Source organism: Bos taurus, chromosome 4 (genome assembly GCF_002263795.3).
Source record: "Bos taurus isolate L1 Dominette 01449 registration number 42190680 breed Hereford chromosome 4, ARS-UCD2.0, whole genome shotgun sequence".
Lineage (NCBI taxonomy): Eukaryota > Metazoa > Chordata > Mammalia > Artiodactyla > Bovidae > Bos > Bos taurus.
Window position 1 is genome coordinate 76534485 of NC_037331.1, and position 141178 is coordinate 76675662.

A 141178-nucleotide genomic window follows, 5' to 3' on the forward strand; every position below is an offset into this window, starting at 1 on the left:
TAATTTTCAAGTAATTGTCCATTTCTTCAAAGCTGTTGAATTTATGAGCATTAAGTTGTTTGTAGCATTCCTTTAGTATCCTTGTAATGTCTTCAGGCTCAAGTGTTAGCCCTGTTATTAGTCAGCATTCTGCAGAGAAAGAACCAGCAGAAAATGAGAGAGAAAAACATGAGAGATTTATTACAGGAATTGGCTCTGCAGTTACAGAGACCAAGGAGTTCCACAATTTGCTGTTCTCAAGGTGGAGAACCAGGAAAGCCATAGCCACTGGTGTAAATTCAGTTCAAGTGCAACGACCCAAGAATGGGAAGGGGTGGCAGGTGGGGCTGTGGTGTCACTGGTGTCAGCCCTGGAGGCCAAAGACTGGAGAACCAGGAGCTCCCATGTTCAAGGGTCAGAGGTGGACATCCCAGCTCAAGAGAGTGAATTCACACTTAGCCTTTTTGTTTTTCTCTGCCCCTACCCACCCTCCCCCCAGCAGCAGATTGGTTGATATCCACCCCGCACTGGTGAGACTGAATCTCTTCACTCAGTCTACTGAGTCATGCTCATCTCCAGAGATGCCCTTGCACACACACCCAGAAACATCATTTAATCCACTATCTGGGCATCCCTAAGCCCAGCCAAGCTGACACATAAAATTAACCATCATAGCCCCTGTGGCATACTGGTCATTTGTGTCATCTCTATTTTTGTCCATCTTGCAATTTTACTGATTTCTCAAAGAACTATTATTTTTTGTTTGTTTGTTTCATTGATTTCTTCCGCTGTTTTCCTGTTTTCTGTTTCATTGATTTCTGCTCTTGGCTCTATTTCCTTCTTACTGCTGAGTATAGTTGATTTTGTCCTTTTCCTAGTTTCCTGAGGTAGGAACTTCGATGATCGATTTGAGTCCTTTCTTCTCTTCCAACGTGCTGTAAATATCCCTCAGCATTTCTACCTGCAGACCACATAATTTAATGTCTTTATTTTCATTCACTTCAGTTCTGTGTTTCTTAACATTTTTCTTATTCTCATTGTAATTTTCCTTATTGTTGGGTTCGTCCCTGATTTTCCTGGTATGATGGGTGGTTTTTTTTAAAAAACACATACCCCAGATAGGCTGTCATGTTCAAATTTTAGCAGGCAGTCAGCCTGTTTGGGTTCAGGCTGCAGTCCTGGGCCACATGGCCTGTGGTTCTCATGACTCACAGCACTGTGTTGGTCTCCTGCCACTGGGCTCTCTGCTGGTGCTCTTGAATGGATATGAGGCACTTCCTGCTCTGGACCATCCTGTGCCCTTGTGGGGGGTCGGGGTGGGGTGGGGAACCCAGCTTACTGGGCTGAAAACCTGCTGTGGTGCAATTTCCTTTGCCAGTGGCCCCCACCCTCCAGAGACTCGGGTGGGGGGCAAGAGCTAGAGAGGGGGTGCATGAGGTGGGGAGGAATGGCTTCCCTTGGCCCCTTATCAGGAGGCTTCCCCTTGATTTTCAGTATCAGTTCTGCCACACTCCCTAGAGTTGTCACAGGCTCCAGTTCATATGAGGGTGAATGCCTGGTCCTCCCAGTATGTAGTAGCTGGTGGTGACAGGAAATGCCAGGCTTGGGTCCCCTTCTGTTGAGTAGGCTGCTCTGCTGTTCCTCCAATCCTGGGGTCCCTCCCCAGCTCACCTTTCTCTTTTTGTCTTAGTTCAGTTCTGGTGGTCTCTAATTTACCACATCTTTATAGGAGGAGCAGAGAGACAAACTTGTGTCATCCTGTCCAAAGAGGAAGCTACTCAGGCACTGATGAAAGCCTTTTGTTTTCTGGAATGTCAGTGGTGTTGGCCAGGTGGTAGAGGTTGGCAGAACGGTGAAGACTTATGAAGGACTCAGCTAAGGCGATGAGAGAAAGGCCATAGGAAGAAGCAAGTTTTTTTTGTTGTTGTTGGTCATGACACAGCTTGTGAGATCTTAGTTCCCCCACAAGGGATTGAACCTGGGCCACAGCAGTGAAAGCACTGAGTCCTAATCACTGGGCCACTAGGGAATTCCCTGGAGGAGGCAACTTAGAAACTCTTAGGAGGTGAGGATGAAGATGGGTGTGGAGAAAAGGGACAAAGAAGAGGAGCTCCCCATCAGTGGATAGATGGACAGATCTCCAGCGACTGAGAGGGATGCAAGATGCAGGGCTTAGATTGGAACATAATGGGTCTGGTGCCTGGTGTGTTGGGGAGATGCCCAGCAGGCAGCCCCTGGCTCCATGGGCTCCGGGGTAGAGCCAACAGAAGATTGAGGATAGAGGAGCCTCCCCCACAACAATGGCCGTTCTGATTGCCTACCCCCGCCTCCGTCTAGCTCTGGAATGGTGACAATGTTCAACTGTCTCCCAGAGCCTGGCACGGGGCGGATGTTCGGTGAATCTGAGTGCAGGAGGGCCTGTGTGGAAGCAAGCGCGCATCTCTGGAAAGCTCAGGGAGGGTTTGCAACCTTGGGGGTGTGGCAGGGAGTCTTCTGAGAATGGAGGAAGGCAATCTCCATCTTCCTTCCATTGCCCAAGAGCTGAAGGATGGGACAGCACTGAGCTGCGGGGAACCCCGGGGACCAGTCAACCCGAGGCTCCGCTGGGGCTGCTTTCCCTGATGCGCTCCTGCCTGCCGGCTCTGGTTACCATAGAGCCAGGAGGCGGTTGCCACGGAGACCGACGTGCGAGGACCGACCAATCAGTGAAGAGCTGCGGCGCCAGCTCACCTTTTGGATGGAGGCACCGGGCTAGGATGAGGACCCCTGCCCAGGCAGCTGGGAGCCGGGTGTTCGAGCAGGGGACCTGTGGCGCCGCCACCCGCAAAGCGCCGGTCCCCCAGAATCCCCAACACCCTCCCCGGTCCCGCACCCCGAATTCTGACGACCTTCTGCCTCTTCCCGACCCGACTAATGGGTGATACCTCCGACTGGCCCTGAACCCCTCTCCCGTTAGTGGAGGGGAGGAGGGAGCCCAAGGGCTGGGATGCTGCGGGAAAGGCGGGGCCGCGGACCGCGGGAGAAGAGTGCAGTCGGGGTGGGGTATGGGGAGGGAGGGAGGGAGGCTGTCCCACCCCCTGCGCTCCCGGCACACCGCAGTGCCTGGCGCGCCCGCGCAAGCTCACTAGCTCACTCGGGGCGCTGGGCGGGCGGGGCGGCGCTGACGTCACCCACTGACCCCTTTCACCCCCCGGCCGAGGGGCGGTGGCCGCGCAGGCTCCGCGGGACGGACTCACGGACAGACAGGGGACGGAAGGACGGGCGTACGGCCAGGCCATGCCCGGGGAGGCTGCCCGCGCCGAGCTGCTGCTGCCGGAGGCGGGCGGGCCGGGACCCCGCACAGGTGAGGCCGCGGCGCGCTCTCCCTCCCGCTTGCGTGTGTCTCTGCCAACCCCTCTCTTCGTCCCTTCTCGTCTCTACCCCTCTCCCTCTCCGACCCTGTCCCTCTACCAGCTCCGTCCCATTTTCTCTTCGCGACCCCCTCCCCGCCCTCTCTCTGTTCCCGTCCCTTGTCCATCCCCGCACTGTCCCCTTCCTTGGTCCCCAGTCCTCGCCCAACGTAGCCCAACCCTGGCCCCTACTTAGGACCGCAGGGAAGGGCGGGGTGGATTAGATGTCCTCCGGGAGCCAAAAGCGACTTGAAGGCGTGAGCTTCCCGGCTCCGGTGGGCGGGCGTCCCCCGCCGCGCCCCATTGTGTGTGTGTGGGGGGGGGGGTGGCAATGGGCCTCACGGCCCCTGCAGCGTGGGTTGTCACCTGCACCCCAGCCACTGGGGATGCAGATTCTAGGGGCGCCTGCCCTCCCCACTCCCTACCCCCCTCCACCCCCCCTATGCTTGAGAGCTGCCTCCAAGCGGCTGGCGGCTGGCGGGTGACTGGTTCTGGCTCGGAGGGAGGAACAGGGCTGGAGCTGGAGCCTGGGGAAGCCCGAGGGCTGGAAGGTGGGAGGCCCTGGGGGAGCAAGGCCTGAGGAGCATCAGCCCTGTAGTGCAAGCCCAAATCCTTGGAGAGACTTAGGGAGCAAGCGTTGGAGGGGATCTGCCTTAGGCCCAGGAAGACCAGCCAGGATGGCCACTGGGCAGGAGGTCAGCCATGTGTGGCTCCGGGAGGGCCAAGGGCACTTTGCTGTGGGTGAGAAGTCCCCTGGCGATGAAACCCATACTGGGCCCAGGGGCCTGGCCTCCCTCTGGGTTCAGTAAAGTGGGTCGGGACTGTTTCTGCTCCAACTGTTTAACAACCTTGAATGAGGCACAAAAATCTCTGACCTTTGGCTTCCCTTCCTCTGTCTTCTTGGCGCCCAACCCCACCCTCAGCCTGCCTCAGGGTCCTGGAGTCCAGTGAGGGTGCGCAGGGGTACCCTACCAGGCCAATGCCAAGAGCCTGGTCTCCAGCACCCAGCCCCGCCAGCCACACCCACCTCCAGGGTTTAGGTGTTCATCACACTCCCATAGACCCAAAGGACCCCCTTCTCAGGACCCTCTGGCCACGCCAGCACCCCAGCAGTGTGGCCCAAGGGCCCAGGGTTCTGCCACTGCTGCAGCAGATGGGCAGAGCCTGGGGAGGGGGTTGCCCTAAGCTTCACCTCCACTTTGCAGACAGAATGCTGAAGCACAGGAGATGTACTTGTGGGTGGTCATGGGTGAACGTGGAAGCCTCCAGAGAAAATGGCCAGAGCTGGGCAGCCCCTATCCACTGCCATGGGACCCACACAAATGAGCCTCAGCTCTGTGAGGGTGGCTGCTGCTGGCAACTCAGTCGGATGCACTCGGAGTCCCAAGAGCCCACAGCCCCTCAGAGCTGCTTATGGGGCAGGGCGGGGCCCCTGTGTGCTCCACCATTGGCCATCACCGTGCCAGCAGTGAGCTGGGATGTCCTGCCTGAGGACAGCACACCGTGGCCCCTGCTTTCCCTCTTGCATGTGCCAACTCTAGAAACAGGGGTGGGGCAGTGGAGCCCAGTGAGACCCTGACAGGTTGTCCTCAGGTGTAGGCAGCAAAGAAAGGAGAGAGATGAGGCAGAGAAGCAAGACTCCCACTTCACAGCAAGTGTGAGATCTGGAATGTTCCAGAGCTGAGTGGAGAGCAGGCTTCCTGCTCCCTGGGGGCCCACTGACCTAGGAGGTCATGAGCAGACCTTTCCTGGCAAGCCCGGCTGAGGCGGCACAGATTACGTGCATGGAGTCAGCAAGTTAGTGTCCTAAGAGACAGGAGCTGGTCTCATCTTTAACGAGCATCTTGGAGAAAAGCCAGACCCCAAGCTGCTCGCCATGGAAGAACTCTTGGAAATCATCCCTCAGGCACAGCAATACCCTTTCCTTCTCCTGACCTCGCTTTTCAGCGGACACTCACCCTCGTGGGCCCCCACTTCTGTGCTCAATTCTTGTCTGAGAGAGGGGCAGCTGCAGCCAGGGAGCTGCCTCTCAGGGAAGATGCCTGCCCTTCTCACGCCCTTCTGTCTCCACAGATCTGTCCTGTGATGCAGCTGAGGCTACCACCCCAAAGGGGGACCGGCTGGAGCACTGTGCCCTGACATCTGGGCCCAGCACCCTGGCTCTCACGTTCCTGCACGGCAAGCCTGGTGCCCGGCCCCCACCTGAGGGAGCCAGCTGGGATGCAGGGCCGGGCCGCGCCCCCTCAGCCTGGACAGTCCAGGCAGAGGGCGGCCCCAGTCCAGGGCCTGCTGAGGTTCGGCCTACTGAAGGTCCTCTCCCAGCCTCCCTGGAGCCCCGGATTGTCATGGGCGAGGAGACATGCCAGGCAGCCCCATTGCCCAGGGCAACCATGCCGGAGCTCAGGGACTGGGAGGGTGGGCATGCTAATTTGAACCCACCCCCCGAGTTCTGTTCTCAGGGTGACCCTCCTGTGCCTTTCCCCGCCCCAGACTCTGATTCCTACTTCACGCCTCCCTCCACCCCCACCAAGACAGCCTCCACCCTGCTCCCTGGCCCCGGGCCCCACAGGGACGCCCAGGATGCCCAGGCTGAGCTGGGGGACTCGCCGCCAGCCTCGCCCACTGGCTCGTACATCACGGCAGATGGGGACAGCTGGGCCTCATCCCCATCCTGCTCCCTGAGCCTGCAGGCCCTGGCCGAAGGGCTGGATGTGCCCTCTGGCTGGGGCTTTTCTCCATCTGGATCTGTGGTCGATGAGAGGGAGCTGCCCCCTGCCGGGACCCCGGACAGCTCGTCCCCAGAGTCCAGCCTCTCAGCAGACAGCAGCTCTTCCTGGGGCCAGGAGGGCCACTTCTTCGAGCTGGACTTCTTGGCCAACGACCCGATGATCCCTGCTTACCTCCTGCCCTTCCAAGGCAGCCTGATCTTCCAGGTGGAGGCGGTGGAGGTGACACCCCTGCCCCACGAGGAGGAGGAAGTGGAGGAGGAGGAGCAAGAAGAGGAGCAGGAGGTCCCCCTCCCCAGAGGGGACCTAGCCGGGGAGGGCGAGGATGATAGCACATTCGCATCCTCCCTGCAGTCACTGTCCGACCTGTCCATCACTGAGGGCGTGGATGAGGCCTTCGCCTTCCGGGATGACACCTCGGCTGCCTCCTCTGACCCCGACTCGGCATCCTACACGGGGGCGGATGATGAGAGGCTGTACAGTGGAGAGCCCCACGCACAGCCCGCCACACTGCTCCAGGACAGCCCTGGGGAGGCTGCCTCCTGGGGCCCAGAGCTCGCTCTTGGGGTGTCCAAGGGAGAGGCTGGCCAGGCTGCCAAGAATCAGGAACCCATCTCCGAGATAATGAGGGTGGGTCCCGCTGCAGCCCAGGTGTCTTCTGCTATGGCCCCTCACATTCCACAGGAATCTCTGGACCTCACTGGGGTGAGCCCGCAGGCCCAGGGAGAAGAGCCAGGCTCCACCATGGGGCCAGTACCTGTTGCCCCAATCATGTCTCAGCCCCTGCAGGAGGGAGATACTGCTACTTTAGGCCCAGAGCCCTGGATTTTGAAGAGAGAAGCAGACCTCAACTCTCTACAAACCCTGAAGGAAGACACAGGCCAGGGGTTTGCCGCTGCAACCAGCCCTGAACCCCAGCCAGAAGTGGACCCAGCAGCATTCCCACCCTTTCAGGATGCAGGTATCCCCTGGGTCCAGGAATCTGCCTCCGAGACCAGCCCTGAGCCCCAGCTGGAAGAAGAGGAGCTGACAGCATCCTCACACCTGCTCCCCTTGGTCCAGGGATCTGCCTCTGAAGCTAGCCCAGAGCCCCAGTCAGAAGAAGATCTGACAGCATCCTTACCCCTGAAGGATGAAGGTCTCCCCTTGGTCCAGGGATCTGCCTCTGAAGCTAGTCCGGAGCTCCAGTCAGAAGAAGAAGATCTGACAGCATCCTCAACCCCGCAGGATGCAGGTCTCCCTTTGGTCCAGGGATCTGCCTCTGAAGCTAGCCCGGAGCTCCAGTCAGAAGAAAAAGATCTGACAGCATCCTCAACCCCGCAGGATGCAGGTCTCCCCTTGGTCCAGGGATCTGCCTCTGAAGCTAGCCCGGAGTCCCAGTCAGAAGAAGAAGATCTGACAGCATCCTCAACCCCTCAGGATGCAGGTCTCCCCTTGGTCCAGGGATCTGCCTCTGAAGCTAGCCCGGAGTCCCAGTCAGAAGAAGATCTGACAGCATCCTCAACCCCTCAGGATGCAGGTCTCCCCTTGGTCCAGGGATCTGCCTCTGAAGCTAGCCCGGAGTCCCAGTCAGAAGAAGATCTGACAGCATCCTCAACCCCTCAGGATGCAGGTCTCCCCTTGGTCCAGGAATCTGCATCTGAGGTCAGCCCTGAGCCTCAGTCAGAAGAAGATCTAACAGCATCCTTACCCCTGAAAGATGAAAGTCTCCCCTTGGTCCAGGGATCTGCCTCTAAGGCCAGCCCAGAGCCCCAGTCAGAAGATCTGACAGCATCCTCAACCCCTCAGGATGCAGGTCTCCCCTTGGTCCAGGGATCTGCCTCTGAAGCTAGCCCGGAGTCCCAGTCAGAAGAAGATCTGACAGCATCCTCAACCCCTCAGGATGCAGGTCTCCCCTTGGTCCAGGGATCTGCCTCTGAAGCTAGCCCGGAGTCCCAGTCAGAAGAAGATCTGACAGCATCCTCAACCCCTCAGGATGCAGGTCTCCCCTTGGTCCAGGAATCTGCATCTGAGGTCAGCCCTGAGCCTCAGTCAGAAGAAGATCTAACAGCATCCTTACCCCTGAAAGATGAAAGTCTCCCCTTGGTCCAGGGATCTGCCTCTGAGGCCAGCCCAGAGCCCCAGTCAGAAGATCTGACAGCATCCTTACCCCTGAAGGATGAAGGTCTCCCCTTGGTCCAGGGATCTGCCTCTGAGGCCAGCCCAGAGCCCCAGTCAGAAGAGGATCTGACAGCCTCCCCACCCCTGCAGGACACAGATCTCCCCTTGGTCCAGGGATCTGTCTCTGAGGCCAGCCCTGAGCCCCAGTCAGAAGAAGATCTCACAGCCTCCCCACCCCTGCAGGATGCAGGTCTCCCCTTGGTCCAGGGATCTGCTTCCGATGCCAGCCCTGAGTCCCAGTCAGAAGATCTAAGAGCATCCTTACACCTGCAGGATGCTGGTCTCCGCTTGGTCCAGGGATCTGTCTCTGAGGTCAGCCCTGAGCCCCAATCAGAAGAAGAAGATCTCACAGCCTCCCCACCCCTGCAGGATGCAGGTCTCCCCTTGGTCCAAGGATCTGCTTCTGAGGCCAGCCCTGACCACCAGTCAGATCTGAAAGCATCCCCGCCCCTGCAGGATGCAGGACTTCCCTTGGTCCATGGACCTGCCTCTGAGGCCAGCCCTGAGCCCCAGTCAGAAGAAGAGGAACTGACAGCATCCTTACCCCTGCAGGACACAGGTCTCCACTTGGTCCAGGGATCTGCCTTCAAGGCCAGCCCTGAGCTCCAGTCAGAAGAAGAAGTGACAGCATCCTCACCCCTGCAGGACACAGGTCTCCACTTGGTCCAGGGATCTGCCTCCAAGGCCAGCCCTGAACCCCAGTCAGAAGAAGAGGAGCTGACAGCCTCCCCACCCCTGCAGGACACAGGTCTCCCCTTGGTCCATGGATCTGCCTCTGAGGCCAGCCCTGAGCTCCAGTCAGAAGAAGTGACAGCATCCCCACCCCTGCAGGACACAGGTCTCCCCTTGGTCCAGGGATCTGCCTCCGATGCCAGCTCAGAGCCCCAGTCAGAAGAAGAGGAGCTGACAGCATCTTCGCATCTGCAGGACGCAGGTCTCCCCTTGGTCCAGGGATCTGTTTCTGAGGCCAGCACTGAGCCCCAGTCAGAAGAAGAGGAGCTGACAGCATCCTTGCACCTGCAGGACACAGGTTTCTCCTTGGTCCAGGGATCTGCCTCCGATGCCAGCTCAGAGCCCCAGTCAGAAGAAGAGGAGCTGACAGCATCTTCGCATCTGCAGGACGCAGGTCTCCCCTTGGTCCATGGATCTGCCTCCGAGGCCAGCCCTGAGCTCCAGTCAGAAGAAGTGACAGCATCCCCACCCCTGCAGGACACAGGTCTCCCCTTGGTCCAGGGATCTGCCTCCGATGCCAGCTCAGAGCCCCAGTCAGAAGAGGAGCTGACAGCCTCCCCACCCCTGCAGGACGCAGGACTTCCCTTGGTCCAGGGATCTGCATCTAAGGTCAGCCCTGAGCCCCAGTCAGAAGAAGAAGACCTGACAGCCTCCCCACCCGTGAAGGATGCAGGTCTCCCCTTGGTCCAGGGATCTGCCTCCGATGCCAGCTCAGAGCCCCAGTCAGAAGAAGAGGAGCTGACAGCCTCCCCAACTCTGCAGGACGCAGGTCTCCCCTTGGTCCAGGGATCTGCATCTGAGGCCAGCTCAGAGCCTCACTCAGAAGAAGAGCTGACAGCCTCCCCACCCCTGCAGGATGCAGGTCTCCCCTTGGTCCAGGGATCTGCCTCCGATGCCAGCTCAGAGCCCCAGTCAGAAGAAGAGGAGCTGACAGCCTCCCCACCCCTGCAGGATGCAGGTCTCCCCTTGGTCCAGGGATCTGCCTCCGAGGCCAGCTCAGAGCCCCAGTCAGAAGAAGAGGAGCTGACAGCCTCCCCAACTCTGCAGGACGCAGGTCTCCCCTTGGTCCAGGGATCTGCATCTGAGGCCAGCTCAGAGCCCCACTCAGAAGAGGAGCTGACAGCCTCCCCACCCCTGCAGGACGCAGGTCTCCCCTTCGTCCAGGGATCTGCCTCCGAGGCCAGCTCAGAGCCCCAATCAGAAGAGGAGCTGACAGCCTCCCCACCCCTGCAGGATGCAGGTCTCCCCTTGGTCCAGGGATCTGCCTCCGAGGCCAGCTCAGAGCCCCAGTCAGAAGAAGAGGAGCTAACAGCCTCCCCAACTCTGCAGGACGCAGGTCTCCCCTTGGTCCAGGGATCTGCATCTGAGGCCAGCTCAGAGCCCCACTCAGAAGAGGAGCTGACAGCCTCCCCACCCCTGCAGGACGCAGGTCTCCCCTTCGTCCAGGGATCTGCCTCCGAGGCCAGCTCAGAGCCCCAATCAGAAGAGGAGCTGACAGCATCCCCAACTCTGCAGGATGCAGGTCTCCCCTTGGTCCAGGGATCTGCCTCCAAGGCCAGCCCTGAGCTCCAGTCAGAAGTGACAGCATCCCCACCCCTGCAGGTTGCTGGTCTCCCCTTGGTCCAGGGATCTGCCTCTGATGCCAGCTCAGAGCCCCAGTCAGAAGAAGAGGAGCTGACAGCATCTTCACATCTGCAGGATGCAGGTCTCCCCTTGGTCCAGGGATCTGCCTCCGAGGCCAGCCCTGAATCCCAGTCAGAAGAAGATCTCACAGCCTCCTCACCCCTGAAGGACGCGGGTCTCCCCTTGGTCCAGGGATCAGCCTTCGAGGCCAGCCTGGAGCCCCACTCAGAAGAAGAAGATCTCACAGCCTCCCCACCCCTGCAGGACACAGGTCTCCCCTTGGTCCAGGGATCAGCCTTCAAGGCCAGCCCGGAGCCCCACTCAGAAGAAGAAGATCTCACAGCCTCCCTACCCCTGCAGGACGCAGGTCTCCCCTTCGTCCAGGGATCTGCCTCCGAGGCCAGCTCAGAGCCCCAGTCAGAAGAGGAGCTGACAGCATTGCCAACTCTGCAGGACGCAGGTCTCCCCTTGGTCCAGGGATCTGCGTCCAAGGCCAGCCCTGAGCCCCAGTCAGAAGATCTCACAGCCTCCCCACCCCTGCAGGACGCAGGTCTCCCCTTCGTCCAGGGATCAGCCTCTGAGACCAGCCCGGAGCCCCACTCAGAAGAGGAGCTGACAGCCTCCCCACCCCTGCAGGACACAGGTCTCCCCTTGGTCCAGGGATCAGCCTCTGAGGCCAGCCTGGAGCCCCACTCAGAAGAGGAGCTGACAGCCTCCTCACCCCTGCAGGATGCAGGTCTCCCCTTGGTCCAGGGATCAGCCTCCGAGGCCAGCCCGGAGCCCCACTCAGAAGAAGAGGAGCTGATAGCCTTCCCGCCCCAGCAGGATGCAGGTCTCCCCTCCAGTCAAGTATCTGCCACCAGTGCCAGCCCTCAAGCCCTGATGACTGACACAGGCTGTACCCAAAAGACAGAGCCCACAACCACTGCAGCCCATAGGAAAGGAAGAAAGACCCTGGGACTGAGGCCAGCGCCTGAGGAAAGAGACCCAGACCACACTGGAGGATCAGACTCTCTGGCCTTGGATCAGATACATCTGGGTGGCCCAGACCTACCTGCAGATGCTCGGACACCCTTGGAGGGAGATGCAGGCCCCTCCAAGCCTGCCACAGAGATCCCAGACACACCTAAGCCTTTCACAGCCGCCCAAGGTCCCCCAAAGCCTGACTCCAGCGGGGAGGAAGTAGCCGAGGGCATTTTGGCACCTGAGCAGGAAGCCTGTCATGATATCTGTGCACATGGGGGTGATGGAGCTGAGTCCAGCTCACCCCCAAAGGTGGCCCTGGGGGTTGAGCACCAGGGGCATGAGGCCCTAAAGCCAGTGGTTCATGGCCCAGGGGTGTGTCCTACTGCCAGCCTAGAGGTTGGCCAGTTGGGGCCCCCAAGCCCAGTGGAGGAGGGAAGGGCCACTCTTGGGCACAGGCTTCCCATGGCTGTGGGCTCAGAGGCTGGGCTGGGCTCCTGCTCACAGTCTCCTTCAAGAGCTGTGCCCAGGCTGGGAGGGCACTGTGCCAAAGATCCTGCCCCAACATCTCCACTGCCCTTGAGGCAGCCAAAGCCTGTGCTGGGCCCGGGCAAGGGAGAGCGGGCTCAGGCAGCACTTGGAGTCCTTGGCCCCTCCCCACTGCAGCCTCCAGAAAGCCCCATAGGGGGCCTGCCCAGTGCACCCCAAGACAGGATCCAGGGCCCTGAGCCCCCCGCTCCTGGTATCCTCATGGAGGCAGTCCCAACCCCCCTGGCATCCCCTGCCCCCTGCCCTTGCCGGGGCCCCCGGGAAGACTTGGTGGAGGGCGCGGAGCCCCTGGGTTCTCCGAGCCACCCACCACCTCGGCCAAGAGCCCAGCGGGCGGTGGCCGCCTCCTCAGGGATCACAAACCCCCCTGGGGCTGGGCAGGTCAGCCTCCCACCCCACCCCACCCTCCTCAGCCCCAAGGCAGCCCCCAAGAGGGGTACCCATGCCAAAGACCCGGCCTCGAGGCTCTCGCCCCCTCGCCAAGTGCCTCCTGGCTCTGGGCCCCGGAGCCCAGCCGGCCCTCGAGGGCTCCCAGCCACCGAGCAGCAGGATGACGGTGACAGTTTGGAGGAAGGTGAGTGGGATGCAGGCGACAGCACTGTCCTGAGCCAGGGACCCAGGGGGCAGAGGGCTGGGCAGGGATGCCAGAGCTGCTCGCCCCGTGCCCCTGTCCAGAAGGGCAGGCCATCCTCACACTCCCCTTCCTCAGACTCACCCCGCGCTCTGGGCTCCGGCCAGCACTCGGACAGCCACGGGGAGTCGTCAGCTGAGCTGGAGGAGCAGGACCTCCCAGGACCACAGACTGCACAGTGCCCAGCCCAGGTGCCCAAAAAGCCAGGTTGTGAGCCCAGGGGAGGACTCCGTGCCCTGCCCTCGGGTGCTCAGACCCCCTTTCTTCTCCAGGCACCAGCCGGCAGCGGGAGCGAGGAGACGGTTGCCAAAGCCAAGCAGAGTCGCAGTGAGAAGAAGGCCCGAAAGGTGTGCTGGGCACCCAGCTGGGACTCTGCTCCCTCCAGGAGGGGCCAGGCTGGCCAGACAACCCCAGCCACCCCAAGAGTGGGGCTGGCAGCGTAAGGGGACCCTTTCCCACCCCACAGCTTATGAATCCCATCGATGGGGGCCCTGGGATAAAGGGAGTAACTGGATGCCTTGGGTGAAGTAACTGGGGCCGGGCTGTCAGTTCAAACAGACACAGCCTGAGTCCGACGTCCTATTTGCTCACATGGGGAGCCACCTGGGAGGCTCCACAGAGGGTGGGTGGCGGAAACCCTTGTGTCCCTGGCGTTTCCCCTGGACTTGCTCCTCTCCCCCAACCCGACTGGGAACTTTGGGGCCCATGCCCAGGTCTGAGACCATTGTGCTTCCAGGCGATGTCCAAGCTGGGCTTACGACAGATCCAGGGGGTCACCAGGATCACCATCCAGAAGTCCAAGAACATCCTCTTTGTCATTGCCAAGCCCGATGTCTTTAAGAGCCCAGCCTCAGACACCTACGTGGTCTTCGGCGAGGCCAAGGTCTGAGCGGCTGGCCACGGGCGCGGGGAGGGGGTCTGGGGCGTGGGCTCAGCTGACAGCTGACCTCTGTACTGCAGATCGAGGACCTGTCGCAGCAGGTGCACAGAGCTGCGGCTGAGAAGTTCAAAGTGCCCTCGGAGCCCTCCGCCCTGGTGCCCGAGTCAGCACCTGGGCCGAGGGTGAGACCCGAGTGCGAGGAGGAGGAGGAGGAGGAAGACGAGGAGGAGGTGAGGCCAACGGGCCCACAGCTCAGTCTTGTGGAGGGGAGCAGTTTTGCCTGGGGGCCTCTCACTGGGGGAGGGGGCCATTCCAGCACCTCCCTGCATATCCCGCTCCAGGTGGATGAGGCAGGACTGGAGCTGCGGGACATTGAGCTGGTGATGGCGCAGGCCAACGTGTCAAGGGCCAAGGCTGTGCGGGCCCTGAGGGACAACCAGAGTGACATCGTCAACGCCATCATGGTGAGTGGCTGGCCCCTCCGCAAATGCCCTGCTGCTGTCTCATGCCAGGGACTGCCATGTCCCTCAACATGACCCTCTCCTTCTACAATTCTCACAGGAGCTGACAATGTAGTTGCTGACCAGACCCGGCTCCACCCCTGCCCCCTAGCTCTGCTGCTCAATAAAGTGGTGTCCCTTCATCGCCTCTCTGCTCCTCCAGCGCAGGCTCTGGCTAAACGGATTGCAGGAGGTGTGCAGACACTTCCTGAAGCCACACAGGTCCTAAGGAGGGTGGTGGTCCCTCCCCCACGTCCCAGGGAATCCACCTTGCCCAGGGATTGTGGGCAGTCCAGTCACTTGGCTGTGGCCCAAATCATGGGCCTGGGAATGGCAGTTTCTGGAAGGAACTCCCCAGATGCAGGGGCCCCCGAGCTGGAAGAGCTGTGGGAAGTAGTGTCTGCTAAGGTGAGCAGCACTTAATCTCCCGAAGTTCCTGGCCCCCCGCTGTGGCCCAACTCTAGGAGTCACCACCTCTCCCTGTCCTCTCTCTCCTACAAAGTCCAGGGAGCCGCAGGGTGGGGGTGACGTCCCAGGACAAAAGAGGGAGACCACTGAGTGCAGGACCACGTGTGGGTGGAGCCCCTGGAGAAGAGGAGCAGTTCCTGACCATCACAGAAGGCTCAGGGGACACAAGGTCCCCACTGTTCACAAGCACAGGGTGGGCTATGGAAGGGATGGCCCCTGGCCCACGTGGCTATCTTTAGCTGTTCCAGATGCTTCCAGGGCAGGTTAATTCACACACTCACCTAGAGACGGCATCTACCAACTGTCTCCCTTAGCTCTGCCCAGCCCAGGCCCACAACCAGCACCTGGTCCGCCAGGGCCAGAATGAGGTCTGAGATCTCTCCTCCAGTCCTGCCCCTTGTCAGCAGGGAGGGAGCCTAGGGGACTGCAGACCCCTGCCTGGTTCCCACAGAGCTGGACAGCGAGCCCACATCTCTGCCCTCCCTCCCGGGGGCCCACCGGGGCTTCTTGCATATGCAGTCAGGAGCCTCGAGGTGCGGTATCTTGGGGGTGAGGAAGGAGTCCCAGAGCTGGGCCTCCCCGCGCCTGCACTGCAGTGCCCAGGCCCCAGCCTCCAGGGAGATGGCCCTGAGGTCACCCCCATGGCCTCCCCACGTCCCAAGGACACAGGAGGGGCCCCACCCAGGGGGGACCAAGGCCACAGGGTTTGACTGGCCCCCACTGGCCTCCCTGATGACAGGGACCCTGGGCTCCAAGATGCTATGCTCTCAGGGTGGGGATGGCACTTCTGGTAAAGGCATGGTGTGCAGGTTTGCTGTGAACCACCCTGACGGTGAATGTGGCCTGAGATCATGGGCTCAGGTGAAGGGCTAGAGGACAGCGAGCCCCTCCGAGAGCCCAGTGCTCATGTCCACGTGTGCTCAAGACACCTGCTCCCTGCCCTGTGTCCACAAACCCCAATCAGGCCCTCCCTGTAGGTGTCGGGCACAGGTGCTCAGTCCACTGTGCCCAGCCAGGGCATGTGGGTCTGAGACAGAGGCCAGAATGGAGTCCCCAGCTCTTGTCCCACTGGAGCAGAAACACAATGGCAACCAGAGATAAATTATTCACATTGCAGTAAACTTCTTTTAAGGTCTCTGAGAGTTTCAATAGAAACGTCGTGTGCAAAATGACAGCTGTCCAGGGTCTGGCTGACAGGACCCCCTCCCGAGGCAGGGTGGCATGCAGGTGGGTGCGGCTTGACTTTCTGCCCCAGCACGGGGGTGCCTCCTTCACAGTAGAGCCACCTATGTCCGGGGCCCAGGAGGGCGACTGGCAGGGGCCCGGGCACCATCAGGCCGAGTCCTGATCCATGCTGCAACCCAGCGCCTCGATGTCATTGCTGATGTCCGAGATCATGCGGTCCCACTCATCCCCCTCTGAGGGCACGGACTGGTCGTCAGAGCTGCCCGCGGCCCTGTTCCCGTTGGAGGTGGAGGTGGAGGTGGAGCTTGTGGCCCGGCGGTACCTGCCGAAGCTGTCCGTGATGATCCCACGGCCATCCTTCACCCCAATGGTCTCCAAGAAGTTCTCGAAGTGCTGGCTGTCTTTCTCAGGGATGAAAGGCCGCAGACCTGCAGACACATGGCCCACGTGACCCTGAGCCAAGCCTCTTGCTGAAAGCACACATGTGCCTGTCCCAGGGGGCCCATGGCCTGGATAAACCCACCCCACCCACACCATGTGTCTGCCCCAGTCCTGACAGGTGCTGTGGACTGGCCCTGCCTTGGCAACAGGGCTGGTGCAGGCCAGAAGCCACACTCTTACATCACTGCCCTTGGTCCTCAGGAAAGCCCCACTTCACAGGCTTCCAAACACAGGAGATGAGAGGGTGCAGGGGAGGCTGACACAAGGCTCCAAGCACCAGGCCCCACTGCCCAGCTCCCAAGTGACCACCTACTTCCTGGAAAGTAGGTGTGAGAACACCTACTCTGATGTGAGAACAATATGAAACAGGCCTTGGACCCCAGGCTTAGCTGTTGGCTGACTCCAAGGGGCCTGTGGGGTCAGCAAGAGATCAGACTGGATGCAGGTCTGCACTTGACCCTTCACCTCCACCCCACCCCATCAGCATAGCACCCTCCTTGGATTGTCGGGGGCAGAGCCCAGGACCTGGGAGCCTCCACCAGCCATGTTCTCTGGGATCAGCACAGGGAAAGCAGTCGCTCCACTGTGCTTGTGCATGTGGACACACATCCAGGGCTGTGTCTGGCTGGCTGTGGCAGGCACTGAGTACCCGGCCGCCCTGCTGACTCTGCAGGCTCTGCTCTCGGGGCCTCAGCTAAAGCTGCTTTTCCCTGGGAATGGTGTCATCACTCCTCCGCCCAGCAAGTTCCTGCCCACTCCTCCAAACCTGTCCCTGCACCAACTTCCTCTGAAGAGCCTCCCTCAGCCCTTACCGGGCAGTACAGTGGCCACCTCACCCCGAGTCTGGCTCCCAAGGGGCCCCTCCTGCTTCCCTGGGGGCAGGGTCCCCAGAGCCACTGGGAAGCGCCATCGGAAGAACCACTCGGCTTGCTGGCTGGCTGGCCTCCACCCCTAAGGGAGCCCACCCACCCCGCGCTCACCGAGCAGCAGGAACTTGCGGCTGTCCCCATAGAGCTGCCGCAGGTTGATGCAGAACTCGTGCACTGAGGCGCCGTCACGGTATTCGTGCAGCAGCGCTGCAAACTGCTGGATCTCCTGCGACGACAGCTTGGTGCGCAGCTGCCGAGAGAGCGGGACCACGTGGGGAGGTGACTGGCGATGCCTCCACCCTGCCCACACCCAGCCTGACCCCTGCGGGAGGGCCAGCAGGAGGGAGAACCCCACACCAGCCCCGAGGTCCCCACACCAGCAGAGAGTGCCTCGGAGACCAGCCTACACCATCTGCTTTAACCTGCCACCTGGCTGGCCACCAGGTGGCTGGGTGGAGGCTGCATGTCTGACACCACTGCCAGGAGCCACCGAATTGCACACAGAGCCCAGAGTGATATTCGGTGTACTGACCAAGTTTTTAATGACGTGAAGTCGAGGGACAGGGGAAAAGTCTGCTGAGCAATAACAAGGCCCATCTGGCCCTTCCATGGTAGCACCCCATGCTACCATTCACCACCAGGGACCCAGAGACAGGTCTGTGGTTCAGCCCCAGAGGCCAGAGCAGCCCCAAGCTCAGGCCTTGGCCACCTCGCGCTCTTTCCAAAAACTGACCTGGTAGGAAAGACTTCAAGGCCCAGTTGTAAGCAAGGCATCCACGCTCCCCCCAGCTCCACCCATGGGGAAGCAAGCCTTCCTCCCATCTCTTCCAGGGAGCTCCTAGCCTGAAGGCACTGCACACAGGCCTGCTGGCGGGGCCAGCGTCTTCTGACCTTGGTGGGCGAGTGGCAGGCGGCGTACCGTGAGCATGTAGTCCTGCAGAAGCTCCGCAGCCGTGGCACTCAGCTCACTCTCGCTGACCGTCTTGGCGTGGGGTGCCGTCTGCATGCAGAAGGACAAGGGCGAGACGCCGCCTGCATGTGCACACTCGGGGAAGGAGCTGCAAGGCGCAAGCCAAGTCATGGGTGGGCGGCCCCCTAGCCCTGCCCCAGGCCTCACCCTCACCGCCCGGGATTCAGTGAGAGCCAGGGGCTGAAACAAAGAGGAGGCCTGTCATGGAGGAGGTGCTCGGGCAAAGACAGAGAAGGACATGTGCAGGGAAGGACCCAGAAGGGGCCAGCAGCCTAGCAGGGTCTCAGTGGAGCAGTGACATCACTAGTGTGACCCGGAGGAGCCCATTCACTGGAAGACTCCTGAAACTGGGGAAGGAAGGTGGGGCCATGCAGCTGCGTGGGCAGCGCTGAGACCCAGGTGGGGGTACTCACAAAGTGCTGGCTTCCGTCTCATATGGCTCCTTCATGTCCACCTTTGTGGAAGAGTCATCTGTGTGGAAATGCAGAACACAGAAGCTTCTGGTTATCTGAGGGAGGGGGCCCTGAGCCCAGTATTCACATGCTAAGCAGAAGAGGCCGAGCCCTGGTGGTGGGGAGCCGCCCAGACCCCTGGGGTGCACCCTTTGGGCTGCACCCACACCTTCTTCTCCTGAGATGCACCACCTGCCGTGGGTCTGGACAGGAGCCAGGACGATGCTCTGGTCCCCAGAAGATGTGCCAAGTGGTGGGGCTGAAGCAGGCTCCCCAGTGGCCAGAACGAGAGAAGCTTCATCAGCAGACAGTGAACATCCCTATGTCTACTTTGTGAAAACTCATTCAGCTGTACACTTTCGATTTGTGTGTATCTTTAGTAAAACAGTTTATTATAAAAACAAACAAACGCAAGGGCCAAAGCAATCACACTAAAGCTGAATGTTTAAATATAGCTCAATAAACCACCTGCTGCCCACTGGGGCCTCAACCTTCCCACCTGCCCATGAGGACAGACTACCAGCCTCACCAGGCTATCTTTGTGGGGCTGCAAGCAGCTCCAGCACAAACAGCGAGACGAGGACGCAGCCAGGGAACCAGCCCTTTCTCAGAGAGCCCCTGCAGCTTCGTGTTTACACGCAGAGGGTTCTGCGCTGTTCACAGGATGTGTGAGTCGCAGTGAAGGGAGTGGGGCTGGACTCCTCTCCACAGAGAGACCAGGGGCCTCCAGCCCTGGAGGCCACCGCTGAGCTGTCTCCAATATCTTTCTTCCTGTTCCCCTGACTGACAGAAGCCACAGATCCTCAGTAAACTATTTATTTGAAAAGTAGATGCTCCGGTGTTTAGAAGACTGAGCTTCAGTGGGCTACGTGTAAACTAAGTGTGCTGTGAGCTTACAATTCCCAGAACAGTCCTCTAGCTCCGAGCGCCAGTCCCCCTGCATTGCTTTTGGGCTCTTTGCTCTTCCTGCCGCCGCCCCCACCCTGCCCTGGGCAGCCTGCACCTGGGAAGGGGCCCCACACCCATGGTGGGGCCTCACTTCTAAGTTTGGTACAGTGACTTTAGCCACCTGTGGTTCCAGAGTAAGTGTTCTTGGCCCCCAGAGTTATGCAGGAAGCCACCAGGGGGCCTAAAGGAGGGAGCTGGGGGGAACACGTGAACAGTGAAGTCTGGAAACGAAGGGTGTTGACTCAAAGTCCGCCCTGGATGGTGGCCACCCAGGTGCTATTCTGCCAGGAGCTTGCAGCAAAGCCCTGGTGGGAAGGGGAGAGGGAGCTCAGCTGCTCACGTACCACTGTGAAGGGATAGGTGGTGGGTGGGTGTCGAGGCCCCATCAAATATGGCTCTGTCCAGGAAGTCAATGGTGGACTCCGTGTACACGATCTGGAAGACCTGGCCAAGCAGGGAGCACAGCTCTTCCGCGGCGACCTGCCAATTGAGGACAAGGCTGAGCCTTCCAGGTCACTTCCTAGGCATCCGACACCTCACTTGCAGAACGAACACCTAGAACCAGGGCCCACTGTCTCCCACTGCCCACTAGGGCCACGAGGATGCCAGCCACACCCAGGAGGCTCTCTGGACCCGCAGAAGCGTCACCTCTGGCCCTCCTCCTCCACTGCTCTTCCACCCACAGCCATCTCAGCACTCGTGCCAGCCTCAGGAAAAGGGCAGAGAGCAGACAGCACCTGAGCCAGTTCACATGGACAGCATTCTGACACGTATGCTGTCAACGCGGGTCCCATCTGGGAAGGCTCTTCCCCCGAGACAGGGGACAACATCTGGAGGAGCTCCCAGTGGGGACAAGCCAAGGAGGCGGCCCAAGAAGGAAGAACTACTCAGGTGGAAGGTGGGCAGAGATGAGGAGGAGGGATACTGATCAGAGGCTGCCAAGACCACCATCCGTGTTTTGGTCTTACTAAAGGCGTGAAAATTAAACAGAAGGCAATCAAGGGGCTCCCTGAGGCTGGCAGCTCTATGGTGGGCTCAAGCCACTCCCCCAGAGTCTTCCCCAATGTCACAGCTTGGTGTGAAAACAACAGCCCCCACATGGGGGAGGGAAAGGGGGGTGCCAACCAAGAGAAGAAGGAACCAGCATGGAGATATCACACTGGGACTCAGTGGGACCTGGGTCAGGTGGTGGGCAGGGCTTGGGCTAGAATGGGTAGAGCCTGGTCAAGCTATTGGTGGGGCTGAGTCAGGATATGGGTGGGGATGGGCAGGCCCTGGGTCCCAGGTGCCAACCCTGCTCACCTTGCTCTCCGCGGCCAGGATCACCAGGCAGCATGCCTCCACAGGCCCCACTCCACTCTCCGACAGGGAGCCTGTGGTGAGGCCTCGGGAACTTTCTGCACACAAACTCTGGCTGGGGGAGATGCCAGGGTCCTGGGCTGGGAAATCAACACCATGGCAGGTTAGGGCCCATGTGGGAGCTCAACGGCAGGCTCTGGGCAGCCCCTACCTGACTCAGGTGGGGACAGATCGAACCAGGCAAGCCCCCGCCCTCATCTTCCCTTCACAAGAGCACCCTTCCCTGCCACTGCCCACTCGAAACCACCACCTTAACATGACTGTCTAGCTTCTCTGCCAAAGACAGAGTGAATATCTCAGACTGAAACTGCGAATATTTAGCTGCTTCTGATCTTCACAAAAGAAGGTATTCACAGAGTTCTACTGACAGTCTTAAGACACAATCCTGACAGGAGATGAGGAAACTGAGGCAGAGGGGGCAGAGGGCTGGGTCTGAGGGTGCATGAGAGGCAGAGCCCAGGTTGGGATCTAGCCATGAGAGCACCCACCTATTCGTTAACACTACACACTGCCTCCTCACACACAAGGTCTCGTAGGACGTGTGGGGGATTCCTGAGGCAGGAAGTGGGGGCTGTGGCCCAGGGCTCCAGGCACATCCACGGAGACACACCCGGGAGCAGGAAGTGCCAGGGAAGGCTGGAGCTCCCCTGATGCCAGGATATCTCAGGGCAAGACCAGCCCAGCAGGAAGACCACCCATAGCTCAGACAGTGCTGAGAGAGAGGACCCCAGCTAGGAACAGCCAGACTCTGGGTGTATGGGCTGGCAAAGACCAGGGCTCTGTAGGGCAAGGCTGGTGGTACCCCATGTGGAGGCTGAGCCCCATGAATCTCACTGTTAGAACATGACTGTACCATCCCACCGGAGAAGGCAATGGCAACCCACTCCAGTACTCTTGCCTGGAAAACCCCATGGACAGAGGAACCTGGTAGGCTGCAGTCCATGGGGTCACTAAGAGTTGGACACGACTGAGCGACTTCACTTTCACTTTTCACTTTCATGCATTGGAGAAGGAAATGGCAACCCACTCCAGTGTTCTTGCCTGGAGAATCCTAGGGACGGGGGAGCCTGGTGGGCTGCCGTCTATGGGGTCGCACAGAGTCGGACACGACTGAAGCGACTTAGCAGCAGCAGCAGCAGTACCATCCCACAGCCATGGGCCACAGGCGCTGAGCTGTGCCCCAAACGAAAAGCCCCCACAGGGTTTGAGAATCAGGACAAAGAATACTGTGAGACTGCTCACTAGTGACTGCTACACTGACCATGCTGGCAAGGTGTTCTAGGACATTTTAAATAGCTTTATGGCTCACAGCTGTGGCTGCTCCCAAGGAAGCAAGTGTGTGGCTCTGAAGCCACGCACGGTGAGCCTACTTCTAAATCGCCCAGCAGCATTCATCCCCAGTCCCACAGGCTGTCCCCACAGGTCCTGGTTCAGATCCACTGCCCACTTTCCTATGTCCACAGAAACACCCCTTAATGAGACATCTCCACAAGCCATGCTTGCCACACAGAGCCTCCTGCAGCCAGACCTGACCCTGACCCCCGACACAACATTGTCCCCAAGGCCAGCACAGCCCAGGCCAGGGGAGGCATAAAAGACAGGCCCCTATGTAGGAGGCACTTAGTAAGTGTTAGCTACCACTGCCAGTGCCAGTGCTGAGGACAGCCACGTGCATCACCTCACACACAGCCACTCGCTGTGACAGGTGCCTCTGGGAGACCGGGAGGCCCCTGGGGCTGGCGACTTCCCTCAGGAAGAGCCACTAGAATGAGGAGGCCCTCCAGAACACAGAATGGAATTCACTCTCCTTTTAACTGGAAAGCTCTCAAACCCTGGGGGGTCCTGGCTTTCATCTCTTTTTGGAAAGCTTCTCCTGTGGTGTTCATTCTGTCTCTTAGAAAATCGGTTACTCATTTTCCAGACAATGTGTTCTACAAATAACACTGACACATGTTCTGGACACAAGAAACCCAGGGGTTAGCTCCCCTCCCACCAGCCCTAAGGCCTGTGGCCCCCAGCCAGAAGCACTCACCTCACTACTTGGTCCCCAGGGAGGCCCCATACCACGGGCCTCCTGCAGGGACAGTCCCCACGCAGGGAACAGCAGTCACCACAGTGCTTCGCAGCACTGGTGGAAGCAGTTACACAGTACCTCAACCAATCAGCCACCATCTAACAACCGGGACCCTGCCAAGTCACCCAACCCACCTGCTCCCAGTGAGTCCACCGGTAAAGGTGGAAGGAAACAGAATCCTCCTTACAGGTTTCTTGTGGAGACTCAACAAGATCATTCATGCCACATGCTTTCTACTAGTTTGAGCCACATTAAATTGCATTTTTTTTTTAGATTAAAATGGTTAAAAATTGGCAGCTTTGTGTTGTTCAAAATAATGCCTGCATTAACAGACACTTGCTCCTTGGAAGAATAGCTGTCAAACCTAGACAGTGTTTTAAAAAGTAAAGACACCACTTTAATGACAAAGGCCTGAAATAGTCAAAACTATGGTTTTTCCAGTAGTCATGTATGGATGTGAGAGTTGGACCATAAAGAAGGCTGAATGCCAAAGAACTGACACTTTTGAACTGTGGTGCTAGAGGAGACTCTTGAGAGTCCCTTGGACTGCAAGGAGATCAAACCAGTCAATCTTAAAGGAAATCAGTCCTGAGTATTCATTGGAAGGACTGGTGCTGAAGGTGAAGCTCCAATACTTTAGTCACCTGATGTGAAGAACTGACTCACTGGAAAAGACAGTGATGCTGGGAATAATAGAAGGCAAGAGGAAAAGGGGTGACAGAGGATGAGATGATTGGATGGCATCACTGAGTCAAAGGACACGAGTCTGAGGAAACTCAGGGAGATAGTGATGGACAGAGAAGCCTGGCGTGCTGCAGTTCATGTGGCTGCAAAGAGTCGGACATAACTTGGAGACTGAGCAACAACAACAACACTACTGAACACAATGAAGGGAAATGAAGAATAAGCAGAGCAGAGGGGACCGTGCTCAAGTGCAGTATGATAGGAGTGTGTGTGTGTATGTGTGAACAAGTGAGCATTTGTGAGTGTGTGTGGGACCTGAGCACGTGAGTGCATGTGAATGAGTGTGTGTGGATGGGTGCACCAAGTATGTGCAGTGAGTACGTGTGGTGTGTGTGTGTGTGACTCTGCGGGGGACACTAAGCCACAGCCATACAAAGTCAAGGGACTATGATACACTCCAGCAGCCACCTTCAAAAAACCTTCCCATTACCTGTGCCGGTGGCCTGCCGCATCCCCACCAGATTCACGGGCCCTTTAATATGAACTTCCTTGAAGCTCAAGGGGTCAGTAATGAGAAAGCTCCTCGGGGCCCTGGCTCTTATAAGCCCTCAGATCCCTGTGGACTACCTACGTCAAGCAGAAACACAACCTTCCCTCTGCACTGGCCAAAGCAGTGTGTGGCCCAGGCTGATCCAGCTGGCCACCCTCATACACCGCCACCAGCCCCCTGAAAATGAACAACTCCAGGGTGCAACCCAGCCATTGCCAGTGCCTAAAGGAGCCCAGGGATGGCGTCCATGCTACAGTGACAACCTGAGAACCCACCTGGGAAGGGCATGGCATGAGTGAACCGTGATTTCTCTCCTCACTTCTCAGGGACTAATGCCGGGGCAGAGGTTCTAGACCCCGACAGACAGCTTGTCAGGAAGTGCCAAGTAAGGTGGTACTGTATCCTCATCAGGCGAGGGGAGTGGGCTGGGTGACGGGGACTGATGGCTCTCGGGTTCTCCTACAAGGACACGCTCAGAGCGTCTCACAGACCAAGAGCTCCTTGCTGGTCGGGTCTCCTCCCTGCACTGCCAGCACTGGGAAGGCTGTGTGGCCAAAGGAGGGCCTGAATGTTGATTAGGCTGAGCTAAGGCCCCACCCTCAGCCTCTGGAGCTGCCTGCGCCCAGGGTGTCTACTAGGCCTGGGTGCCAGAGGCCACTCCAGCATCCCCAAAGGGGGCTGCACCGAGTGACAGTGGCTGAGCTCAGGACCCAGAGACCACAGCCTCCTGGGTCACTGCCCTGCTCTGGAGAGAGGGCTAGTTCCCAGGCACAGCGGGCAGCAACTGGCTGACCCAACATTGTAGAAACTTGTCTCCAGAGTGCCATGAAATCTACAATGCACGCCTCAGGACAGAGGTGGGGGCTGCTTCTGGCAAGGACCCTCCTGACCCCGCCCCCGGTCATACCTGTCTTCAGGACCACCAGGTGTGAGGCGTCATCTCGCACATAGGACACAGCGGCAATGTCATGGATGGGGACCCTGAGGATGGTGTCCTCCCCGTCCCTCCAGGCCAGCTTGACGTTGTAGGCAGACAGACTGATCACAGCGTCATGCTCCTGGGTCAGGTGTCCGGGGAGCTGGTGGGCTCTCTGGAAGGAACCACACTGCATCAGAAACACAGGGAACACAGGGCCACGGGCTCCCCTAGGACCCTGCACCATGTGTGGCGCACGCAACCCACATAGCCAACGCTGACAAGCAGGGTGCCACTCCCATGCTTGCTCCCGGGATACTGCTGTGTTCAAACCACATGGAGAATTCTTCTGGAACTGCCTTTAGATTCAGACCTGTGGGGTGTGGTTTGGATATCTTGAAAACATGAATTTTGAAAATAGTCCAAAACCACAAGGAGCAAGCCTGGAGAATAAAAGTTAATACGCAGGCTGAGGAAAAATAAGGCCAGGGACCAAGTGCACCCTTAATGTGATAGGACTGGGTCACCCCTCATGGTCATAAAGGCCCAGGGTCAGAGGGCCAAGAGTTGGTGTCAGAAAACAAGGGTCAGAGGTCAGGGTTATGAGGTGGAGCAGGCTGAGGGTCAGAGGTCAGGGATGGGGGTAGAGCAGGCTGTCAGGCAGAAGGGTTACCTTTGCATTGTCTATGAAATGCAGGATTTCGGTCCTACTGGAAGGATTCAGGTATCCTGGTATGGACGTTAACTGACCTAAATACTGAAAGAAAGTGGAAAGAGGAAGTGCCATGAGCAAGGGAAGATGAGCCAACACCATCAAGGGCCATAGAACATCGCAAAAGCCTTGTATATTCCCACCACAGGCTGGTTGGCCGTAGTCCCAGCTCGCAGTGGGGGCCTCCTCTAGGCAGCATGCTCCAAATTTTTAGTAAAATCTCTACTGGCTAAGGAGGACACTCCCACGCTTCCCACCACACTGCATCAATGTTGTCATCAAAGTCCTGCAAAGGACACCTCAAAACTAGTTTGGTGGAATTTGTATTCTAAAAAGGCAGATAAGAGAATTCCCTGGCAATCCAGTGGTTAGGACTCCAGGCTTCCACTGCAGGGGCCCTGGTTCAATCCTACAAGCCACAAGGTGTGGCCAAAAGATAAAAAAATAAAAGGATAAGACAAGGATGGCTTGTGTTCCCGGATCACAGTTGGAAATTGAAAACAATAGCTCTGAACAATCTGCTAAAAAGGAAACATATTAAATCATAAAGGGCCAGGCAGCTGAGCGATGAGCACAGAGAAAGAAGTGACAGGAGGCCATGAAGCACTCGGCTAACAAACCTCAAGGGTCTTGAATATGGCGTGGACACAGTGAGAGCTGTGTTCACATCACCACCAATTACCACAGGTGTTATATGTGCTTTAATGGATTTTACTGATTCCTCTCCAAGAATAGATCTCTTACACTCGACATTTCTGAGCCTCTAGTTTTTAAGGTTGCTGTTAACAGGATGACAATGGACTTTGTGTATCTGGTTCCACATGTAAAGTCGTCACTACTGTTCTCAAGAGAAAAGAGCTGAACAAATGAACATGTCTTCTCAGATCCATCAGAGAATGAGGTCACAAATTGCTTCCCCCAAAAATGGAGAGAGCAACAGGGGACAGAGAATCACAGCCCCCAGGGAGAAGCTGCAGGGGCCAGGTGGGCAGGCGCATTGGAAGGGGGCTGACAAAAGGCTGGACGTGGGCATGGACGAGCTTAAGACAAAACTCTGGGGCCAGTCATACAGGGTCCCAGGTTTACTTAAGCTCTACCTCCAGGAGGCCCCCCTAGCCAGGATTCTCAGAAGTTGTCTGCAGCTTCTGGTGGGGTGGGGGGAAGAAACCACTTCCAGCTATGACCAGTAATTTGCTCTCTTCAACAAGGGTCTTTTTTCAAGGAAAACTATTTGACCACGGCCTGACCCACCTGGGGAAAGGTAAACACCAACTCCAGCCCCCCAGCAGCTCTGTCCCTCCTAAATAAGACATGTGTGTGACGGTCACAGCCCAGGGGCACAAGCTCACAGGACAACAGAGACCTACTCATCAGAGGGCTAGTGCGCTCCCCTCCCCAGCAGCCCCACTGCATCCACGGGCGCCTGTACAACAGGAGATGACATGTATCGGACCCTTTTAATAGCACACAGCTGCAGCCAACAGTAAACACAGCCTAATTCCTGGCCACATAAATACACAGCCTCACCTCTTTACCTCAGCTCCTCTCACCTGAATCACCACACCCAGCTTTCAACAAAAAATTACAAGGCATGCTAAGGCAAAAAAACACTGAACAGACAAGGCAAGCATCAGAATCAGACTCAGATATAGCAGAGGTTTTGGAGTGATCAGACCAGGAATTTAAAACATCTATGATTAGTAACTCCAGTATTCTTGCCTGGAGAATTCTACGGACAAAGAAGCATGGCAGGTTACAGTCCATGGGGTCGCAAAGAGTCAGACACAACCGAGTGACTAACAATTACTTAGCCTGGTGGCTCAGATGGTAACAAATCTGCAATGTGGGAGACTCAGGTTCGATCCCTGGATCAGGAAGATTCCCTGGAGAAGGGAATGGCAACCCACTCCAATATTCTTTCCTGGAGAATTCCATGGACAGAGCAGCTTGGCAGGCTACAGACCTGTAGCCTGTAGTCTGACTCTTTGCAACCTCATGGTGGCAACTAATACTTTCACGATTAATATGCTAAGGGCTATAATTAAGTGAACATCATCCAAGAGCTGATGGGCAATGTAAGCAAAGAGACAGAAATTCTAAAAAAATCGAGGGGAAATGTTAAAAACCAAAAACAGTACAACAGAAATGAAAAATGTTTTTGATGGGTTCATCAGCAAATGGACACAGACAAGAGAAAAACCAATGCGCTCAGAGATATGTCAGTAAAAAGTCTCAAAACTGAAAAGGAAATTGGGGGTGGGGGAGGAAAAAACAAACAAAAACGGAACAGAATATTCAAAAGCAGAAAATTACAAAAGGTATAAATAATAAATGTGCAATGGGACTACCAGAAAAAGGAGAGGGAAAAAACACAGGAAGGGACTTCCCTGGTGGTCCAATGGTTAGGACTCTGCACTTCTACTGTCGGAGGGCCCAGGTTTGATCCCTGATCGAGGACCTAAGATCCCACCAGTTGCATGGCACAGCTAAAAAAGAAAGAAACACGAGAAATACCTGAAGTGATAATGGCTGAGAATTTCCTCAACACCAAAACCACAGACCCAGCAAGCTCAGAGGACATCAAGCAGGATAAACAGCAAAACGAAAAACAAAACCAAAAAACTGCACCTAGGCATATCATATTCAAACTGCAAAAAAAAAAAAAAAATCAAAGACAGAGAAAACCCTGAAGCCACAAGAAAACAGCAAATAGCACCTTACCTACAAAGAAACAAGAATAATAATATAGCAACAACTGTATCAAACTTGTCCTCAGAAACCATGCAAGCAACAGAAGAGTGAGATACTAAAGCACTGAAAGAAAAACCCACCAACCTACACTTCTGTATCTGGTGAAACTTCAAAAGCGAAAGAGAAATCAAGATTTTCTCAGACAAACAAAAATTGGGGGATTTCATGAGTACTTGGCAAGAAATGAGAACTTATTCGGAGAAAAGGGAAATGATTTGGTCAGCAACTGATCTATTTCAAGGAAAAAAAATAAGAGAAGAAATACACAAAGGTAAAATAATACCTTCTACTTTTTTAATTGTAACTGACCTAAGAAATAACAGTTTGTTCAAAACAAAGATTGTAAGAGGTATTCAATGATTATAGCTTAGGGAAAAGTGAAATGAATGGCAGCACATTATATGGGACAGAGGGAGGAACTGGGAATATTTGGTTATGAGGTATCTGCACCACCTGTGAAGCAAGGTACTGTTATTTGAAACTGGATCTAAATTAGATATAAATGTATTCTGCAAACCCTTGGGCAACCACTAAAAGTATTCATAAAGAAGTAAAACTGATACGTTAAGACAGGAGAAACTATGGAATCATACAAAATGCCCAAATAAAACCATATAAAGGGGACTTCCCTGGTTGTGCAGTGGATAGAAATTTGCCTGCCAATGCAGGGGACACGGGTTCAATCCCTGGTCTGGGAAGATTCCACATGCCGCAAAGCAACTAAGCCCGTGTGCCACAACTACTGAGCCTCTGCTCTAAGGCCCGTGTGCTGCAACTCCTGAAGCCCGCGCGCCCCAGAGCCTGTGCTCCACAGCAAGAGGAACCACTGCAAGGCGAAGCATGAGCACTGCTGTGGACAGCAGCCCCTGCTCACTGCAACTAGAGAAAAGTCAAAGTGAAGTCGCTCAGGCCTGTCTGACTCTGCGACCCCATGGACTGCAGCCCACCAGGCTCCTCCGTCCATGGGATTCTCCAGGCAAGAGTACTGGAGTGGGTTGCCATGTCCTTCTCCAGGGGATCTTCCCGACCTGGGGATTAAACCCGGGTCTCCCACATTGCAGGCAGATGCTTTACCATCTGAGCCATCAGGGAATCCCTCCACAAAGCAATGAAGCAGAGAAAGCCTGCACAAAGCAACGAAGACCTAGTGCAACCGGAAAAAACAAAAAGGTGGAAGACCAAACAAAAAACAAGAACAAACAGGAAATAATTAAAAATATGGTAAATATTAATCCACTGATATCAACAATCACTTAAAGTGTGAACCGTCTCAATATACCAATTAAAAAACAAAAACTGTCAGATTCTAAAAAAATTCAAAACACAACTATCTTTTGTCTACAAGAAACCCACTTTAAGGACAGGTGTTAAATACATAAAATAAAATGAAGTAATTTCACTAACACATAACAATCCTTAATGTATGTGCACCTGATAACAGAGCTTAAAATTCACATGAGGCAAAAACTGAGAACTACAGGGAGAAACAGATGAATCAACTAATACAATCAAAGACTTCAGCACCCACCTCCTCTCACAAACGGACAGATCCAGCAGGCAGAAAATGATTAAGGATGAAGGCGAACTCAACCTTCTCAATCAACTGAATATAACTAACATCAACAGACTACTTCATCCAACAACATCATTCAAAAGAATATACTTTCATTTCCAGTTTACATGAACATTCACCAGGATGGAACACATTCTGGGCCATAAAACACACCTAAATAAATTTAAGAGAATAGAAACCATATAAAGTTATGCTCTCAGATCCCAGTGGAATTCCTCGAAAGACACAATCTACCAAAATTCACACAAGAAGAAATGGATAATGTGAACAGGTATGAGTTATTAAAGAAACTGAATCAATAATAACTTCTAAAACAGAAAGTATCAGGCCAAGACAGGTTCCCTGGTGAATTCAACTTAATATTTATTTAAGGAAGAAATTATATCAAGTTTCTATACTCTTCCAGAAAACAAAAACAGAGAAAATACTCCCTAACCCATTCTATGAGGCAGCTTTACCTTAGTACCAAAACCAAAGATACTGTAAGAAAGGAAAGATCAATATTTCTCATAAAGAGATTAAAAAAATCCTCAACAAAATATTGGCAAATCCAATCCAATGTTTAAAGAGTTATACACCAAAAGCAAGTGGTATTTATCCAAGGTATGCAAAGTTGACTCTACATTCAAAATCATTTAATGTGATCTATCACATTAACAGGCTGAAGAAGAAAAATCGTAATATCAAACAAATGCAGAAAAAGCATCTGATGACATCTAATATTCATTCATAACAAAAACTAAGCAAACTTGAAACAAAGGGGAATTTCCTCAACCTGATAAAGAGCATGTACAAAATCCCTACAGTTAATATCAATACTTAATGGTAAGAAGTTCTAAGATGGCCTAAGATCAGAACAAGGACACAATGTCCCCTTTCACCACTGCTTTTCAATACTGTATTGGAAGTCCTAGCTGATGGAATAGGACAAGAGAGGGAAATAAAAGGTATAGATTGGGAGGAAAGAAATCAAACTTTGTTTGCAGATGCCTCTCTGACCGGGGAACCAAGCAGGCAGGTCACTCTGGGGATTATCAAATGCAAGGAAGGTAAACACAGAAGCTTGAGTCAGTTCACCAACTGCTGTGCCTGGCAACCACCTGCCCACGCAAAAAAGAAAACTGGCACAGAGAGGAGAGGAACTAGCAGAAGCTCACACAGGGCACAGTGGCAGACAGAGGCTGAATCTAAGCAGTCAGTTCCACTAAACTTCAGAAAAGCTGCTTCCAAAAGCTGTTCAGTGAGTGCTGGGGAACTCCATAAGGAAATGCATACTTATTCTGAAAAGTTTTAGAGTTTATCCTTTCTAAGGTGGGGGTGAGGGACAGAAAATAAAACTAAACTCTGTATTGGGGCTTCCATGATAGCTCAGTTGGTAAAGAATCCGCCTGCAACGCCAGAGACCTCGGTTTGATTTCTGGGTCAGGACGATCCACTGGAGAAGGGATAGGCTACTCACTCCAGTATTCTTGGGATTCCTCTGTGGCTCAGCTGGTAAAGAATCCACCTGCAATCGGGAGACCTGGGTTTGATCCCTGGGTTGGGAAGATCCCCTGGAGAAGAGAAAGGCTACCCATCCCAGTATTCTGACCTGGAGAATTCCATGGACTGTACAGTCCATGGGGTCGCAAAGAGTCAGACACGACTGAGCGACTTTCACCTCACTTCATTTCAAACTGTGTATTTATTTCCCCACTCTACAGGGCCGAGAATCCACTCCTCTGATAGAGCAGTTTAGAAATAAATAAGCGGCACATCTAATTACTGGCTCATACTTAGCGTGTCACAAGTGAACACTCCAGAACGTTTCTACAGATGTACAGTTAGCAGAGGTCTTTCCATCCTCTTCTTATGTGCTCATGTAAACCACATGCAGACCCTTGCATATCTATCCTCACATTTCCTGATTTCAAGTCTTACTGCTGCTGCTGCTGCTGCTAAGTCGCTTCAGTCGTGTCTGACTCTGTGCGACCCCAGAGACGGCAGCCCACCAGGCTCCTCCGTCCCTGGGATTCTCCAGGCAAGAACACTGGAATGGGTTGCCATTTCCTTCTCCAATGCATGAAAGTGAAAGTGAAGTCGCTCAGTCCTGTTTGACTCTTAGTGACCCCATGGACTGCAGCCTACCAGGCTCCTCTGTCCGTGAGATTTTCCAGCCAAGAGTACTGGAGTGGGGTGCCATCGCCTTCTCCACAAGTCTTACTACAAAGCCACAATAACCAATAGTGAAGTCTTACTACAAAGCCACAATAACCAATACTGAGGAACTGGCATAAAGACAGACATACAAAGCAATGAAATAGAACAGAGAGTCAGAAATAAACCTGCACACACAGTATCAGTTGATCTCCGACACAGGGACCAAGACCATTCAATGGGAAAAGGACAATCTTTTCAACAAATGGTACTGAGAAAACAACATTCCACACACAAAGAATAAAGTTGGGCCCTCACCTAACACCATATACAAAAATTAACTCAAATGGATCAAACACCTAAATTTAAGACCTGAAACTCTAAGACTCTTAGAAGAAAACATAAAGAAAAGCAGCTTCACGGCATTGGATGTGGCAGTGATTTATTGGCTATGATACCAAAAGCACAGGCAATAACAAAACGTGGAAACACCTCAATTCTTGGCAGAAGAATGGATAAACCCAATGTGTTATAAACAATGGGATATTACTCATTGTTAAAAAGGAAATTCTGACACATGCTACAACATGGATAAGTTCAGTTCAGTTCAGCCACTCAGTCATGTCTGACTCTTTGCAACCCCAGCACGCCAGGCCTCCCTGTCCATCACCAACGCCCAGAGTTTACCCAAACTCATGTCCATTGAGTCGATGATGCCATCCAACCATCTCATCCTCTGTTGTCCCCTTCTCCTCCTGCCCTCAATTTTTCCCAGCATCAGGGTCTTTTCAAATGAGTCAGCTCTTCGCATCAGGTGGACAAAGTATTGGAGTTTCAGCTTCAACATCAGTCCTTCCAACAAGGCGGATAAACCCAGGCACAAAGAGGCAAACACTACATGATTCCACTTATATGAAGTACCTAGAGTGGTCAAATTCACAGAGACAGACAGTAGAACGGTGGCTGCCAGACGCTGCGGCCAAGGAGACATAGGGTTACTGTTTAACAGGTACAGAGTGCCAGTATGGCAAGGTGAAAACAATTCCGAACATGAATGGTAGTAAAGGGTGCACAGCAATGTGAATGTCAAAACTATTCAAAAAACAAAACCCATTCAACTGTACACTTAAAAATGGTTAAGACAGTATGGCAAAACCAATACAATATTGTAAAGTAATTAGCCTCTAATTAAAATAAATAAATTATTTTTTTTAATAAATAAATTATTTTTTTTTAAATGGTGAAGATGGTAAATTTTACGTTATGTGCATTTTACCACAATTTAAGAAAAACTTTTAATGGGGGGGGGGGGGAAGCATAGGCAGCAAGAAAAAAAATATAATAAATCAGACTTCATCAAAATTTAAAACTCTGTACATCAAAATATAAATATTAAATATCAAAGGACACAATCAACCAAGTCCAAAGGCAACCTACCCAATGGGAGAAAATAACTGCAATCAGATATCTGACAAGAAGTTAATACCCAGAATATACAAAGAACTGTAACTCCACAACAAAAAACTAACAACCTGATTTAAAAATAGGCAACAGACTTAAATAGGCATTTCTCCAAAGGTGATATACAGATGGCCAACACACAAAAGGATTCTCAATATCACTAGTAATTAGGGAAATGCAAATCAAAACCACAATGAGATATTACTTCACACCCATCTGAAAGGGCTAGTCTCAAAACAGAAAATAATACGTTGCTGAGGACATGGAGAAACTGGAATGCTTGCACACCGCTGGTGGGAATGTAAAATGGTTCAGTCAATATGGAAAACAGTATGGTCATAACTTAATAAAACACAGAATTAACCTTTGATGCAGCAAGTCCACTTCTGGATACACATGTAAAAGAATTCCAAGCAGACATTAAACTCTTAGAAGAAAACATAGGGCAAAAGCTTTGTGATATTGGATTTGGCAATGACTTCTTGGTTATGACACCAACGGAACAGGCAATAAAGGGAAAAACAGACAGACTTTGAAATTTTGTACATTAAAAGATACTATCCAGAGTAAAACAGCAACCAGCAGAATGGAAGAAAATATCTGCAAATCATCTATCTGACAAGAGAACTCCTAAAACTCAACAAAAGACATCTGATGCCAAATGGGCAAAGGACCTGAATAGACTTTTCTCCAACGAAGACGTGTGTGCGGCATGCTCAATCACTCAGCTGTGTCTGACTCTGCAACCTCATGGACTGTAGACCACCAGGCTCCTCTGTCCATGGAGTTTTCCAGGCAAGAATACTGGAGTGGGTTGTCATTTCCTACTTCAGGGGATCTTCCTGGCCCAGGGACCAAACCTATGTCTCCTCCACTGGTAGATTCTTTACCACTGAGCCACCAGAGAAGCCACAAAGAAGGTACACAAATGTCCAGTGAGCACATGAAAAGATGCTCAAGATCACCAGTCATTAGATACATACAATCAAAGCAACAATGAGATAGTGCCTCACACTCATTAGGATGGCTAGTGAAAAACAAAAACAAAGAAACAAAGGGCCTCCCTGGTGGTCCAGTGGCAAAGACTTCAAGCTCCCAACGCAGGGGCCCGGGTTCCACCCCTGATTGGGGAACTAGATCCCACGTGCCACAGCCAAGAGCTCGCAGGCCACAACGCAAATCAAAGATCCCATGTGCCCCAACCAAGACCCAGCACAACCAAATAAATATTAAAACACACACACACACAGAAAACAACAAGTTGTTAGTGAGGATGTAGAGATACTGGAACACCTGTGCGCTGTTGATGGGAATATAAAACAGAATTACCATATGACCCAGCAATTCCACTCCACACACACACACACACACCTCATCCCCCAAAAGAATTGAAAGCACAGTCTCAAAGAGGTTTTTGTACCCTCATGTTCACAGCAGCATTATTCACAGTAACTACAACATGGAAGCAACCCAAGTGTCTACTGATGGATGAATGGATAAGCAAAATGAAGTATATCCATACACTAGAATATTGTTCAGCCTTAAAAAGGGAGGAAATTCTGTAATACATTACAACATGGGTAAAAATTGAGAATACTATGCTAAGTGAAATAAGTCCGTCACAGAAAGACTAATAGCGTCTGATTCCACTAATATGAGGTTTCTAGAGCGGTCAAATTCACAGACACAGAAAGACAGATGGCTGCCAGGGGCTGTGGGGAAGAAAGAATGGGAAGTCTTTATTTACTAGGCGCAGTTTCGGATTTACAAGATGAAAAGGATTATGGTGACGCTGCACAGCCACACGCGCACGTCTAACCCCACGGAACTGCACACTTCGAAATGCTTAAGATGGCATGTTTTATGCTATATTTTAACACAATTAGAAAAAGAAAAAAAATAGAAAGCAGATACCTGAACAAACTTTTGTATGCCCATGTTCACAGCAGCATTATTCAGAATAGTCAAAAGGTAGAAACAAACCAACGCCCACTGACAGCTGAAGAGAATATATATACAATGCAATAGTATTTAGTCTCAAAAAAAAAAAAAAGAATTCTGACACAGGCTACAACATGGATGAAACTTGAGTACGTTATACTAAATGTAATTAAAGCCAATCACAAAAGACAAATACTGTATGATTCCACTTACACGACATTCCTAGAAGAGTCAAATTTAGAGACAGAAAGCAGAATGGCGGTTGCCAGGGGCTGAGGGAATAGGAAGTTACTGTTTAATGGGAAGGGTTTCAGATTGAGAAGATTAAAAAGATCTGGAAGTAGATGGTGATGATGACTGCACAACTATATCAATGTACTTACTGCCACCGAAATATACACTTAAACATGGTTAATTTTATGTGATGCATATTTTGCCACAATGAAAAAATCTTTTCATTGCTTTACTCAATAACTGTATTTGCTAAAAGCTTTTTGAATTATAATCAATATTATACTATATATTAGTTACCACTTCTAGATTTGCAGCATCCAAAATTGCTAATTTTGTTTAAATTCAAATAGTTTAATAATAATAATAAAAAAAACTAAGTTGGGGTCATATAAAAATGCCCCGGTATTACATCTGCATGGCTGCACAAGAACTGCCCCTGCCTTTACATGGCCTGGGGGACACAACGTCACCACCAGTCTCATCTTTCTCAAAGTGCCACAATGCTTCAAATTCAGGCTCACAAATCACCAAAAAGGATTCTACTGTCTTCACAGAGGTGAGGCCTCATTCATTTGAGATTTTTTTCACTGTACAACGTGTATTAGTAAAACAAATGTTACCAAAAAGGAAAGGAGCAGCTCTGATCCCTGCTAGAACTCGAGATGGGACAGTGTGGGCCTTCTGGACAGATCTGACCCTGCCCTGGGCAGTTCCCTGGCCAGTGCTGACCAACATGCAGTGCCTCCGACTCCAAAATCAGGGACCAGTCCACACCTGCTGTGAGGTGACATGGTGTCGGATGCTGTGCCAATGAACTCAGAGGGATGAATGTGATGGGACAAAAGAGACCAAGGGAACATCTGACGAGCACTCACATCAGCTCCATCAGCCCTGGGATCAAAAGTGGACTGTCCTGGGCACTGGCTATCCCCACCGCTTTCTCTAGTGCCCTTATAGAGACTGCAGCTGACTCAGGAGCATGCTGGTGAGCTCACCACTTCAGCTCTAAACAGCCGAAAGCACTTCCAAAAATAATTGCTAATGAGATACAAGAAAAGTCCATTTGTACCTTAAGCCTAAGTCAGCCTCCCTAGAACATGCACCTCTCTGGCCTTGACCTACAAGCTTCCTATGGCAGAGCATGGGTGCTGATGGGAGGGAGGGACTCTGAGACTTGGATGGGGGACCCCTAGGGAGATGCACTTGAGACCTACACACACACACCTGCCTTGCTTGCAAACTACACACAGGCCTCACCGGATGGGCAACTCTCTTGACAATACTTCTCCCTGGGGTCTGCCCTCTCCCTTCCCAGCCAAAGACCTGTTCCTGAAGTCAAATTTCAGCATAGCAGGACTGGGACCTGCTGGTCCTACTAAACGGAGAAGCCTGAACACTGATGGAGCAGCAGGTACCAGATGGAGGCGGATGGAGCCCTACTACTCCATGTAGACGAGCACTGTCTATGGAGCTCTGCCCATAGACTTTAACCCCGGTCAGGGGCCCGGACACGGCTCTCACTCGCTGCTCGTACAGCTTAGGAGCTCAGCAAACTTGAAGCCTGTGTTAAACCCAATGGAGATGGCAGAACTGTGGATAAAGGTTTCAAAACACGCCGAGAGGTAGGCCTGTTGGACGGGATCTACCGTGTAAGACACAGAACCCCAAGACCACCCCTGCTTCTTGGGAGGGCTAAGAAGACACCCCATTCTCAAGGACAAGCTGGAACAAATGAGCTGGCAGAGGTGCTGGCACCACCAGGCAGCTCTGTGGTGGCTGTTCTGAGGTGAAGGGAGGAGGTGCTTTAGAACCAGGCTTTGGGCTTCCCTTGTGGCTCAGATAGTAAAGAATCCACCTGCAATGCAGGAGACCTGGGTTCGATCCGGAGGTTGGAAAGATCCCCTGGAGAAGGGAAAAGCTACCCACTCCAGTACTCTGGGCTGGAGAATTCCATGGACTGTAGAGTCCATGGGGTCATAAAGAGTCAGACACGACTTTCACTTCACTTTTCCTGGAGTGAGGGGGACAACAGGACCCTGGGAAAGCAGAAGCCAGGAGGGCAGCTCTTAGCCACCAGGAGCACAGGCAGGCGTGCTCACTGCAGTGGGCAGTAACTTACTGTAAATGGTCAAATGGCAAGGCAGAGGATGGGAGGGCGAGGCTGGTATGCAGGCCCTACAGAGATACTAGAGTAGAGGGGTTCCCAGTGTCAAGAGAGCTGCTGGGAGCCAACTGGGGTCCCGCCTGATGTATACAAAGGACACCACCACTGAGTGCACTGCTCCAGTGCAGAGCAGCAATCTCTGAGCCGGACTCTAGTCTCACAAAGTGCCTGAAGGAGAGGCCAAGCCCCGGAGAGTAAGCTGGTAACACTGATACTGCAGGGATGTCCCACCCCACCATCCCATTCCATCACTTACTTCGAGGAAAACCTGTTCAAGGTGGGTGGAAGAGACAGTCTGAGACACTGTTGAAATTCAGAGGCCCAGGTGGCCAGCAAGGTCCCCTTCAGGGAGGGGGCACATCCAGAGAGGACATCTGAAAGGATGCCATCTCTTCAGAGATGCAGGGCACATCTGGATGCAACAGTCATTACACCACACTTGGTCCCCAGTGGACAGAATGCATGGGTCTGGGGGCCCAAAATAGGGCAGTGGGAGTGGCCCTGGTCACCATCAATCCAAGAGACACACATGAGGAGCGTGTGCCCCCAGCCCTGAGACTATTGGCTCTGTAGGTTCTGAGAGCCTGGCCCTACTGATAAAATGCTCCTGTGAGGGGAAACAAAAGGGATGTACACTTAAAACTGCAGTATCCTCCTGATGCCACAGACAAGCAACCAGAGAAAGGCCTCATTGTACTGAAGGGTTGGCCTGGGTCATGAGGAGGAGGTAGGGAAGCTGCTGCATAATAGGGACAGCAAGGTGCCTGTGTGGCCTTCAGGTGCCACTTACATGCCCATAAGTGAGCAGATACGTATCTTTTTCCTCTGTCCCATCCTGCTTCCTTCCCTGCCCTTCTCCTGAGAACATGGCCTGAATCATCCAACACGATCTCTAGTTTCAGGCTCTGTTTCAGGCTCTGCTTCTTAGAGAACCCAGACGTCCCCGAACAACAACAAGCAACAAACAGGGAAAACTTACAACTCACTTCCCGGTGAAGGGGGAACTTACCAACCACACTCAGTGCTGGGGAAGATGTATGGAAAACCACAAACCACTCAACAGGAAAACGGCTACAGAAAGACACTTAAGAGATGTGACTTGGGAAAAGATATACAGCTTCACTAAGTATGAACTGTGATGAAACTAACTAAGACCACCAGATTGGCAAAGATCAAAAAGCTGCATGTACACTGTGTCGCTCCTTAGAGTGTGGATAACAGGCATTCTCCCAGACTGACAACAGTGTCTACCAGCTTAAATCTTACACGACGGGCAACCTGGAAACGTCTGTCAAAATAGAAAGAAAGCTTTACACCCAGAAATTCTACTTCAAATTTAACCTAGAGAGTTAGTAAAATGTGTGTAACAGAGACAAATATGTACGAACAGATCACTGGTTACATAAAAATATGGTTCCGCTAAATAATGGACTACTACACAGCCAGCGAAATGGACAAGGCAGCTTTATGTGCCCCAACCTTCCAAGATATGTCACGATCCATTGTTGCCTGTAAACAGCAAGGTGCAAAGGACCCACTAGGTAATCATCTGGGGACACACACGTGTGATCTTGTGTACTGACAAATCCCCCTTGCAGAGGCACACAAGAAGCTGATGCCAGGAATTCCTTCTGGTGGGGTGGGGGTGGGGACTAGGGAACCTCTTTTCAGAAAACCAGGAATCTCTTCACCATCTAAATTTTGCATCATGTCCATAACTTATGTATTTAACTTTTAAAAATACAGTAAGTAAGACACATTAAGAAACCAAGATGCTTGATGATGCTTCTAAATGCTTCACCAAGAAGCATCCCGGGGTGAGGTGGGGGAAGCATCCTGGGTTTGGGTTTGGTATCACACATGTGAGTGCCCACTGCTGGGCCCAGAATTCAAAGCCAGAGTGTGAGTTCACAGGGCCCAAGCCTGCACTGCACTGTGTTCCTCCAGGACAAATGTCAGCTTGGGATAGCAACTAAAGGAAGGATGCTTCTGCTTTAAAAAGGCAGGGTAGGGATTCAAGGAGAAAAAGAGTTAAAATGGTACAGTGTTGCTGTACACAGCAAGCATTTAACACAGAGAAAGCTACTACTACGTGCCTCTCACTTTCATGTTGCTGCTGCTGCTAAGTCACCTCAGTCGTGTCCGACTCTGTGTGACCCCATAGACGGCAGCCCACCAGGCTGCCCCGTCCCTGGGATTCTCCAGGCAAGAACACTGGAATGGGTTGCCATTTCCTTCTCCAGTGCATGAAAGTGAAAAGTGAAAGTGAAGTCGCTCAGTCATGTCTGACTCTTAGCAACCCCATGAACTGCAGCCCACCAGGCTCCTCCGTCCATGCGATTTTCCAGGCAAGAGTACTGGAGTGGGGTGCCATTGCCTTCTCCGCACTTTCATGTTAGTAATGTTCATTCTAAATACAAAATACTTTCCATAAAGAACCACACTCCAGTATGTGGGAGTAAAAGTTTCCTCACCACTAGCAGGCTCTGTTGCTGTCACAGTTTTTATTTTATCAAAGTATCACACGTGCGAAGTTTAAAGAAAGGTTACACAGTCCCCCAAAGTGTTTATTAACAAAGAACAATCTGGCCCCAATCCAGGCAACGCTATACACCGCTCCCTAGGGGCAGCAACTCTGGGTCTTCTGGACTAGGACTAACTTTCTAAATAAAGGTTTTACGTTGCTACTGCCTGATTCATCAATTTAAGACAGGAGCTGGTGATCTCCAGTTATGGCAAAGAAAGATTCACCTCTCTTCTACCACCACTCCCACTTCTTCCTTTCCTCTCACAATTTAGATTAGCTATTACCTAAGCATTACCTGGCACTTATATCATTCTGTTACGTATAATTCTACTTCATGACTGTGCCAAGACATACAGAAATCACAACTTTATGCATAACCTTTCATTTTTTTAAAAACCTTTAAGATAATCATAAATCACATGCAGTTGTAAGAAAGAATACACAGAGATCCACTGTACACCACACCGTGTCACCCCCTAAGGTAAACATCCTATGATCACACAGGACCACAACCGGGATACTAACTACATGGTCAATTTACAGAACATTCCATCACCAGGTCCCTCCCATTTCTCTTTTACAGGCATACCCACTTCCCACCGACCTGGTCTCCTCCTTAAGCCCTAGCAAGTCCTCTCTGTTCTCCATTTCAATAACTCTGTCATATCAAGAAATGTTATAAAGGGGAATCATACAGTATCTAACTTTGGGGATTGGTTTTTCTTCACAGAGCTTAATGCTCTGCAGATTCCTGGAAACTGCTGAAGGAATCAGTAATTCTCGCCTTTTTACAGCTGAGTAGGGTTCCACAGTATGGCTGTCCATCACTTGTTTAACCATCTACTTACTGAAGGACATCTGGGTATTTCCAGTTTCTGGCTATTATGAATAATGCGGCTTTTAATAATCATGTACACGCTTTTGTGTCGACTTAAATTTTCATAATTTCTGGGAGAAATACTCAGAATGCAACAGCCAGGTCACATGGCAGTTCAGGTTTAGTCTCTAAGAACCTGCCCAACTGTTTTCCAGTATGGCCGCATCATTTTACAAGCCCATCGGCCATGCAAGAGTGATCCTCCCCACCCTTACCAGCACTCGGTATTCTCACTAATGTTTTAACTTTAGTGATTCTGGTAGGTATGCAATGATGTCTCACTGTATTTTAATTTGCACTTCCCTAATGGCTAGTGATGCTGAACATCTTCATGTGCTTATTGCCATCTGAATACCTTCTTTTGTATGAAACGTCTCTTCATGACTTTTGCCCGTGTTCTAATCAGATTATTTGCTTTTCTATTATTAGGCTTTGAGAGTTCTTTATATATTCTAGATAAAAGACCTTTAGCAGATAGGTGGCTTGCAAAGCAGATAGGTGGCTTGCAAATATCTTCTCCCGGTGTTTAGCTCGTCTTTCCACTCTCCTGATGGATTCTTTGGCAGAACACAGGTTTTTAAATTTTATGAAGTCCAGTTTACCGATTGTCCCCTTTTTGGTGTCAAGTCTAAGGACTCTGCCTACTCTGGGTCCTGAAGATTTCCTCTTATGTTTTTCCCCTAAAAGTGTTATAGCTTTACATTCTACCTTTAATTCCATTGTCCATTCTGAGTTAATTTTTGTGTAAGATGTGAGGTTTAGAGTGTAGTTCATTTTTCTGCCCATGGGGGTCCATTGGCTCCAGCACCATTTGGTAAAGAGACACTTCCTCCACTGACTTGCCTTTGCACCTCTGTCAACAATCAGTTGGGTATATTTGTGAGGGTCTGTTTCTGGGTTCATGATGCTGTTCCACTGATTACTATGCTGATCCCTCTGATGCTACCACACAGTCTTCATTGCTGAAGCTCTAAAGTACATCCTGAAATCAGGTGAACTGACTGCTCTCATTTTTCTCTTTTCAAAACCTTTCCATGTAAATTTTAGAATATTCTTGTCCATATCTGTAAAATATCTTGTTGGAATTTTGATAGGAATTGTATCAAACCTATGTATCAGTTTCGGGAAAACTGACATGTTAACTAGGCTGAATCTTCCAAACCATGAACGTGGTATCTCTCTCCATTTATTCAGATCTTTGATTCTTTCATCAGTGTTGTGTAGCTTCCAGCATACGAACTCTAACGTGTTTCATTAGATTTATACCTAAGTAACTGTATTCATTGGAGAAGGCAATGGCACCCCACTCTAGTACTCTTGCCTGGAAAATCCCATGGATGGAGGAGCCTGGTGGGCTGCAGTCCATGGGGTCGCTAAGAGTCGGGCACGACTGAGCGACTTCACTTCACTTTCATGCATTGGAGAAGGAAATGGCAACCCACTCCAGTATTCTTGCCTGGAGAATCCCAGGGACAGAGGAGCCTGGTGGGCTGCCGTCTATGGGGTCACACAGAGTTGGACACGACTGAGGTGACTTAGAAGCAACTGTATTCATGTCTGCAATTTATTTAACCTTAGAAAATGAGTTAAAAAGTGTTCCCTCCATTCTTGTTTTTCTGGAAGATTGTGCAGACTGTTAACTCTTTAAGCACTTGATACAATTTTCCAGAAACCACCTGAGCCTGGTGAAGTTTTTTACGGGTGTTTTCAAATTAGATATTAAACTACTTTAATAGTTATAGGGCTCTTCAAGTGATCTATTTACTAGTGACCTGTGGTAGTCTGTGCCCTTCAAGGAACCAGCCCATTTCTGGGCTGCTGTTTAAGGGTGCTCTAGAGTCGTCTTTAGTGCTTTCTCATCAGCCCTTGTCTCCTAGCATTTGAAGGACGACCGTCACTTCCTTCTGGCCCCTGATGAGAAGTCTGCTGTCATTCTGTCTTCCCCATGGGTAAAGTGTTCCTTCTCACTGCTTTCAGGACTCTCTGTATTCACTTTTCAGAAGTTTCACTATGACAAGTCTTAGTGTGCACTGTGTTGGGTTTATTCTGTTGGTGGTGCACGCAACTTCTTGAATCTTTAAGTCTGTCTCTTTACCAAATCAGAGAAGTTTCAACCATGACTATTTTAATCAGTTTTTCAGCTCTCTCCACCCCACCCCAGCCAGCCATCTCTTCTCCCTCCAGGACTCTGATGACACAAATGTCAGAAAATCTGCTCTAGTTCCACAGCGGGAGGGAGCACAGGTGGAGGGGCTGACTCCCCACTGGCCCCTGCTGCCACCTGAGTTGGAGGGCTCGTCTTCCCTGCTGAGCATGGTTGGCCTTCCAGCTCCCCAAGCGGCCCCCACTGACAGGAGGGCTGGTGTGTGTCACTGCTGCTGTCTGAGGGCAGAATTCCAGGCTCCCCACGTCTCCACTGTTACCTCAGTTCCACTAGGCATTCTTCAGGGATAAGTCTCTGCTCCTTACTCAGCCTCCTCTGGGGTGAGTTCTGGTCCCCACCTGGCCTTTGCAAGCAGAAGCAGTGGTGGGGCCACAGGTTTTTAGTCACCTCTGGTTGGAACTGAGCAGGTACTGTTAAACATTTTCTGTCCTGCTAAGCCATTCTTTTCTTGGTCTTTTGGCCAGAGGGAGTGAATTTTGTTGGTTCTTCTTGTTTGCCAGCTTCTTCAGCTCCAGACTTGAGATACACGAGGGAAAACAGAACTGGGGAACTCACTGGGTCGCAGCTTGGGTCCTGAGGTCTGCTCTGCCATCTCTCTACCTTTCAGTCTTCTTATAGTTGTTACATATACAATGTCCAGGATTTTTAGTTGTATTTAATGGGAATAATAAGGGAAAATGTTGACTCCATCTTCCTGGAAGCAGAAGTCCCCAAACTTTTTTTTTCCCCCAAAAAAAGTATTTTGCTTATTTATGGCTGCAGAGGGTCTCTGTTGCTGCAAGGGCTTTCTCAAGTTGCAGTCAGCAGGGGCTACTCTTCACTGCAGTGCTTGGGCTTCTCACTGTGGTGGTTCCTCCTGTTGCAGAGCACAGGCACTGGAGTTCAGGCTTCAGTAGTTGCAGCACATGGGCTTAGGTGCTCCACTGCATGTGGAATCCTCCCGGACTAGGGTTCAAATCCATATCCTCTGGACTGGCAGGTAGATTCTTAACCACTGGACCACCAAGAAGTCCCCCAAACTTTAAATTTTCATGGTGTAATATACGCCTACCCTATCACTTGCTTTGTTTCCAAAGCACATTCTGTCTTCCCAATTCATCAGCAGCCTCTACCCCAACATATAAAACCATCCGCACTCTGTTCTCCCAGAGCTGCTCTAGTCTGTTTTTCAGATTCCTGTCCTGGGAATTCCCTCTGCTCCTCCCTGTGCCTAAACTCCAGTTCTGGACCTGTGTTTTCCATTCCCCTGGTGCATCCTTGTGCACTAAGGCAGTACATCCCCCAGGAACCTCGTCAGAATGGGCTCTGCAGGCTCATGTTTTAGAGAGCTGATTTGTCTGGTTATTATGACCAGAAAGGGATCCTTTCAATCTGAGAGTCATGTCTGTTGGCGAATTCTGCAAAACACCCTTGCTGTCTTAACAACTTCCTCCCACTCTCTTCCATTTCTTCTTCTCATGAGTCAGCTGCTAAACCTCCTGGATAGATTCTGCAATTTTTCTCTCTCCTCTTTGTTTACTTTATCTTTTGGTTATCCTTTCTGGATGATTTTCTTTACCTTTTGACCCCTCTAAAGAATTGTTTATGATATATAATTAAGATATTTTTAATTCCAAAAGTTCATTTCCACCTGTTTTCCTGTTATCTCACAGTTAACAGTATTTCTTATTTTTCCGACAATACCACATACTTTAATTTTTCCTCCAGTTTCTGCATTGTAGACACTGCATTCACGTTTACTTCTTGTGTTTGTGCTGGGCTCTGTCCCTAGGTTACACGTTTTTCCTCAAACATGTACTTCTCCTTGGCTGCCTATGACAGAAGCCATGAGCAAAGGCAGAGCTGCAGAGCATCGCTTCTTTCAGGCTGGCGGGGTAGTCACAGCAGGGTCATGTGAGGAAGCACTTCTGTGGGCTGCGTGGCTTCCACATAAAAGCATCCCTCTGAGGATCCCTCTTGGCAAAGGCCTGGTTGCAGGCCTTCTGAAAGCTTGAGGGAAACGGGGTTGGCGATTCTCACCGTTCCAGACAGGTTTTGACTCAATCTGCTCGTCTTCCCACTGGGTCTCTCCCCACCCTCCCCTGGGCCAGGTGCCCCCATGTCTAAAGTCCCCCTAGTGCTGAGTCTCCACCAGGGAGACCTCCCACTTCCCACCATGCCAGGTGAGAGCGGACCCCTCCACACGCTCACAATGTGCACGGTGCCTCCCTACACCCCCACACACCCCCAAGACCAGCTGGATGGCTCTGCGTCCTCTGAGGGACGAGGGTCCAGCTCCGAGGGCACCATGAACTTGCTACCCCACCTTCATCAGCTCCTTCTGCAAGTTTATGGGGCTCGCTCGTTACTGCTGCCCCCTTTCCCATTCTCTCTGACCGCACAGTTTTATACCTTTGTATTCATTTCTTCTCACTCCAGTGTTTAGAGAAAGCACTAAAAATACAGCAGTGCACGTTCTGTTAATCCACAAGCAGGCACAGTCTCTGACAGGATTCAGAAGCCTGTGTCCTAGGCTGTGACAATGACACAGGGGACAGCTCTAAGCCTTTACCAAGGAACTGAAACACACGGCCAGCCTCTACGAGTAAGGAGGCGGCTTGCTCCCGGAGAGAAAACCAGAAATGGGGCCAGAAAAGAGCAATCTGGGGACTGGGCACCCGGGTATCAGACATACCACCACGGGTGCACCACCGAGTGGGAGTCAGCCGAGGTGCACGTGGGGACGGGTCCCAGACCGCAGCGTGTGGCGCACTGAGAGCCTTTGCTGGCGACAGGCAAGGTGTGTCCTGTGGCCGTGGACTTACCTTCACCTCCTTCTCGATATAGTCGCTCAGCAGTCTGTCGGGCTCGACGCGCTCGGGCAGGGACAGCACCACAGTGTGCAGAGGGCGCCTCTCTGTCACCTTCTCATGGGCTTTCTTATCTCTACTCTTTTCACCTTTTAGGAATACTCGTTTAAACGGCGACACAATTCCAGGCTGCAGGCAGAAACGGCAATGGTTGGAGTTCATTATTCACAAAGGCTTGGTGTTGTACCCACGGCTAACAAGCAGAAGTGGCCCAAGCCACTGCCACATCCCCGTGCAGGCAAGGGCTGGCCATTGCTGCCACGGTGGGCCAGGCCGAGGGCTGCCTCGGGTACCGAGGGGCTTGTCCCTCACCTGTTCACAGACACTTAGAAGATTCAAAGGACAGTTCTCAAGGTGAGTAAACTCAGGAGACGAAAACAGGGCAGAAACGGGAGATTCCCCCACAAGACAAAAATGCTACATTGTTCCACCCCTCCCGGCTCTGCCGGGTCACTTCACTGCAGTCTTCGGAGAAGGTGGGGAGGTGTGCCCAGGGCTGTGGCACCAACAGAAAATGCAGTCAACAGTCGCAAGGCCACCTCTACACTCTCCTGTGAAAGCATGGCCTGTGCTTCACTGTCCCCTCCCTCTGCCAGGGCCTCAGGGGCTCAGGGCTCTGACCAACACCTAGGTGAGCAACCTCACCCCCAAATCAGTGTCTAGACCAGCCTGAAGGCCAATCTTGCAATCAAAGTAAACCTGCAGAGCAAGAACCAGGGAGGTCAGGGAGAATGAAGTCAGCCTCGCCTGCGGGCCCAGAAAAAGGTCTGGACCCCTCCCAGCAGCTCCGAAGGGCTCTTTGGAGGTGACCACTTCCAGTCACCCAAAGGAACATAAAAGCAAAGACAACACACCAGCATGCAGACCTGGCAGGGAAATGTCACTAAACACGGGAGCAAAACCCAGAGCTGGTGACCCATCCCAGACGGAGAAGTCACCTTTCACTGTCCTGTCTACAATGCTGCAGCTTGCCTGCCTGGGCAGGACCCACAGCAGGGATACCTCTGACCAACACTTATAGGAACAATGTACATGTCACCAAACATGCTCTAAAAGCTCTCGTTTCCGTTTCTCCTCTGCATGGGAAATTCAGCCACCCGCCATATCCCACCCAAAAGAATGCCACAGAGCCGATGATTCTGTGAGGTGCCTCGTCAGCCCGTCAGTCTCACAGATGGCAGGTGGAGAGGGGCAGTGACTCCCCCACTAAGGCAGGTGAGGCCTTGGGGGCCTCCCGGGAGATCCTGCAGGGCCTGCCCCACACCCACTGAGACGCTCAGCTATAAAGGCCACCCCACCCAAAAGACACCCTCCACAAAGTGAACCCCAGCATTCTTCCTGCTCCTTCTAGCCAGAGTCTGGGTTTTCTCCTCTGCTCCTTGGTCTGTGCTCATTACCCCTGAGTACTTGGCACCTGGATATCTGCCTTTTACTCCTCTGATCCCCCAGAGTAGTAATCCTGGAGAACCCCTTCCTTGTGGCGAATATCAGCCTAGTTGCTGCTCCACACCCCAGTGCAGCCCCTCAGCGCTTCATACTGGATGTGGGGTGGGGTGGGTGTAAAATAATGCTAATATGAGGCCCACAGGGCTAGGGATGATCATGACAACGTGCATGTGGGCCTTCATTTACTTTTTGTTTATATATGTGAAATTGTTCAAAACATTGTTATTTTAAGGATATAGTTCCCATCTACAGCTGCTTACACTGACATGAGTTTGGGTAAACTCCGGGAATTGGTGATGGACAAGGCCTGGCATGCTGTGGTTCATAGGGTCGCAAAGAGTCAGACACGACTGAGCAACTGAACTGAACTGAACACTTAAGCCATGACAAGATAATCAATACCATCATCACACAGACAGCGTCATCTCCACCGTCTCAGAACTGCTGAGTGGACAGAGGGTGCCCCTTGGAGGACCCCGTGACGGGTGATCCCAGCTCTCAGACAGACCACCCTCCTGGTCCTCTCAGGCTTCTTTCTCCTCCCTCCCACAGGCACTGTCAGCCCAGCACAAGTTAGGAGAGTGGGAGGGAAAAAGGTGGGGCACTTCAGGTGAAATTCGGGGGTGGGGGGCGGGGTCTGGACCAGGTTGTTGCCATGCAGGGCTCACATGGAAATGGTGGGAAACGGTCACCCACAATTTCCCACTCAAGCACCGATAGTAAACTTTACATTGAAAGGGAAGCTGGGAATGGAGTAATATAAACATCATGTTTCACCAGCGTGACTGCGGCAGGCCAGGCCAGGCCATACTGAACTGTGATTCCATCTCTGGCTGACATCCCACACAGATGACGCTTCAGTCCTGTTCTCCCTGACTGTGTATCTGCGCTGAGAGCCTCCCAGCTTCTATGATGTACAAGGCACTGCCCTAGAGCTGTGGAAATACCAAGGAATGTAACACGTTACAGAGATGACCTATGTCTGAAACTGGCCAGAGTAAACATCTGTCCCTACACCATTTCTACCTATTAACCTCACAGAATTCACTCTCTCAGATCATAACCAGCGGGGGCACAGACATGGTTGATCCTGAATCTGACGGTGCGTGAAAACAGCTCAGTTCAATCTGTCTGATGTTCCACCTTGCCACTCCTCTACACCTGGGAGCAACAGGAAACCAATTCAGAGGTGAGAGGTTTTGCCAAGGTCAGCCAAACCACCAGGGCCACACACCACATGCAACCCAAGCTGTTGTTTTAACAATGAGGGACGGGTTATAAAGTCAGTCTGTGTTGGAAAGGACCCAGAGCCCAAGACCTACAACGCACCTTAAGGAGACACTCTGCCAGCCGAAGAAACCAGGACGGCCTGCTGCAGATGCCCCTACTGCTCAGGGATCAGCTTTCCCTATGCTGAGCCCCACCCCGCCTTCCTCTGCCTTTACCTCTTGTGACCCAGCACCCCTCAGGGGAGAAATAAAACTGGTTAATGAAGGGGTTTGGTGCCTCTGCCAGCCAGGCATCAGGAAGGTGCTGCGGAGGCATGAGACAGAATCCCCACCCTCAAGGCGGTCACCACCGAGCCCACAGAAGATGAACAGGGACTAAACCCACGATGAGAACTGCTAGTCAGGTGCCTCAAAGGTATGCTTCAGTGCCAAAATGTCCTGTATTTAAAGGAGCTACCCTGGCAACAAGGCATGCCCTGTGATGGAGTGTGGTGCCAGACCTCCACTGCTCACAGGCTAGCAGAGGCAAAGGGAGCGGCCCCTGCAACCCGGACCGCACACCAGACCACCTGGTCAAGCGTGAACGTGGCCTAACTGACTGGGAATCAGACACAGCTTCCCAAACTCAGTCCTTAGCCTTGCATACACAAGGCACCATGTGCTTTTTCTTAATGTCCCAAAGAAGTTTCACTGGTGGCTGAGCCTTTCTAGAAAGTGGAATGTTGAAACCATTGTGTAAAGAAAGACACCCTAGCAAACCTGCAGCCTTCCTCTGCTGTCTCGCCCCATTTTAGTGCAGAACGGGGGCAGCTGCTCCACCCAAAGAGAGCAGGCATGTGACACAGGAGATGCGCGCCCAGCTCCCACTGCAGGAGCTAGAAAGCACACCGGCTGGGAGTTGGGGTATGGCAGGCATGGTAGGGGCCCCTCAGCTTTTCCAGAAACACAGTGAACAAGACGGCACCTCAGGGTTTTGGAACTAATGGTGCTTTTAAACATGAAATGTAAAAGGAAGTTCCAGTTAATACATTATTGACCATGAGATTTTTGCAGAAACTAACACCTGTGGCCAGTGATTTGTTATGTAAGTGAAAGCTGAGATGTCTCTGGTCAATAACATTCAGGTAACAAGACATATTAACACGTCTCTGGTCAATAAGTTGCTTAAAAAAAGAATACACTGACAATTAAAAATATTCTTGACATGCAGAATCAGGACTCCATTAAATGATTGTGGATTCTTTAATTCACTGGAATAGCCTCCAAATCAATATAGTTTTTTAAAAAATGGTTTTAGCCTGTGCAACTGTTTACTCTTCACTCAACAGGTATATTTATTGAGCACTCGTGTTCATCATCACCATAACGATTTTATAATCTTCGACCCAAAAGACGGAAGAAAGAGCCCCTGGAAAGAGCACAACACCAAGCACAGTTTCTCTTGGTGAATGTTGCCCTGGCACTGATGCCACCCAGAGTGCATCTGCGTCCCAGTTTCTTGTGAAGAAATGGGGCCCTGAGTGTTGAAAGGAACTGGCTGAGGGTCCAAGGCACAGAGCCAGGGGGCGGACGCAGGGCTTCATGCAGACGTCGCACGTGCAACACACGCTGCTTCCTAGAACTAGCTCCAAAGTGAATCCTGCTGCTGCTGCCGCTAAGTCACATCAGTCGTGTCCGACTCTGCGTGACCCCATCCCTGGGATTCTCCAGGCAAGAACACTGGAGTGGGTTGCCATTTCCTTCTCCAATGTGTGAAAGTGAAAAGTGAAAGTGAAGTCGCACAGTTATATCCGACTCTGAGCGACCTGATGGACTGCAGCCCACCAGGCTCCTCCGTCCATGGGATTTTCCAGGCAAGAGTACTGGAGTGGGGTGCCATTGCCTTCTCCGAAAGTGATCCCTAGATCCTTACAATACTCTTGGTAAAGGACTTCCCTGGGGGTCCAATGGCTAAGACTCCACACTCCCTATGCATGGGGCCCGGGTTCGATCCCTGGTCAGGGAACTAGATCCCACATACTGCAACAAAGATCTGGTGCAGCCAAAGAAAAAAATAAATATTTTTTTAAAAAACTTTTCTTGCAGTATTTTCCATCTTATGCTTGAAACAACTTTTGAAGTTGGAAATCTCAAATGTAGCTTTTAGTTAAACACACACAACTGACTCTGGTCCACTTAGTACTTTCCTAGAGGAAGGCCCCAGGGTCAGGCTGGCCTTGAGCATTGTTAGATTACAGCCTGGCCTAGACTTTCACTTGAGGTGATGAGGCTCTGAGTATCTGCATATCCTAAACAAATTCTCAGAGGCTATGTTCTCTGTCAGAGCGTCTGTTTATTAATTTACAGTAAGAAATGCATGTGCTGAGGAAGCAGCACAACCACTCCTGGAAAAGCAGCCTCTACCTGGAGACCAAAAGGAATGATAAGGTGAAAACACCTACCAACTCGCTCCTCGGGCACAACTCGCAGCTCAGCACGTTCTGGAGAAAGTGTGTGGCAGTGCAGGAAAGAAACCCGTGCTGGGAACCTCAAATGCCCCAGTCAGTGCTCAGGAAGCCTTATTTACTCCTTTAGTAGGTAACACAGAACTGCCCCTGAACAAAGGCTTCAAGAGCAAGGCCCTGGGGTCCTTCAGTGGGCATTCAGCAAATGTCTAACGGGCATCAAGCCTGTGCCCAGCACTGGGGCTATACCTTGAAGGACCCCTGTCCCCGCCCCAGGGCCCTTTCTGCTGAGGGAGGGAGAAGACAGCAGCTTGGCAACGCTCTGGCTCCATAGGGCTGCAGGGCAAGGCCAGGGAAAACACCAAGGCCAGAGGGTAGGGTGGGCAGAGCCACAGTTCTGTCCAGCTGGGCAAGGCAGTGGCTACTCCACCCAGGTTCAGACCTGCCAGGTGCGCAAGGCACCCTCACAAATTCTCTCCTATAAGTACACTGTTTAAAACGGCACCGCAATATTGCCTATCTTAACTCCAACTACCTTCCAACACTCCCTGTATGCAAATCAACAAATTTATAAAGTTAAGTAGTTCAGCGCCTACCAACAGAAAAAGAGCCTTTCTTAGGTGCCTCGGAGTCCTAAATAAAGAACAGGACACAGCCAGCGCCCCAGGACCTCCTTACAGACTCAAGTTCCCCATCTCAGGGCTGGGTGTGAACCTGCCCTCCACTGCAGCGGCTTGCTCCACTGACACCCAGCGTCTGACCCTCCACGGGCAGCCAAGACCACTTGGGCCAGGTACACGGCCCCTTCGTCTTCCCTTGGGCGTCATAAATGAAACTCAGGCGCGAGTCCGAGACTAGGACTGCACTTTTTCCTGACCTTTTCCCTAAATCATTTTCGAACTCAGATCTTGGGTCCTGACTGACTATAAATTCACAGCAGACCTGACACCCACAGTCTTTTTACTCCTTAGGCGAATATGGACAAACCCAACCACCTACAAAAAGCTCCTCAATCTCTCTCACCGGCCACCGGTTCTCAGACGCGGAAGCCAGCAGGAACCCTCCACCACCCCATGCTCGCAAAGTGAAGGTCACAGGACCCAACAGTCATTCTAGATGGCTCTTTCCACACTGGGCTTGCACCTACCTCGTTCTCCATGGGATACCCTGTCGGAAAGTCTGTCTGAGGAGGAATTTCTCTGGAGGAATTCTGGTTCCTCCCCCTCTGCCGACAGTTACTGTGCATTCTCCTCTGTTCACTTCTGATCTGGTTGAAAAATATGGTCAGATGTTCGCCCTCCCTCTGAAAAAAACATGTGAATGAACAGGAAGACCATAAACCACAGCTTCCTTCTGCAAACCCCACTGAAGCTGTTTAGTTTTTTGAAAAAGTTAAAGAGGCAGGCAACACCCTGAAACTCCTGACAAAATCCAAACAGGCTGCGTGCACAAAAAGATGCAAAGAAAACCCACGCATCTTCATACTAAACCAGTGCTTCTTCTACCTAACCCTACACATCTTCTTACTGAACCCCCACATCTTCTAACTAAACCAGTGCATCTTCTTACTAAACCAGAACATCTTCTAACTAAACCAGTGGATTTTTCTAATTTAACCAGCCCATCTTACTAAACCAGTCAGTCTAAGTAAACCATTACATCTTCTTACTAAACCAGCGTATCTTCTAAATAAACCAGCATATCTTCTTACTAAACCCAATACATCTTCTTTCTAAACCAGCACACCTTCCCTACTATCTCTAGCATGTAGAGCCTATAGGTGGCCTCCCCACATTTCTAGCCAATATGGTATAGCCAGCTGAAAGACATTATTTTGGAAGTCCAACCATTCTGCAAAACCAAACCACAAAGTTAGAAAGAATGAACAAGCAAGCTGAGCGCACTGTTGGGGCTCCCCCTCCTGACCACGAGGTGTCCCTGATGCAGTGGGAGCACCAACCTGCCTGTTTCAGGCTGAGTGTTGTCTGCTTTGGGGCACAGCAGTCCAGGGGTGCCTGGACAGAGCACACCTCCATGACCCCCAGCCTACAAAAGCCTGTACCTGCTTCCAGGACTCTTGAGTTTAAGATACAACTTTGAAACTAAAGAGTATGTCCCTGAGCAAGCTCACTTTTAACTTCTTCAAGGTCAAATCTGATTCTGAAAGGGGGAAACTGGGTTTGTTGATGCTGAAGATTCTTAAACTCTCTAGACAGTCCAAAATGGTTGCAAAGAGGAGAAGCTACTTAATTAACCATTTTGGTTAATTAGAGTGACCATATATAGTCACAACTCAAAACATAACAAATGTAATACAATTTTACTAATATTAATTAACATTAGATTCAGTTCAGTTCAGTCACTCAGTTGTGTCCAACTCATTGCGACCCCATGAACTGCAGCATTCCAGGCCTCCCTGTCCATCAACAACTCCTGGAGTTTACTCAAACACATGTCCATTGAGTCAGTGATGCCATCCAACCATCTCATCCTCTGTTGTCCCCTTCTTCTCCAGCCTTCAATCTTTCCCAGCATCAGAGTCTTATCAAATGAGTCAGTTCTTTGCATCAGGTGGCCAAGTTAGATTTGATCAAATTAAAGTGCTAATTTTCAGTGGTTTTCTGCCCATAAAAATGACTATTTCATATGGTTCAATTTAAACTGCAACAAAGTTTAATATTTCTAGATTCTGAAAAGACTGGTTCAGAACAGTCATTTCATGCCTTAATTACTACCACACATGCTGCAGATGTAGAAAATACAGTAAACCGGGAAAGCAATACCACTCTAGATTTGTTTGAACAAACATCTGGTACTGTCTGGAATATCTCTTTAGAGACACAGGGCACTGCAGGTACCGTCTGGGCTCCAATTTCTCCTTCTTTATAAAAGCTGTCCCCACAGAGCAGGATCAGGTGGTCCTGACGGGAAGGGAATCAAGAGTGAGATACAGAGACCTCAGGATACAGAGCGGTCCCCATGCCTCATCTTGGCTGACTGTGGGGCCTGAGTCCGCTGCCTGCTCCCCAACAGGTTCCCCTGCATGCACACACAACCCTTCCAAGGCCCCAAAGCTGCCACACCCAGGGAAACAGAGGAAACTAAAGGAAACCAACCAGCTGCACATGTAAGCCTACCTGTTCTGTTCTCACAGATGCAATGATCACCAGGGTAGGCATGGAAGAGAAAGGCCAGGGAGCACAGAGGGCAAATGAGAGCCTGGACAGGTGCTTAAATTCTAGAGGGTTTAGAGGCGTTCGAGGATAACAGCATTCATAAATGCAGTTGAGGGAGAGGGAGGGGCATTTCCTACAGACTGTGAGGCTCTATCTAACTCAAGTGTGATGTTTTTTGCAAGAACGCTTCCATCAGGGGGCACATGATATGGGGCAGTGACCTGCCTTGGATGGCTATGGACTGGCCCCTTTGCCTCATATTTGGATATGATATTTTTCAACATTCTAATTCCGCCATTCCTCCTTCTTCTATTAGTAGAAATATTTACATAAAGAGGGCTTTTCCCTCCTAGACTCTGGTAACCCTGAGGTACCAATCATTCAGAGAAGTTAAATGCATCATCCTTTCTCTTTGGCCATAGCTTTCACAGCAATGCCGGTTCCCTGAAACCACCCAAGGTGATCGGTCCATTCAGTTCAGTTCATTCAGTCGTGTTCGACTCTTTCCAACTCTGTGGACTGCAGCATGCCAGGCTTCCCTGTCCATCACCAACTCCCAGAGCCTGCTCAAACTTATGTCCATCGAGTTGGTGATGCCATCCAACCATCTCATCCTGTCATCCCCTTCTTCTCCCACCTTCAATCTTTCCCAGCATCAGGGTCTTTTCCAATGAGTCAGTTCTTCACATCAGGTGGCCAAAGTACTGGAGTTTCAGCTTCAGCATCAGTCTTTCCAATGAATATTCAGGACTGATCTCCTTTAGAAAGGACTGGTTGGATCTCCTTGCAGTCCAAGGGACTCTCAAGAGTCTTCTCCAACACCACACTTCAAAAGCATCAATTCTTTGGTACTCTGCTTTCTTTACAGTCCAACTCTCTCACATCCATACACGCTGCTGCTGCTGCTAAGTCGCTTCAGTCGTGTCCGACTCTGTGCACCCCACAGACAGCAGCCCATCAGGCTCCTCTGTTCCTGGGATTCTCCATACATGACTACTAGAAAAACCATAGCTTTGACTACATGGACCTTTGCTGGCAAAGTATTGTCTCTGCTTTTTAATATGCTGTCTAGGTTGGTCATAGCTTTTCTTCCAATGAGCAAGTCTCTTTTAATTTCTTGGCTGCAGTCACCATCTGCAGTGCTTTTGCAGCCCCAAAAAATAAAGTCTTTCACTGTTTCCACTGTTTCCCCATCTATTTGCCATGAAGTGATGGGATTGAATGCCATGATCTTAGTTTTCTGAATGTTGAGTTTTAAGCCAACTTTTTTAGTCATCTTATGGATGCGCCAGGACACCACAGGCCATTGGCGGCCTCTCCCGCCACTATTAATGGCATAGTGGAATCTGCCACTATTCCGATGGGCACTGCTGCTTCCGAAGTAAAGTGCTGTTCTCAGGCCCACCACCACTCACCAAGGGTGCTACTGCCTCCTGGGGCTCTGTGCCAGAGAGAGTGAGGAAATAAGCATTCTGTGTTTAACAGAAAAACCTCCAGAGTTTATAGAATTCAAATTTAGGATTATAAGCCGATTGATTATCTTCTTTGGTATTCTCTGCACCCACCCAATCCTCCTAGGATGAAAGCCAGTGAATAATATTGCTAATGTAACTATATTCCATAAATCCTAAAACAATTTTAACAGTTGCAAAATAACAATACCAGTATTATATTTCCCTGGTAGCTCAGTGGGTAACGAATCTGCCTGCAATGCAGGAGACTAGGGTTCAATCCCTGGGTCAGGAAGATCGCCTGGAAAAGGAAATGGCAACCCACTCCAGTATGCTTGCCTGGGAAATCCCATGGAGAGAGAAGCCTGGCAGGCTACAGGGCCTAGGGTCGCAAGGGTCGGACACAACTTAGTGACTAAGCCGCCACCACCATTATTACTAATACAATGATTACTGAAAACGATTTGTTTAAAGTTTCTTTGTGACTCTTCTTGTCCTTAGTGCATGTCCCACTGCCGGCCTGCTGTCAAATCTCTATGATTTAATTAACCGGAAGAATTCCTCTCTGTGAGGTTCCGTCTTGTTTGATTTTGCCATTTTTATAATTTGCTTTTGGTTTTTTTTAATGACTTTATTTTTAAAAAATGTTTGGATTCAACTTGTAGTACTGTAAAACATGGTTTCAAACTCACAAGGCCCATGCTAAGAGATCAACCCCTCCCCACTAGATAACAATCTAAAAAGCATCAGAGCATTCAGATCCATATCCAAGGACAAGGCTCCATGCTGCCTCCCACCCTGCTGAGGATGTACCACAGTTTGGTGAGCCTGTATCCTAGAAGTGGAAAGTGGCCAAAAGGAACAGCTTGGTACACAAACTGCTTCATGTTTTTGCCAATGTTTCCTTGGAGGTTTCTGGAAGTGAGATGCTGGGTCAGTCAGGGCACCTTAGTTCAGCCAGGCATTGCCCCTTACAAGTTGTCAGGGCTGTGCTGGTCAGTTCCTCATGCATGACCAAGCAGGGATTTCTGCTGGCCTGAAAGGTGAACAGGGGTAGCTCATTCTTTTTTTTCTTTGGTCTTAATTTACACTCCTCTCATTATGCAAGAGTCTCAGTTGCCTTTTCACACATTTAAAAGCCATTTACATTCCTTTTTCAGTCTTTTCCCATCTTCTGACTTGTTTTTTCCTATCAGGTCCTATTTTTGTCTTCCTTATTTTTAGAAGCACCTTACACAGGGAGTAGCTACTTTTTGTTCTGTAAGTTGCAAATATTTGTTGTCTTTTTACTTTGCTTGTTGTTTAGTCGCTAAGTCACATTCTTGTTTGCAACCCTATGGGCCATAGCCTGCCAGGCTCCTCTGTCCATAGGATTTTCCAGGATGAAACCTGGGTCGCCTGTGTTGCAGGCAGATTATTTACCACTGAGTCACCTGGGAAGAATTTTTACTTTTTGATGTTCATGTTATCAGATCTTCTGAATTTTTCCCTCACTGCTCTGAATTTTGGATAATGAAAGGTTCCACAGCGCCCACATCAATAAAGAATTCACCCATCTTTTTGCCTAGTACCTTTACGGCTTAATCATTTTTGCTTTTACTTAAACCTTTGAACCACCTTTGTTCACTCTAGTGTAGGAAGGATGGATCTGCGACCTGTCCAGTTACCCTAGTACCACCCATCAATCAATATCCCCACCGCTTCAAAATACCATTTTACTGTGCTCTTAGGTTCCCCATGGAGTGAGGTCTGTTTCTGTATTTTCTCCACTTCCTGAAGCTTATTCCAGGACAACCCCACAAGCTTTAATCAGGGGGATGACAGCATGACCCAATCTGGGGTTGTTCCCTTGTTTTTCTTCTTTTTCAGAGATCGTTCTTGCCTGTTTATAACACAAATGAGCTTTAAGTCAAGTGATGTCGCTCCATTGAGGAGTCCAAAGGTATATTTATTGGGATCATATTAAAAATTAACTCAAGGAGAACTGATACAGCCATGACGCCCTTATTTACCCGAAGTGTCTTCCACTCCTTTAAGTTCATGTTTGTATGTTTCAGGAGTTTCTCTCATAGAGATCTTAGTTCCCCTACCAGGGACTGAACCCGTGCCCTTGGTAGTGAAACCTGAAGTCTTAGTCACTGGACCACCAGGGAATTCCCTGGATGTTTCTATTAATTTTAACCCTAAAGTATGTATTTGTTATCGTAAATAGGATCTTCTATTGTAAGTTGGAATTCCAACAGAACAAAAAGAAAAGCCAAGCTGGCTAGGGAGGCTGTGGAGCAACTGGGTGGGAGGAGATGGCTACTGATACAGGAGCCCAGACTGGGATGTGAGAACTAGTCACGGAGGTATGTTGGGAGGAGGACAAGGTTTAGGAGCCTGATCCCCCATGGCCTACATATTCCCGCGTTGCTGAACTGAACACTGACTGTGGTTTATCCGTTTGAGCTGTACTAGCTGTTTTCATTGACCCATGTAACTGAGAGAGAAGCTGATGTGAAGGCCTGGAGACTGGTGGAGGTGACCCTGCATGGCAAGCCCTGTCAAATGCACGGCAAGAGTGGCTGGCAGTCCTAAAGGACCAAGACACACTACTGAACCCATGTCTGGGCTCAAGGTTCCACCGAGTCAGGGTAACAGAAGCCACTGGTCGATGGAGCCCTCAAACAGCAGGGTCACTGTACCCACCTGACCCAACATGGCAACAGGCCTGAATGTGTTGCTACAACAGGTAGCTCCCTATCTCCCGCCTCAGACGCCACCAGTGCCTTCCAGAAGAAAGCTGTGCCCTCTGGGAAGAAAACAAAAGTCAGTCTGCCTGCACCTGGCAAAGTGAGCAGTAGGTCTTTACTGTCTGAACTCTCCATCAGCCACCCAAAGCCAGCACATGCCGAGTGACGCTGGAGCTTCATTCTTGTGGGAGTCACAGCAGACTGACAGCCACCACCTCAGCACTAATCCTGTAAGGGTTCACAGGAGTTCCCAAGCTAGTTTTGCAGTTTTCCTTAACTTTGAAATTATCTCAAGATAAAAAGATTCTTAAACACACACAGCAAAACAACACACATTTTACAAGGGCATGCACAAACAAAAGGACCTGAGTGAAATAGGTAAGGATGGTTGTCAATAAAAGAGGGGTATGAAAGAGGAGTGAGGACTGGGTTTCAAAGAAAAAGAACAAATAAGTGAAGAAATAAAACCAACAGAAAACACCAGACAGGCCTGGCAGGAACCAATCATATGTATGATTAACTTATTCCTCTGCGTCTGAGATCCAAAAATGGAAGAAAAAAGACAGAGGCAAGAACACAACACTCCACTGCTGAAAGTGGGCGTTCAACGAGATGAGGCAGACAGAGGAGGCAAACCCAAAAGGGATGTGGTGCTCAGGAGTCTCTGGAAACAAGGATTTCCCAAGCAGGTATTTGGTACTCTGGGAAATTCATGGCTGTGGAATGTCTTCTACCCAGAGAATTCCACGTGATAAAATACCACCAAAAAAATGTGCTGCAATGGGTTTTTCTGCCTCTGGTAATTATAACAAAAACACAGCTCTGGGGGACTTCTCTGGTGGTTCAGTGGTTAAGAATCCACTTTGCAATGCAGGGGATACGGGCTGATTCTTAGTTGGGGAGCTAAGATCCCACATGCCATGGGGCAACTAAGCCTGTGGCCACAACTAGAAAAGCCCACATGCTGCGAAGAAGACCCAGAGCGGCCAAAAATTTAAAAAGAGAAAGACACTGCATGCAGACATGCAGCTGGTGTGGCTATATTAATATCAGACAAAAGAGATTTCAAAAAGAGGATTACCAGAAATAAAGACCGTCATTTCATAATGAAAAAACAACCATTTCAAGACACAGTAATCCTATATATGCATATACATAAGAAGAGTTTCAAAAATACACAAAGCTAAAACAAACAGAACTACAGGGAGAAACAAGCAAATCTAAAACAATAACTGGATATTTTAACACCCCCTCTCACCTCTCTCCCAATAACTGACAGAATTAGCAGACAAAAATTCAGTAGGAAATGGCTTGGCAGTGTTTTATAAAGTTAAACATATAGTTCCCATATAACTGGGCAAGTCCATTATTAGGTATCTGGGGAAGAAAAATGACAACATATGTCCGCACAATGAGTCATTCACAGATGTTCATAGAAGCTTTCCATTATAATACAGAACTAAAAAGAACCTAAATGTCCAATAAAAGGTGACAGAAAACAAATTGTGGTATATATGTAAAATAGAATACTGATGTTGTTGTTCAGTCATTAAGTTGTATCTGACTCTTTGCGACCCCCATGGAAGGCAGCACGCCAGGCTTCCCTGTCCTTCACTATCTCCTGCTGCTGCTGCTGCTAAGTCGCTTCAGTCGTGTCCGATTCTGTGCGACCCCATAGACGGCAGCCCACCAGGCTCCCCCGTCCCTGGGATTCTCCAGCAAGAATACTGGATCTTGGGTTGCTATTTCCTTCTCCAATGCACAAAAGTGAAAAGTGAAAGTGAAGTCGCTCAGTCGTGTCCAACTCTTAGTGACTCCATGGACTGCAGCCTACCAGGCTCCTCCGTCCATGGGATTTTCCAGGCAAGAGTACTGGAGTGGGGTGCCATTGCCTTCTCCCACTATCTCCTGAAGTTTGCTCAAACTCATGTCCACTGAGTTGGTGATGCCATCCAACCGTCTCATCCTCTGTCTCACCCTTCTCTTGCCTTCAATCTTTCTCAGTATAGTGTCTTTTCCAACGAGTTAGCTTTTCTTATCAGATGGCCACAGTATTAGAGCTTCAGCTTCAGTCCTTCCAATGAATATTCAGGACTGATTTCCTTCAGGATGGACTGGCTGGATCTCCTTGCAGTCCAAGGGACCCTCAACTGTCTTCTTCAGTACCACAGTTCCAAAGAAACCATTTACGGCGCTCAGCCTTCTTTATGGTCCAATTCTCACATCTATACCTGACTACTGGAAAAACCATAGCTTTGACTAGATGGACCTCTGTTGGCAAAGTGATGTCTCTGTTTTTAACATGCTGTCTAGGTTTGTCATAGCTTTCCTTTGAAGGAGCAAACATCTTTTAATATCATGGCTGCAGTCACCATCCACAATGATTTTGGAGCCCAAGAAAATAAAGTCTGACACTGTTTCCATTGTTTCCCCATCCATGTGCCATGAAGTGATGGGACTGGATGCCATGATCTTAATTTTCTGAATGCTGAATTTTAAGCCAGCTTTTTTACTCTCCTCTTTCACTTTCATCAAGAGGCTCTTTTGTTCTTCTTCACTTACTGCCATAAGGGTGGTGTCATCTGCATATCTGAGGTTATCGATATTTCTCCCAGCAATCTTGATTCCAGCTTGTGCTTCATCCAGCCTGGTTTTTCGCATGATGTACTCTGCATATAAGTTAAATAAGCAGGGTGACAATACACAGCCTTGACGTACTCCTTTCCCAATTTGGAACCAGTCTGTTGTTCCATGTCCAGTTCCAACTGTTGCTTCTTGACCTGCACACAGATTTCTCAGGAGGCAGGTAAGGTGGTCTGTAATTCCCATCTCAGAATTTTCCAGTTTGTTGTGATCCACACAGTCAAAGGTTTTAGCACAGTTAATGAAGAAGTAGATGCATCCCATGCATTGGAAGGCAGATTCTTAACCACTGGACCACCAGGGAAGTCCCTAGCTAATGTACATTTAAGATGCATACACTTCACCATACATAAATTCTACAGTAACAGAAAACTGTAAACAAATATTGAACTCTAATGATATGTATGCTGAAGTGTTTAGATCATAGTGAACTGATGTCTGCAATTTACTTTGAAATGCATCAGAAAAATAAAATGGGTTGATGGATGGGTAGAAGGATGAAGAGATGGGTAGATATGGGATAAAACAAATACAGCCAACATTAATGGCAGAATACACTAGGCAGTGTATATATAGGTATTTGCTATAAAATTCTTGCAACTTCAGTGTATTCAAAACTTTTCATAATAAAATGCTTGGGTAGGGATTTCCCTGGTGATCCTGTGGCTAAGGCTCCGTGCTCCCCATGCAGGGGGCCTGGGTTCAATCCCTGGTCAGGGAACTAGATCTCACATGCCATCGTGAAGATTTCAGATTCAGTGTAGCCAAATAAATAAATACATAATAAAAATTTAAACCCTTTAAAATGTTTCGGGGTGGGGCTGGGTGTGGAGGAAGCAGACTATGGCTGCATACTCCTCTTTCGAGAAGTGGGGCTGAAGATTCTCAATTATTTGGGAAAGGAGCCTTAGAACAGAGCTGAAAAGGTCTGACATCAGATTTCCATGGGCAAGTCCACTCCAGACACTGTGCATATCTCAGAACAAAACTGAAGAGTGATATGTCCACCAGCAGTAATAAAATACTTAAGACACAGTCGGTCCCAGAACATTTCCTGACACGTGACAAGGAGGATAACATACCTAACACACAGGTCTGTTCGAGGCATTTTAATTAATACAACTGTATCCCCACCATGTAAACAGCAAAAGGAAAATGGAATATTCCAAACCACACCTGACTGCAGAGTTACTGTAACAACACATGGAAGCACATTATATATCTGGGGAAATAAGTGCGTGTAATTTCAAATTAGAATGAAGAATAAACGATTCAAATAAAAGTTTCTCTTCTCAGAGTCACAGGTAACAACACAGGTGAAACAACATACCCAAGCCCAAGCGGGTGACTCCCATAACAGGTTTTACTGAAGAACAGTAACACAATAGGGTCAGACTGACCATTTTTCTCACTTTTGGAATTCAACTATTCGTTCTGCCTCCTGGGTTACAAGATACATATGCACTGCAGTTCACCATACTAAGCCTCAAACAAAAGCCCAAACTCCAACTTCCCACTGCACTCCCTAAAGAGGATTACTTTCATGGCACTGTACACATTTAATGCCTGTGATCAAATCACCTAATTCTTAACACAATCCAGCAGAAAACTGCTACTGTTCAGGCATACTTAGGAGGAAAAACTGTAACATTTTTGGCACTGGCACAGACCTAAGAAAAAATGTCCTTTTTATCCCTGCTAAATTGACAAATCCAAATCTAAACTCCCTCTCAACTGCGTAACTGTTAAAACTGAGCACCACATTTGAAGAAGAGCCACTGGCCTTGGACTGAGAGATAAGAAAGAGCAAACAGAGTAGTTAGAAGGCCCACAAAAATCCCAAGCCAGGATGATAGCATGGAGGCTGGGCAACACGGCTCAGCCCCACGCCCTTCCACAGACCCAAGGCCACACAACCACAGACAGTGGTCAGTTTGTGGCCCAGAGCACATGCAGATGATGCCGCCTCTTAAAGCAGCTCATCCATGTCTAAGGTGACAGTGGAGACCAGGTTCCAGAACCTCTGGGCTAGATTGAGACAGGGCCCCACCAAAACCATCCTAGCACAGGACTGACTACACCAGACTCAGCACATCAACCTGATGTTCAGGGTCAGCCTCAAAATAGCCCACTGTCTTAGTCTGCCTGAGCAAAGCACCACAGACCTGGTGGCTTCAAAAACAGGTATTTCTCCCAGTGCTGGAGGCTGCGCGTCCGAGACCAAGGTCCTAGGGCCTCTTTCTCAGCTTAGAAACGCTCATCTTCTCCCTGATCCTCATGTCGTCTTTCTACTGAATGCACATCCCTGGTGTCTCTTTGTCCAAACCGCTTCTTCTTACAAAGATAACAGTCATATGGGATTAGGGTCCATCCTAGTGACCTCATTTATCTTTAATCACCTCTTTAAAAGCCCTTCTCTAAATGCATACCCATTCTGAGGTATTGGGGGTCAGGGCTTCACCACACGAATTGGCGGGGGGGGGTGGGCAGTGTACAGTTCAGCCCGTAACAGCTGGGGGGGCAGCGGTGGATGAGGAAAAAGTGTACCTGAAACAAGCTGCCCATGCACTGACGATACTTGACATTGAGGTACAGGGGCTTTGTTAGATTTTCTCTATACTTGTACTTGATGTCTTCGTAACAAAAATGTTTCCTTATTCACTCTTATCAAATCACACTCGTTAAAATCCATCCTCGTCTGTCTACTGAGCTTCCCCTCAAGCTCTGTGGCCACAGAGCTCACTTGTCTCCTTAGCATCTGCACCCAGCGCAAAGTCAATGGCAATGAACAGTTCTTTAAAGAATGAATGAAAACCCCCAATGGCTTCAGCTGTCCACAGGACCAAAACCAAACTCCGCCCTCCCATGCCCTGGGCCTCAAGCCCTCCCCAGCACCTCTCCTGCTTCTGCATATCACATCCATGGTCCCCCAGAGGAATTAGCGGATGCCTGTGTCTCTCCTGATATAATGGCACTGGCCCTCTCTCATTCTCTAACATAGTGTAAAGAGCTTACTCTGCAAATAAAATGCAATGTCTTCAGCCCTTCTCACTGCACTAAGCATTAAACAGGCACTCAAATATATAAACAGGATGATTTCACACAGATCAGCTAAATCTATAGTACTTAACTGAGTCACACCAGGGTGGTGATGAAGATGGGGCAGCTGGGTTATTACTGCTGACAGAAATGAAGAAATAAAAGACCACAGTAACTGCAGTGACCAAACCTATAGGGGACAGAAGGCACTTGTTCTTGACCACACAGGGCAGAATACTGACATCCCTTCTTATTCCAAAGCAGTTCCTTCTTTAGACTTGTCATAGAAATGTCTTCCCTTACTGTCTTCCTCTCAAATGATGATCAGAGCAGAAACAGAAAAGTACTACTAAGATTCTGATGAGCTTTCTAAGTCTAAACTATCATCATCAGTGGATTATCAACCCAACTGAAGAAGAACAGGGAATCTAAGTTCCTAAAGCAAAAAAGTAATAAATACATGATGCGACATAAATGGTAATTATCCAAACCGGAAAAGGAATGAGACCCATGTTTGCCAGTTATTCTGGACTCGTCAACTGATGGCCTGACATCTGGTCCCCACCAGATACCTCCTGCAGTGGTCTTCTGGCCTCCTCAGCCCAGGGCGCCAAAATGCCACCCAAGAATCCCTGTGGCAACTATTTGAGAGAAAACAAAACAAGGTATAGAGGCCTGAAGTCACTCTGTTAACCCATATTATGGCTGGGACACCTATAGAATCAATTTAGTTATAAAAGCAATTTACTAGGCCATAATCAGCAGTTCAAAAAAGCCAGCATGCACTACCTATAGTTAGAATTCTTTCTTTAAACTTTCATTTCAGCCATACAAACACTTATACATACCCACACATACCTGTGGGGAACGTATGGCTGCCTGAGGTATGGTCTACCGCAAGCTCCGAGTTCCTCACAGACATTAGCTAGGGGATGACTTGGCAGGTACATGAGCTGATAACAAGGGACCCACATCCGAGAGGAATTTTTTCTCCCTACTTCTTACACGGAAACTTCAAAAATTCACAGAAGTAGGCAGAATAACAAATAATGAATACCCATTGCCAAAGCACTCAGCTATCTCCCCTCTTTTCTCTCTAGTCTGAGTAAAGCAAACCTCAGAAGTCATCTTATTTCACCTATAAGTATCTCAGTGCATGTGTTTATCAGTTCAGAACTTGATAAAACATAATACAAACATTACACCCAACAAAATTAATAGTAACCCTTTATTATCATTTACACCTAGTCCTATATTTCTAGGGTACTTTGTAATTATTTTTTTAATTTAAAGAATACAAATAAATGGATAAATGTAAAAAGATTTAACTTCATCCAGGCTGAAATCATGCGACCTCAGACCCAACAGCAGCATAAGCAGCAGAAACCAGGACCTGAACCTGGTTGAGGGCCAACAGTGACTTTCCACAACTATGTCTTCCCAAGGGCTGTGATCCTCATCTGAGTCAAGTGTTTTTATGAAAAGGCACACAGTACAACTCAAATGTACACCTAAATTTCCTACAAAAAAGAATTACACCTTGACAGAATAGTATCGAAATGCATGGATCTTGGGTCTGTTCTATAAAGAGGCAGCCTTATTCTCCAAATCCTCAAGCAAGACTTGTGGTCTGAAAGGCACCAGTTACTCTGGGGACATTTAGGCAGGAGAGGGACCTCCGTGGTCACTCCTACTCCCCGGGTCCCAGGCCTCTGGCAGCTAGTGGACCTCTCTGTCCACATGCTTACCCCTCAGGCCTCCCCACCTCCCCACCAGCTCCTCCCACACCCCATCACCCAGCGCCTTCCACCGGGCATTACTGGCTCAAGTCACCCTCATCATATGTGCCAGGGTAGCCTGAGAAAGGACAGGGCTGTACCTGCGCACTTTATATGAAATCCACTCTGGTCTACTGGTTCTCTGGCAGCTCGATGAGTCCTGTCCTGAGGAAATAGGCCACGTTAGAACAAGCCTGAATAACTGCTTGACAGAACACCGAGACAAGTATCTGAAGACCTGGAAAGCCTACAATGCACATTTTTTAAGGTTTAAATCTGCATTTTTTGAGGAAGCTAACTTGGAAAGAGAATTTAAATGTCCAAATGCTATTTTCATAAAAGTATTAAGTCTTTATTTGCTGCTTTAGCTTGAACTGGTGTTGAAGCTTTAAAATAGAGAGCTCTGATTAACTTACCATAATGAAGAACTTAAGCATCAAACTGATTGAGCTGTATGTGACCTCACATTGAATGGGGGAGAGAGCAGAAAGGTTCTGCTGGCTTGCAATTGGCTGAGAGTAAGAGATAAAGTGTGCTAAGTCGTGGCCTGGATAGGAATCTATGCCTCAGAGCCTTCTGTCTAGTCTGTCTGTGGGAAAATGGGCTAGGGCAGTGGCAAAATACAGAGAAAACACAAAACTCCTGGCTTAGGCAACTATGTAATTAACAGACTATCTCCTTTAATAGACAATGTAATGTATTAATCTTTTCTAGGCTTAAATCTTTCCGTTGCCCCCCATGATAAAATTCTTGAGTTTCACTGGTTTTTTACTTCTATTCCTAAAGCTCAGGAATGTCTTACCACTTCTCTCTCAATATGCTGAATATTCAAATATTTCTTCCAGAGCTGGTATAAAGTTCTAGAAAAAATTCAGTCATTCTCATCCTTCCCTGTCACAGACAGGCTAGTACCCACTTGAAAGGAGTAATTCTTCTTAGCAGACACTGTTTGGACTGATTGTGGAAGATACTATGTGGCTAGGATTGGTCCTCTGCTAGAGCTGAGCCAGCTAATCTACAGAATGCTGGCAGCCAAGAGTGCTGGTGACAGGCCTCCTGCTATTGGGCCCTGGCCCACCTGCCTATCTGTGACAGGGAAGGATGCAACTGACTGCATTTCTTATGGAGCCTTCTACCAGCTTTGGTAGAAACATTAAACTCAGATTTCTCCCTTTTTGGTGGGCAGCATCCCTCTGTGGTCGATTGCTTACAGAATCACTTTCTTGGGTTGTTTTCCAGACTTAAGCCAACTTTGCAGGTAACTGCAACTGATACCGCACTTGAATTTAGACAGGCATGCTAAGAACGTAACAAAGTAATGAGTAAAGAAAGTGAGAGAAGCAGGACACAATCTCCTGAAAACCATCTGGCTGCACTTCATTTGAAATACCTTTTGAAATGGGGCCCCTTGTGATGAGTAATCCTCAACTGAAGGACACAGCTGGCTCTGAAGAGCAGAAAATCAGAACATTTATAAAGGTCTGTTTTTAAACTTGTGCATAAAAGTGCACATACGTGAAAATGAAAATAACAAGTAAGACACTTGGGATTATAAAGCCTGTACTTAAGAAAGATACATTTCATTGAAATCCACTATTCATTTCAATGATAGCTTATCCCATGTGGTTATTTGACTCCTTAAAATGTTGAGTTTATCAATTACTCGAGCCTGTAATTAAAGACATAGTTTAAAAAGTACACAGACTAAGGAGCCTCTTGAACTATGTCCTAAATCCAACTGCCAAATATAACGTCACTGAAATCGCTCAGCTGGTACTAGGTAGAGCAAAACTCTGCCCGCGCCGGCCGAAGCGTGAACGGGCTGTATCATGTAGCAGTTTTTGTTTTTACTTGATACTCCAATAATGAAGTCAATTAAGCAGCAAATGTTTCTACGTTAACCTTACACCCCATTTTCTCAAAGACACTATCCCTAGAAAACTTTCTGGCCCATAATCGGGGCCAGCTCCTCTGCAGCCCCTGGTCACTCACCCGCCGGGAAGGCCATGTGGAGAGCCTAGGTTTGGGGGAGAGTCACTGACCGGAAGGGGCGGAAAGGCGTGGCTCCTTCCTCCCCCGCGCGCCCTGCAGGCAAAAGACCACCTAAACCCATTGTCCAGGGGCTCGTCTCCTACTCCACCGCGCGGAGACTGACTCCCGCGACCCTGTCCCGGGCCCGACCGTGCGCCGTTCACCGGGGGGCCCCGGCCTGCCCACCACTCTCACCTCCAACAGAGTGAGCCTCCCGGCCTCCCAACGTCGGACTTCCAACCTGGGGCCTCCCCACGCCGGACTCCCACCTCGGACTTCCCCGTGCCGGGCCTCCCCACGCCGGACTCCCGTCCTAGACCTCCCCACACCGAACCTCCTAAATCAGAACTCCCCTCCACGGAGCTCCCAAGCCAGACTTTCCCACGCCCCGTACCGGCCGACCGACGGGCAGCCCCGAGGGACCCTCCCATGTCCCCCGAGCCCTTCCCCGCCCAGCCCCAACCCCTCCGCCTTCCGCCTGCCTAGGTCTGGGGTCCAGCACGCCCCCGGCTCAGCCTTCGGGCGAACGCGCTCTGCAGGCTCACCTTCTTGCCCTTCTTGCCCTCTTCCTCCATGTCTCCGCGAGCGGCCCCCGCGGCCTGGCCCGCCCCGGGAGCGCCGCGCCGCCCGCTGCCGCTACATGCTCGCCTTGGCCCCGCGGCCACCGCCGGTCCTGCGCCGCTCGCCCGGCCGCAGTCTCCACCAGTGGCCGCCAGGGGCCGTCCGCGCCCTGCACCCCACACCCCGCACTTCCGGGCCGAGGGCGCGGCCCCGCCCCCGCGAATACGCCCCGCCCCGTGTGCGCACGCCCCTTCGGCCCACACGCCCCGCCTCCAACCCTTCAGAGCCGCTGAGAACGAGCCTGCCCTCCTCGCCCCTTCAGGACCGCGGGAGCGCGTCTGTCGCGCCCTTACGCACCACCACCCACGCCCGTCGGGGAGGGCCAGAGCGCGCCTGCCCCGCCTTCAGCCCGTCCTCCTGCCCCTCAGAGCTACAGGAGCGCCTCCAGCTTTTCAAGTCTGCCGCCATCTTTACGGCAGCCAACTTCCCAGCCTGCCTCGCGCTCAGGGAGAGGGAGCTCGGGCCGACAGGATACGGAGGGCGGGGCCGGCGGGACGGGTGGGACCTGTGGGGAAGGTAAAGGACGGGAAGAAGGTAGGGCGTGGTTCTATGGGAGGGGTCCTGTGGGAGAGGAAGGCGGAGCTGACGAAAGGTACAGGACCGGCGGAGAGGGCGGCGGGGATAGAAGGGCGGGGCTTGCGGAAAGGTGAAGGCGGGAAGCCAAAGGCCGGGCCTGCTCGAGGAGCCGGGCCTGGGGAAGGGGCGCAGAACTACAATCTTTTCTTTTCTCCCTTTACTTTCCATTCCTGCAGGCACTGGGAAGACTTCCTATGTTCCAGACTTCCTATTCAAACCTGTCAGGGAAGTTTCAATGCAACAGAACACGTCCGGACCCTACAGAATAAAACTTCGAACTTTAACCAGTCACCTAGAAGTAACAGCAGTCTTACAATGAGATCCGGACGGATTGGTTTGCCCAAAAGTACACTGCAAATTGGAGTTAGCCGCAGCAGGCCCTGAAGAAGGCGATGGCAGCCCACTCCAGTACTCTTGCCTGGAAAATCCCATGGGCGGAGGAGCCTGGTGGGCTGCGGTCCATGGGGTCGCTAAGAATCGGACACGACTGAGCGACTTCACTTTCACTTTTCACTTTCATGCCTTGGAGAAGGAAATGGCAACTCACTCCAGTACTCTTGCCGGGAGAATCCCAGGGTCGACGGAGCCTGGTGGGCTGCTGTCGAACACGACTGAAGCGACTTAGCAGCAGCAGCAGCAGCAAGCCCACTTTTTTGCCACGACTACGCTGCCAGTAAGAACCTTGCAGCACAGGTAGCATGTAAACTTACAGCAAACAAACCGCTGTTTGCCTCAACTGATCTTTTTAAAGAGTATTGCCTCCTGTAGCAGCGGTCAGTAGATTATCTCTCAGCTTCACATTCACTCTCAGTTCTCATCGCGGGATGGACCTGGGCCTTTTGAGCATTAGTCCTTTGCCAAGTAACCCAGTGTGAAGCTTTGCCAGGAGAAACTGCTTGGAGGCAGTGTGGGAGGGAAGGGGCTTTGTTACCTAGATTCAGTGAGTTTTCTTGGCAGGCACATGCCTAAAGAGGCCTCTGAGGCGCGCACCTTCCTACATCAGGGGTAGTTTGTCCAACTCTGGGTTTGCCCAAGCACTTGACGCTGCAGTGGGGGCCTGCCAGCAACACCCAGCAGCCGGCAGATTCCTCCAGTACTCATCTTGAGAAATTTTATATCCGGAGTGGTCAGCAAGACCCCCTCCATGAACAGTTTTCCCTGCACTCTAGAGCAGGGGTCCCCAATCCTCTGGGAGGCCTGTTAGCAACAAAGCCACCACACATCAGGAGGCGAGCATTGGGCCAGCAAGCCAAGTTTCATATGCCTTCCCCATGGCTCCCATTGCTCACAGTACCACCTGAACCATCCCAGCTACCATGCCCGTGGAAAAATTGCCTTCCACGAAATTGGTCCTTGGTGCTATGCCAAAAAGGTTGGGTGCCCCTGCAGTAGAGGGTAGACTTCAGCAAGCTTTGCCAGCACCTGTCTGCCATTCCGTGAGCTGTAGCTATGCTATCTCCAACAAAGTCTGGACCTCAGCCCCAGGGGGAGGAAGAGCCTGTGTTCCCTGCAGTAGCCTTCAGTATAATAGTTGCTCCTTATATCTACTATTCTTGTATTCAGAGTTCTCTTCGCCTTTAATACCGATTCCCTTGTTACCCTAATTTTCTGTTATACTTAATAATTCTTTATTAAGTTTTCCTACACTGTTTCTATCTCCTGATTGAACCCTATTTGATAAAGATACCAAAGAAATGAGTGGTCTCTAGTACTCCCTGAAGGCATTAGGGATTAGGCATTAGGCATTCCAGTCCCTTTGGTACATAAAGCCAAAGTGTGGGAAATGACTTTTCAATCTCCCTCCTGCAATAATTAAGCTTCCCACATTAACAGACACAAATAATGCAATGCATTCAGTGGTTATTCCCCCACCATTCACTGAAAAGAGGCCTGATATTTTAGATCTTCCACTAATGTACCTTTGCATACTCATCATGCTATAATGTTGTAAATAACCCTACTAAAACTTCCCTTAACCTAGTGTTAGGAAAAACTCACTCAATTCCTGTATTTCTCCCTTGCTTTTTTCACACTACCATATTTACACTTCTGACACCAGATGTGTGGGCTTTTTTTCCACACCAAGCAATTTTTTGACACCAGCTGTCTGTCCTATATTTAAATCAATTCTGATACAGCAACCTGTAGAGACCATTGGATCTCACTGGTAAAGGGCTCAGTTCCACAAGACTGACCTGCATCCCACTTCAGATGACAATTAAAAGCTCATATTGTTACTTGTACTTCTGACTAAGCAGCTATAAATTGGAAGTTCCCAGGATACCCTCCTTGAACGCAAATAATACGTTAGAATGGTTCACAAAACTCAGGAAAACAGATTCCTTATTGTTTATCAGGGTTGTTAGTTTGGCTGTGCCAGGTCTTAGTTGCAGCACCTGGGATTTAGTTCCCTGAGCAGGGATCAAACCCAGGCCTCCTGCAGTGGAAGCGTCAACCACTGGACCATCACTGAAGTCTCCAGGTTGTTGTTACTCTCTATATATTCTTTTATATATATATATATATATATATATATATATATATATCCTTTCAGAGCCAAATCACTAGCTTTATTTCAAGGCATTCATCCCAATTGATTTGGAAGAATAAAGAAGTTACTCTTTGGAAATGTGGTTTTATTTTTATTTGTTTTTGGATGTGCTGGGTCTTAGTTGCTGTGTGCCAACATTCTCTAGTTGCCGTGAGTGTGGCCTACTCTCTGCTGCTGCTAAGTCACTTCAGTCGTGTCCAACTCTGTGTGACCCCATAGACGGCAGCCCACCAGGCTCTCCTGCCCCTGGGATTCTCCAGGCAAGAACCCTGGAGTGGGTTACCATTTCTTTCTCCAATGCATGAAAGTGAAAAGTGAAAGTGAAGTCGCTCAGTCGTGTCCAACTCTTAGCGACCCCTAGTTGCAGCAATTGGGCTTCTCACTGTGGTGGCTTCCCTTGTTGTGGAACACAGGCTCTAGGGCACAAGGGCTTCAGTAGTTGTGGCTCATGGGCCCTTGTGTGTGTGCTCAGTAGCTGTGCGGCTCAGGTTTAGTTGCCCCACTGCATTTGGAATCTTCCAGGACCAGGGATTGAACTTGTGTCTCCTGAATTGGCAAGCAGATTCTTAACCACTGGACCATTGGGAAAGTCTGAAGATGTGGTTTTAGAAAAAGTTCTTTTCAATATTTGTAGTTAAATACTGCTGACAGGTCTGTCTCTGTTTGTGCCAGCCTCATGCAGCCTCCTCATATAAGGCAGTTGAGCTTTGATTTTGTGGTTTTTAATGTTTTGGTATCATTTTTTATTACTTGGAGCATCTTGCCCTTTCTAGTGACTTTTGTTGGTTATCATTTCAGAAAAAAAATTTTCTTTCAGTCCTTGGCAAGTCCACCATTTTTGGTCACACACACACACACACACACACACACACACCCTCACATCCATACTCTGACCCTTCATAACCATTTACTTTCCTGGTTCTCTTTGATTATTTAATGGCAGTGACAGAATGGAGAGAGCAGTAAATTCTGAGCTTAAACAACCTGTATCAAGCCCTAACCTTCTGTGAGATCTTCAGCAAGCCATTTAACTTCTCTAGGTTAATTTCTATGTTGGGGCTTCCCTGGTGGCTCAGAATCTGCCTGCAGTGCAGGAGACCTGGATCTTACCTGTGTTGGGAATATCCCCTGGAGAAGGGAATGGCTACAAACTCCAGTATTCTTGCCTGGAGAATTCCACAGACAGAGGAGCCCAGCAGGCTACAGTCCATGGGTCACAGAATCAGACATGACTGAGCAACTAACACTTACACATTTTTCACACTTACTTTCCATGTTAGCAGACTGTTCCTACTCTGTCACATGACATTTAACAAAATAATGGGATTTGAGTACTATAAACTGAACATCATCAGTTCACTTTAGTTGCTCAGTCGTGTCCGACTCTTTGCAACTTCATGGACTGCAGCATGCCAGGCTTCCTTGTCCATCACCAACTCACAGAGCTTACTCAAACTCATGTCCATCCAGTTGGTGATGTCATCCAACCATCTCATCCTCTGCCATCCCCTTCTCCCGCCTTCAATATTTCCCAGAATCACAGTCTTTACCAATGAGTCAGTTCTTTGCATCAGGTGGCCAAAGTATTGGCGTTTCAGTTTCAGCATCAGTCCTTCCAATTAATATTCAGGACTGTTTTCCTTTAGGATGGAATGGTTTGATCTCCTTGCAGTCCAAGGGACTCTCAAGAGTTTTCTCCAATACCACAATTCAAAAGCATCCATTTTTTGGCACTCAGCTTTCTTTATAGTCCAACTCTCACATCCATACATGACTACTGGAAAAACCATAGCTTTTACTAGATGGACCCTTGTTGGCAAAATAATGTCTCTGCTCTTTAGTATAATGTCTAGGATGGTCATAGCTTTTTTTCCAAGCAGCAAGCATCTTTAAATTTCATGGCTGCAGTCACCATCTGCAATGATTCTGGAGCCCCCCAAAATAAGTCTGTCACTATTTCCATTGTTTCTCCATCTATTTGCCATGAAGTGATGGAACTGGATGCCATGATCTTAGTTTTCTGAATGTTGAATTTTAAGCCAGCATTTTCACTCTCCTCTTTCACTTTCATCAAGAGACTCTTTAGTTCTTCTTCACTTTCTGCCATAAGGGTGGTGTCATCTGCATATCTGAGGTTATTGATATTTCTCCTGGCAATCTTGATTCTAGCTTGTGCTTCATCCAGCCTGGTTTTTCACATGATGTACTCTGCATAGAAGTTAAATAAGCAGGGTGACAATATATAGCCTTGATGTACTCCTTTTCCTATTTGGAACCAGTCTGTTGTTCCATGTCCAGTTCCAACTGTTGCTTCTTGACCTGCATATAGATTTCTCAGGAGGCAAGTAAGGTGGTCTGTAATTCCCATCTCTTTAAGAATTCTCCAGTTTGTTGTGATCCACACAGTCAAAGGCTTTGGTGTTGTCAATAAAGCAGACGTAGATGTCTTTCTGGAACTCTCTTACTTTTTTGATGATCCAACAGATGTTGGCAATTTGATCTCTGGTTCCTCTACCTTTTCTAAATCCAGCTTGAACATCTGGAAGTTCACGGTTCACATACTGTTGAAGCCTGGCTTGGAGAATTTTGAGCATTTGCTCAAGACTGGGAGCTGACTGTGGCTCAGATCATGAACTCCTTATTGCCAAATTCAGACTGAAATTGAAGAAAGTGGGGAAAACCACTAGACCATTCAGGTATGACCTAAATCAAATCCCTTAGGATTATACAGTGGATGTGACAAATAGATTCAAGGGATTAGATCTGATAAACAAAGTGCCTGAAGAACTATGGACGGAGGTTTGTGACATTGTACAGGAGGCAGTGATCAAGACCATCCCCAAGAAAAAGTAATGCAAAAAGGCAAAATGGTTGTCTGAGGATGCCTTACAAATAGCTGAGAAAAGAAGCTAAAGGCAAAGGAGAAAAGGAAATATATACCTATTTGAACGCAGAGTTCCAAAGAATAGCAAGGAGAGATAAGAAAGCCTTCCTCAGCGATCAATGCAAAGAAATAGAGGAAAAGAAAGACTAGAGATCTCTTCAAGAAAATTAGATACCAAGGGAACATTTCATGCAAAAATGGCCACAATAAAGGACAGAAATGTTATGGACTTAACAGAAGCAGAAGATACTAAGAAGTGGCAAGAATACACAGAAGAACTATACAAAGAAGATCTCATGACCCAGATAATCACGATGGTGTGATCACTGACCTAGAGTCAGACATCCTGGAATGTGAAGTCAAGTGGGCCTTAGGAAGCATCACTATGAACAAAGCTAGTGGAGATGATGGAATTCCAGTTGAGCTATTTCAAATCCTAAAAGATGATGCTGTCAAAGTGCTGCACTCAATATGCCAGCAAATTTGGAAAACCCAGCAGTGGCCACAGGACTGGAAAATGTCCGTTTTCATTCCAATTCCAAAGAATGGCAATGCCAAAGAATGCTCAAATACTGCACAATTGCACTCATCTCACACGCTAGCAAAGGAATGCTCAAAATTCTCCAAGTCGAACTGAATATATTTACTACGTACTAGACATAAAAATGGGCTTCCCAGGTGGCTTTAGCGGTAAAGATAGCCCCCCAACCGCTCCTGCCAATGCAGGGCTGTAAGAGACACGGGTTTGAACCCTGCATTGGGAGGATGCCCTGGAGGTGGGCATGAAAACCCACTCCAGTACTCTTGCTTGAAGAATCCCATGGACAGAGGACCCTCGTGGGCTACAGTCCATGGGGTTGCAAAAACCCAGACATGACTGAACCTACTTAGCATGCACACATACATAAAATGAGTTTCCAGTATTGCTTCCTTTTCTTTACAGAACTAAGTTCTTGCTTTCCTAGCCTGATGTTGAAGACTTGAATATGTAGTTCTCATATAAGACTCTTAAAATCCCATTAGTACTTACGGTATCTCCAACAAGCCATGCCCTTGCTAGTCTCAGTAACTTCCAATGTGCTTTTCTAAGCCTGTGTGGCAGAAATACTTGCTGAATTCTCCGGCAGTCCAGTGGTTAGGACTCAAGTGCTTTCCCTGCTGTGGGCCAGGATTCAGTCCCTGGTGGAGGAACTAGGATCCCACAAGCTGCGCAGTATAGCCAAAAAAATACACACACAAAAAAACAAAATTTCCTCTCAACTCAGAGAACCTCTCCACAAAGTTAGAAGAAAACAATTTTATTATCGGATAAGCATTAAACCAGAATGTGATGCGCATCACAATGAAAAAAAATGCAAACACAGAAATCCTACTCTTCTATATACCTAAAAGCACATAACCCGTTACCCTAGGCAGCTTATGCAATTTGAAGTCAGGCGACAAGTGGGCTCTTAACCTTCCAAGACACAAGGAGATCTGAGTTTCAGTCCCTTGACAATATTTCAGAAAGAGGGTTCCCAGGCCCTTTGAAACATAATCTTGAGTTGTGAGCGGCCTTCGGCCTGAACCAGCCTGCCCGCGCCCCTCTCCCCGCCGGCTCCGGTACTCCGGTTCCTTTGCTAAGCCCGCTTCCCCAGTCCCTCAGTCCCCGCCCCGAGATAGCAGTAACTCGGCGCGTCTCCCATCCACTTCTCAGGACAGCTGAAATGAGCAGCTAAAGCGTACCCCGCCTCGCCCGGCGCTCTCGTGACGTCATCTCCTGGCGCCGCCACGTGATGCACGTACCGTTGCCGGCGGGCGGCGTGATGACGCAAGGAGAATGTGCGCGGCTGTAGGCATGTGTGATTGCGGTGGTGAGGGTACTCCTGGACGTTGTTACCATCCACTGCCATCGAGGGTGCCAGCTGGTGCCTGCGACCTGATGAGTACAGGTGAGGATCGTGGAGGCTGGAGGTCCTGCTAGGGTGTGACGTGCCGGGCGCTGGACCCAGTGGGAGCTGGCGCGCTATCCCCAAGTTGTCCCGCTCTTGGCCCCGTCGGTCCGGTGCGCATTCCGGGTGCTCGGCCCCGGCGGTTTGATCCCGCGGTTGCAGGGGGACTCTAACCGATCTTCTCAGAGTCCTGTTTGGAGTATACGTGCGGGTTTGGCGGGCGGCGCCGGCAGGAATAGGGTCTTGGGTATGGCCTCCCAAGGGGCGAGAATTAGGGAGGCTATACGAGACCTGCCTCTAGCTGACTGTATGCCCCTTCCAGGTGGACGACCCTCGGCTCCTCCGCAGCAGAGCTCCTGTAAGATACGCTGGTAAGTGACGCTACTCCGGCCCAGCTCCCCGCTCCCAGAAGTGGGTCCCTGTTTTTGGTCTGCAGTTCCTAAGTATTCTCTGAGTAGTAAAAAAAAAAAAAAAAAACCCGAGAATATGGAAGACAGAGCTATTTTGTATAATGATGTGATGGTGAGGGTTTCATCTCGTAAGAAATGAAGTTAAAGTTAACCCTGTTCTGTCAGCTTCTTGATAAGGTTGCCTGCCCCAGGGCCATTTCCCTCACTCTCTGAGCCAGAAGAGATTGTTGTCCCTCGTCTGTCCTTCACTACTGTCTGTCTTATTTGTGTCCATGGAAAACCCAAGTAGGCCTAATTGAACCTCATGATCTCTTGCAGGTTCTGGTGCAGGCTGGTGCTCAGTGAAAGTACTGCTGTCTGCCCAGAGCTTTAGGGACTTGAAGGAATGTGGGCCGCAAGCCTCCAGCGTGCTTGGGTCTGCAGTGACCCTGTGCATTCCTACAGTGCTTGCAAGAAAATTTTGAAACGGTTTGAGGCCTTGCCCTGCTCCATCCAGAGCAAGGTTATAGAAATTTCAGACAGTTGCCTGTTCCCTTCCCTATCTGGCATTCTGGTCAGCGCACAGACCTGTACTGTTTGATGTGGTGACCACTCAACACATATGGTTACATTTAAAACTCAGTTTTTCCTTCACACTACCTACATTTTAGGTGCTCAGTAGCCACATTTGGCAAGAAACTACTATATTGGACCATGCAGATTAGAGAACATTGATTATCTTTGCAGAAATTGTTTTGGACTTTAGGTGTTAGCTGTGTTGCAGGCTCTTTGAAAATTTTATTATATCTTTCAAACAAAATTGTCGCAGAAGAAAATGAAGCTCAGAGGAAGTGGTAAAGGTGGAGTTAGACTAGTAGCAGGGAGTATAGAGTAGAAAGAAAGAATGGGGATAGGCCCTGCCCTGAGGGACTGACATACAGGCTGTTACTATTAGCTGGTAAACAAGACAGACCCAAAGGCTAAGTTCTGCAACAGTGCTGGGTACTCATGGAACTTACAGAGGATGAGGTCAGTATGCATTTATTGTAAAGGAAGAAGACCTCATGGGCTAGGAGGGCACAAATGTTAGTTGAACTCTGTTTTGCGCCCAACTTAATTGGGCGCAAAATCTTAAATCTTTGAGGACCCTATTTAAATCTTTGAGGACCACCATAAGATAGCCTTAGGTCAATGCAGATGAAGGAGTCATGGTCAGAATTGTGTGCCCAACTTTCCTAACCAGAAAATGGCAAGTCAGACCTCTCCAATCCTACAGTCTGCTCTTTTCCAGAATGCCAGACAGGGAGGGGAGAATGAAATCCAGAAATGGGTAGGAAGTTTGGATTGGAGGGAAATGCCATTGGTGTGAGGCCTGTTGGGTCCAGGCACAGAAATGCCAGGACGGAAAGAGTGACCAGCGTGGTCATAGCAGGAGCAGCACAGCTCCTGTGCTCCTGGACAGTGGGATCACACCACACCTTCTCCCCTGAAGGTCAAAGCTTCTAGCAAATTTGGATCCGTCCCTTCAGTGCAAGCGTTGAACACGCCCGTCTCCTGAAGTTGCTGTCAGAGGCACTTCTCGGTGAGTCTCATGTTTCTGCAATCCTCGGAGTGAGATGCTAGCTGCCTTTTGACTTTATTTTCAAAGATATTCAAGTAACACACAGCCTTGGGACGTTTGACGTAGTGCCTCTAGGGCAGAGAGCAGGTGTGCCTGCTGTCTGGTGTAAAAGATTTGGCTTTCCTGTGCTCAGAGAGCCTTTTCTGTGATGCATCCCACTGCATGTGCGGGTGCCTTCTGGCTCCCCTTGTGTCACCTGTGGGAAATGGGGCCAGTTGGAGAACACTGATGCTCTGCATGTTGCTGTGGTTAATAAGCAACTCCTACCAGCATCCATGTAACTGACAGGCATACTTTGTCACCTGCCTTTGGTTGTGGGTATATTAGGTCCTTCACAGTTCCTGACAGGCACTTCCCCCAACCCAGCAGACTCTGCACTGTGTTCCTGCTCCAGCTTCAGCAGCAGACATCCCAGGATGTGAGAGCTAGAAGAGACTTGAAAGGCGAACCCTTCTGTGGATGATAGATTATTCCAGGGAATCTGCAGTGGTGAGTATGCCGGGTCTGTCCTAGCAGATCATTTCTATTCATTTGCTGTAGGTCTCCCTGCCAAGAGGTTCAAAACCATCCACTTAATTTAATAATCCCTGGCTATATCCTTACATCACTTTATTTTTACAGCAGGCCTCCATGCTGTTTCCAGCTTGTTTTAACAGATGAAGAAGTGGGAACTGAGGTGGTGGCTTGCCTGCATTGATGCCCCTGGTGAAGGTGCAGCAGAATTTGAACTCAGGCCTTTGCACCACAGTTTTCTGAAGAAGTTTAAATCCTCACTTGTTCCCCTTCCAGGAGTCAGGAGTTTCTGGTTCTTGGCCCAGCTGCCATGTGCACATCCGACTGACCTCTGACCCCAGGTTTGGATGCCATATTGTCTACTTCCAGAACAAGGATCTTCGCTATACATCGGGACCCAGGCCCCTCTGACATCTCCTGAATGAGAAGCGATATTTAATAAAACAGTTTAAAATTTGTAATTCAGCCCAGTCTCTGTTTCTCTTTTTTGTGTGTTAGGTACAAAGAGGAGGGCCCTGCCCTTCCTGAAGGAGTTTCAGCCAAGTTTGAGGGAGCCCCTGAGGTGTCCCCCATTCTCATTGCTTTTGAGACTGCAGAGTGGTTGATAGAGCATTAGGACCTGTCATCAGGAGCTGTACCTTGCATCCCAGAGTGGGTTCCACTGGCTTGACAGGGTTCTCTGGCTCTTGTCCTCTATACCAGTGTGGGTCAGACTCGGTTACACACCGAAGTATTGAGACTCCAGCGTGTGGATTGATACTTTTATGATGAGTTGCTCCATCCTCATGATCTTTTTCATCTGATAAATTGTTTTATAATTGAAGTCTATTTAGCTTGTTATTGGTGGTCTTTTCAAGGAATGTCAGCAGGTTAGGCCAAGGCTGATTGAGCCAGAAAAAGTTAAGTAAGCCATATTTACATTCAGTTTGTTACTGATGTCATGAATGGAAAAGTACCAAAAGGTTCCTTCACCCTGAGTCACTGCAGCTACATCCTGAGGGGGCCGAGGCAGAAAGCCTCTCTCACACCTCAGAACCGCATACCAGGGGAAACCCTCCTGACAGCTCCCCGGTAGACGAGAAAAAGAGGTAGCAGCTCCTCACAGGTACCCTCAGGCTAGGTCATGTGGCCTTTGCGGATATAGGTGGCTCCAGGGCCCTTCGATGGACCTTTCCCTGCAACTAAAAACTAGCGTGCTCTGAGACAAGGCGAAAGTAAAAGCAAATCCTAAAATGGGTACAGCTGTGTAGGAGAGCTAAGAAATAGGAACTGGAGTCCTGCTACACAGGTCAATGGCATCAGCAAGGGAGCCAGAGCAGGGGTTATTGAAGGGACTGGTTAGAGGGTGGCATCCTGAAATTGACCTAGATAACCAGTGAAACTTAACCCTCAGCCCCTAGGAGCCCCTCCCAGCTGTCCTTCCTCACCCACCTGTTAGCTAGTCACTGCCCCAGATTGTCACACCCTTCCCCGGGGGAAGTGGCAAATAGGGCCGCCACTTTCCCTGCCTGACAAGAGGCAGGGGCCAGCAGACCCAGAGGTCCAGCCAGATTCAGGAGGGGAAAGGAGTTTTGGTGTGCTGTCATCAGCCTCGTGAGATAAACGAGGTACTGAGTGGGGAAGTCCTTTTGCAAGCTGTCAGAGTGTAGAGAGTAGTCATGATTGCAGTTCAGGGTCACAGCAGTAGGATCTGGCAAGCTCCACCCACAGGCCAATCTCCAACCTAAGAACAATCTTGACATCTTTACATGGGAAAACTATTCTGTGACATGAAAATTTTATCAAGTTCAGGTTTCAGTGTCTCAAGTTTCACTGGAACAACCATATCATTTTTTACGCGCGTTAATTTAATGTAAACCCCGGGCCAGGAGGTTGGGGAGGCCTGAAGGTTGGGGAAGTGAAACCTTGAGGCTCTGTGAGAACTCCCCAGATACTCCTGAACTTTGGTCTGGAAAACCCTTCAAAAGCACCAGCCCAAGAGGCAGGGGATGAAGGGGGTGACTTTAAGAGACTGGGAGGATAAAACCTGACCAGAGTTTGCTCAAAAGAAGCTCCAGGCCTGGCACAGGGTGGAACCAAAGCTTGATCCTAACAGAAGGGTCCCCTCAGAACAGTGGTGTGTAATAATGCAAGGCTTGGTTTTTTCAGGCATTTGAAAATTAGCACTTTACAATTTTGATGTTGTTAATTCAGTCACTAAGTCGTATCTGACTGTGTGACCCCATGGACTACAGCACACCAGGCTTCCCCGTCCTTGACTATCTCCTGGAGTCTGCTCAAACTTACGTCTATTGAGTCATTTTAAGGTATTTGAAGCGAAAAAAAACCCTTGCATATCAAACAATATTTCAAAATAAACTAGCTCTTTGAGTACAGAATCCCAAAGGTAGTACAGAGATGACTGAAATTTGGGAAACATTGTCCTCCCTGTGTGAGGAGACGGATAAGAGAGAACCGTCCCGTCCTCAACCCCAATCCTAGACCCCACGTTGTCAAAATCTTAGCTGGCCAGTCTGGCCACTTCTAAAGGTGCTGCGTGGTCTAGAGCGAAGTCAGGCCACACCTCTGTGCGGTGAGGACCGAGGTGGGACGGGGGGCTCCTGAAGCAGTTCCTGTCCTCACTACTAGAGGGACAGGCAGGTGGGCCTCAAGGACACAGGACTCTTCCAGGAAGCATCCAGAAGCCTGGAAGACTGAATGTCAGCATGATGAACCCAAAACATCAGGCCCCTGGTCGTGGCGGGGTATGCCGTGAAGCTGGCTTTGTCATTTGTCATTTATCCTGGCGTGGTCTCGCACACTTCGAAAATTACTGCCTGGGTTTCTGCCCCAAAGGCCTGGGTATCAGCATTCTTTGACTTTTTCTCAAGGTACAATGTGCCTACCCTAAAAATCCACCTAGTGTTGATGTTGAGGTCTGAGAGTTGACAGACACACAGAGTTTTGTAGCCAGGACCACAGCAAGAAATCTCTTCTCAGGGTCCCACAAGTGACCAGCAGGGCCGGGGACTGCAGAGGCTCCTCTGCTTGGGGTGAGGGTGAGATCACAGAGGGTCGGAGTTTCCTTGACCGCCTCAACCTCAACCGTTAGGCACGCCCGGAGGGGAGGGAACCAGGAAGCAGGGGTCAGAGCCCCTTGGGAGGGGACAGCAAGCGGGGAGGGCAACCCCTTCCCGGGGCCAGAAGAACCCACTTCCTACTTCACCACACTGCTGGGGCGGCAGGCGGGGAGGCTGCGGGCAGGGAGGGCTGGGCCTGTGCGAGAGCACCCCTCCCCTTAGCCGCTCTGCACAGGAAGGTTGGGGCAACCTGGCCTGGGTGCTTCCCTGCCGGCAGGATGGAGGACGATGAAGGCCCTGAGTGTGGCAAGCCCGACTTTGTGCTTTTGGACCAAGTGACCATGGAAGACTTCATGGAGAATCTGAAACTCAGGTAGACCCAGGGCATGGGCTCCCCTTCTCCCTGTCCCCATCCCCAACTGGTCTCCATCAGCCCACCATCTGGGTGACCTCAGGGAGATGCGGGGGCTGGAAGGACTGTCCCCTCAGGGCCAGGACAGTCAGCCAGTGCTAGAGCAGGCTCCCCAGGCCTGTGCCTCCCACACAGCCCAGGTGTCTCCTGAGCCTTCCTCTTGGCAGGGGCAGGCAGGTGCCAGGCATCTGGACCGAGTGGCCGCTCCATCTTCCTAGTGAGGCTGTGCTGAGCCCTAGGGGCTCAAAGGGAAGTGGTCAGGCGCCTCCCTGGGGTGCAGATGGATAAACTGAGATGACACTCTCAAAGGGACATGTGGGGTGCTTCAGGGTGTGGCTGGTAGAAGTGACACGGGGCCCTATTTGCCGGAGGGCAGAGGGCAGGGAGGAGCTGCTGGTGGCGATGAGGGGTGGCAGCAGGAGCTGGCTTCATCCCTGAACAGCCATGAGGAGCAGATGGTAACCCACTGTGCAGAGCCTAGGGACAGGTCCCCCTGAGCCCAGATTGTTGAAGTCAGACACCACGGGCCCTGAGTCAAGGCCAGGGTTGTGGGATGGAGAGTCAGACCGGAAATGAGCTTCTCTGTTAGAACTAAGCAGATTACAAACTAGCTTCTGAGACAGGTACTACCATCACCATATTACCACTGGGACCCTGACCCCGGGGCCACACGGCTTGCAGGTGGAGAGTCTGTCTCCAGCAGGTCCTGGGTGTGCAGGGAGCCAAACCGGAGAACTCCCGTGTCTGAAGCAGTGGAGGAAGGGGAACCCGGGACCGGCAGTCAGGGACAGGGCGGGTCCCAGACACCGCAGGGAGCAGGGGGGCTGGGGCTCCTCCCAGAGCAGAAGGGTCAGGAGACAAGTGACACAGGCACCCTCGCAGGTGACTAGGTTCACGCTGAGGGTCGAGAGGTCTGAGGAAGTGCAGGGTGGGGCTGGCGGCACTGCTGCCCCAGGCACCCTCCCAGTGCCTCCCAGTCTGCTGTCTGGGTGGGGCTGGGCGGGTCCTGCTTCTGCTTCTGGGTCCCCGCCCAGGTCTTGAGACGGAAACAACTGGAGGTCCCTCCCTCCACCTCCCACCCCTATCTCCTCCCTGGGCTCAACTCCATCACCTAAGCTGCCTGTTCTGCCTGGCCCAGTGTGGCCTTGGGCAAGTCAGTCCCTTGATAAAACAGAGTCAGGATTCCTGTGACTCCACCCCATGGAGAGCAGCTTGGACCCCAACACTACCTTGTGTGTGGGTGAGGCTCCTAGCAAGATGGCAACGGAAGACTCAAGTCAACCCCACCACTTCCCCCCCACACACTTCTCTGCCCTCAGCCCTGGGGGTGGGCCAGGGCCCCAAGACTTCCCACCTGGGCCCAATGCCCCAGAATCTATGTGTGTGTCCCCTTGGCCCTGAACACTGAGGACCTGCCCTGCCTGTGCCAGGTTCGAGAAGGGCCGCATCTACACATACATCGGTGAGGTGCTGGTGTCCGTAAACCCCTACCAGGAGCTGCCCCTGTACGGGCCGGAAGCCATTGCCAGGTACCAGGGCCGCGAGCTCTATGAGAGGCCACCCCACCTGTATGCTGTGGCCAACGCCGCCTACAGAGCAATGAAGCGCCGGTCCAGGGACACCTGCATTGTTATTTCAGGTACCTGCCTAGCATCCGGGGTCCAGGTGCCGGCCCACAACCTCCCTGGGTCCCAGTATTTTCATTTGTCAATGATGGTGTGGTGGTTGGAGTGCCTGGGAGTACGGGTGGGCACAGGGACCTGGTTAAGGGGGAGCAGCCAAAAATTCTGACTGTCCATCTGTTGGCAGGCGAGAGTGGGGCAGGGAAGACAGAAGCCAGCAAGCACATCATGCAATACATCGCAGCCGTTACCAACCCAAGCCAGAGGGCCGAGGTGGAGAGGTGAGGCCAGTGGGGTGGGGATGGTAGGGAAGGGCTGGCCTGTGTCTCGTGCCTGATGGAGGGCAAGAAACACAATGGAGTCCAGCTCAGGCCAAGTTCAGTGGCTGTCAGTAAGACTCTAAGTGACCCACAGCTAGGACCTCTCTACCCAAGTAGAGGCGAGGCCCAGCATAGGGGTGCCCTTCCTCTACGGATGGGAAAGGGAGGAGGTGAAGAGGGCCAACAGATAGGTGCTGGGCCCTCACGGGGACCCAATGGGAGCAGAGAGGTTGGCTGCCCGTAAGAAAAGCCCTCGATGCCAGGCCAGTGTCAGGGCTGGGCCAGAAACCCGGAAACCAGGACCTATCTACCTGCTGGCAGCTCACCAACAGGGATCTGTGGGAGCAGCTTCCTGTGTGAGAGCTCTGCCTCTTCCTGTTAAGGTGGGGTAAGGTGGGGATCGGGGTAGGATTGGGGTGGCAGCAGCGATGGAAATTCCCAAGCACACATGCCTGGCAGTGCCAAGTGTCCAGATCCAGCTCCTCACTGGGCTACAACTTTGGTCTGAGAAGGCGGGTCAATGCCTTTCAAGGCTCAAGGCTTCACAGTCACCAGCATGAGTGCCTGGCAGGTGCATTTCCCAGCATCTCAGAGTCAAGCGCCTGCAAGGGGCAGCGCAGGGTGGGACCGGCCCTCAGACTCCCTCTCCTCCTGTGATTGGGAAGCCTCAGGCAGCTATCCTGCATGGGGACACAGTCCCGAGTGCAAGGTCTTCGTGTCATAGTCCTGGCCCCTCTGCCTCCCCACTCCATGCAGGGTCAAGGACGTGCTGCTCAAGTCCACATGCGTGCTGGAGGCCTTCGGCAATGCTCGCACCAACCGCAACCACAACTCTAGCCGCTTTGGCAAGTACATGGACATCAACTTTGACTTCAAAGGAGACCCCGTGGGGGGACACATCCACAGCTACCTGCTGGAAAAGGTGGGCCCTGCTACCAAGACCCTGGGCAGGTGGGCTGCACACAGGCCTCTCTCAGGGGGACCAGGCAGAGCCGTCCCACCATGCTGACTCTCCCGGCCCTGGTGCCGTGGACGCAGGAACAGACCTTCTCTGATGTCTCAGGTTCACAGGGCGGGGCTCCCTCCATAGCCAGGTCCACCGCCACCCCCTACCTGCCCTGTCCTGGGGGCTCTGGGACAGGTCCCTGGGATGGGGCCGGTCCCAGGCATGAGTCCAGCTGTCCCTTTCTCCACAGTCGCGGGTACTTAAGCAGCACGTAGGTGAAAGGAACTTCCACGCCTTCTATCAGGTGAGCCAAAGCTGGCAGGTGGGGACCTGCAAGGGGGGTCCTGTTGGCCCCACCCACAGCCCATTCCCCTCCCCTCCCCCTGTCTTTCCCCACCCCCATTGGGCTGGGAATTCCCTGGACATGGCAGTGTGTGTACCTCATCTGGCCCTGACGTGGGGTCTCCCTGGACCTGGGCAGGGAAGTGTCTACACTGTGTCTGACACTGAGGTGGTTTCTGGGCACTGATAGTGTCTACACTGGGTAAGACCCACTGAGAACTCAGGTGGTGTCTACACCATGTCTGACCTACTAAGGTGGGATCTCCTTGGATTTGGAGGTGGTATCTACATCCTTTCTGACTCACCAAAGTGGGTGCCTGGACACTGGCCATATTTACATATGTCTGATCACTGAAGTAGGTCCTCCCAGGACACAGGCAGTTTCTACACAGTGTCTGACACCAAAATGGGATCTCCCTGGATTCTAGTGGTGTCTACACCACATCGAGTGGGTTCTCCTCAGACTTGTTCAGAATCTACACCATGTCTGACCTAGAAGTGGGTCCTCCCTGGGCTCAGGCACTGTCCACACCATCACCGTGCTGACTCATACCATGCATTCGTTGGATCAGCAGTGGTTGAAGGATGCCATCTGTTTGTGGGTAGGGTGTATGGTGGGAGGGGGCATATCTTGGAGCTCAGGGGCCTAACAGAGGGATGTCTGGGTCCTCCAGGTGCTGCGGGGCTGTGAGGATGAGGAGCTGCAAGAACTACACCTTCAGAGAAACCCTGCAGTGTATAATTTCACCCGCCAGGGGGCGGGGCTCAATGTGAGTGGGGGCAGGGAGCCCAAGCTCTAGTCACTCCTAGTCCCAGGACCCTGGGGCTGGTGACCAGTGGCTTCAGCTGGGTCCAGGGTGGTATGAATGGCTCAGCAGGACTTGTGGGGCCTGATTCTGCAGGCTTTCAGTTGGAGGAATCAGGGCTCAGAGTGGGGAAGGGGTGCAATGGCGAGCAAGTGCACTGAGGCAGAGGAATTGAGGTTCAGTGTGGCAGTGGTGTGCTGAGCCCTTTCCCCCCCAGGTCCTGGACATCGATGAGAAGAGCCACCACCAGGCAGTGACGGAGGCCATGCGGGTGATCGGCTTCAGTCCTGAGGAGGTGGCCTCTGTGCACCGGATCCTGGCTGCTATACTGCACCTGGTGAGCCTGCCTGTGGGCACTGCAGCCACTTCCCCATGTGGTGCCCTGGCTGGGCACCTCCCGTGAAGGAGAAGACTGGCCTCTAACAACCCAGCAGTGTAACTGGCCCACTCCTCCCTCTGCTGAAACCCAAGTTGTTTCGATTGTGGGTTCCCATAACGTGCCTGGTCCACGTCTGGTAGTTTAGCCTGTACTTAGCAGGTAAGGGCAGTTTGGGCTCAGTAAAATGGAAACAGTGGCAGATTTTATCTTCTTGAGCTCCCAAATTACTGCAGACGGTGACTACAGCCATGAAATTAAAAGATGCTTGCTCCTTGAAAGAAAAGCTATGACAAACCTAGACAGCATATTAAAAAGCAGAGACATCACTCTGCCGACAAAGATCTATCTAGTCAAAGCTATGGTTTTTCCAGTAGTCATGTACAGATGTCAGAGTTGAACCATAAAGGCTAACCACCAAAGAACTGATGCTTTCAAACTGAACTGCTGGTCTTGAGAGTCCCTTGGACTGCAAGGAGATCAAACCAATCAAAGGAAATCAACTCTAAATTTTCATTGGAACCACTGATGTTGAAGCTGAAGCTCCAATACTTTGGCCACTTGATGCAAACAGCCAACTCATTGGAAAAGATCCTGATGCTGGGAAAGACTGAGGGCAGGAGGAGAAGGGGCAACAGAGGATGAGATGGTTGGATGGCATCACTGACTCAATGGACATGAGTTCGAGCAAACTCCGGGAGATGGAGAAGGACAGGGAAGCCTGGCATGCTGTAGTCCCTGGGGTTGCAAAGAGTCAGACACAACTTAGTAACTGACAACAAACACACAGACCTGGCTCTTGCTTCTGTCACCTAAAAGTTGAGTGACTTTGGGCAGGTTACTCAGTGACTCTGAGCCTCTGCTCTCTCTCAGGAAACATGAGGTGTGGGCAGCACATAACCAGCTACAGGAGGACACGGTGGGCCCACTCACATGACATTCCCGGTGGGAGGCCTTGGGGAAGGCTTTGGTGTGCTCCAGGAGCAGCTCCCCATACCCCTGCCTTCCCTTCCCTGGGCATAAGTGTACAGGCTTCTCTGAGACACAGAGCCTGACTCTTGACGATTTACCATCACCAGGGAAACATTGAGTTCGTGGAGCTGGAGAGCAACCTGGAGCAGGGGCGCCTGGCGGTGACCGAGGAAGTGCTGGTGGACCACGTGGCTGAGCTGACGGCCACACCCCGGGAGCTAGTGCTGCGCTGCCTACTAGCTCGCACCGTGGCCTCTGGAGGCAGGGAGGTCATTGAGAAGGGCCACACTGCAGCCGAGGCCAGCTATGCCCGGGATGCCTGTGCCAAGGTATTCTAGGGGGTGGGTGGGGAACCCCGGAGGCCTTCCCAGAGGAGACAAGGCCAGAGGCAGTCAGAAGCAGCTGGCTTTTTGCCTCTCCCCAGGCAGTGTACCAGCGACTATTTGAGTGGGTGGTGGACCGGATTAATCATGTCATGGAACCCCGGGACCGGGACCCCCGGCGTGACGGCAAGGACACAGTCATTGGTGTGCTGGACATCTATGGCTTTGAGGTGTTCCCCGTCAATAGGTGGGTAGTTCCGACACCACATCCCACACTCTGACCCCCGCCCCAACTCTTAGTCCTGGGGAGCTTGGCTGGGCAGAGAAACAGGATGCCTAGTGTCCATCATGGTTGGTCCTTGGCCCCTAGGCTCATGTCTTCAAGCCTGCTTCAGCTGTGCCACCACCCCTGGTGCCTGGGATGGCAAGAACTTGGCTTACTTCCCCTCACAGGGACTCCTCAATCCACTTCAGGGCACATGTGCTGGGTGGGCTAGGGAGTAGGGACCAGGTAAAAGAGCAGCCCAGAGTGAGAGATGCACCCCTATTGGCAGGCCACTGGGGTGCCTGGCTCCAGACCCCTCAGGCGATCTTCAGAGCATCTATCTGGGGGGATCCCTGCTATTCATTGGGCTTCCCTGATGGCCCAGATGATAAAGAATCCTCCTGCAATGTGGAAGACCTGGGTTTGATCCCTGGGTTGGGAAGATACCCTGGAGGAGAGCATAAAAACCCACTCCAATATTCTTGCCTGGAGACTTCCATGGACAGAGGAGCCTGGCAGGCTACAGTCCACGGGGTCACAAAGAGTTGGACACAACTGAGCGACTAAGCACAGCACAGCACAGCTGCTATTGGTTGCACTCACTCTCCACAGAGCCAAAGCCTTAGTGTGGGTGGTCGAGGCATGACTCTGAATGGCCCTTCTGCCCACCCCTCCTCCAGCTTCGAGCAGTTCTGCATCAATTACTGTAATGAGAAGCTGCAGCAGCTCTTCATCCAGCTCATCCTGAAGCAGGAGCAGGAGGAATATGAGCGGGAGGGCATCGCCTGGCAGACCGTGGGTGCCCGGCCCTCCCTGCACCCGCGGGTCCCGGGTGGGAGGGAGATGGGGGGAGGGACGGTGCTGGGTCGGCGGGTGTGCAGAGGAGGGCTGCAAGATGTGGACACTGGGCAGGAACACAGGCAGGAGGCTGGCGGACAGGGCTCGGGAGCTGCCGTGCTTGCCTGCCGCAGGTGGAGTACTTCAACAACGCCACCATCGTGGACCTGGTGGAGCGGCCCCACCGGGGCATCCTCTCTGTGCTGGATGAGGCCTGCAGCACTGCGGGCCCCATCACTGACCGGATCTTCCTGCAGACCCTGGACACACACCACCGCCACCACCCACACTATACTAGCCGCCAGGTGCCCCTCTGCCCCTGCGGTCTCCCCACCCTGTGCCCGTCCAGCTGGTCCCGGCACTGGCGGGCACCCCACGGTGCCACACTGCCTGTCTTGGGGTGGGTAGGGGGTCTTGGTGGTGGCTCAGCCTCCTCTGCAGGGCTGTCTCCCCTTTCTCCCCTAGATCCCCCCACACCTTCTAGGTCTTGACCTGTGCTGTCCCCATCCATAGCTCTGCCCCACAGACAAGACCATGGAGTTTGGCCGAGACTTCCGGATCAAGCACTATGCAGGGGATGTCACGTAAGGGGCCCCCACTGGGCATCTGGTTCCCCCCCCTCCACCGCCCCCTCCCCTTTTTAAGACACTGGAAATATGCTCTTCACCAGATTCACAAATGAGAAATATCAATTAGGGCTTTTAAGATAGTGATTCTTAGCCCTGGCTGCATCCTAGAATCTTCTGGGCAGCTTTAAAAAAGAAAAAGCCAATTTCTGATAGAGCGGCTGGAGACTCAGAGGTGCAGCTAGGGTGGGACCTCTGTTCTGAGCCCAGGGCCAGTACTTTTATTTTTAAAAAATTCTTTCTTTCTTTATTGGCTGTGCTGGATTTTTGTTGCTGTGTGGACGTTTCTCTAGTTGCAGAGAGCAGGGGATACTCTCTAGTTTTGGTGCACAGGCTTCCCACTGTAGTGGCTTCTCTTGTTGCAGAGCACAGGCTCTAGGGTTCACAGCCTTCAGTGGTTGCGGCTCCCAGGCTCAACAGTTGTGGAGCATGGGTTTAGCTGCTCTGTGGCACGTGGGATGTTCCCAGACCAGGGACTAAACCCACGTCCCCTGCATTGGCAGGCAGATTCTTTACCATTGAGCATCAGGAAAGCCCTGGGGCCAGTTCTTGTCACCTTTTGTCAGCGAGGAGGAACAGAGAGGCCAGATGATGTGTTTCTAATGAGCTCCCAGGCGAGGTGGACATGGCCAGTCCTCAGGCCACACACTGAGCGCCAAAGTCCCTACTGTCTTCCAGAAGTGGCCATGATTATTATTAATTCCCCTGTCACACATCTCACCCGGAATTGGATCAGAGGTGACTCACAGAGAAAGACACAAGTCTCCCACGTGTCCTTCATGAGGAGAAGAAATAGAATCGAAAAGACGAAGCTGCCAGGAGTCAGATCCCATGGCCCTGAGACTTTCTAGGAACTGCAAGTGAAGCCAAGATTTTGGCACTGAGCTTTCTAGCAAAGGCTAGAATGATGAATCTGAGGTCCTCCAGGCCAAGGAGCCAAACAGACCAATGACTCAGGATTTCCTGGTTGTAACTGCAATCGCTGACATTTATTTATGGAAACTCAGTAGGCACTGTTCTGAGGGTGTGATGTCTACTGAGGCACAGAGAGTTTAAGTCACTTGTCCCAGATCACACAGCATGTATGTGCTAAAGCCAGGATTCAGTGATGCAACATTTGGCTCCGTGGGCATAACCCCTTGACTCATCTTTCAGGAGAGAAACTTCTGAGGGAAGAGGTCTTATATGATGAGAGGGAAAGCAGACAGGAGAGGGGAAGGAAGAGGAGCACGTGAGGAAAAAGGAAGGGAGGCTGACCAGATGGGAGGAGGGGGAGGGGCATACTAGGGGGTCAGAAGCCCCTTACCTCCTCACTGGCCCTCCCCCGGACCTCCCCCAGGTACTCCGTGGAGGGCTTCATTGATAAGAACAGAGACTTCCTCTTCCAGGACTTCAAGCGTCTGCTGTACAACAGGTGAGGGGGGCTCTCTGGGCATGTGTGTGGATGCCAGACAGTGAAGGCCCAGGCACTCTGGCTGGAAGGGCCTTCAGACACTCGGTCTGACCCTCACAGCCCAAGGTCTTGAAGTTTACACATGGCCAAGCTTGGGTGGGGGCTGTCCTCCTGGAGGGCATCTGGGCATGCGGCCTATGTCCACAGCAAGGATCCCACCCTGCGGGCCATGTGGCCAGATGGGCAGCAGGACATCACAGAGGTGACCAAGCGCCCCCTGACGGCCGGCACACTCTTCAAGAACTCCATGGTGGCCCTGGTGGAAAACCTGGCCTCCAAGGTACGGCTCCCCCCCACCTTGAATCTGGATCCTTCCAGATCCTTCTGTCTGTGCCTGGATGTTAGGCTGGGTCCTCCATTGCCTTCGTGCATCATAAGAGGGTGTTCCTTTCCTGTCTGCTGTGAGCCATACCTCCTCCAGCAGAAAGGGACCTGCCACTGCTCAGGTTACGATGCCCTGAGCCGGGCCAAGGCTTGAGTAAACACAAGATCCTTGTAGCCTTCCCCTGGCCCCATTGCTTCTCAAGGATGGGCTAGGGGAGACCTCACCCAGAACTTGAGTTGGCCCAGCCCTCGTCCTGCCTGGAGCCAGGATTAGTTTTCTGGAAGCTGGAGGCACCAGGACAAGAAAGTGGCACTCACATCTTGCAGAAATTGGGGCCCAAAGTCAGAGAGGGCAGCGGGAGGATGCCAGGGCCAGCTTAATAGTAGAATGTCCAGAGACTCTGCAGGGCCTCTGGGAAGGCAAGAGGAAGGGCTGAGGGGCTCTGCTGCACTGTCAGGACCTGAATGTGGGCCAGCACCCTGCCCACACCCAGCACTGGAGCTCCCAGGTCCCATTCTGCCCACCATGCCCTCATCCCCACTCTCCTCCTGGCTGGCCTTGCCCTTCTGCCTGCCCTTGGTCCCCGGGCCTCCCTGTCCCCCTGAGAGATCCTCTACCCTATGGATGGCAGCATGGGAGGGATAGAGACAGGCCTGAGCTCCTCGCTGCCCCTGTCCAGTAACTGAGTAACTGTAGGGCTGTGACACTGGCCTCTCCGAGTGTCCTTTGTCCTCACAGGAGCCCTTCTACGTCCGCTGTATCAAGCCCAATGAGGACAAGGTGGCCGGGAAGCTGGACGAGGGCCACTGTCGCCACCAAGTCGCATACCTGGGGCTGCTGGAGAACGTGAGGGTCCGCAGGGCAGGCTTCGCTTCCCGCCAGCCCTATGCTCGATTCCTGCTCAGGTACGGCCCCTTCTCCCGTGGCGGGGGATTGGTCCTTGAGAAGTTCCATCAGCCGGCAGGGGGTGCCCAAAGCAACGAGCGCTTTTCAGACGTCAGTGCGGAAGCCTGCAGGATGCTGCTGACCCTGGGACACTGCCAGTCTTGGAGGCCCCTCGCGTGACACAAGGGGTGGGACTAGGCAGGGTGGACTGAGGTGGGCGTGGCAAGGAGGGGTGTGGGCGTGGCGCGGGGTGTGGGCGTGGCAGGGAGCTGGCGTTGGAGTGGGAGTGGCTTGGAGGAAAGGGTCGGAGGGAGGAGGGGGAGGAGAGAAGGAGGGGGAGGAGAGGAGGAGGGAGAGGGTCGGGGGAGGAGAGGGGAGGAGGATGGGGGTTTAGGTCCACACCCCTCCCCAGGGCCCAGCGCCCACAGCCCGGTCCTGCCGTGACAGGTATAAGATGACCTGTGAGTACACGTGGCCGAATCATCTGCTGGGCTCCGATAAGGCGGCCGTGGGCGCTCTCCTGGAGCAGCATGGGCTGCAGGGGGACGTGGCCTTTGGCCACAGCAAGCTCTTCATCCGTTCGCCCCGGACGCTGGTCACGCTGGAGCAGAGCCGCGCCTGTCTCATCCCCATCATCGTGCTGCTGCTGCAGAAGGTGCGGCCGGCTGGACGCCCGCCAGGGCCGGTGTAGAGGGAGGCCGGAGAGCGCTCTGAGCATTACTTGCGGGTAGGGGAGAGATGGGTGTGCACCACTCGAGGCGGGGGTGCTGTGCGTGCACTGAGGGGACCACAGACACTGTTCCAAGTACTAGAGAAGTCCCCTGCTCACAGGTGACAAACGGAGATTGAAACTGACAAGCAAAAAGTTTGGATTTCTGTTCAGGTCACCTCTGTCCTGTGGCCACCAGCCTCAGGCCCAGGTGCTCAAAACAAGATAATCAGGAATCTGGCTCCTTTACTTCCTTCTTTTCCCTTCCTTTCTTCCATTTGTCCTAAAATATTTCAAACCTGGAGAAAATCGGGCAGAATGGTGTACTAAATTCCCACACTCTGACTGCCCTGCCTTATGACCCCTGTGGTTTTGTGTAGACACCTCACCTTCATTCCCATTATTTTGAATCAAGTCATTTAGTTTATAATCATTTCAGTATGCCTTTCCAAAGGATAAGGACTCTCCCACCTCTTCTCATAACATTTTACTTAAACATTTCAAACCTATAGAAACTGGAAAGATTCGTACAATGTACCATTCACCTGGATAGCTACAGTTATGTGTTTTCACCCACTGCTCCATCTCTGTCTGTCTTCATCTCTCTCCACATCCACATACAGATACCCATATATTTGTATTTTTTCCCTAGCCACATAAAGTAATGACCTCTAAATCCTTCATCAGGTGTGTATTCTGAGAACAAGGACATTCCCCTTTATAATCACACCGACATTAGCCCATTCAAGAAAACTAACACTGATAAAATATAACCTACATAGCTGAATATCTAACATGTAGGCCGTATTCAAATTTCTGAAAGAAATTTGAATGGGTCCCACTATGACCCGTTATGTCTTTTAAAAACCCAGAATCCAATGAATGATGACACATTGCATTTTGTTGTTACTTCTGATATCTCCTCTAACACACAGGGTTATTTTTAAGAACATGACACAATACCACACCATCCCAGAAATAGGATTTAGAAAGTTGTTACTGACTTCCTGTGTCCCGTCCAGTCAGTCACCACATGTCCCCAATCATATCCTCAGTCTGTTCAAGTCAGGTTTTAATCTGTGAGTTCACTGGGCTGCTTACCTTGTAGGGTCTCCAGTCTGGGTTTGATGGTCACATTCTCAGGGTACCCCTCCAATTTGGGGTCTCCCCATATGAGGGAGGGACTTCCCTGGTGGATTAGATGGTAAAGAATCCACCTGCAATGTGGGATACCTGGGTTTAATCCCTGGGTTGGGAAGATACCCTGGAGAAGGGCATGGCAACCCACTCCAGTATTCTTGCCTAGAGAATCCCCATGGACAGAGGAGCTTTGAGGGCTACAGTCCATAGGGTCACAAAGACTGGGGCACGACTGAGAGACTAAGCACAGCACAGCAGCACATGTGAGGGAGGTGGGGCCTGGCACGGCCTGACGGAGCACCACCTCCTACCGGCTCCCCAGGCATGGCGGGGCACGCTGGCCAGGAGGCGCTGCCGGCGACTGAGGGCCATCTACACCATCATGCGCTGCTTCCGGAGGCACAAGGTGCGTGCTCACCTGACAGAGCTGCAGCGGCGATTCCAGGCTGCGCGGCAGCCCCCGCACTATGGCCGTGACCTCGTCTGGCCCCCACCACCCACCGTGCTGCAGCCTTTCCAGGACATCTGCCAGGCCCTCTTCTCCAGGTACTTGCTCTCCGCCCCCACCCACCTTGGTCTTTTCCACTCAGCTAGAGCCCATTGAACACCTGGACCAGGTCATCTGAACCCCACAGAGCCAGCTAGGAGACACACAGTCCCATTGGATAAACAGGAAGACAGAGGGCTGTGCGCATCCGTTGACAGCCTACACCTCACAACCGCTAGAAGATTCCTAATGTCTCCAGCACCATTCTGGACATCTGGAGGGCTTGCAGGCCTTTATCTCCTTCCTAGGGCCCTGCAGGGTGGGTAGTGGGTTGAAGCTAGAAGTGGGGGAAACTCTGTAACTGAGCCAGGCTTTGAAGGCTGAGTTAGGAATTCTTTAGGACAAGGTGTGAAGGGCAATCAGTGTGCTCAGAACAGGAGAGGCCACCTTCCATTGAGACCAGGGAGGCTGGGACACAGAAGTCGGCCAGTGCCAGGCTGAGGGGCTTGGCCTTCTCCTACTGGGGTAAAGGACGTGAAAAGTCCTTAACGTGTGTTCTCAGGAAAGGGAGCAGAACCAGGAGTGGGGAGGGGCAAGGCCTTCACAGCGGTCCATCTGACTACCTGGCCCTCTCCAGGTGGCGGGCCCGGCAGCTGGTGAAGAACATCCCGCCTTCGGACATGGCTCAGATCAAGGCCAAGGTGGCTGCCATGGCGGCCCTGCAGGAGCTACGGCAGGACTGGGGCTGCCGGCGGGCCTGGGCCCGGGACTACTTGTCCTCCGTAAGTGCGGGGCTGCAGGGGCTGGCTGCCAGGAAGGGGCTCCAGGCTGAGACCTTGCCTGTGTCCGCCTTAGCTGTCCTGTCTCTGGGCCTGGCTGTCCTGTGGGCTGTCCCCCTGTGTCCTTGCCCCTTGCCTCCACAGTTTAAGGGTTTTCACTCAGAACCAGCTGACGTAGGCTTTACCGAGAGCCTCCTCTACCCTACTCCCACTCCCTTTCCTCCGTTCTCAACCCCCCCATTCTCAGGCACAGACCCCCTTGTTAGGCACAGCCGCCTGTCCAGAACCCAACACTGTGGCTCCCGTTGGCCCACATGGGCTCTGTGAGTGGCCCTCTCACCCAGTTCTGCAGGGGCCAAAGCCTCAGGGGTGTGAGGTTGGCCCAAATGAATGGCTTAGCATGGAGGAGCCAGGTCTTGCCAGGCCCCTTCCATCTCAGTGTCTATCCAGGCCTGGCCTGAGGAGCTGGGTGGGTGGGTGGGTGTGGGGGGCTCAGACGTGTGCCTAGAACCTTAGGGCTGCAGAGGTCTGTGTGGTGGGCTTCAGGGAACCCAGCGTGGTGGCTGGGCCCACTGGGAGGCCCGTGCATGACATGATGAGGTTTTCTGAGGTCAAGGATAGCTGTGCGGATTCATTAAGAGTCGTGGTCAATCACGCATGGTCCCACGACCTCACCCTAAGCAACCCCCAACTGTCCCCAGGCCACAGACAACCCCACAGCCTCAGGCCTGTTTGCTCAGCGACTGAAGACGCTTCGGGAAAAAGACGGCTTTGGGGCCGTGCTCTTCTCCAGCCACGTCAGAAAGGTGAGCAGTGGGTTCAGGGCTGCTGGCTGATGACAGCCCTGGTTCAGGCCCAGCTAAGAGGTTTCACAACTACTCTTGAACTTCAAAAACTTCAGCTCCAACCCAGTTAGTGAGAGAATGGCTTCACAGAGGGGAGGCCTCCAGCCACACCTCCTGGGGAGCCCCCCCGGGCCAGGCAGTGACCCTGAAACCACCCGTCCTACAGGTGAATCGCTTCAACAAAAGCCGGGACCGGGCACTGTTGCTCACAGATCGGCACCTCTACAAGCTGGAGCCAGGCCGGCAGTACCGGGTGATGCGGGCCGTGCCCCTGGATGCGGTGAGTCCTGTGGGAGGGCAGAGGCATTCGCCGGGCTCCAGCGGGCCCAGTGTCCTGCTGGGCACTGCTGCTGGGCCCCTCCCCTCAGGCCTCCCTGGGATGACCAGAGCCATCTAGAACTCAGCATCGGCTCAGGATGGCAGCTTCCCCTCAGCCCCCACTGAACAGCCTGCCCATGGGTGTAGGGCCCCAAACTCCATGCTCAGCCTGCTCACCCTCCTCCTGCTCTACTCTTGGGCAGAGCCAAATGGCCCCTCTTCCCCACATCTGCGCCTGAGCCTGCCTGGGGTCCTCCCTACCTGGACCACATGGTCCTGGCTGCAGTGTGTGGCTGCCACCCATGGGACCCTGGCCCTTCCCTTCACCCCTCTGCCCAGCTCTATGGCCCTCTACTCCCTGGAGTTACAGCTCATACTCCCTCAGGACAAGGGGCAACCCAGGGCAGAAACTGAGGCTGGGGGTCCCTATAACTCTCAGGATGAGGGACCATCTGGTACCATGGCCACTACCAGTGTGGATATTTTAAATACAATTGACAAGTAGAGAAAAATGAAAGTTCAGCTTCTTAGTTGCACCAGCACATTCAGGTGCTAGAAAGCTATAGTGAGCAATGGTGCCATGTTAGACTTCGCAGATCTGGAATATTCCATCACGGCAAAAGTCCTCTTGTGCAGTGCACCTTGCCCAACCCTCTCCTTAATGGGCAGGACCAGAAAGGGAGGAAGGGGACCTAGAGGGGACAGCAGGACTGTAGAGCCTGCAGGGAAGATGGAGGACTGGAGCTCAAAGAGGCTTTCCGAAGAGGGCAGAGTGCTGGGAGGGGAAGACAGCTGGGCGGACATGTGTTCCTGGGATGCTGGGGCCCTCCAGAATGCAAGGTCGGGGTGGAGGGCCTGCTGCACCCCTCACCCTGCGACCCTGCCCCCCTCAGGTGACCGGGCTGAGCGTGACCAGCGGGCGGGACCAGCTGGTGGTGCTGCATGCGCGGGGCTATGACGACCTGGTGGTGTGTCTGCACCGCTCCCAGCCGCCACTGGATAACCGCATCGGGGAGCTGGTGGGGGTGCTGGCTGCGCACTGCCAGGGGTGAGTCCCTGGGCACGGGCAGGGCAGCGGCTGCCTATCTGAGGGGCCTGGCCCATCCTGACCCTGACCTCCTTCCTTCAGGGAGGGACGGGCCCTGGAGGTCCGAGTGTCCGATTGCATCCCCCTGACCCAGCGCGGGGCCCGGCGCCTGGTATCCGTGGAGCCCAGATCGGAGCAGCCAGAGCCGGATTTCCGCTGCAGCCGTGGCGCCTTCACCCTCCTGTGGCCGAGCTGCTGAGAGGTTCTCCACCTGCACCCACACCAGTGACAGATCGCAGTCTCGCTGTGCAATAAAGGATGCTGAGTCTGTGATGGGCGTGGCTTATGTCTATGGGTATAGTCTCCAGCCACGGCCAATGTGGCAAATGTCACCCGTGTCCTCTGCTGATCCCTACATCTGAGGCTGCCCCTCTTGGGTTTCCGACTGTCCCTACAGCCTTGGTCTCTTTCTCTTTCCCCCACTCCTGTAGGCCCATTGTTCCTACTGGGCCATTGGGGAAGTTGGGGGTCCCAGGGCTGTCTTGGGGCAGGGCTTGGGCAGAGAACATACTGGGCACACACTGTCCCAGCTGCTGTCTGTGTCGGTGCTGAGTGTGGCCATCCCAGGCCCTGAGAACCCTACTTCTGGGATGCTGGGAGCCAGGGCCTTCCAGAGTCTGGGAGGGCATCCCTGTGCCTGGGCTTCTACAGGAAGCCAACCCAGGGAAAGCCAGAGTGGACACACCTCTACCCGCTCTGACGAGCAGATCCCCTCCCCAGCCCCTTGGGTCCTCCCCACCCCCCTGCCCCTGAGCCCTTCGAACCAGCTCTCCAGCCCCTCCCCTCCCAGCCCTTCACCAGTCTCAGACCTTCTCCTCTCTTGATAGGTGGCCTCTCTGCTCTGACAGCTGCTCCCTTCCTCTTCCTGGGGCACTCTGATTTTGGGGGCATCCTTGCTTAATTGTGACCCGCTGGCGTGGACAGAGGTCGACCTGTTTGCTGTAGTTCTGGCTGTGTCATGGAAGGGCTCAGAACTTAATGAGGCTTCCCCTTGTCACACCTCTCCTCTCCTGGAGGTGGGTGGGGTAACCTCCCCACCATGCAGGTCTGTGTCTGTCTGCTCCTGACCTGCAAGAGCAGCTTGATTCGGAACCCAGACCTGAGGCCCACCCCCAAAGCCCCCACATGGCATACTCCAGAGTCTCTCCCCAGTGCTGATGGCTAAGCTGGCTCCTTCCTTCCAGTGTTCTTGTCTTAGGGCATGCGCCTGCCCCAAGGCTCACACCATAATCCTGCAGCCTAGCTTCACCTCCATTCATTATTTGTGGCTCCCATCAAGGCAAACTGGCTCCACCTTTAAGTAACATTGAGATCAGCACACTTATCAGCCATCACCCTGGACTTCCACCTTCTCTCAAATTCTAACCTGCTGCGGTCTCATTCCCTGTGGCTACCAGTTGTCTGTGGAGAACGCTGCCTAGTTTGAAACCCCCCACCGCCCCCCACTGCTCTTAGGAAGAGGGCAAATCCTAATCAGATAGAACTTCCAGAATTACCCCCACCACAAGCTCAGAGCTCTTTCAGGCAGCAGGACCCCAGCCCCCTCCTTTCTTGGGACCTTTGCCCATGCGTCTACCTCTGGGAAGAGTGTCCCCATTGCCTCTCTTCACCTGCTTGAGCCTCCTTCCTCAGGTCCTCTCCTACATGTTCTTTATTCCTTGAGAACCCCTCATGCCCCACCCCCTTGGCCCCCTTCTGCGGAGCACCTTGTCATGAAACAACCATCATGCAACAGTACACCTCTCATGCAGCACCCCGGTCACCTGCAAACATTTCATTGGTTTTATTATTGTTTGCTCGAGTCAGTCCTCAGGGCTGGTCATGGTGGCTTTGATTGGACACTGCTCTGCTCACCACTGAAGCTGTGGCTCCAGTGCAGGGCTGGCCCTGGTGGGGCACGCAGGGACCACTCACTGACCAAGGATAGGAGGTGTTTGCTGAGTGGCATCCTGACAGGGAAAGCCCCCATCAGTGAAAAAATGAAAACAAACCTAAGCTTGGGTCTGGAGAGGGTTTGCCAAGAGGGGGCTCAGTCCCAAGAGCCCCTGAGCCCCTCCTCTCTCAGGAGGGCTGGCTGTCTTCCACAGAAGGGGCTGCTCTCGCAGTTTTGTGCTTTGACCTGCTGAGGTTTCCCACGTAGGATGGGACATGGTCACGAAAAAGAGTTTTGATGCCCAGAAGGGCCATGTTCCCACAAAACAAACCTACTGGCCCTGAGGGCCATTCCCTGAGATGACACTGAGGTCAGGGTCTGAAGCATCCACCCCGAAGTCCCATAGAGCGGCATCAAGCTCGGCTCTTTCTGTTAGAATTGTGGACCCCGGGCATGGAAACCCTCCTCATGTCTTCCGATCAGCAGAGTGAGTCTGCTAGAACCTCCTTCTCAGGCTGTTTGGAAGACTATATGAGGCTGTGGGGAAGAGGCCCAGCACGCAGGGGTGAGCCTTATCCAGACGCAGGGGCAGGAACACCTTGTATGTGGCTTGGTCGGTGGCTTCCCTCAGTGTGTATGGTCCCTTCACAACCCCAGGAGCAGAAAAGGTGATCTCCATTTGGCAGATGAGGAAACAGAACCATTAAGGTAGCCTTTTTTTTTTTTAATTTGAAGTTATATTGGTCTCCCCTCAAAAAATGCTTAGACTTAATTCTTTCAATTAACCTTGCATACACTTCTGCCACTTATTTTTATTGATGTATAATTCACACACTGCAAAACTCACCATTTTGATTTGGGCAATTCAGTGGTTTTTACTATATTCACAAGGTTGCACAACCAGCCAGCGCCATCATCTAATATTAGAACTTCTCATCACACCAAAGAGAAGCTGCCACCCACTAGCAGTCACACCCATTCCCTTCTCCCCAGCCTCTGGCAACCGCTAACCTACTTTTTGTGTCTATAAGTGAAGTGAAGTCACTCAGTCGTGTCCAACTCTTTGCGACCCCATGGACTGTAGCCCACCAGGCTTTTCCATCCATGGGATTTTCCAGGCAAGAGTACTGGAGCAGTTTGCCATTTCCTTCTCCAGGGGATCTTCCCGACCCAGGGATCTAACCTGGGTCTCCTGCATTGCAGGCAGACGCTCTACCCTCTGAGCCACCAGGGAAGCCCTGCCATTTTTGTGTCTATAGATCTGGCTTATTCTAGACAGTTCACACAAATGGAATTATACACTATCTAATCTCATTTGACTGGTTTCTTTCACTGAGCATAATGTCTTCAAAATTTACCCATATTGTAACATTGTATCATGTGTCAGTACTTCATTCTTTTTTTTTTTAATTAAAAATATTTATTTATTTGGCTGCATGGGGTCTTAGTTGCTGCATGTGGGATCTATTTCCTTGATCAGGAATTGAACCCAGTCCCCCTACATTCGAAGCACAAAGTCTTAGCCACTGGACCACCCGGGAAGTTCCAGTACTTTATTCTTTTACAGACAAATAATATTCTATTGTTAGCATATACCACATTTTGTTCATCTGTTAGTCAGTTGATGGACATTTGGTTGACTATTATGAATAATTGTGCACAAGTTTTTCTGTGGACATAGGTTTTCAGTTCTCTTCATATGTACCTAGGCGTGGAATTGCTGGGTCAAACAGTAACTCTAAGTTTAACTTTCTTGAGGAACCATTAATGGTTCCAAAGTGACTGCACCAGTTTACATTCCCACCACCAATGCGTATAAGGGTTCTAGTTTCTCCTCATCCTTGCCAACATCTGTTATTTTCTTTTCTTTTTTTTTTCACACAGTAGCTCAGACACTTGAAAATTTTTCTTTTTTAATATTTATTTATTTATTTGGTTGCGCTGGTTCTTAGTTGCTGCATGTGGGATCTAGTTCCCTGACAAGGGATCAAACCTGGGTCCCCTGCATTGGCAGCTCAGAATCTTAGCCACTGGACCACCAGGGAAGTCCCAGAATTTTTTTTTGGAATATTTATTTATTTGATTTTTGGCGTCTAGATCTTGCTGCTCACGGGCTTTCTCTAGTTGTGCTGAGCGGGAGCTCCTCTAGTTGCAGTGCTTGGGCCTCTCGTTGCTGTGGCTTCTCTTGTGGAGCACAGGCTCCGGGCACACAGGCTCCAGCAGCTGTGGTGTGTGGCTCAGAAGTTGCAGCTCACAGGCTTCAGAGTGCAGACTCATTAGTTGTGGCACATGGGCTCAGTTGCCCCGCAGCACGTGGGATCTTCCCAGACCAGTGATCAAACCCAGTGCAGTGTCCCTTGCATTGCAAGGCAGATTCTTAACCACTGGACCACCAGGGAAACCCCAACGTTTGTTATTTTCTGTTTTTTTTTTAAACAGCCATCATGAAGAGTATGAAGTGGTGTCTCACTGAGGTTTTGATTTGCATTTCCCTCATGACTGGTAATATTGGGTCTTTCATGTGCTTATGGCCATTCATGTACTTTGTTTGCAGAAATGTTTGTTCAAGTTTTTGGTCCTTTTTTTTTTTTTTGGCTGTACTACATAACATACAGGATTGTAGTTCCCTGAACAGGGATCAAACCAGCACCACCTGCAGTAGAAGAGTGCAGTGTTGATTACTGGTCTACCAGGGAAGTTCCTTTTGCCTATTTTTAAATTGAGTTATTTGTCTTTGATTATTGAGTTGTAGGAGTTCTTTATATGTTCCAGATACTTTGCTACTTTTTAAAAATTAATTAATCAGTCCTTGTTGCTGCATGCAGACTTTCTCTAGTTACTGTTCATTGTCGTGCACAGGTTTCTCGTGGTGGTGGCTTCTCTTATTGCAGAGCATGGGCTCTAGCGCGCACAGACTTCAGTAGTGGCAGCACACAGGCTCAGTAGTTGTGGGACATGGGCTTAGTTGTTCCTTGGCATGTGGAATTTTTCCGGACCAGGGATCAAACCTGTGCCCCCTGCATTGGCAGGCAGATTCTTATCCACTGTACCAGCAGGGAAGTCCCTCTGCCACTTTTTAAATATTTGTAAGGTTTCATTGTTTTATATTAATGAATAATGAGTTTATGTGCTCAGTTGTGTCTGACTCTTTGCAACCTCATGGACTGTAGCCCACCAGGCTCTTCTGTCTATGGGATTTTCCAGGCAAGAATACTGGAGTGGGTTGTCATTTCCTTCTCCAGGGGACCTTCCCGACCCAAGGATTGAATCCATGTCTCCTGTGTCTCCTGCATTGCAGGCAGATTTTTTACCCGCTGAGCCATTGGGGAAGCCTCTGTTTTATATTGTGCATAGGCTAAAACCAGAGTTACACTGACTATTGGGAGGGAGCACATCAACAAATGTGTGTCTGAAGTACTAGGAGAGACCCACTTCTCAGCCCAATCTGATTCAATGAACCTCCTCCTGATTCTAAATGAAGGCCTAACCTGAGTGTTTCCCTAATGGCTTGTGAGCTGGTGTTCGGCCTCACGAGTCTGCGGGCAGAGGTGGACTCACGTGAGCACCATTTATCTCAGAAAGGTGTGTGCTGTGAGATGATGTGTGGGCTGTTGACCCTTCCTTAGTGGTCACTGCAGTGCTCCTCCAAGCCAGGAGCAGCTGGGTCTGGCCCCTATTCACCGAGACCCCTCACCAGCCGTGTGGAGTGGAAACCCAGAGCTCGCCCAGACAGCAGGTCACGTAGGTGTGTGTGGTCCTAGAGGTGAGCATGGGTGTTGGGTGATCTTACCGCCCCCTCCTGAACCCCAGAAGGGATGAAGCTTTGCCCACACCAGTAAGTGTGCTCAGCCCACATGCTCAAGAATGCCGCAGTATCTTCTAGAAGCTCTGTTTTGATCCCAGGTAGGATGGTTGGTGTTCCTAGGTCTGCCATCCCATCTCTGAGGGTCCTCCAGCCACTGCAGGTACCCCCCACAGCTTCCCTCCCAGAAGCCCAGGCAAGACCTTGGGCCAGTGAGATGGATCAGGAACAGTACGAGAGGGTAGAGCCGGAGCCGGGGGGTGGGGGGGTCTACATTTGATATGACAGAATAATGTGTGCTGTCTATGTGTCTCCTGTGTAGAAAAAGATGGGAGGAGATACCAAAATGTTAAGGGTGCTTGTGTCTGGCTGTTGGGATTATAGGTGGTTTCTAGCCTATTTTTGCAGGTGCTTTTCATTTTTCTCCAGATTTCTACAATAAATATCACCAACCTGAGCTGGCCTGACTGGCAGGGCACTGGGCAGGCTGCTATGAGACCATGAAGCCAGTGTTGTCAACCCCATGACACCTTCCCTGAGAGCCTTGCACAGATGCCCAGCATTTCAGCACAGGGTCTTGATGGAGGCAGCCCAGAGACAAGATGCAGCATGGGGTGAGGGCAGCTCCTTATGTCCCACACCCACCCCTCTGCCTGGTTTGCCAGAGCTGTGCCCTGTTCTCTCCTCCCCCAAGGTCAGTTGGCAGACTATGCTTTTTACTTTTGCTTGGGGGAAAAATACCCTTCTGGCCTGCAAAAGGACAGAATATTCCAGAAATCAAATCTGAACGAGCCGACCATCTGTTCTGTTTAAATCTTCACTGAGCTGAGCAAACAGGAGAATGATGCTGCAGGTGGAGAAGGGGCATGATGCAAAGGTCCCCATCACAGTGCTGTGCAGTCATGGCCCCAAACCCACTTTCCCCACACCACCCCATCACTCTGCCCTCAGTTTACCAGGGTCAAAAACATGCCACCAAGCATTCCATACATTTCCCAAGTGAAGAAAGCAGGACAGAAACTCTCCACTCTCCTGCTCTCGCCCTGAAGTCAGGCAGGCTGGATTCCTCCCCAAAGCAGCATGGGCTACACCAGCTGGCTGTCATGACCCCATGTGGAACTGAGAGGACCAGAGAGCTGAAAGAGGCTTAGTCTGAATGGCAGGCTGGACGTGGAGGTGAGAGGCCAGGGCAAGGAGCAGCTCAGGGATCTGAAAACCCCATGAGTTTCGGGACTGAAGCTAGTGACGGGCAACACAGGCTGGAAGGGACAGGAGAGAGGATGATGGAGTTAGAGGCCAGAGTGGAGCGGAGGCCTGGGGACATGAGGCTGTCAGGGTGATTCAGGTCTTGTCTGGAAATAAGTAAGTGTTCATAGGAGAGGCACGGTCTTTCCAGAGTCTTGGAAGAGTTTCAGCAACAAAAATCTGGTACTGGCAGCCTGTCTGACGGGTGTCTGATTCAGCCCCTAGGATGCATCACTCAAGCCTCAGTGCTCACAGGGCTACACCCAAGGCAGTGAGGGTGTGCCCACCCTGAAGCCTTTAGTCAAGGAGAAAATCTGTCCCAGGAACCCCTGGCCAGGGACTGGGCTCGTGCCATTGCCCGAGGCTCTTGTTGGCTGGGAAGATGGCAAGACCTTGACTGGGGTGCAAATACCTAAATACCAACCAGAAGAGGAGGGCAGAAGTGTGTGTTCAGAGCTGCCTGTACTGAGGAAGTCGCCCTCATCACTTGGTCTGGCAGAGACTCATGGGCCAGCAGGGGAGTGGGCAAGCCTCCTGGGGGAGAAAGGGGTGCAGGTGTGCCCCGGTGGCAGCTGGGGGCCTGGGGAAGCTAGAGGCACCGTCACTGGAAGGGGGCATCTCATGTGCTTGGTTTGGGGGAGGGCGCACGTGCTTGGCTTTCTCTGCTTGGTCCTGAGTTGAAAGTAGGGACAGCAACTGGGGAAGCTGTCAGTTATTGACAAAGTGCTGGCCATTTGGGGGCCAATCATTACAGGGGTTATTGTTTAGCTTCCTGGGTTGTCCTTAGAGACAGTAGGCTGGCTTCCTGCAGGTCCGACTTAACAGCAGCCGACTTCCTGGGCTGGCTGCTGTAGAGAAGGGGTTGGTTCCCTGGGCTGACCCCTGTGGCTTATGGGTCAGAGATCAGTTTTTATAAATGGCCTGGCCATTGTCTGTATATTCAGTCTCTCATTGGCTGGGGCTAATTGGCATCTCCTCGGCTGTGGGGACCCTTGCCTCAAGTTCAAGGGACATCTGAATGCAAGAATCAAAACAGTGGGGCAGCGGCCACATAGAGCAGTCTTCCAAAGACACTTTTTAGCAATGGTCTCATGAATGGTAGCCAGGACTATTCCAATCACTAGTAAATGGGTGACCCCACTGAAAAACGGAACCCAGTAAATTAATAGGCCAGTGATTTGATTTTTACATTTACCTGTTAGATTTTGATTCATATGAATCAGTCCTCAAAACTCAGGTCAGCTCTGTGTGCACGCTGGCAGGGGTTCCAGAGAAAGATCACACAAGGATCTGGTAACGGGATCAGAGTATCACACAGGGAACCTTCCTATAAGGGGTACCAGTCTCTCTGAAAACCAATATGTGGCTTCTACTTAGAATTTCAACATTCATAGCAAGTTAGGGGGAAATGTGCCTATCAGCACGGGTCTTTTCATCTCATGACATAGTGGAATATAAACATAGTGACAGAGATTTGAGTTGGATTATTTATTCAAATCAAAATTGAGAGTAAAAGAGTTAAGTTTCCTGTTGGAATAGTATTAGGTTTAAGGATAAATTTAGTGCTAGAGGTGGCACTGGGCTTGGGGTTAAGTTAACTTTAGGATTGGAGTTTGTTTTAGCTGTAGTTCTACTGGAACAGGGCCCACACGTATTTATTTATAATGTTATTAACCCTCGGGCTTCCCTGGTGGCTCAGATGGTAAAGAATCTGCCTGCAATGCAGGAGGTATGGGTTCGATCCCTGGGTCAGGAAGATTCCCTGGAAGAGGGCATAGCAACCCACTGTAGAATTCTTGACTGGAGAATTCCATGGACAGAGGAGCCTGGCGGGCTACAATTTAAGGGGTTGCAAAGAGTCAGACAAGAGTAACACTTTAACTTTTATTAACCTTCACTACGTCTGTAAAGGCCCATCTCTAAATACAGCCACAGTGGAAGTTGGCCCTTCAACATGTGGGTTTGGGGGGCACACAAACATTCAGCCTTAGTTAGTCTCAGGATTTAGAATGGTTGGCTGCTTAGGGTTAGGGTTAGGGGTAGGCTGTGGTCACTACTAGAGGTAATGTTAGACTCACGCGAGAGTGAGGAAGCTACTGTTAGGATTAAGGTAATTTTGGGGGTGGAGTGCCTGTTAAGGCCAGGGATTAGAGAGAGCTTTAGGATTAGGACTCAGTTTGAGGGAAGGTTATGTTTCTCTTTCTTTTGCTGCCCTAGGTCTTCGTTGCAGAGTGAGGGCTTTCTCTACTTGTAGCACATAGGCTTAGTGGCCCGGCAGCATGTGGGATCTCAGTTCTGACCAGGGATAGTACTCATGTGCCCTCATTGAAAAGGGAAGTTCCAGGAAGGCAATGTTTCATCTACTGTGAGTGGTAGGTTCCAAGTTTGAATTAGGGTTAGGATTCAGGTCAAGTTAAATTAGGCTGGAATCAGGGTCAGGGTTATAGTTAGATTTATGATTAGGGGTAGGAATGAAATTTAGAGTTAATGACAGCTTTAACTTTTGGGTTAATGTTAGTTACCATTAGGTATAGGGTTAGTGTTAGTGCTAGGGTGGTAAAAGTTTAGGGTTAAAGTTTGGTTCAGCATTAGGGTTAGGTTTAAGGCTGCTTCCCTTGTGGCTCAGCTGGTAAAGAATCAGCCTGCAGTATGGGAGACCTGGGTTCGATCCCTGGGTTGGGAAGAAACCCTGGAGAAGGGAAAGGCTACCCACTCCAGTATTCTGGCCTAGAGAATTCCACAGACTGTATAATCCATGGGATCGCAAAGAGTCGGACACAACTGAGTGACTTTCACTTTCATTTTCAGGTTAGGCCTAGGGTTAGAATTAAGGTTAGGACATCCTTGGTCATAAAGTGGATAAGAATCTGCCTGCTAATGCAAGGGACACAGGTTTGATCCCTGGTCTGGGAAAATTCCATATGCCTGTGCAACTAAGTGGAGCAACTAAGCCTGTGCACCACAGCTACTGAGCCCGCGTGATGAGACTACTGAAGCCCATGTGCCTAGGGCTTGCACTCTGCAACAAGAGATGCCCTGAGCACCACAATGAAGAGTAGCCCCTGCTTGCCATAGGTAGAGAAAGCTGTGCACAGCAGCAAAGACCCAGCACTGCTAAAATAAATAAATAAATAAAAATTTTTAAAAATGACAAAATGTACCTTTAAAAAAATTAAGGTTAGATTTAAGGTTAAATTGAGTTTTAGTGTCAAAGGTTGGATTAGAATTAAGGTTAGTTTAGGATTAAGACTGTGTTTAGAGATGCAATGATAAATCTTAACTGAGACAATGTAAGAATTCACTATGGTGAGAGGATAAAAGATTAACACAGAGAAATGCAGAATAGCCTTCACATACACAAATCACAAACAGCCTTCATATACAATGGTAGAGCAAATGATATGCAATATCACGAAAGAGAATAAACTACTTAGGAAGAAACTTGAAAAGGATTGTATAAAGCCTGTAGAAGGGAAACATTAAAGTATTCCTGTAAGACACAAGCCTAGATGTGAATAAATGGAAGATATGTATTTCTTATTCTTAGATAGAATGTCAATATTATTTTGATGTCAGTTTCCCTAAGTTAATTTATAAATTCAACACAATTCCCATAAAAACACCAAGATCTTTTGTGAACATGGATGAGTTGATATGAAAGTTCATAGGGAAAAATTATCAGGATACAATAGCCAGGAAATCACAAGCCAAAAGCCCTACCAAACACTGAAACATGAAAAGTGTGGTAGAAAACAAAACTTAAATAGTAAGCAGGCAGTAAAAGTCATTATCTCCTTGAATTCAAAGGGAATGCCTATATAGTTCTCCCATATGGTGGGTTTGGCTTTGACCTGAGGTTATTAATAAAACATACACATTTCTTATACTATTGAGTAACTTTAAATCGTCAATGCAGTTGAATTTTGTTCAACTATCTGTCTTGTATCTATGGAGAGGCTTGTCACATATTATTTAAATTATATTGACTATATTAATTATATTACTATATTTCAAATTCATCTGGAAGGCATGAATATATGAAAATAACCAGAAAAGTACAAGTTAGAAGATAAATTAGGAGGACAGACTCTACAAATTTTAACATATTGGTACTAATTTTGAGCCTTCTTGACACCAGGACAAATATAAAGAACAGACCAATGAAATGAATTAGGAATTCCAAAAGCAGAATTCTATTATAAAGATAAGAAATATGACAAATACAGCTACAAAGAATTGCTGCTTTCTTAATAAATGTTTTGAGGATAAAACTGCTAGGTATCTGGAAAATGGTTTCTATTGCACTACATGTTTTGTTGTTCAGTCGCTAAGTCATGTCTGACTCTTTGCAACCCCATGAACTGCAGCACACCAGGCTCCTCTGGCCTCCACTATCTCTCAGAGTTTGCTCAAATTCTTGTCCATTGTGTTGGTGATACTATCTAGCCATCTCATCCTCTGCCATCTCCTTCTCCTTTTGCCTTCAATCTTTCCCAGGACCAGAGTCTTTTCCAATAAGTTGGCTCTTCGGATCAGGTGGCCAAAGTATTGGAGCTTCAGCTTCAGTATCAGTCTTTCCAATGAATATTCAGGGTTGATTTCCTTTAGGATTACTGGTTTGATCTCCTTACAGTCCAAGGGACCCTCAAGAGTCTTCTCCAACACCACAGTTCGAAAACATCAATTCTTCAGCGCTCAGCATTTTTTATGGTTCAGCTCTCACATCTGTGTATAACTACTGGAAAAAACATAGCTTCGACTATATGGACCTTTGTCAGCAAAGTGATGTCTCTGCTTCTTAATATGGTGTCTTGGTTTATCATCGCTTTCTAAAATTAATATAGGTTGAGTAAGGTTTTAAATGAAAAAGAACACCATTAATAATATATATCAAATTTTATATTATCTTGGCAGTGGGAAATCTTTTTAAATATAAGAGCAAAACATAAAATATTAAAAAAAATAAAGGCATAAAATACAGCAAAATGTATGTGTGTGTATATATACACATACATATGTGTTGCAAATATGTATATATAACTGTGTAAAAAGCAATGGAGAAGGCAATGGCGCTCCACTCCAGTACTCTTGCCTGGAAAATCCCATGGACAGGGGAGCCTGGTAGGCTGCAGTCCATGGGGTCGCTAAGAGTCGGACACGACTGAGCGACTTCACTTTCACTTTTCACTTTCATGCACTGGAGAAGGAAATGGCAACCCACTCCAGTGTTCTTGCCTGGAGAATCCCAGGGATGGGGGAGCCTGGTGGGCTGCCATCTATGGGGTCGCACACAGTCGGACTTGACTGAAGCGACTTAGCAGCAGCAGCATGTAAAAGCAAAATTCTCTAATACACACAAAAAAAACCCCAAATTAAATTAATGAGAAATGATGAAATTAAAAAATCATAGCATATATGTAAAGTTTTTATTTTCATATATACTGTCCTTTTAACAGCTGTTTGTAAGGCCTCCCCAGACAGCCATTTTGCTTTTTTGCATTTCTTTTCCACGGGGATGGTCTTGATCCCTGTCTCCTGTACAATGTCACGAACCTCTGTCCATAGTTCATCAGGCACTCTGTCTATCAGATCTAGTCCCTTAAATCTATTTCTCACTTCCACTGTATAATCATAAGGGATTTGATTTAGGTCATACCTGAATGGTCTAGTGATTTTCCCCACTTTCTTCAATTTAAGTCTGAATTTGGCAATAAGGAGTTCATGATCTGAGCCACAGTCAGCTCCTGGTCTTGTTTTTGCTGACTGTATAGAGCTTCTCCATCTTTGGCTGCAAAGAATATAATCAGTCAGATTTTGGTGTTGGCCATCTGGTGATGTCCATGTGTAGAGTCTTCTCTTGTGTTGTTGGAAGAGGCTGTTTGTTATGACCAGTGTGGTCTCTTGGCAAAACTCTATTAGTCTTTGCCCTGCTTCATTCCGTACTCCAAGGCCAAATTTGCCTGCTACTCCAGGTGTTTCTTGACTTCCTACTTTTGCATTCCAGTCCCCTATAATGAAAAGGACATCTTTTTTGGGTGTTAGTTCTAAAAGGTCTTGTAGTTCTTCATAGAACCATTCAACTTCAGCTTCTTCAGTGTTACTGGTTGGGGCATAGGCTTGGATTACCGTGATATTGACTGGTTTGCCTTGGAAACTAACAGAGATCATTCTGTCTTTTTTGAGATTGCATCCATTTTGGACTTTTTTGTTGACCATGATGGCTACTCCATTTCTTCTAAGGGATTCCTGCCCATAGTAGTAGATATAATGGTCATCTGAGTTAAATTCCCCCATTCCAGTCCATTTTAGTTCGCTGATTCCTAGAATGTCAACGTTCACTCTTGCCATCTCCTGTTGGACCACTTCCAATTTGCCTTGATTCATGGACCTGACATTCCAGGTTCCTCTGCAATATTGCTCTTTACAACATTGGACCTTGCTTCTATCACCAGTTACATCCACAACTGGGTATTGTTTTTGCTTTGGCTCCATCCCTTCATTCTTTCTGGAGTTATTTCTCCACTGATCTCCAGTAGCATATTGGGCACCTACTGGCCCGGGGAGTTCCCCTTTCAGTATCCTATCATTTTGCCTTTTCATACCGTTCATGAGGTTTTCAAGGCAAGAATACTGAAGTGGTTTGCCATTCCCTTTTCCAGTGGACCACATTCTGTCAGACCTCTCCACCATGACCCTCCCGTCTTGGGTGGTCCCACACAGCATGGCTTAGTTTCACTGAGTTAGACAAGGCTGTGGTCCGTGTGATCAGATTGGCTAGTTTTCTGTGATTATGGTGTGAAAAGAAGAGAAGTGAAAAACAAAGGAGAAAAGGAAAGATATAAGCATCTGAAAGCAGAGTTCCAAAGAATAGCAAGGAGAGATAAGAAAGCCTTTCTCAGCGATCAGTGCAAAGAAATAGAGGAAAACAACAGAATGGGAAAGACTAGAGATCTCTTCAAGAAAATTAGAGATACCAAGGGAACATTTCATGCAAAGATGGGCTCGATAAAGGACAGAAATGGTATGGACAGAACCAGAAGATATTAAGAAGAGGTGGCAAGAATACACAGAAGAACTGTACAGAAAAGAGCTTCACGACCCAGATAATCATGATGGTGTGATCACTCACCTAGAGCCAGACATCCTGGAATGTGAAGTCAAGTGGGCCTTTAGAAAGCATCCCTATGAACCAAGCTAGTGGAGGTGATGGAATTCTAGTTGAGCTATTTCAAATCCTGAAAGATGATGCTGTGAAAGTGCTGCACTCAATATGCCAGCAAATTTGGAAAACTCAGCAGTGGCCACAGGACTGGAAAAGGTCGGTTTTCATTCCAATCCCAAAGAAAGGCAATGCCAAAGAATGCTCAAACTACCTCACAATTGCACTCATCTCACACGCTAGTAAAGTAATGCTTAAAATTCTCCAAGCCAGGCTTCAGCAATATGTGAACCATGAACTTCCAGATGTTCAAGCTGGTTTTAGAAAAGGCAGAGGAACCAGAGATCAAACTGCCAACATCCGCTGGATCATGGAAAAAGCAAGAGAGTTCCATAAAAACATCTATTTCTGCTTTATTGACTATGCCAAAGCCTTTGACTGTGTGGATCACAATAAACTGTGGAAAATTCTGAAAGAGATGGGAATACCAGACCACCTGACCTGCCTCCTGAGAAATCTGTATGCAGGTCAAGAAGCAACAGTTAGAGCCAGACATGTAACAACAGACTGGTTCCAAATCAGGAAAGGAGTACGTCAAGGTTGTATATTGTCACCCTGATTATTTAACTTATATGCAGAGTACATCATGAGAAACGCTGGGCTGGAAGAAGCACAAGCTGGAATCAAGATTGCCGGGAGAAATATCAATAACCTCAGATATGCAGATGACACCACCCTTAAGTGAAAGTGAAGAGGAACTCAAAAGCCTCTTGATGAAAGTGAAAGTGGAGAGTGAAAAAGTTGGCTTAAAGCTCAACATTCAGAAAATGAAGATCATGGCATCCGGTCCCACCACTTCATGGGAAATAGATGGGCAAACAGTGGAAACAGTGTCAGACTTTATTTTTCTGGGCTCCAAAATCACTACAGATGGTGACTGCAGCCATGAAATTAAAAGACGCTTACTCCTTGGAAGGAAAGTTATGACCAACCTAGATAGCATGTTCAAAAGCAGAGACATTACTTTGCCAACAAAGGTTCGTCTAGTCAAGGCTATGGTTTTTCCAGTGGTCACATATGGATGTGAGAGTTGGACTGTGAAGAAGGCTGAGCGCCGAAGAATTGATGCTTTTGAACTGTGGTGTTGGAGAAGACTCTTGAGAGTCCCTTGGACTGCAAAGAGATCCAACCAGTCCATCCTAAAGGAGATCAGTCCTGGGTGTTCATTGGAAGGACTGATGCTGAAGCTGAAACTCCAATACTTTGGCCACCTCACACAAAGAGTTGACTCATTGGAAAAGACTCTGATGCTGGGAGGGATTGGGGGCAGGAGGAGAAGGGGACGACAGAGGGTGAGATGGCTGGTTGGCATCACCAACTCAATGGACATGAGTTTGAGTGAACTCTGGGAGTTGGTGATGGACAGGGAGGCCTGGCGTGCTGTGATTCATGGGGTTGCAAAGAGTCAGACACGACTGAGCGACTGAACTGAACTGATACTGTCCTTACAAATCACTTGTAATATTGCCAGACTTCTGGAAAACTGAAAAAAGTACACATATACGACTTGCACAGAGAAGAAATACAAATGGTCTATAAATTCATGAAAAAATATTAAATGTTGAATGTAATAAGCCACGAGAATGAAAACATGAGACACCAACTTTCACACTTTCACATGGCTTATGACAAGCAGGGATGCATCTTAAAAAGTAGTCTAGGGAAACAACATTCATTTCAAAACTGACACAGCAGAAATATCAAGTCAATATTGTATTTAAACTTAAGACCTTGGAAAAATTTTAAATGTTCAAAAATGAGTTCAGTAAACTGTGGTTGAGCACAGAAAGGAACATAATGCTACCATTAAGACTGTTGAAATAATATTTAATGACATGGGAAGATGTTAACCTAAGCAAAATGAAATAAGTAAGTATAGAATAATTATAGCTTACAGTTTTGCAAATTATACGGTTGTGTGTTAAAGAGGCAGGACAGGAAAGAGATCTTACTGCTAAAGGTGCTGTCTTTTGTATGACCTCATTGTGTCTTTATTTCCTTTTACTCAGCTCTATCCTCTGAAGTTTATGCTCTGAACAAATTTTATGTGGCAGTAAGAAAAAAAGATATTTTGAGCCCAGATCACACCCGTGACAAGGAACTGTGCCAGTGAGCCTGGGGATGTGGGTCTGGAATGCAGCCTTCCCTAGCATATTTCTCTCCTTCCCTAGCATATTTCCCTCTACTCCTGAGCAGAGTAGGGTGGGCAGCAGGGATCAGGGGATAGTGATGGGATTCTTAGGGTCTAGGGACTGAGCCTACCCTTTCTCCTGGGAACTGATTACAGCTGCCTCCATCTCCTCTCAGCATTGCACCATAGGCATGGCTCTAAGGACCGTGTGACATCCACAGACCCACGGTCTGCAGTTCCCTGCCTCCTCAGCTTTCCGGGGTCCCAGAGCCTCGTGGGGCACCTGCAGATATCGGGCTGCAGCTGGTGTGGACACTGAGAAGGAAGAAGGCAACCGAAGCCCCTTAGAGAGCTGCCCCACTTTCAGTGCCTGACGCAGTTCAGTGAGAAAAAGAATCGATGGGCCATTGAGTGAGTGGTTCAGCGGGCTCTCTACTCTTGACCCTGGCATCCTGCCTCCCTAGTAGCAGAAAGCCCATCCTTACTGGAATAGCGGGGTTAGTACTTTTTAAAACATCACTTAGCAAAGTAGAAAACTGGTAGTCACATTTGGGGAGCTTTTGCTCATCCGTGAAATCCCAGGCAATCGATGGTCTAGAGACAGCGCTATCCAACAGAAAGAAATAGGATTCAGCCCACATATGGAATGTTAAGCTATCTAGCAGCCACGCTGCATTTTAATCATATTTTGTTCAACACAATTTATTGAAAATATTATCATTTCAACCTGGAACCAATATAAAATTAATACCACATTTAACTTTGGAGGTATTGTCTTTGACATCCAGTGTGTGTTTTCCACTGGCTGCACATCTCAGTTTGGACTCGCCCGATTGCAAGTGTTCATAGCCCTGTGGCTGCCGGCAGAGAATACAACTGGAGAGCTCTGGAGGCCCGCAAACCATTAAGGACCAACCACTGAGTGGACCAAGAAACCCAGGGCAAGGCCAAGTCGCCAGAGATCTTGTCCAGAAGAGGAGCGCCGCGCGCGGTGCAGTCGATGGCCAGCAGGGGGCGCGGGCGCTCTGCGGCCGCCGGATTTCTTGTGTTTCTGCTCAATCCGTTCTGGTCCCTGGTCGGGGGCTCCTTTGCAAAAACCCTGGTAGCATCTTCACCCAAGAAGAACACCCAGACATTTGGAGGTAGTCTGCGCCCTCTCCATTCCCCTTCTAAAAGTTGAGGACCTTTCCAGAAGGCCACACGCAGCAAGTGGTGGGTAAATATTCATAATCTAACAGAAGGCCTGAGTGTTCATTGGAAGGACTGATGTTGAAGCTGAAACTCCAATACTTTGGCCACCTCATGCAAATGGGCTGACTTATTTTAAAAGACCCTGATGCTGGGAAAGATTGAAGGCAGGAGAAGGGGACGACAGAGGATGAGATGGGGATGGCATTACCGACTCAATGGACATGAGTTTGAGTAAACTCCAGGAGCTGGTGATGGACAGGGAGGCCTGGTGTGCTGTGGTCCATGCGGTCGCAAAGAGTCGGACACGACTGAGCGACTGAGCTGAACTGACTGAACAGAAGGCCATGCTCAGTGGGAGGCCAAATGGGATGAATGAATGATTGTCATCCAAGGCTTTAGTGGGATGAATGAAAGATTCGGGTGGCTACTCTTTATTCCACATCTGCCATGTTAAGCTCAATGTCAGTATTTGAATACAAGGGCAGAACTGGATGGAAAGCAAGACTCAAGACACTTATTGGGACATTTCCAAAGCACTTAACACACAACTCAACTGATCATCTCAACTGACTTCAAAGTTAATGCCCTCATTTCTCAGCTGAGGGAAATGGGGAATCCATCTTCCTGGGGACCCTGGGGAGACAGGAAGGGAGATGTGCTACCCCCATAGAGACTAGCCACCCCTGAACAAGACCACCACTTCTCCCATTCAGTCATTCCTTCAGCAAATATTTATTAAGAAGCTGCTGTGTGTCAAACATTGTGCTCTGGAGCAGGATTGTCAAGAAGAAGAGCAGAGCCCTGCCTTGGAAGGTCAGCAGTACCTGGAGAACAGAGGCCAGCCAGGCCATAGGGGTTAAATCCAATCAGAGTGACTCTAGGACACAAGTAGAGTGTGTAGTCCAACATCTCTGGTCCAACATTCCTCCCTAACATGGCCAAGGCTGAGGTGGGGATTGTGTGCAGAGGGGAAGGCCAACCCTTCCACCCACTGGAGCACCCTGGAAGTCACTGCTGTGAGCCCCACACAGTCATGCTCCAGTGACTCCAAGACTCCTGCAGGTGCTGTCCTGGCTGTTCCCAGGAACCTGGTTGGAAACCTCTTTGGTGAGGCTTGCTCCTTGTCCCCAAAACCCTGGGTGGGGAGACTCACCCATGATGAGCCTTCCTAGATGAAGGAAGGAACAGTGATCCTGCCTGGGAGCTTGGGGGGGCTGGTCAAAGCAGAGGTGAGTTAGGACACATATAGGCAGAGGGGGCCCCTAACCACCACCCCACCTGTGAAAGCCAATGGCAGAAGCTCCTGACTAGTGGGAGGCTGCTGTGTGTGTTCTGCAGCCAGTAGAGTCCCTACCCCAGGGAGCCTACGCTCAGAACTGTACTGAGCTCCCAGAGTTATATAGCTGCTGATAGGTTGAACTCTGACCCCAAAGCCCCATGCTGATGCCCTAACCCCCAGGACCTGAGAACCTAACAGTATAAGTATAGTATAGTAAGTATAGTATAGTATAGTATAGTATAGTATAGTAAGTATAGTATAGTATATGGAGATAGGGTCTTCAAAGAGGTGAAGAAGGTAAAAAGAGGCCTAATTCAACAAGACCAGTGTCCTCATCAGAAGAAGAGATGAGGACACAGACTCGCACAGAGGGATGACTGCGTGAGGACACAGACAAAGGGCCTCCATCACCACGCTAACGGGAGGCCTCGGGAGAACCCCGTCCTGTAGACACCTTGATCTTGGACTCCCAGCCTTCAGAATTCTGAGGCAATTAAAGGTCTGTTGTTTAACCCCACCGCCCCGCCCCTCCCTACCCCGGTCTGTGGTATTTGTTATGGTGACCAGAGTTGACCAATACACAGCCACCCTCTGGTCCCTGCAGGCTCTGCCTTCCCCCACAGGCATCCATGGATGCATCTCTTCTTTTTCTCTTTCTAGCTTGTGAGGGAGGTTCTACATCAGACCACTTGTACCAGGGTTGGAATTCTGCAGACACTTTCAGCAGCCCAACCTCCATTCAAACTGCCCTACACTCCCATGAGAGGTGGCCCCTGCCTTCTGACTTGTGTCTAGTTCCAGTCACTACCCCAGTTTCTCAGAGGCACTGATGTTCCTGGGAGTCCTGGCTGGTCCTAAACCACCAGACATGTGTAATCCTGCCAAGAGGGAGGAGGTGATTCGAGTTCTATCTAGGAGATTGAGGAGTAGCCTGGGGGAAGTGGAGGATGCTCCCGACCACAGAATGTAGAACACAGGGCACTTAAGTTTTACCATATGAAGTTATTAGTTTCCAATCTATTAAAGTCACATTTAGAGGAAAATGATAAAACAGACTGTGGGGAAGCAGACTTAGAAATCTACACTGGGACTTCACTGGTGGCACAGTGAACAAGAATCTGCCTGCCAACGCAGGCAGGGGTCGTGGGTTCAATCCGTAGTCTGGGAAGATTCCACATGCCACAGAGCAACTAGGTTCATGTGCCAAAATTACTGAAACACTTGCACTCTAAGCCCGCAAGCCACAATTAGTTAAGGCTTGTGCAAAGCAGTGAAGACCAAGCACAGCCCCCTCCCAAACCCCTACAAATTAAAACAAAAGAAAATAAATCACTGTGAGCCACAGAGGTGGAAACGCAGATGTCCAAGCGCTACCTCTGACCCAGTGGGCCAGCCCTGCAGATTTCCCAAGTAAAAATAACTGGGCACAGGAACATTGCTTATAACAAACACAAAACTGGAAACAACCTAGATTCCCAGCCACAAGACACTTAATGCTTCCAGCTCATTTAAATTGGCGATCATTAAATGGGCTTCCCTGATGGCTCAGTGGGTAAAGAATCCACCCACAATGCAGGAGATGAGGGTTCGATCCCTGGGTCTGGAAGATCCTCTGGAGGAAGAAATGGCAACCCACTCCAGTATTCTTGCCTGGAAAATCCATGGACAGAGGAGCCTGGCGGGCCACAGTCCACGGGGTCACAAAGAGTTGGACATGACTGAGTGATGAGAATACCCACACATAAGATAACAATAAAAATATGGCGACAATAAAAATATGCCATGTAAAGTGTGGGGGGAAACTATTCATATTCAATATACTATATATAACTACATGCTCTAATTACAACATAAAAATAGATATGCATGTTGATAGAAACTAGAAGGGAACAAGAAAAATGAAAAGGAAAGATTATGTATAATTTTTTTTCACTTTAAACTTCCTTTAATGTTTTAGGAAAGTTTTTTTTTTTGGAACGCTTCACGAATCTGCATGTCATCCTTGCGCAGGGGCCATGCTAATCTTCTCTGTATCATTCCAATTTTAGTATATGTGCTGCCGAAGCGAGCACTTTAGGAAAGTTTTAATAGATGACACTTTAAAAATATTTCTATCTTCTGAACTAAAGCTTGTGTTCAACAAAGAAACAACTCAGTAGAAGGATAAGAAGGGGGATGTCTCATTTGCTAAACCCACTAGGCAGGCAGGAAAATACTGTTTGAGAAGAGAGAGAGAAAGTATAACCCCGTCCCTGGACCTGGAGCTTATCCCTTTTTACTCTGAAGACCGGAGAAGCCAGACTTTGGAAATAAAAGCACATTCAAGGCTCTGATCCATGGCTCTGCCTCTTGGTGTCAGGTTCCATTTTGGGGTAGATTCAGCTACAGCTGATGGCTTGGGAGCAGATGGTGAGGCAGAGGCTCCAACAGTGGGGACAGCCAGGACCAGGGCTAGAGAAAAACAGGGGTTGGTCTCAGCCACACAGAGTCTGAGATGGAGACAGGACAGGCAGCTCTATCCAGCGAGTGAGAGAATCCAACACAGGCAGAAGGTCAAGGGCTATGGTGAGGACATGACCCATTGGAAAGCAGTGAGAGCTCAGAGTCCCTCAACACTCAAGGACAAGGTGTGACGGGCCACTGGGACCCCAAAGGGGTGGCAGTGGGAGGTGATCAGGGCAGGAGCACAAATAATTGTGTTAAAAATGTATACAGAACTCCTAGCCCAATGGAAATGTAGACAAAAACCACAAACAGGCATTTCACCAACAAGAAAACACCTAGAGCCAACAAGCACACAAAGAGATGCCTGGCCTCCTTGGTTTTCTGTTGTTGCCGATTGTATGTTTTTAAAACTTATTTTGTACCGGGATATAGCTGATTAACAACGCTGTGACAGTTTCAGGAGAACAGAGAAGGGACTCAGCCATATATACACACTCGTCCATTCTCCCCCAAATTCCCCTCCCATCCAGGCTGTCACATGACATTGAGCAGAGTTCCATGCGCTATATAGTAGGTCCTTGTTGGTAATCCACTTTAAATACAGCAGTGTGTACACACCCATCCCAAACTCCCTAACTATCCCTCCTCCTCTTCCTTCCCCTGCTCCAGCAACCATAAGTTTGTTCTCTAAGTCTGTGAGTCTTTGTTTTGTAAGTAAGTTCATTTGTATCATTTCTTTTTAGATTCCACATATAAGGGATGTGATACAATATTTCTCCTTCTCTGTCTGACTTACTTCATTCAGTTTGACAATCTCCGGGTCCATCCATGTTGCTGCAAATGGCATTATTTCATCCTTTTTAATGGCTGAGTAATATCCATTGTGTATATGTACCACATCTTTTTTATCCATTTGTCTGTTTATGGACATCAAGGCGTTGCTTCCAAGTCTTGTCAATTGCAAACAGTGCTGCAATGAACATTGGGGTGCATGTATCCTTTCAGATCATGTTTTTCTCTGGGTATATGCCCAGCAATGAGATTGCAGGGTCATATGGTAGCTCTATTTTTAGTTTTTTATGGAACCTCAATACTATTCTCCATAGTGCTTGCCTCCTTGTTAATCAGGGAAATATAAATCAAGGCAGCAAGAAAGAAGCATTTTTCACTCACTCTATGACAAATGAAGAATCTGACAATGCCAAGAGCTAGAGAGGTTGTGGACCAGCAGCCTCTTCAACACCGCCAAGGAGAGTGAAACCAGTGTTAACAACCACCTGGATTTTCCTTGTAAAGGAAACTGCCCCTTGGTGTATTACCCAAGACAAAGCCCCAAACACCTACCCCAGGAAACAAGTTTCAGAGAGTCCTCCAGTCTATTTGTGACAGCAGCCGTGACCCTGATGCCCACCAGCAGAAGGTGAAATAGGGTAGGGGCATTTTCTAGCAGTGAACGTGAATCAACACCAGCTTAAAAAACAAAAGTATCTGGATCTTTATAATATGATGTGTTGTGGAGAAGATGAAGTCCAGGAAGCTACTTAGGTGATGGCTAATTTTATGTGTCAATTTAGCCAGGGCGCTGTACCCAGATACCTGGTCAAATTTGTTGTTGTTTTTTAGTCCCTAAGCTGTGTCTGACTCTATCACCTCATGGACTGTAGCCCGCCAGGCTCCTCTGTCCATGGGATTTCCCAGGCAAGGATACTGGAGTGGGTTGCCATTTCCTTCTCCAGGGAATCTTTCCAACCCAGGGATTGAACCCATGTCTCCTGCATTGGCAGGCAGATTCTTTAGCACTGAGCCAAATACCAGTCTTGATTCTGTGATGATATTGTGTAGGCGAGATTAATGTTTACATAGTCAACTTTGAATAAAGCAGATTACTATCCATAATGTGGGTGGGCCTCATCCAATCAGTTGAAGGCCTTAAGGAAAAAAACAAACCTGGTTCCCTTGAATAAAGGCTTTCCCTAGTGGCTCAGACAGTAAAGAATTTACCTGCCAATGCAGGAGACACAGGTTCGATCCCTGGTTTGGGAAGATTCCACATGCCTTGGAGCAATTAAGCCTGTAGGGTTGAACTACCAAGCCCACACATTCTAGGCCCCATGAGCCACAGCTCTTGAACCTGTGTGCCACAACTGCTGAAGCCCACACCCCTAGAGTCTGTGCTCAGCGACAATAGAAGCCACTTCGATGAGCAGCCCCTGCTTGCCACAACTAGAGAGCACTCTCTCACAGCATCAAGGACTCAGCACAACCAAACAATAAAAAAGCAAAAAAAAAATTTTTTTAATATATGGTAGAGCAAAGATTTTGATCAATCTAATTCTATGCATAAAATAAAAGTGTCATACATCAGTATGTATATTATGATTATATGTATATACACATATATGTGTAAATTCGCATTTAAAATTTTGCATAGGAAAAGCTCAAAAGGACAGACACTGCTGTCTCTGGGCAGGGGGTGGCTCTTCATCAGGGAAGAGCTGATGATGCAGTCTAAGTCATTTATATTCTCTTACTTTTGCTTTTCTGTATTTTCCAGTTTCCACAATAAAAATATATTTTTTAAAAGAGCTTACTTCCTAATAACAGGAGGGGAAACTCAGTAACATTACCAGGATGCACAGCTGTAACTTAACTGTGATTGCCTATTGTGTGCTATTTTCATGCAGTACCGAGTGGTCAAAGACATGGGGAGTTGAAGATCTCATTCTTCTTTTCAACTTAATTCTGTTACATATTTACCAAGCGTTCACTGTAAAGTAGACACAAAGATAAGACATGGTCCCTACCTTTAAGGAGCTTGCAGACCAGTAGGAAAATAAATCTTGGGAAATAACTGACCACAGAACAGAGCATGTAGAAGCTGTGAGAATACCCCGACTGCTGTGTGTTTCAGCCAAGCAAGGTGGCCCCAATGCCCAGAGGTGCTTTGAAAACCTTTATGGAAATTCTAAATGGGCAAGTGACCAGTCCAGGGGATTGCATGCTGAAGCAGGCAGTGAAAATGAAAAGGTTACAAGAGGGCAAGGAGGGTAGCAAAATTTTGGGGGGATTTTTTTTTTTTTTTGGCTACTCTGCATGGCTTACAGGATCTTAGTTCCCTGACCAGGCACTTTTCACAGTGGTGAAAGTGCCAAGTCCTAACCACTGGACTGCCAGGGAATTCTTCTATTTGGGATAATTTATACAACATTTCAACAACTTGAGGATTTACTTTTAACTTTTTATTGGACATAATTTCAGACTTAAAGAAGTTTCAGGACTTCCCTAGTGGTCAGTGGCTGAGACTGCATTCCCAATGCAGGGGCTCCAGGTTAGATCCCTGGTCAGGGAACTAGATTCCACAAGCCACAACTAAGAGTTCACATACTGCAGCTAAAAGTCACGCGTGCTGCAACAAAGATCAAAGACTGTGCATGCTGCAATTAAGACCCAATTAGTGCAGCCAAATAAAGAAAGAAAAAAAATTTTTTAAGAAAAGGCCAGTTAGAAACACACAAATCCATTTAAAAAAAAGTTGTGGGGCTTCCCTGGTGGCTCAGTGGTAAAGAATCCACCAGCGAACTCAGGAGACAAGGTTCGATCCCTGGTCGAGGATAAATTCCACACGCCACATGCCACAGAGCAATTAAGCTGGTGCACCACACTACTAAGCTGTGCTCTAGAGCCTGGGAGCTGCACTACTGAGCCCACTACTGAGAAGCCTGCACACCGCAACTAGAGAGTAGTCCTCACTCACTGCAACTAGAAAAAAGCCTGAGCATCAGTGAAGACCCAGCACAGTCCCCTCAAAAAAGAAGTTGCAAAGTTAGCACAAGGAACTCTATACACTTCACTCATCCTCCAACTGCTAATGTTTTCCCATATCTACTTCATTGCACTCTGTACATGTGTGTCTTTTTCTGAATCCTTTGAGTGTAAATTACAACCATGATGCCTGTTTTACTTCTAAATATTTCAGGGTGTATTTCCTAAAAACAAGGATATCCTCTTACAAAGCCACAAGGAAAATGATCAAAATCAGGAAATTAACATTAACACAGTATTATTTTCTGATCTACAAACCTTATTCGGATCTCATCAATAGTGTTCTTTATGGCAAAGAAATGCCCCAATTGAGTTGTCGCATCTCTTCATCCTGCAGTCTTCATCTCTCGTGGCACTGGCATTTCTGAAGTTAGTTTGCAGCCTCTGATTCTGTGGACGTTCGTTCAGTGTAGGTTTGTCAGCTGTTTCCCCCAGACTAGATGCAGGTTCTGCATTTCTGAGAGGAATACTACAGAAGTGATATGTGTCCTTCTCGGTGATTGTATCAAGAGACACCTGAGGTTGATTTATCCCATTCAGGGTGACGTTATCTGTGATCACTTGGTTAGGGCAGTGGCTGCCAAGCTTCTCCAATGCAGGGTTACTGTTTTTCCTTTTGTAATTAACAAGTACTTCAGGGAGATTCTTTGAGACTAGGTCAATATTCACTTTACTCAGCAAATTTTCACTTACTGTTTTTAGTATCCATTGATGATTCTTGCCTGAATCAGTTGTCACTGTGATGATTGCTATTATGCTTCATATTCCATCATTTCTTCTATACTTGTCACTTTGCTTTCTACTGTAAAGAGCTCTTCTTTCTCTCAATTACATATTAATATCAGCACATATACATGGAATACATCTTGTTTTATTCACTGGCTTATAATCTGTTACTATTATTCTTTATTTGATGCTTAAATTATCTCAGATTTGGCTAAGAGGGGTGTCCTTTTGACATGTCCCACTTATTTTTTGAGCATTTACTTACTTTCTGACACAAGAGATTCTAGGCTCAATTTGTGCTTTCTCTCCTCCAGCCCTGAAATCAGCCATTTCTCCAGGAAACTCTGGTTCCTTTCAGTACAGAATGGTATTGAGAAACCAAGGTCTGGGCACTAGGAGTGCTCATTGCTCCTGGGGTGTCATTGCTTCTCAGAAGTATGTATATAAATAAATACATCCATACATATGTCCGTGTGTGTACTGCTACATCTCTGTATGTGTCTATTTCCATATTTATCTGTGTGTGTATGTTCATATGTTTATTTGTATGTGTATGTGCATGCACATGCGCATGTCCTTGTAATGAAACCACTAGCTCGTATTGATACCTCTGATTCTAAGCCAGTGCCCTACAGGGCATGTTCTTATCTTTCCGGGCTACATTCCTAACTTTTACCGGGTAAAGATTTCTTTAAAGGCTATGGATGGAGTTCAGGTCATTCATCATTACTGCTGGCCCTGGAAACCTCCTTTTCCCTTCCATATGGCCTTGCTTGTGCTCAGCATGGACTTGGGCATCGCCAGTCATTGTCTAACTGAATGAAGGGCAGGCGGAGGAACCCAGCAGGGGCCCGGTTCAGAGCAAGACAGCCTTCTGGAAGATACAGAGGAGGCTGAAGCAGAACCCCTAAGAGCAGGGGGGTAGAACACTGGGATTTTCTGGATGAAATGAGAAGCAGAACAGATGGCTGTTGGCTGGCTCCATGGAAAGACCACAAGTGACCTAAGGGTGCTTGGAAAGGGCAAACCTGTTCCCCATGGCAGCTGGGAGAAGAGTCCTGACTAGAGGCTTTGTGGGCACAGCTGGCTCTAGCTGAGCCACTAGGACAGCTGGGAGGAGGCCCTTCATATCCCCCTGTCACTGAGGAGGCCAGCTCCCTGCTACTTAGGGTGTGAGTGGGTTCAAACACGAGTGACCTGAGTTACAGCCTCCTCAGACCTGCTTATCCATCACCAGCTGATACATTTTCCGACTCTTGTATTTTAGGGATGCTGTTCCTTTTTACAATAGTTGTATTTGGGATATCAACTCTCTTGTCCAACAAATGTACCTCCTAAAGAAAGATGAAAGTCCCTCTGGGTTTTATGTTCATGGTCTCTCAACTCAACACCGGGTCTCTGCAGAACATGGAGCCTGGAGGAGAGGTCTGGAGGAAGCTCAGTCACATCCATGAATTACACTCACAGGGCAAGGCCGTTTGGGGCCCTCGTGTGCCAGCTGCACCACTGAATGGTCTGCACACATCTCACCGCTGGGAAGCAGGAGTGAAACAGTGGAGGCCTGCCACATTCCAAAGAACACATAGCTCTTCCAGGGACTCAGGGAGCTACGTGGGAGGTGGTGGATGTGAGATAAATAAGCTTGACGGGTGTGCGAAAAGCAGTCTCTCAGCCTCTGGGAGTGCCACAAAGGTTTTATTTTTTTAAGGTCAAGAGAAGCTATAAATCAGGGAGGGGGAAGGCTATTGAGTTAAGTCCCAAGGCTGAGAAACGGTACCCCTTGGAACCCAACACCAATGCAAGGAATTGATTTTCTACCTCTTGGAAGACAAAAATCCCTAGAATAAACAGCAGGTGCATGCCTTCTTCCCAGGCCGGATGCAGTGATCTCTTTAGATTATTCTAGAAGAACACACCTGCTTCCAGACACCCAAACTCAAGAAAACATCCCTGGAGACTTCAACACATGCCAGCCGACTTCTGGGCCCAGAGCATCAGCTGAGATGCATCTGCAAGGTTGGGTGCCCTGTCTGGGGATCACTGTGCCAATGCCCTCAGGGATGGCGCCCCTCCACACTGGATTCTGCTAAGTTCACCTTCTTCCCTTTTTTCCTTCTAGATGGGAAAGGACAGAACAGGCCAGGAGGTCATGCGGCTTCTGAGCAGCTCACAGCAAAAAGGCCGATACAGATTTGACCACGAATACATTTGACTCCCCACCCCCACCCAGTCTCTCCTGCCTTCCTTGCTGACTCTGAATCTTCTACTACCTCATCTTCCCCCCTGCTCTGGCACCAGGGCTCATTTAGGTGGTGGGCAGCACTTCGCTTGCTGTGGGGAGTTAGGTTAGCCAGGGCAAGGACGTGCATTCAGACTGAGGTTGAGAAGTGCCTCCCGATGCAAAGTGGGAGACAGTCTATGAAATAAGGCCCCTTCACCCCTCAGATATGTCAATGCCAAGGACACAGACAGGCAGAGGCGGGAGCAGCTCCAGAGTGAAACAAGGAAGGGTGAGGGCCCCCTGGATGCAATGGGATCTTCTGTTGCTACAAAGGACATAATTGGGACATTTGGCAATATCTGACTCAAGTCTGTCAATGAACTTCCCTTCCACCTCCCATCGCCATCCCACCCCTCTAGGTTGTCACACAGCATTAGATTTGAGCTCCATGAATCATACAGCAAATTTCCACTGGCTATCTACTTTACATATGGTAATGCATGTTTCAATGCTGGTCTCTCAATTCGTCCCAGGCTCTCCTTCCCCACTGTGTCCACAAGTCTGTTTTTTATGTCAGCATCTCCTTTGCTGCCCTGTAAATAGGACCATCAGTACCATCTTTCTGACTTACTTCACTTGGTATTACAGGCTCTAGGTTCACCCACCTCACTGTGTTCATTTCTTTTTTTTGATCACTATACTCTGGTTAGGCAAGAGAAAAATCCTTGCTTTGGGAAAGAGATGCTAAAGGGCATCACACAAGTGATTCTCAAATGGTTCAGGAGGAATAAAAACTAGAGAAAGAGAGGTGATGAGGCAAATGTGGTACCATTTGGGGGATCTGGGTGAGAAGGACTATTCCTCAACTGTTCTGAGTTTCAACTTTAAGCATAATAGGAAAAAATAATAGAAAAACAAAGGCGTGACCTACAATGTCTGACCCCTTTCTCCTTCTCCTGGCCTGAAACCAGGAGAAGGCTCTGGCCATCTGAGGACACTGGCCCCCAGCCTCCTCCCCTTACCCCCCTGACTCACAGGTCTCCCCAGCCCTGGCAAGGCTCACTGCCATCTGCTGCCTCCTGCTCAGCCTCCAAGCTGCTCCAAGTGGCTGGAGACAGTGTGCTTCTGCCGTGGTCTTAGCAGGATCCTGAGCTGTTTAGGGATTCTCATCCCAGCCAAGCCTCATAGGTCTTCTCGGCCTCCTTCTTGGCATATGGCCTCGCTCTTGGGCACTGGAGCAGACGCAGGAACAGTTCCAGCTTCTCTGCTGTCCACCAGAAGCTCCTGTGTCTCTCCTCCACTCTCCCTGGTATCATGAGCAAAAGGACAGATTCTTGCCTCCCATGGCCCAGCCACACCTCCTATACCCATCTCCAGGTTCATGCTTTTCTTTGTTGGTTACTATTCCACATGGCACTAGCAGTAAAGAACCCAACTGCCAGTGTAGGAGACATAAGAGACGCGAATTCGATCCCTGGATCAGGAATATCTCCTGGAGGAGGAAATGGCAACCCACTCCAGTATTCTTGCCTGGAGAATCCCATGGACAGAGGAGCTTGATGGGCTACAGTCCACGGGGTCACAAAGAGTCGGACACGACTGAACGACTAACACACACAATCCCCTCTGTCACCCGGGCAGCTCTTGAACCCATAGTCCTGCCCTCGCTAGCAATGTGACATATGGCTTCCATGCTCTCCCCCAAGGTGGCAGCGTCAAAGACAGAATTTAGAATTGGAGACTTGAGCTGCAGCCTCTGCTCCACTCCTTAAGAGCTGTGTGATTCTCCACCTATTTCTAGGACGGGCAGGAAACGTTTGTCAGGTTCAGTGTGAACTGTGACACCTGACCCCTGGCCTCATTCTCTCCCCATCTTTCTCACTTGTCCTTGTTTTCTCTATGCGGCCTTCTGGGAGCTGATGTCAAATCCATGCTGTCTGCTGGCAGCTCCCAAACCAGCATTTCCACAGGTGCCCCTCGTCTTGACTCTGCTTCTCTGGGTCCCACAGCTGCTTGGACACTCCCTGCCCAGCACCCAGCTGGCTGCTCAGACTTCACATGCCAGTACTTGAGATTCACACTCACTCATGCTGGATTTGCCAAAAGGCAGTCCCAACAAGTGCTTAAGGCCACCAAGAGGTAATAAACTTCCCAGGGAAGAATTTGGTATTCCAAAAATGCATCAAAGCAGTTCTTCCTGTTGGGTCCTGTCTATTGTGAATTTCATAGGGGAGGAAAACCTCACATTTGCAGCATCTGAATCTCTGAAGTCTTAGATCAGTGCTCTTACCATCTCAAACAACAGCCTTGAGAGCAGTCACTCAGAACACACACTCTAAAACCACCCTTCACTCTTCTCCCCCGTTTACACATCCAGTTTTTAAATCTGGTCCTTTCTCATGTCCTCAAAGCCCCAGTGGCTCCTTCTCACTCAATCAGCTGCATCCAGCCCCCGCTGGCTTGGGTCTGCCAGGTGGTTGCTGCCTCCTGACTAAGCCCATCCATGCTATCCTCTGCCATGGTCACCTCCTCTCTGTCACACTCCTGTTCACATAGCTCCAGGGGCTCCCCCTCAACTCAAGCCCAGTCTCCTGCCAACATGTGAAGGCCTCCCCACTGGGCCCAGGTTTAACTGCCTCCAACTCTTTTGTTCACCACCCACTCCTCACAGACTTTGGGCTCCAGCCAAACTAGACTTTTCACCATCTGGGAACACATGTTCCCTCTGCCCAAAATAACCTACATTCATCTCCACCTGTCGAGATCTGTCCTTGAAGGGTTATTTAATAAATAGTACTGGGACAATTGGTCATTTGAAGGAAATTTTTTAGATTCTTCACTTGATACTATTCACCAAAATGTACTCAAGATAAACTAGAGTTAAAGATGAAATAAAAATATATGATATAATCACACCTATTAAAAATTGAACTGTAAAAAGTCTGGAAAATGTATAATTTTCAAATAGATAAAAAGGGAGAAGATGCTAAGCTTAAAATCCAAGAATGAAATTTCAAAGGAAACAAAGCAGGAACTTCCCAGGTAGTCCAGTGGTTAAAACTTGCATTCCCAATGCAGAGGGCACAGGTTTCATCTCTGGTTGGGGAACTATGATCCCGCACAGCACAGACAAAAAAAGGAAATAAAGCAATGTGTCTAACTCATTAAATAGGATTTGACATTAAAACTGAACTGATAAGGAATGAATATATGGGTAGAAAGTCCTTCACATGAACTGAGTGTTGGGGTCCCCTATGCAGAAAGTGGTTTGGTTAGCAAGAAATTAGAGGAGCTTCATGGACATCTTTTATGAAGGTTAAGTGATGCCTGACATCAGATTTCTTCCCTAGGGATTTCATATGTCCAAATTCACTCCAAGACTGAAATGTTCAAGACCCCAAATCTGATGCTTTCCCCTGGACTCTTCTGTGTTTAGTTGAGAGGTATTACTCTAATTTTGTTTGGGTCTTTTTTATGAATCAGGATGAAGAGTGATTAAACACTTGGGGAGGGGCTTCCCAGTGGTTAGGTCTCAGAACTTCCAGTATAGGGAACACAGGCTGGAGAAGTAATATCCCTCATGACACATCCAAAAAAAGAAAAAGAAAAACTTGGGGAGTGCTTCTTCTGTGCCAGGTGAAGTGCTTTATGTGCATTATCTCACTTAATTCTTATAGCAACTCCACAAGATAGTTACTATTATTCCTATTTAACAAGTTATGCAACTAAGGCTTAAGAGGTTAATTGACGTACCCAAAACCTCACAACTAGTATGGGATTCAGACCCAGGCAGAATGACTCTTAGCACACGCCTCCCCCCATCAAAAGATACACATTTTACTTTTTTTTTTTTAATATTTATTTATTAGGCTGGGCTTCCCTGGTGGGTCAATTGGTAAAGAAGCCGCCTTCAACGCGGGAGACCTGGGTTCAATCCCTGGGTTGGGAAGATCTCCTGGCGACGGGAACAGCTACCCACTCCAGTATTCTGGCCTGGAGAATTCTATGGACTGTACAGTCCATGGGGTTGCAAAGAGTAGGACAAGACTGAGCGACTTTCACTTTCACTTTTTTTGGCTGTTGCCGGTCTTAGTTGCAGCATTGAAATCTTTAGTTACCACAAGTGAACTCTTGGTTGAAACATGTGGGATCTAGCCCCCTATATTGGGAGCATGGAATCTCAGCCACCAAACCACCAGGAAGTCCCACTGTTCACTTTTTAAATCCATTCCTGTTTCTCCACACAATGTAACACATGAAACAAGTATTCTTCCAAGTTAACGTGTAAAACGGTTACCAGTCCCTGTACGTACGTGCTTTATAAAAATTAACTCCTTTCCTAAACTCCATCCCCACTACCACTACTTAGTTCAGGCCATCATTTTATCTTACGCCACTGAGACGGTGATGATGATGTTACCAAGCATGTTCCAGGCACTATGTACAGTATTCCACGAACTAAGAGTACGTATTTATTGAGCACTCACTATAACTCAGTCATTATGCTAAATATCACTCACGGATTCTTATACAGCAATCCTATTAGGTTAGTTTTGTTTTGAGTACCCCAACATCTTCCTCTCTTTAATTCCTCTCGTAAATAATAACTGTAGTCCGGTATAATCTCCCTAGAATAAACCGCATTTATTTAAAGCGTAGTTTGAATCACTTTCGGCTATCTGTAAAACCACCACCACAAACAAGATGCAGACTGTTTCCGTCGCCCGTAAGCTTCCAGAGTTCCTTCCCAGTTTGGGTCTCCAGGATCCCCAGACCCCCGCGGACCCGTGACGTCACTGCCCTGCGCCCCGCAGCCGCCGCCTCGCGCGGCGTTTCCGGCAGCAGGAACGTGGGGGCGGGGCGGGGCGGCGTCACGGAGGCGCGCGCCGGAAGCTGGCCCGGCGGAAGTGGCGGGGCGGGGCGCGGGGGCGATGGGGGGGCGGCGGCGGCGGCTGCCGGCGATGAACAGCGGGAGCGCGTGAGCGGGCCGGCGAGCGAGGCTGGGGGGCCCGGGAGAGCGAGCCGCAGGGCGGAGGGCAGGGGCGCGAGCGCGGCGGGCGGCGGGCGGCGGCCTGGGCGCGGCGGCGGCGGCGGCGGCCGAGAAGATGGCGGACGGCGACAGCGGCAGCGAGCGCGGCGGTGGCGGGCCCGGCGGCTTCCAGCCCGCGTCCCGCGGCGGCGGCGAGCAGGAGACGCAGGAGCTGGCCTCGAAGCGGCTGGACATCCAAAACAAACGGTTCTACCTAGATGTGAAGCAGAACGCCAAAGGCCGCTTTCTCAAGATCGCCGAAGTGGGCGCGGGCGGCTCCAAGAGCCGCCTTACGCTGTCCATGGCGGTGGCCGCCGAGTTCCGTGACTACCTGGGCGACTTCATCGAGCATTACGCGCAGCTGGGCCCCAGCAGCCCGGAGCAAGTGGCAGCGGCGGCGGGCGCCGAGGAGGGCGGTGGGCCGCGGCGCGCGCTCAAGAGCGAGTTCCTGGTACGCGAGAACCGCAAGTACTACCTGGACCTCAAGGAAAACCAGCGCGGCCGCTTCCTGCGCATCCGCCAGACGGTCAACCGCGGCGGCGGTGGCCCGGGACCCGGCGGCCTGCAGAGCGGCCAGACCATTGCGCTGCCCGCGCAGGGCCTCATAGAGTTCCGCGACGCGTTGGCCAAGCTCATCGACGACTACGGCGGCGAGGATGACGAGCTGGCGGGGGGCCCGGGCGGCGGCGCCGGAGGCCCTGGGGGCGGCCTGTACGGGGAGCTCCCAGAAGGCACTTCCATCACGGTGGACTCCAAGCGTTTCTTCTTCGACGTGGGCTGTAACAAGTACGGAGTGTTCCTGCGCGTGAGCGAGGTGAAGCCGTCCTACCGCAACGCCATCACGGTCCCTTTCAAGGCCTGGGGCAAGTTCGGGGGCGCGTTTTGCCGATATGCGGATGAGATGAAAGAGATCCAGGAGCGGCAGAGGGATAAGCTTTATGAGCGACGCGGCGGGGACGAGTCAGAGGGAGAGGAGGTGGATGAGGATTGAAACTCGCGGCTTCCTCCCTTACGGGCCTCCCCACCCCACCACCGTCTCCTTGGCTAGAGAACTCCCCTTCCTGTTCATCCCCAGTGAGCTAGTGGAGGGGAAGCAAGGGAGGCCCCGGAGGGGGAAAACAAAATTTTAAATAATATAGTTAATTAAGAGAAATAACCGTAAGAAAACAGTCAGGACAATTAGAGAAAAGCAGTAAAGTTCCAAGGAATTGACAGTAATCTGCAAAGAGAGGACAACAGCGTCTCCTCACCTGAGCAGAAGTCTCAGCTTCTCTTCCTTCCCAGCTAAGGTTCCTAAATCCATCAGGATAACCCTGGATGGGATAGATCCTTGCACGCTGGCCAAGGAACACCTCATCAGTTACCCAGACCCGTTGATGACAGCTCAATTTGTGTTATATTTGGGTAACTTGATCTAAAGATCTTTCTAGACCTCATTGTTGCAGTGTCTATCCCTTCACCTCCATTGAAATCAGCGTTTTGGATCTAGATCTTCATGGAATTCTTGTGAAGAGAGAGGCCTTTGCAGTTACCCAGTCCTGAGGGTACAAGTTTCATGAAAAGGAATGCAACTTTACATAATCATAGACAGGGCAAAATAAGAATTGAAGAAGCCACCAGGGACAGAAACAAATTGGATCCATTTTTAAATGGTTTTGCATAGAACCTGGACCAAGGCCCGTGTCTTGTCTTTGCAGAATTATTTTCCGGGATGCAAATGGATTCAGATGTCAATCCTTGAACTAGAATCCCTTACTATAATGTTTTGGAAGTTGGCAGATTTTTTTCAAAGATAAAAGCAGTTTTACATTGGGGGTTGCTGAGGTAGGCACAATAAGAAATCAGGCATAAAGCACAAGGAAAACTGTTTGAGTGGATTGGTTGCTGCTCACTAAAGTTCTTCCCCGATCTCCAAATATGGAGGTCATGGCTTAGATATGAATGAGAGCCAGATACCCGTGGCTCCACCGTGTGAGCCAGTGAATTATGGCTAATTCGGCTGTTTCGGCCACTGGTTGGCTGGATTTTAAACCATAAAACTTGGACATCTTTACAAAAGGAACATTGTGGCTACAAGCCTGAGCTTTAATGGAATATAAGTCCACACAGAAAAGTTGGAAGTAACCAAAACTGAAGTCATCTACCTTCAGTTTAATCTGTGGATTTGTTCAAATACTAAGATCCTCAGGTCCAGAATTCCAGCATCATTTATTCTTTTAAAATAAATTTTTAAGAACTTGGTCCATTGTATCAGTACCTCACAATCAAAGTTGGCAAATGATGGATGAGTGATTCAAGCAGCGTGCCCTTTGAAGCTGAAATCCATTTGAATGGAGCTGAAATGAACGTGAATATGCTGACTATATCCTGGAAGCATTTTTATACCATCTTGAAATTTCAACAAACTGGCTTTTGCCAGTTTATCCAGCTGTCTTTCAAGAATAAAAGTTGGGGTTTTCAAGGATCGCCTCTTCTATATTTTAAATGGATTTTCAGTATGATTTTTACTAATCAAGTTAATCCCACCCCATCAAAAGGTATTCCTAGAAGTGTCATAGACCTAGGTAACTTTGAATTGAATGGGAGCTAATGGTCTTTCCAAAGTTTTCAGGTATACTTTGTGCGACACCTTCTCAACAAGGAGGCAAGTAACCCCACCTCCACAATCTTAGTTTCGTTTTTTTTTTAAACTGCATGCCTGCCCTTTATTTGAGCTGCCTTTTAATTTATTGCATACCTTTTTATTATCTTATTTTGGTATTATTCAACCTACAATCTTTTTGTATTTATTGGGAAATAAGTAATATACAAAAAGGTCGTTTTCATGAATTGTGGCTGAGAGGGAGGGAATAATTGTGTATATAAAATTAGGCTTTTTTAAAAAATTAGGTTTGATTCAGAATATCATTGATCTTAGATTTTTTTGTTTTTGTTTTTAAAAAGTGGGAGAGCCACAAATATTGGTGCCCTTTTCAGACTATTTCTCTACTCATCATCCACAGTAGACTTTTTAAACAGATTTTTTTTAAGCTTTTCTTTTTTAAAAAACAACTTTCTCCGTTGCAAAGAATGTTTCCTAAATTGTATGGGAGCAATAGTATTTTTGATGTTTTAATGACATCTGTATACTTGTACTGTATTTTGTACTACAAGGCAGCTGTTTTCAATAATGTCCTGCTGTATTTACCTATGTGTTTTGAGTGTTTATTTCTTTGCTGCGGAGAACAAATCCCTAAATAGTTTTAGTAAAGGGGCTGAGAAGATAGCATTATTAGGTTTGCATAAACTGTTTATAAGTTTCAAACTCTGAGGCAGCAATGGAGATTAAAGTTGCAGCTCTTAGTTGATTGCTGTAACTTTTTCATTTTCAAAACATGTATAATTCCTGTATAGACCAACTTGTTTTCCTGCTTCAGTGGTGGTTCTGTTGCTCAGCTGCAGTGAGCCAGTTCAATTTTGCAAAGGTGCAGTACCTCTCCTTTTTAAGGGGTTGGTTTATTCTTTTTTCTTTTCTTTTTGTTTGGCTGAATTGCAGCAACTAGCCTTGCCTTTCTACTCTGTAGAAATGACAGGGTCTTCACAATCCTTCACCAGTGGCTACTAAGCTATAATTAGCTGAATAGAAAGAATGTGGAAGTGGTCTGAGGCATATAGAGTATATGCCAAGAACACTACCATATATGGCATCAGCTTTGGTTACCAGAGAAATTTTCTTAGTCATTAGACCATATAACAGTAATATATCATATGTAAATCTTTAGATATCAATTTGAGAATCCTCCAAAAAAAGGAGCAAAGAATGCATAAGCTATGTGTTGGAAAAAGTAATTTATATTAAAATTTTGACCTGCCTATGTAAGATTAAATGGTAAATGTCATAGTGGTGGGTTTTTAAGTCTTAACCAATCTCAAAGGTTTGTTTCTCCTGCAGGGGGTGGTTCATGGCCTCTCTTCTCACTGCAGGAAGATTACAGGAGGATGTGGATTAATTGTAGCATTCACTGATCCTCATTCAGTACTAGGGACAATAGAAATCTGCAAAGCACAGACTACACTTTCAGTGTGTGGTTTGTTAAACAAAGTGATATTAACAGGCTGGCTTTCAGAACTCATTCATAAATACTGCCTATTAAAGGAAATGATCTTTGTTAATTCCAGTCAGAAAATAGCATTATACAGACTATGGGAAAGCAATTTTGTGTTTTGTCTTTCAGCCGCTACTATGAACAGTGATTTAGGACTGTTTTTCAACTTTGGCAAACATCCCAGCTAATCATGTGTTCAAAACAGTCATATTCCGGAGAAGTGGGAAACTAAAATTCTTTTTTGGAGAATTGGTAGAATGTCTGTTTCTCAAACTGCTGCAGACATGAGAAATTTTAAGAACAAAATCGAAGGATCAAAAATTTGTGATGAGATACTACTCTTGCCTTCTGGTTTCTATTGTCCCTACCTTTCATTCAAGTAGAATGGCAGTTCTAGTCAGCGGAGAAAGTTTCCAGTGCATATGCTGCACAGGACACAGTGTAAATCTATATGGCACCAAAAATCAAAGTGAAAACCAAACCAAAAACCCAGACACCCTATGTTACTACGGGAGGCATGTAGGTGGTATAAATGACTGTAGCTGTGATACACACATGGCTACTTGTCAAGTCACTTTCCATAATTATTTACTGCAAAATGATTGAGGCTTTGGTGCAGGCAGGCTGTTAACGCTTCCCTGTTACCTCTCTATCACTTTGCAATAAATTGCAGGTCTTTTAAGAGATTCAAGCTTCAGTTTTCTCAAAAAACAAAACAATTATCCTGGCTTATCTGAAAATGCAGGGTTGTGGGCAAAAGAGGCTGGTTATAATAATGCCCTCATATTGAGTGGTCTGTAAATGGCTGCACACTTCAGGCACTATAGTTGCTGAGAATGCTTTGTTAAATGTGACCTTGACTGGCTTTACAGGGGGTAGAATATGCTCTCCACAAGGTATTAAAAGGTAACTACCCATTTGTGTCTACCTTGCTCTTGAGGTGGATGAACTTGAGAAGCTTGAGTGTGTAAGCCATGCACATAGGTATTCTTCACTGTAAATTTTGTTTTCATTTTTAACCCAGTTATGGTACTTTGTCCAATGCACAGCTGATCTCTCAGTAGATATTCATTTGAGAATAGTGTGGCCTTGATCTGTGAGAAGGGGAAGGAGAGAAGTGACTTTTTGCTTATGTAAAAATGACTCTTTGTCGAGAGGCATTCTGTAGCACTCTTGGTATCTAATGTGGTCGGTCTCCTTGTTTATTGGGGAAAGTTAATGTTTTTGACCCTGGAGTTATTAATTCAATTGAGTTGTCTTCTATTTTTAGGAAGTATCAGAATTGCTCTGATAAGTAAGAAAGTAGACTGCTTTGATGTACAATCTCAGGTTTTAGAATACATATAGTGGTGTAAAATTCCACTGTTAACTCTTAAAACAATTTTAATTTAGTATACCCTAAAAGTCACCTGCATAAGGCCTGTTCAAAGAGCAGCGCCTCCCATCTTTTTGCTCCTTTTCCATTTCGTACTTCACTTGAGAAAGTGTCAAGTGATTTTTTTCCTTGTATATTTCCATTTTAGCCCTGACATATTTCTCAGATAAAGCACTTTTTGATCATGAAATACATGGAATCTGTGTGTGATGTGGATCATGGTTTCTCAGGCTCCCCTAGATAATTTGCTTTTGAATATTGTTTTAACTCTGTATAAGAAAAGTAGAAATCTTTGCTAATGTTAGAAAGTTTGTATTACTGATCTAGAATGCATTTTGCTAGTTTCCAATGGACGGGAGAGTAAACAATGCTGCATTCACGATTTAATAAGTTACTTTCCCTTGAGCCTTAAGGTAACTTTTTTTTTTCTGTCAATACGGCACTGAAGTTACAGTAAATGAATGAAATTGCCAGTTTTCAGGGTTGGTTTTAGAGTACTGTAAATCGATTAGGTGTCTTCCTAAACAGTTACTATTCCCGTTGAATAAACTGGATAATGGGGCGGGGGGGCGGGTGGTGATTGTTTGTAGAAAAAGAAAAAAAGAACCACATTTACCTAAAAAATATATGTATAGACACAAAAGTACATGACAGTGCCCATTTGGAATTCCAGGCATAAGGTGGAAATGGACATTATCACCTCATTTCCCCTGTTTTTAATCTAGAAAAACAAAGTCATTAATTTTCAAATGGTAACCCCCTGAAGCTTCAAGAGAGAGCGGACTGTTGAATGATGACTTCTCTTGATATGTTTACCTGCTATTTAGTTAAAGTCGCTGTTCACAGCCCTCAGTCTTAAAACTTAGTTTCATTACTGATGGATTTAACAGACTCTTATTTAATAAATGTGGTCCAATTGTCAGGATGAAAATTAAATTTGAAAAATAATGCATCATGAAGACATTAGTAATTTCTAGATATCTAGAAATTGATATCTAGTTGATATCTGTACCCCTGATCCAAGTTAAGACCTTTATGAATGTATTTTATATTTCCTAATGAAATAGGGAATATGCCATCAATGTAATCGCCTTTATTTGCAATCTTTTACTCTTCATTTGAAAATTAACTCATGCCTCTTGAATTAGACATTGCAATGGGGATAGGTAAAGCCATGTTAAAATAACAGCAAATGCTGTATTGGTAGTGTCACTGCTTAATAGGACTTCTAATTACAGGAGGGCAAAGCTTTATTTGATGCAGAAATGTTATTTTTTTCCGTAGGTGATTCTAACATGGTTTGATAAAAGAATATGACTACTTTATTAACATGGGATTTTGAGTCTAGGAGCAAATTTCATTTTCCCCATATTATATATATAAAATGCCTACTGACATGGATAAGAGAGGGCTGATCATACCTTTAGTGTGATGAAATGTGGGCCCAGAGTATTGGAAAGAAAGCAATAAACCTATCCAAGTTCATTGTCCACTAGCATATTGAAGAAGACATAAGTTTGTTTGTTTTTTTCCTTCCCTACTTCAAAGACATCAGTGAGTAAATCTTTCAAGAAAATTTATGTAGATCGTCTCATTTCTTAAACTCTCATCCCCATTCTTGCCCTGTATTACAAGATCAAGCTGGCTCAAAAAGTCTTTATTATACATATTTGGAAGTAGAGTGGCAAGTGGTAGATTTCTTCGCTTTTAAAAATCCCTTTTTCAAGGACATACATAACTGCAGGTAGAGAAAGAAAATTGCAAAACAAAAACATTTGTAGAAATTTGAGAGTTGCATCTTAAACTGTTCAGGTATGAGGCATAAACCCTTTTCTCCTAGCCTACATGTCACTTCTGTTTCAAAAGCTGCCTGTATTCCTAGAAGCTAATAGATCGGGCAGAAGTCCAGAAACTGATTTTAAATAAGTACAGGGCATACTTGAGAGCTGTGCATGTTACAGTAGCAGGCAAGTAAATTTGAGGTTTTTTCCACTGATTATCAATAATTGGAATAATGACTGTGGTTATCAGTATATTTGGGCTTCTCTTTTTCTAAAGTTCTAAAATTATTAGTATTTATTCTGTCTTGCACCTCTATGCAGATGTTTTTCCAAGTCCATTTTTTGAAGTCTGTCCATTTTCTGACATATTTCCAAATAATACACTTTCTATAGTAACCTTCACTGCCAGTCAGATCTACCAGGGGCTTCCTTAGACTAGATGATTCTTCATTCCAAAGTTGGGACTGATGTCCTGCCCATAGAGAATCTACAGACATAATTAGAATGAATTAAAACCAAATCTTGATAGCAGGAGACAGAGCTTCCTGATCTAGATGTACAACTAGACTTTAGGTTGGAAGTTACTTTAAAGAGGGTTTTTTGGGATGTCTTCAGTCTCTGTAAATATCCAAATGCTTGTGCATTGTAAACCAAGTGTGTACTCCTATGTATGAATTTGTAGAACTGATTTCTGCTTCAAGAGAAGCTGCACCTTTAATTTTATAAGGTCCCCTCCACCTGTTACCCTATAAATATTTGTAAATAGAACACTAAAATTTGTAGTGATAGGATCAATTTGGGAATATCTGCTGAGAGACCAAAAAGTTCATTTTTTTTAAGTACCTTGGTTAAAGAGTAAAGATTATTCCTCTTATTTTTTAAAAGAAGAATGCACTTTAACAAACACAGCTGCATGGGCAATTCAAACAAATCCGTGAAGTGCAGTACCCATTCAGAACTCATACTTCCTGGAAACCATTCAAAAGCATAGTTTAGACGGGCTGTTGATCTCACTGCCTGGAGGTTGAAGCTGATTCCGGTCAATTTTGAGACGAGCAGGGCTGCTTCAAAAGAACAATGTGAATACAGCCAAAAGCTTCAGTCAGTCTGTAAAATGGCGGGTCCCGTATTTACCACTAACTAGCAAAACTGACAGAAAAACTCATAGAGAAAAAAGAATCCTTACTGCTGGTGTGCACTCCTTACAATAACAGACTTTTGCAAATGGAGTTTTACAGTCTATATTTAAAAAATTGTATGTTTGTAACAAATAAAGTATGCGGAAACGTGAATGACAGTCTTGTGCTGGTTGTCTCATTTAAGGAATTACGTGTTGACTGGGAGGGAAATAGCACACACCCTCTACTGGGGTTCATAAATGGGTCTGGAATTGTGTGAGTTTCCACTTGAAGTGATTTAAAAGCTGTTTGCACATTTCATCTGAAATACAGCCATTTAGTTCCAGACCCTCTGGGTTTGCATAACCCTTTTCTAGTTAGTAAGCAGTCTATGGAGTAAATCAAAGTTGCAAATGGTTTCATGCTTTGGTTCATATTCCAGAGGAAGTGCTTGTTGCTTCCCCTAATTTCTTCCTATTCTGCCTGCTCTTAGGCCCTATCACTTCAAATGGCTGTAAAGAAACTCCTGTGTTGATTTGTCATTTATCATAACTAACTGCTTAGAAAGTAGGTTAAACCAGTGTTATATACCCCAAGCTAAAGGAAAAATAAAAATTTTGTATTGATAGATCCTGGCTGTGGTTCCAAACTTTTTGGTCTCAGGAACCCTTTTACTTCCTTAAAATTCACTAAAGACCTTCAAGGAGCAATCCTATTTCAGGCCTGTATCAATTGATACCTATCATATTAAAAAGAACTTTTTTAAGACAACAGTACACATTCCATCTGCCTCAAAGCAGTGACATCACATCATTTAGCCTCTGGAAAACAATATAAACTTGTGAGAATGAAAGTGAACAAAGCAGCTAACAATTAGGAAAGTAGTTTACACTTCTGGACTCCCTGAAGGTCTTGGGGCTGCTGGAGGTTTCTGGATCACTCTGAGACCCGCTGAACTAGCCTGGTTATATGAATTATGCTTTTATGTAACATATATATGTTGCCTAAGTTACCCACACGAAGTCCACTTAAACCCCCAAGTAACTAAACTTGAGAAAAGTTTGCAAATGGAATCATCAAGCATTGCATTGGTAGTCTCCTCGCTGGGGTAATGTGGGGCTTTTATTAGCAGAGAGAACCCTTTAGTGTGCATCAGTCACCTCCCCGCAACCACCACCAGCTCAGCTGCTTCAAGTTTCTGAGCAGGTTTGGGTGTAACCTGAGAAGCTGTATTTCTAACAAGTTCCCAGGTGCTGCTGCTGCTGGTTGAGGATCACACTTTGGGATTCTGCAGCAGAAATCATGAAAGTTCTAGGAAAAATTAGCTGTTGCCACCAACTTAAGGTGGCAAGAGGTCAGGAAGCCTTTACCCTGATGCATCAGTTTGCCGTAGCCCTGCTGAATTTT

At 49.5% G+C, this 141178-nt stretch overlaps 4 protein-coding genes, 2 long non-coding RNA genes and 3 other non-coding genes across 23 annotated transcripts; 7 read left to right on the top strand and 2 right to left on the bottom strand.

The window, feature by feature from the left end:
* The first annotated feature begins 3193 nt into the window (after positions 1 to 3193).
* NACAD (NAC alpha domain containing) lies at positions 3194 to 14275 on the top strand. The gene is made up of 8 exons (NM_001435195.1): positions 3194 to 3322; positions 5442 to 12695; positions 12831 to 12943; positions 13025 to 13099; positions 13489 to 13635; positions 13713 to 13862; positions 13974 to 14096; positions 14194 to 14275. The coding sequence occupies exons 1-8, from the start codon at positions 3256 to 3258 to the stop codon at positions 14206 to 14208; spliced, it is 7944 nt and encodes a 2647-aa protein (NP_001422124.1). The 5' UTR covers positions 3194 to 3255; the 3' UTR covers positions 14209 to 14275.
* Positions 14276 to 15698: 1423 nt separating this feature from the next.
* CCM2 (CCM2 scaffold protein) lies at positions 15699 to 69116 on the bottom strand. 14 transcript variants are annotated; one of them, XM_059885465.1, is made up of 14 exons: positions 68955 to 69116; positions 68371 to 68463; positions 67769 to 67825; positions 66480 to 66538; positions 52704 to 52859; positions 46393 to 46566; positions 25722 to 25805; positions 25040 to 25223; positions 20768 to 20904; positions 19810 to 19945; positions 18479 to 18536; positions 18015 to 18153; positions 17207 to 17345; positions 15699 to 16213 (listed from the first exon to the last, which is right to left on the bottom strand). In XM_059885465.1, the coding sequence occupies exons 5-14, from the start codon at positions 52800 to 52802 to the stop codon at positions 15933 to 15935; spliced, it is 1431 nt and encodes a 476-aa protein (XP_059741448.1). In that variant the 5' UTR covers positions 52803 to 52859; positions 66480 to 66538; positions 67769 to 67825; positions 68371 to 68463; positions 68955 to 69116; the 3' UTR covers positions 15699 to 15932. The 14 variants fall into 14 exon arrangements, with proteins under 14 accessions (XP_059741448.1, XP_005205638.1, XP_059741451.1 ...); XM_005205581.5 differs by having other exon boundaries at positions 66480 to 66543; XM_059885468.1 differs by lacking the exon at positions 68371 to 68463.
* LOC100140586 (uncharacterized) lies at positions 68498 to 74604 on the top strand. The gene is made up of 2 exons (XR_003034391.2): positions 68498 to 69546; positions 69783 to 74604. It is a non-coding gene; the product is annotated as an uncharacterized lncRNA (long non-coding RNA).
* A 3170-nt stretch (positions 74605 to 77774) lies between these two features.
* LOC112446500 (small nucleolar RNA SNORA9) lies at positions 77775 to 77906 on the top strand. The gene has a single exon (XR_003034510.1). It is a non-coding gene; the product is annotated as a small nucleolar RNA SNORA9 (small nucleolar RNA).
* Positions 77907 to 79351: 1445 nt separating this feature from the next.
* LOC101904529 (uncharacterized) lies at positions 79352 to 79960 on the top strand. The gene is made up of 2 exons (XR_234350.3): positions 79352 to 79471; positions 79772 to 79960. It is a non-coding gene; the product is annotated as an uncharacterized lncRNA (long non-coding RNA).
* A 2814-nt stretch (positions 79961 to 82774) lies between these two features.
* MYO1G (myosin IG) lies at positions 82775 to 98702 on the top strand. Of its 2 annotated transcripts, XM_005205614.5 has the most exons (22): positions 82775 to 82927; positions 84397 to 84605; positions 84776 to 84869; positions 85665 to 85830; positions 86105 to 86158; positions 86871 to 86966; positions 87220 to 87339; positions 88458 to 88679; positions 88775 to 88920; positions 89619 to 89733; positions 89910 to 90080; positions 90289 to 90359; positions 91741 to 91815; positions 92002 to 92134; positions 92918 to 93084; positions 93512 to 93719; positions 95236 to 95459; positions 96038 to 96182; positions 96881 to 96985; positions 97191 to 97304; positions 98236 to 98390; positions 98472 to 98702. In XM_005205614.5, exons 1-22 carry the CDS (start codon positions 82833 to 82835, stop codon positions 98626 to 98628), a joined length of 3042 nt encoding a protein of 1013 aa, XP_005205671.1. In that variant the 5' UTR covers positions 82775 to 82832; the 3' UTR covers positions 98629 to 98702. The 2 variants fall into 2 exon arrangements, with proteins under 2 accessions (XP_005205671.1, XP_024846886.1); XM_024991118.2 differs by lacking the exon at positions 98236 to 98390.
* Positions 98703 to 119134: 20432 nt separating this feature from the next.
* Positions 119135 to 119241, bottom strand: LOC112446527 (U6 spliceosomal RNA). Its single transcript, XR_003034532.1, has one exon. It is a non-coding gene; the product is annotated as a U6 spliceosomal RNA (small nuclear RNA).
* A 12234-nt stretch (positions 119242 to 131475) lies between these two features.
* PURB (purine rich element binding protein B) lies at positions 131476 to 134598 on the top strand. The gene has a single exon (NM_001206632.1). It carries the CDS (start codon positions 131489 to 131491, stop codon positions 132401 to 132403), a length of 915 nt encoding a protein of 304 aa, NP_001193561.1. The 5' UTR covers positions 131476 to 131488; the 3' UTR covers positions 132404 to 134598.
* A 441-nt stretch (positions 134599 to 135039) lies between these two features.
* On the top strand, positions 135040 to 135092 carry MIR4657 (microRNA mir-4657). The gene has a single exon (NR_129530.1). It is a non-coding gene; the product is annotated as a microRNA mir-4657 (primary transcript).
* The last annotated feature ends 6086 nt before the right edge of the window (positions 135093 to 141178 follow it).

Coding starts and splice junctions, on each gene's coding strand:
- NACAD (NM_001435195.1), top strand. CDS start 3,256: ATGCCCGGGGAGGCTGCCCGCGCCGAGCTGCTGCTGCCGGAGGCGGGC. Junction 12,696..12,830: donor CGGTGACAGTTTGGAGGAAG/GTGAGTGGGATG, acceptor CCCCTTCCTCAG/ACTCACCCCGCGCTCTGGGC. Junction 12,944..13,024: donor CTGCACAGTGCCCAGCCCAG/GTGCCCAAAAAG, acceptor TTTCTTCTCCAG/GCACCAGCCGGCAGCGGGAG.
- CCM2 (XM_059885464.1), bottom strand. CDS start 68,984: ATGGAGGAAGAGGGCAAGAAGGGCAAGAAG. Junction 46,567..52,703: donor GGTATCCCATGGAGAACGAG/GTAGGTGCAAGC, acceptor TTCTGCCTGCAG/CCTGGAATTGTGTCGCCGTT. Junction 18,154..18,478: donor GAGACGGAAGCCAGCACTTT/GTGAGTACCCCC, acceptor TGCGCCTTGCAG/CTCCTTCCCCGAGTGTGCAC.
- MYO1G (XM_005205614.5), top strand. CDS start 82,833: ATGGAGGACGATGAAGGCCCTGAGTGTGGCAAGCCCGACTTTGTGCTT. Junction 85,831..86,104: donor ACAGCTACCTGCTGGAAAAG/GTGGGCCCTGCT, acceptor CTTTCTCCACAG/TCGCGGGTACTTAAGCAGCA. Junction 95,460..96,037: donor TGCCAGGCCCTCTTCTCCAG/GTACTTGCTCTC, acceptor GGCCCTCTCCAG/GTGGCGGGCCCGGCAGCTGG.
- PURB (NM_001206632.1), top strand. CDS start 131,489: ATGGCGGACGGCGACAGCGGCAGCGAGCGCGGCGGTGGCGGGCCCGGC.